At 32.6% G+C, this 144,179-nt stretch overlaps 5 protein-coding genes and 1 pseudogene across 8 annotated transcripts in view; 2 read left to right on the forward strand and 4 right to left on the reverse strand.

Moving 5' to 3' along the window:
• Positions 1 to 12,586: 12,586 nt before the first annotated feature.
• Positions 12,587 to 22,322, reverse strand: LOC148313326 (PSME3-interacting protein-like). 3 transcript variants are annotated; one of them, XM_088264083.1, is made up of 7 exons: positions 22,112 to 22,322; positions 20,543 to 20,641; positions 19,691 to 19,811; positions 17,940 to 18,060; positions 16,744 to 16,874; positions 15,497 to 15,639; positions 12,587 to 14,026 (listed from the first exon to the last, which is right to left on the reverse strand). In XM_088264083.1, exons 1-6 carry the CDS (start codon positions 22,206 to 22,208, stop codon positions 15,504 to 15,506), a joined length of 705 nt encoding a protein of 234 aa, XP_088120209.1. In that variant the 5' UTR covers positions 22,209 to 22,322; the 3' UTR covers positions 12,587 to 14,026; positions 15,497 to 15,503. The 3 variants fall into 3 exon arrangements, with proteins under 3 accessions (XP_088120209.1, XP_088120194.1, XP_088120202.1); XM_088264068.1 differs by having other exon boundaries at positions 15,513 to 15,639; positions 22,112 to 22,300; XM_088264076.1 differs by having other exon boundaries at positions 15,513 to 15,639; positions 20,543 to 20,664; positions 22,112 to 22,282.
• A 3,725-nt stretch (positions 22,323 to 26,047) lies between these two features.
• Positions 26,048 to 101,180, reverse strand: LOC148313327 (anillin-like). Of its 2 annotated transcripts, none has more exons than XM_088264099.1 (19): positions 101,019 to 101,180; positions 100,473 to 100,881; positions 98,239 to 98,355; positions 96,910 to 97,145; positions 93,979 to 94,419; positions 54,001 to 54,604; positions 52,274 to 52,485; positions 48,826 to 49,057; positions 47,759 to 47,909; positions 37,294 to 37,600; positions 36,501 to 36,704; positions 35,988 to 36,161; positions 34,675 to 34,765; positions 33,818 to 33,961; positions 31,962 to 32,107; positions 30,577 to 30,657; positions 29,769 to 29,939; positions 28,780 to 28,989; positions 26,048 to 28,369 (listed from the first exon to the last, which is right to left on the reverse strand). In XM_088264099.1, the coding sequence occupies exons 1-19, from the start codon at positions 101,043 to 101,045 to the stop codon at positions 28,103 to 28,105; spliced, it is 4,224 nt and encodes a 1,407-aa protein (XP_088120225.1). In that variant the 5' UTR covers positions 101,046 to 101,180; the 3' UTR covers positions 26,048 to 28,102. The 2 variants fall into 2 exon arrangements, with proteins under 2 accessions (XP_088120225.1, XP_088120216.1); XM_088264090.1 differs by having other exon boundaries at positions 54,001 to 54,682.
• LOC148313328 (carbonyl reductase [NADPH] 3 pseudogene) lies at positions 84,735 to 85,585 on the forward strand (annotated as a pseudogene).
• Positions 101,181 to 102,380: 1,200 nt separating the features above from the next.
• LOC148313329 (26S proteasome non-ATPase regulatory subunit 9-like) lies at positions 102,381 to 110,695 on the forward strand. The gene is made up of 5 exons (XM_088264113.1): positions 102,381 to 102,581; positions 103,013 to 103,112; positions 105,858 to 105,931; positions 108,990 to 109,178; positions 110,028 to 110,695. The coding sequence occupies exons 1-5, from the start codon at positions 102,471 to 102,473 to the stop codon at positions 110,259 to 110,261; spliced, it is 708 nt and encodes a 235-aa protein (XP_088120239.1). The 5' UTR covers positions 102,381 to 102,470; the 3' UTR covers positions 110,262 to 110,695.
• A 2,988-nt stretch (positions 110,696 to 113,683) lies between these two features.
• Positions 113,684 to 117,634, reverse strand: LOC148313330 (dual specificity protein phosphatase 23-like). The gene is made up of 2 exons (XM_088264124.1): positions 116,989 to 117,634; positions 113,684 to 115,025 (listed from the first exon to the last, which is right to left on the reverse strand). The coding sequence occupies exons 1-2, from the start codon at positions 117,283 to 117,285 to the stop codon at positions 114,750 to 114,752; spliced, it is 573 nt and encodes a 190-aa protein (XP_088120250.1). The 5' UTR covers positions 117,286 to 117,634; the 3' UTR covers positions 113,684 to 114,749.
• Positions 117,635 to 124,177: 6,543 nt separating this feature from the next.
• LOC148313331 (partitioning defective protein 6-like) overlaps positions 124,178 to 144,179 on the reverse strand; it is a 34,030-nt gene continuing 14,028 nt past the window's right edge. The window contains exons 3-7 of the mRNA XM_088264148.1: positions 133,129 to 133,256; positions 132,687 to 132,784; positions 131,820 to 131,988; positions 130,853 to 131,019; positions 124,178 to 129,754 (exon numbers count right to left, since the gene is read on the reverse strand). Of these exons, the coding sequence (XP_088120274.1) occupies positions 129,613 to 129,754; positions 130,853 to 131,019; positions 131,820 to 131,988; positions 132,687 to 132,784; positions 133,129 to 133,256 (704 nt within the window). The 3' untranslated portion in view covers positions 124,178 to 129,612. The remainder of the gene's footprint in view (positions 129,755 to 130,852; positions 131,020 to 131,819; positions 131,989 to 132,686; positions 132,785 to 133,128; positions 133,257 to 144,179) is intronic.

Here is a 144,179-nt window from a genome sequence, read left to right on the forward strand (position 1 = left end):
AGTTTGCGCCTGAATCGCCCCCAGCATACACACCACTATCAAAGCTCCATAAAAGGACTTCATGTTGAAATAATACTTTTCGCTAAATTAAACCGACTTGGTTGTAGTCAGAAATGTAACTGATGGATATGATTGGAAATTTTACCATATTTATACTACCGGCAAAATAATATTATTCAATAGATAAAATACAGAATGCAATATTGCTCAACAAGTACTATATGTACATACGTCAGCACGTACATAAACACAAGTGGAAATTTATTACGAAGGGCATACCATATTGACAAGGGATTAAATTAGGTTGTATACATGCATAATATTATAGATCATTGTTCTTTAAAAAATCGTTTGTTCGGCAAGGGCACATGTAATCTGTTTTTGATAATAGGTTTAACCAAGTGTTACCACTGAAAATATATTTTACATTTTTTTTAATATACAAATGTATTATACATTATATAAGATTTTGTTAGAGAAAATTGATATTTTTATTTAAATAATTTAAAATATTCTGAAAATATGTTTTACATTTTTTTTAATATACCCGTGTATTATACATTATATAAGATTTTGTGAGAGAAAATTTATATTTTTATTTAAATAATTTAAAATTTACTGAAAAAATATTTTGCATTTTTTTAATGTACCCGTGGATTATACATTATATAAGATTTTTTTAGAAAAAATTGATACTTTTATCTAAAAAATTTAAAATATACTGAACATATATTTTATATTTTTTTTATATACTCGTGTATTATACATTATATAAGATTTTGTTACAGAAAATTGATACTTTTATTTAAATAATTTAAAATGTACTGAAAAAATATTTTGCAATTTTTTTTAATTTACCCTTGGATTATACATTATATAAGATTTTTTAGAGAAAATCGATAATTTTATTTAAATAATTTAAAATATACTGAAAATATATTTTACAATTTTTTTAAATTATACATTATATAAAAAAATTTTAGAGAAAATTGATACTTTTATTTAAATATACTGAAAATACGTTTTAGGTTTTTTTAATATACCTGTGGATTACACATAATTTAAGATTTTGTGAGAGAAAATCGATACTTTTATTTAAATAATTTAAAATATACTGAAAATATATTTTACATTTTTTTTAATATACCCGTGGATTATACATATAAGATTTTTATTAAAAATTATATAATATAAGAATCAGGAAATAAAGCTTATTGATTTTTTGATTAAGTTTTACTTGGTAAATACCACTATTTCTTAAAATCATTATTAGAAGCATTCAGCATCATTTTCAAACACCGTATGCTCTAAAGACTTCCATATTTTTCATCATCTATGTTGAGATGTCAAAAATGGTGGTGTAATAGTTAGCGTGTTTAGCTACCGTGCTAGAGGTTCCAGGTTCGATTCGAGGGGGGGCTAAAAATAAATATTAGTGATTTTACACTATAATATTTATTTCATATTACACTGGACTGGTCCCTGAAGCGTAGGAGTAATCACCTTGCCGCATGTGAGTATCGATCAAGATTACTCTGCGTCCATACGATGCAGTGCCCTCTGCACCATTGGGTGCGGATAAGAGTTAGAAGAAGTCAATTTGTAGTAACATCAATTTTTTTATTTAAGATTTACTCGGTAAATACCACTATTTCTTAAAATCTATCGTGACATATGTTTCGATCTATTCCGCATCATTTTCAAACATCGTGTACGGTGATACGACGTTTGAAAATGATACGGAATGCATCGAAACACGTGTCACAATAGATTTTAATAAATAGTTGTATTAACAAAGTAAAACTTTAATTAAAACTGAGTATCCTTCTAAAATCTTAATATTACCATAACATTACTTCGATAAATCGATATAACATTTATAATACCGCCTGCGGTGTATTATCGTGTTTCCCTTTTTATTATTTCAACGTAAAGTACGTAGCAACCTCGTAAAGTGAACACGTAGAAAACCGTAAGCGAAGTTAGCGTAACAACCATATTGTAACTTAGATAAATTTGCTTTTATGAGCTTTCATAAAAGCAGCGGGTGTAAATGGCGTGGAAAAAATAAACATTTCCTTCCTAACTAACGACTCCATACATTGTTATTGACGCTACTTAAATGAAAATTACTAGGCTTAATTTTATTTTTTTGTATTAAATAAAATAAATATCAGTATTTGATTTACAACATTTTGAGTGTGTCCAAATACTTGACAAAGAAATCTCGGTTTCTACTCTTAGGATTTTTTTTATTTAAATGTAGTTTGGTTGTCAATCTTGGGTAGAATGGTGAATGTTATACTTTACCAGCATATGACATATCGCTCACTTCTTTCAACAACGTCATATATCAAAAACTTAATTTTTCAGGAGATCGTTTTTAAGGTTTAAAAATATAATAAAGTGTTTTAAAAATAAATATCAAGCCACTAATTGAACTTTTTACTGTGCAACAGATCTTTTTAGGCAACACCTGAATGTTTTTTCTCCATTGGACGCCTTACAAAAATATGTGAGCAGGTATTTACACTGACGTAGTACTGATGTAGTACTAAAATGAATATAACGTTTTTATAAAATACAATATAACGTTCAATTCATTTCGTGTAACTTCCGATTTGCTTTATTAAACTGTATTTGATTTGCAAGGCTTCTAATTTGGTTTAAAAACGTCCGATTTTAAGTGGAAAACCTGGAATATATCTGTTACGTAACATGGGAATTTATGAATTAATGTTTAAATCAAACAGATCTTTTGAGTCTACTAAGTTGTATTTTATTAAAAACACATAGAAACTAATATTGTGACAATTGTTGACTGTGTTTGATTTAAAAATTAATTCATAAATTAAAATGGAGTTTACACAAATTTTAGTTTCTACAAATTATACGCCAAATTTCGTCCGCCTCCGTAGTGTAATGGTCAGCAAGCTCGGCTACCGTTCTGGAGGTCCCGGGTTCGATTCCCAAGGGGGGTAAAATAAATAGAAGTGATTTTTTCACTGTCATATTTATTCAATATTATCCTGGACTGGTACCTGAAGCGGAGGGCTGATCACCTTTCCTTCATGTATAAACGATCAAGATAACACTGCGTTTATATGACGCAGTGCCCTATGCACCATTGGGGTGCGGATAAGGGTTTTATTATTATTATTTAATAAACGCCAAATCAAAAAATAACATTGGAATTTTTCCTATTAATTCGTAAAAAAATCGATAACCTCATCTAACCGGTTAGATCGACGAAAATAATATTGAAGGACAGGATTTGTTTGCATTTGAAGTAAACAAACTATTTTTTATTTGTGTGCTTCACCGGGAAGCCCTAATTGGGAACAACTGATCAAACAAGTGTTAGTTTACAATGGGTAGTTACATTTTACGTACCTAATTACGAGTCGGAACTAAATTCCATCACCCGCACGTACTCCAAGAAGAACAAACTAATTTATCAAATGATAAACATATCGCTCACTCCTTTCAAGAACGTCATAAAACAAAAATCGTCAATTTTCAGTTGTGCATATTTTTGGAATGCCCAGAAAATGTACTATATCCCAGTGAAAGAGGCATATTTTTAACTTAATATTTACCCGCTACAGGGCAAAAAGTGTTGGTTTTGTATTTTGCAGAAAAGGTATTGTTTAATTCTTCATTTAAATATACATAATATTTTTCAAATGGAGAAAAAACCTTCAGGTTTTACCTAAAAAGATCTGTTGCACAGTAAAAAGTTCAATAAGTGGCTTGATATTTATTTTTAATATATTTTATTATATTCTTAAACTTTAAAAACGTTCTCATGAAAAATCAAGTTTTTTGAGTTATGACGTTCTTGAAAGGAGTGAGAGATATATGATGGAAATCTAATCGTCTCAGGACTATTATTTTTTGATATCTAATCAAAGATGAAGAAGAATATGGAAGTCTGGGCATGTACGGGGCTGACGACTGATCACTTAAACCAGCCTATGACGATAAATGCACCGTAAATGTACAGACTTCCATATTCTTCTTCATCTATGATGAGATGTCAAAAAATAAAATGAAAATAACTTTAATTGGAGATAATCCAGATTTTGTGAACAAGTATTTGGACACACTCAAAATGTTGTATCTCAGGACTATTTACGTATATAGTAATACCGGTGGCAATTCATATCCAAGTGAAATATGTCTGAAATATTATATGTATATATATATATGTCCGCCTCCGTAGTGTAATGGTCAGCACGCTCGGCTGCCGTTCTGGAGGTCCCGGGTTCGATTCCCAAGGGGGGTAAAATAAATATAAGTGATTTTTTCACTGTCATATTTATTCAATATTACCCTGGACTGGTACCTGAAGCGGAGGACTGATCACCTTTCCTTCATGTGTAAACGATCAAGATAACACTGCGTTTATATGACGCAGTGCCCTATGCACCATTGGGGTGCGGATAAGGGTTTTATTATTATTATTATATATATATATATATATATATATATATATATATATATATATATATATATATATATATATAACTATATATATATATATATATATATATATATATATATATATATATATATATGTATATATATATATATATATATATATATATATATATATATATGTATATATATATATATATATATATATATATATATATATATATATATATATATATATATATATATATATATATATATATATATATATATATATATATATATAACACTGCGTTTATATGACGCAGTGCCCTATGCACCATTGGGGTGCGGATAAGGGTTTTATTATTATTATTATATATATATATATATATATATATATATATATATATATATATATATAACTATATATATATATATATATATATATATATATATATATATATATATATATATATATATATATATATATATATATATATATATATATATATATATATATATATAATTAACTAACTAACCATCACGTCGCTTTTCCGCAGAGGTAGGCAATAGAGAAGTTGGTAGAGAACGGTACACGAATCGCCTTTGCAAACAATCTTTGGCCCTTCCACTTCCATGCATATCTTCATATGTACCCGCCGATTACTCCGACTTGGCATTTTCAAAACATAAGTTTTTTTAAATAGTAAAATACACATCATTTGACTGTTACTGATAATATTGTTAAATTACATGATTAATTTTGTAAAATCGTTAAAGTAAATCCGTAAGTTTTTTTGTATTATTCATGTATATTTAAATGTTCAGATGTATGTACTCGTATGTATTTTAATCCGCATTCGTAATGCACTGATTACTTTAACTATATCGCTCACTCCTTTCAACAACGTCATATATCAAAAATTGACAATTTTCAGTTGTGCATGTTTTCGGAATGCCTAGAAAATGTACTATACCCAAGCAAAAGCGGCATATTTTTAATTTAATATTTACCCGCTACAGGGCAGAAAGTATTGTTTTAGCATTTTGAGGAAAAGGTATTGTTAAATTATTTTTTGAATATCCTATATATTTTTCAAATGGAGATAAAACATTCAGGTTTCACCTAAAAAGATGTGTTGCACAGTAAAAAGTTGAATAAGTTGCTTGATATTTATTTTTAATACATTTTATTATATTTTTAAACTTTTAAAACGATCTCCTGAAAAATCAAGTTTATTAATATATAATCTTGTTGAAAGGAGTGAGCGGAGTGAGTTACGCCATTAGATTTTTTGCAGCTGGAGTTAGCGAATTTTGAAATGGGTAAAACCATTTAGACAGAAGTAGCATTTTATATCAAATTGTAAATATCAAATTGTAAATTACACGTGTATAAAACTTCATCTTTTTGTTTATGTACGTACCATATATCTGCACTTAAATGTGTGATGCCTCAAACATTTCACTAGCATTGAAATTCGCGTAGATGCAATAATTTTGAACCCACGCTTTCGCCCAAAGATAAGAACAGCGTGATCGATCGTCATCCATCAAGAGCAATGTCATAACCCGAAATAAAACAATGAAACTTGGATTTACGATTGGTCCCAGGCGTCAAGGGATCGTTCGCGGAAAAGTTATTTAACGAGCGGAATAATTTCTGGAGGAAGGCATTCCTGGAAGTCTAGAAATAGCCGAACAGAACAATTCATTAATGAGTGTGCACTGGTCGCAAAATGTGATTCGGAGGGCGTTTTATTACTTCCATTCTTCAAAATATCGTAAAAATACAAATTTAAAAAATGCTATCTTGCAAATGATACTTTTTAAACTTCAATAGAAATGTTTGAACACCTACAGATATCGCTCACTCCTTTCAAGACCGTCATAAATCAAATAGCTTGATTTTTCAAGAGAACGTTTTTAAACTTTAAAAATATAATACATACAATGTATAAAAAATAAATATCAAGCTACTTATTGAACTTTTTACTGTGCAACAGATCTTTTTAGGTAAAACCTGAAGGTTTTTTCTCCTTTTGAACAGTATTTAGTTTTTTTTTAATATTAAACCATATCTTTTCTTCAAAATGCAAAAACAACACTTTCTGCCCTGTAGCCGGTAAATATTAAGTTAAAAATATGCCTCTTTTGCTGGGATATAGTACATTTTCTGGGCATTTCGAAAACATGCACAACTGAAAATAGACGATTTTTGATTTATGACGTTCTCGAAAGGAGTGAGCGATATGTAAACAATAGAAGCCATTTATAACGCGTCTTTTATAATACACATTTGTATATTTTAAGGCCCAATATACGTTAAATTGCAACTTAATTTTCTCTAAAAACAGGTAACATGAATTTTAATATTGTTTTTTTCAATTTCAGCATGGACGAAAATGGATATGGAAGTGTGGGCATTTACAGGGCTTACGACCATCATAGGCTGGTTTAAGTGATCACTTTACACACGTGTAACATTCACCAAATTCCATAATAATCCAGGATTCGGACCTCACATACAAATGAAAGAGTTTCTACTCAATAAAAAAAACTTCTTTATCTCACCAATAGATGTCTCTAGTGAAATTCTAGTGATTCAAAACACTTTGTTTCGAAATTTATCCATATACTTTTTTAGAAGTTTCAACAATTTGAGTAATGTAGTTGTCAATCATGGGTAGAATTGGTCAATGTTATACGTGTGTAAAGTGATTACTTGTACCAGCCCGTGACTGTCGTAAGCCCAGTAAATCCCCAGACTTCCATATTCATCTTCATCTATGTTGAGATGTCAAAAAATAATATTTAAAAATTAGTTGTTTTCGAAATAAATATACGGTTTTGAAAATAAAGTAGTTATTGAAAGGTAAGGACTCAAAAAATATATAAAAATATATTTTAAATATATTTTCTACAAAAAGTCTTATTCCAATGTATAATCTAAAAAAATGAGCGACTGCAATACACTAGCCTAGTCCTCAGCGCGGCCGAGCGCGTTGTGATTAGAACGCTTGAGATGTAGGCCTTAAGGCGCCCAGCGTTCGTTCGTTTATTCATAATCTTAAATCTTCTAAAGTTATTCACCAATTGCTTTGAAATTTTGACACAAAGTTGTATTCGAATACATGTATGTATTTATATAATCTAAAAAAAATGAAATGTAAAATTTGTTTGTTCAAAATCTTAATTGTCAGCAGTTATTTACCAATTGCTTTTAAAAAAAATAAAAAGTTTTTTTTTAGATGGGAATCGCATTTACTATTTTTACTTTGCTTATTATGTACAACGTTTGTAGATTATTTAGTGGATTTTTGTTCCTTCTAACTAATTTGATATGTTTTAATTTGAATCTGTGTTGGGAACAGGAGGGATAATCTAGTGTGGGCCAATCAGGAACTTGTCAGCATTTGCTCATTGCTGGGAGGAAACCACGTTGCACTCCTCAGGAGAAGGCGGACTTTTGACTGTCATCAGCAGACCTCCCGTTCCACTTTCTAGTGGAACGGGAGGGTACGGTATTTTGTGTCCTAGCTTGTGACATAATGTTGCATTCGCATGTTTTTATTTACCTGTCAGGGAAAAACATGCTTTGTTTGCATCTGTTGAATGTAGCAGCAGCATACTCAATACTAAACATTGCTCATGGGCAACAGCTTGCTTCTTGACACCTACTGGCACTTAGCATATATACATTATTTTCTATTTTATTGTTGTTTCATAGATTTTTGATCATATTCATTGCTTCACAAGCATTACGAAATGAAACATATTAAAAATGTATACTTTCTATTTCATTTATTTTCCATTTAACTAGACTGAGCCACAGTATGCAACAGTAGTCGTTAACATTTATGTGGAAATAAAACAATATTAGTGTATATTTCAGTAATTTATTAAGTATTATATAAAAATCACATTTTCCCCGAATCAAATATACAAATCAGTTTGAGCCTTCAAATCCTTAGCATTCAGAGTTGTGTACATATTAAAAGTCTAAAACATTTTACATAGTATAACTTTAGACACTTAAATTTTGCTAACACAGCTTTTATATGCAGTAACAAATGAAGAAGAATTAAATATGACAAGCCAGATTAAATGTTTTAAAGGATAACACTCTCCTTATCATTCATCGTTCACTTTGTGTAATACCACTTAAAATTAAATGGTATTACACAAAGTGAACGATACATGATAAGGAGTGTTATATTACCATACCACAAAGTTAAAAATGCTTTTAATATAAAAAAATTATTGAAGGTTTTAAAAGTTTTATCTAGTTCGGAAAGATCTTACAAAAAGCTACTGTAACATTTAAATATTGAAAATAAATTAACATTTTCTAACGAATTTAAATATGAAATACAAAAAAAAACTATATCATTGTTAAATATCATAATTTTGTCAAACGATTTGAGTTACTCAAATAATATGCTTTTAAATTGCAAAATTAACATATTCATTAATACTTTTTCAGTAAATATTAAAGAAATTATGTTTCGGCGCACTCCAATGGTTTCAATACTAATAAAAAATATGCCATCTCATACAACATACTCCTCAATCATAAAATAGGTACATTTGAAAACTGATTATTGTACAGTCTTATTTAGGAACAGAAATATCACTCACTCCTTTCAACAACGTCATATATTAAAAATTGTAAATTTTCAGTTGTGCATGTTTTTGGAATGCCCAGAAAATGTACTTTATCCCAGCAAAAGTAGTATATTTTTAACTTAATATTTACCTGCTCCAGGGCAGAAAGTGTTGTTCTTGCATTTTGAAGAAAATATATTTTTTAATTATTTTTTAAATATACTAAATATTTTTCAAATGGAGAAAAAACCTTCAGGTTTTACCTATTAACATCTGTTGCACAGTAAAAAGTTCAATAAGTGGCTGGATATTTATTTTTAATACATTTTATTCTTTTCTTAAACTTTAAAAAATTCTCCTGACAAATCAAGTTTTTTCATATATGACTTTGTTGAAAGGAGTTAGCGATATGTCAGTATGTATTCCATAGGTATTATTTTTTATAACATGCTTCTCCCTAGTTAAGTCTCATAATATCATTGAGTTTAGAGGTTTAGTTCTCAGATAATTCAGCAGAAAATGGCTTAGTTTTAGAATCGTAGAAATGGGAAACTAAAAATCTCTTACGAAACATCTACATTTAACATTAACACATTGTTTGCAGAAAATGCTAGAGAGCAGGAATTGCTTATAAGCATTCTATTTGCTTACTTTTGATAGAGCGCGAGACACCAAAAAACATTGTACAGATCGGAATCGGGTTTGCGGTTACTTATGATTAGTATGCAACCCTAATTAGTATGCTAATTAGGGTCGGGATTGATGAAAAACCGCTTGACAACAATGTATTAACAGAGTATGTTATAAAAGAATCTAATTACCAAGAACAATATTATTTAAGGGTGGAACTTTGTTTACAATCTGAAAAATTTTAACCTGATTATTTTAGAGTAAGTTAAATAACAAAAAGACCTATGTACTTAAAAAAACATATAAAGTTAATTTAAAATCTACTTTGGATCTGTGTTTTATAAGAGCATTGATTAAAATGCAAAATTTGGCATGAAAATTGTCAAAATCGCTGCATTTGTGGCTGGTTGTATATTTGCAACTTTGACTGCACAGCTGTAAGAAGCCGTAAGAAGCCGTAAGAAGCGACCCTTATAAGATTTTGAATGGAATTATTTTGCATTTACCAGACATTAAGTAAAAATACTATAAATAAATTTAACACAGATTTCTTAGCAATAAGCCCGCCAATGTACTTTTTTTGTAGATGAAGTTAAAATAAATAAAAGATATGTTTGATACTTGCCAAAGCATTTCTTAATAAATAAAGAATATGAAAAAAAGTAGTTATTTTTAGTGTCGTAAACAAGGTCCACCTTAAACAGCAAATAAAAGTAAGTGAATAAAAAAAAGAGCATCAATTTAGAGTTGTCCAAAAACGTGTGTTTTTCTGCCTAGATGGCAACATTCCTACTAAACATTATTGTTGCAGATATTTTTTATTGCACCTCTATCCTCACGAAAAAAAAATTTTGCACCTCATCATAGAACTCGTTTTATTAATGTTTTTTTTACCAAACCTTAATTACTTCTGTTAACGCTGCTCTTCATCAAACTTTTGCATATCCTATTCTAAACACCATCTTCAACACATTCATTTTCTTAAATTTATATTTTTGTAGCACTTTTTTACTATTTAAACAATGCTTTTAACATATCACTTTTAAAAAATACTAAAAAGTCTTTTTCTTGTAAAATTTTACATCGGTTAGAAAAACAAACTAAACTTTTCAGCTGCTTTTCAGTGATGGCCAAAACTCTTAACAAAATAAAATAAAAATTGTATGCATTTTTTTTTAAATATTTTTATGTGCTGATAATGAAAACAATTAGGCGTCGTCCTAATACAACGCGATTACACAATCATCGTGCCTTCTCGCAAATTTTACTTGTACGAAGCCTCTTTTACATACTATTAATAGAGAGCGGGAACACTTATAAGCATTCTATTTGCTTACTTTTAGTAAAGCGGGAGACTCTAAAAAACATTGTACAGATCGGAATTGGGTTTGAGGTTACTTGCGATTAGTATACGATCCTAATTAGTAGACTAATTAGGGTCGGGGTTGACGAAAACACCGCCTGACAACAATGTGTTATAATTCATTGCATTAATCACTAATTTGTTGATTTATATATTCATTTTTAAATCAAACAGATTTTTTAAGTCTACTAAGTTGTATTTTATTAAAAAACACATAAAAATTAACATTGTGACAATTGTTTCGCCTAGTTATGGCATTTAAATTTTTTTGAAAATGCCATAACTAGGCGAAATTAACTTAATATTTAAGTGTTTTTTAATAAAATACAACTTGGTAGACTCAAAAAATATGTGCTTGATTTAAAAATTAATACAAAAATTAAAATGGAGTTCTACAAATTAAACGCCAAATCAATAAATAATTTGTTGATTTCTTTTATCAGAACTTCAAATAATCCGACTCTTATTTAGTTTCATTCAAGACTGGCAGACTGTAAACACTATAAAAATATACAATATGAACTTATTCTGAATTTCTTCCATCAAAATTACTTATTATAAATAAAGTAAAACCATTTTATACACTACACAAAAGCACTAAAAAACACAGTTGATTTTCATTTCAACTTGAAATTCTTACATTAATCAAAACAACGCAACTATTTAACCCATTGCAACACAAAGCCGGCGAATTACCAGTTTGCCTTTGAAGTGATTCTTTTTGCATTAAAACTGAATGACAATAACTTTATTCATAATAATGACATAAATAAGTACATTTAGGTAACTGGTTTCATAATAAAATGTAATAATCACAATTTGTTTCACATTATTTGTTACAAAATATTACAATATTTTAACATCTGTCAATACCTCCGAAATGGCCGAACGCACTCGTAAACAAACTAGTCGCGCTTGTAATATTTCATCAAATGGATGAAATAATAGAAATAAATTCCACCAAATCCAGTCAAACAAAACCCATGGAGATTATGGAAAACGTGTTCCTTGAAGGAAAAGAAGAGCGAATCTGGATGGGAATGTGAGAAATATATGGTGGCTCTCCATATGCCAGAATGCTTTAAAGCGAGGGTGGCCAACCTGCGGCCCGCGGAGCAAATCACACATTTTTTCCTTTAGTGTACACAAAACCACCAAAAGAACATTACATCTACATAATAATAATAATAATAAATTGTACAAACAAAAAAAATATGTATTTAAGTTTTACCATTTTTATTTAGTGTGAAATATAGTCCTTATGTTACTGTAATAAAAAAAAGTGTCATAATTAAATATGTAGTGTGTTGTATGAACATTGATTATATCATCCTTATTAGTGGTGCAATGGGTTAATCTTCAGTTTAACATTTTATTTTTCATAAAATCAAATTCCAGATTAAAAAGTGGGCTAAAACAAGGACAATTAGATTGCCCGCGGACCTAATCAAGTTACGACTAATTATTACTTTTAACAAACCCAGTCACAGCATTTTTAATGAGTTTATACAGATATTTATACGTAAGAAAATACATTCACGCACGCATGTTGGCGTCATCTCACAAACAGCTAGAAAACGCGCGGCATTCAAACATAGCAACATATCGCACTAGCCAAAGAACATTTTAATGAAATTTTAATTTCTGCTTATTATCAAACTTGAATTGCTACGCTGTGAAAACTTTTAAAAATCCTATTTAGACTACATAACTCCAATTTCCAGCACAACAGATCTTTCTTCACACTGTATTTAGTAGCATTTTTTCGCACTGTATTTAGTATAAATGTGTCCAGACCATTTTCCAAAACTCAACATTCGCATTTATTAAGTACATCTTTCCCTCACTGATCAAAGATTTTGAAATCATTCATTGGTTAAATACATTTTAATTCACAATAATGTTGAAATAATAATAAATAAAAACCATGAAAAGAAAAGTGATAGTGAAGACAACTTAGTGCGATACTATTTATGCAGAAAAGTGTGAACAGTCACGCTTTATTCTGCAATTAAAAAAAACATGCTAACAGGCATATATATTTGAAAAAGTTTAGACATATCTTACCTTCTACATATTATGCACAAATAAAAAATTCTATATTTTTATATATTTTATGAATTTTATTATCATTGTTTATTTTGTCTGACATTAGATTATTCACTCTATGGATGATATATGAATATTATAGGTGTCCCAACTTGAGATAAAATAAAGAAATGTTGATTGAAAACTGGTCAAATAGAAGTATGTATCTAAAAATTGAAATGTTATTTCAGGCTCTCTCCTGAAAAATAAATATATATATGATTTATTTCGATATGAATCCCACCTATTTAATTACGGTAAGCTATATACTCCATAAATTTATCAACTGAAGGTGCCAACATCAGCCAAAATGCCAAATCTATCATATAACATACTAAAGGAATCCAACAACAGTAAATACATATATAGACATGATTTTAAAAAAATTTAAAAAATCTCTATTTCTTGCCAAACACCATACAAATGCAAGTATGTATTTAAAAATTAATGCAATATGGATGTTAAATAATGGGCAGAATGTTGAACGTTACACAAGTGTATAGAGTAATCACTTAACCCAGCCAAATGCCAGGCTTCTATCTTCTTTCATACAAAAACAATAGACGCTTCATCTCAAATTGAGACAAGTATAATAATATTTTTTCATACAATACGATACATTTTTTTTATTAAGAAATATCATTATCAAGTGTTTGATTTCGGGGAGCGAATGTTGAGTATTAAAAAAATCTCCTCTATCACAATATTGAAATGCTCATTACAATGCTACCCTTCACAGTCTCGGGGAATTTCTCTGGCTAATACGAGGGGGTAGGTGGTGATGCCGGCGCGCTCGCAAAGGGAAAGGGTGAAAGGAGAAGTATGGAGTAGAGTTTCTGCCTAACTCTTGGCTTCTGCCTTCTGTTTACACTCTTGCTTCCTCCCCAAAAGGTCAAAGAGGGGATGGGGATGATGATCCTGAAATATAGAACTTATTTAGTTAGGTAGAATTAGATCACTCTCCTTATCATTCATCGTTCACTTTGTGTAATATCACAGTGTTATAATACCATAAAAATAAAACAGTAAAAATAATTTTGCAAAACCTTCTTTGGTCACTAACCTGTCCGGGAGTAAGTTTCTGTGGATAAAACTGTATTTAGGGAGTGAGTTTTTAATAAAAAAATTATACTTTTTATAATTTTTTATCAAAGTCAATACTATTAGCAACATATTTTAAATATGTAATAAATATAAATAATAAAAATAATTACACTAGTAAACATGAATTTAATTTAAATTACGAATGTTTTCATTTTTTATGGATTTTCTTTGACAGTGTCATTAGGATAATGTCTCACAAACGTAGAACTGAAAAAAATCAGGATTGAAGTTTTAGTGTTTAAATACAACCACAGACGGCAGTAAAAATGCCATTTTATAAATAAATGTCACAGGGCTTTAGTTTTAAGTGCGGCTGTTCATGTACGCCCATACTACTTTGAGGAAAGTTTTGTTTGGATGACCATGTACGACCACACTCCGGGACAGATTAATTCAATCAGCAAAAACATACTTAATTTTCAGAAATGTTTACTCTGAATGTTCTGTTCCTTCTCCCTCAAGTTAATTAACTTATTAAGTGCCAGGAGGTATTAGTAAGGCTGTTCCCGGTGGGCCGTAACATTTTAAGAAAAGTAAAACCTACGAAAATTATATTTTTTTGTATATATTTAAAATATATTATGGAGTCTTACAAGAATGTACATTTTATGGTGATAAATATATATATGTCTGTGTTCGGTATTATAAATTATTAAAATGAAATGCTTGACATATCGCTCACTCCTTTCAAGAACGTCATAAATCAAAAATCGTCAATTCAGTTGTGCATGTTTTCGGAATGCCCAGAAAATGTACTATATCCCAGCAAAAGCGGCATATTTTAAACTCAATATTTACCTGCTACGGGGCAGAAAGTGTTGTTTTTGCATTTTGAAGAAAAGGTATTGTTTAATTATTTTTTTAAATATACTTAGTATTTTTCAAATGGAGAAAGAACCTTCAGGTTTTACCTAAAAAGATCTGTTGCACAGTAAAAAGTTCAATAAGTGGCTTGAAATTTATTTTGAATACATTGTATTACATTTTTAAACTTTAAAAACGTTCTCCTGAAAAATCAAGCTTTTTGATTTATGACGTTCTTAAAAGGAGTGAGCGATAGGCTAGAAACAAGGACAAAGATGAGCGCATTTGCACGCTAATTATCTATAGCCGGCCTGGCGAGCACGGCATAGGAGAACGTTTTAAGCGCTAAAGGCGGAGAACCGGTTAATAATGAGTTAAATTAAATATAAAAAATCAAAATTGGGTGCAATTTGTGAGGATTGTGAGTTGTAAGCGAGAAAATGCGTTAGATAAAATGTATGATATAATTTGAGGACTAACAAACGGTTCACTTTACATCATCACTGTCGCTGGAGGCGTCTGAATCACTCGAGTCCCCGTAGGGCCCTATCCCGGGCAGTATTCCTATGCAGCGCATTCCCGATGCAGCCCCCTTTGACTTGTCTTGCGGCGATGTACTCACTCTACAAACACAAGCGATAATACACATTATAATCAAATCATTCATTAAAGTTAGGTTAGGTTAGGTTCACAAACACAAGCGATAATACACATTATCATCAAAGTTATGTTAGGTTACGTTCGCCTCCATAGTGTAATGGTGACCACGCTCGGCTACCACACTGGAGGTCCCGAGTTCAATTCCCACAGGGTAGGTCAAACAAATATAAGTGATTTTTCACTGTAACATTTATTCAATGTTACCCTGGACTGGTACCTGAAGCGGAGGGCTGATCACCTTTCCTTCATGTATTGACGATCAAGAAAACACTGCGTTTATACATTCAGTCGATTGATGCTTAGCCGGATCCACGCGGCTCGCATAACCGTATGTGTTTTCACAAAACATGCCCCATACGCGGCTGACACAACCGTATGTGTTTTCATTTTTCTCCAAGTTTCGAACCTCAGTTCAACTTGGAGGGATTTTTTCATGGTGTGGAACTTTAGATAAAATAATACGTCATTCCTTGGCCTTATGACATCTGTTGAAATATCTGACTAATAATTTGTAACATCACAAGGATAAATAAAAGAACAGATCCCTGATTTTTCTTGAGGTCGGTAATTAGTCCGCGCCATTATCATGCCCTATATCTGTCTCACTCTCGACGCTACGCATCGCCAGTGGGTAAGAGTGACACACGATGCGTGCTTTGATTTATTTATGTTACGATCTTATTTGTTTATATTACAATATATTTCAAGAATAATGTGACACAAGTATATTATAGAGTACCAAAAAGGCAATGAATCACATTGAAAGTTTTTGTTTAGGAAAATAAATCGTTTCTTAACTAAATACATGATAAAAGTAATCATTTAAAAAACAGCAAAATACCACCGCGCACGGGCGTCTCTCAGGAACAAAGTTAACGCCGTTAAAAGGTTAAGGACGAAAAGGGTATTTTTACCTTTTGCGCCGGCCTCATTTCAAGGTAAACAAAAGGAATAATCCAATGTTTTTATATGAATATTATAATACATATATACCAATTTCTTTGTTGAAGTCTTAACTATGTGTATATAATTATCTTATGTCTGAAATGTGTAAGATAATTACGCACTTGTGATCACTGTGTCCATTTTCTTTGACATTATCAGTACTTCTATTGGACGGAGCTCTGCTAGTCTTCGCGGCAGGCTCTTCACTCTTGGAGGAATCTGAGTCACTGGCTTTCCGCTTCTTCACAATTACCTGTAATAAATATTGAGATTCAGATGGAGCGATTTACCCGCCAGTGATAAAATCATATAATATATTTTTTAAATTATAAAATAGAAGAATAAAAACAAATAATGCTTCAAATATTATTTTTTTACTATGTTTTCAGGGCTAGGAGAGTTGTTTTTTTTTTTATTTCTTAAGTTCTCATATTACATTAAGTATACTAACTAATATTAACACTTGATTTAACGTCACATGTATTAAAACATTCTTACAAAAAACATAACATTTCGTTTTAAATTCATTCAAACTCTTTTCATTCTTCATACATTCAGGCATCTCATCACACATTTTAAACCTTTATACATATGTAGAATGGAGTAAGAGGAAGCAGTTGAGTGAAGTAATAGGATGGTATATGGTATGTGAAAAACAAATATTTGTCACTCATCACTCATAACCCTTTTCCGCACCCAATGGTGCATAGGCCACTGCATCGAATTGACGCAGTGTTATCTTGATCATTACTTACATGAAGGCAAGGTGATCACTCTTGCGCTTCAGGAACCAGTCCAGGGTAATATTAAATAAATATACAGTATAAAATCACTAATATTTGTTTTTACCCCCCCTGGGAATCGAACCCGGGACCTCCAGCACGGTAGCTAAACACGCTGACCATTACGCCACTAAGGCGGACAAATATTTGTAATGTCGTTTTAAATGTTAAAGTTGCTGTATTGCTTGAAAAGATTTCTTACAAAAATGATTCTTTATAAATTACCCAATAACTAATCCAATATTAAATTTTAATGATTTGAGAAAAAAAATCCTTTTTTATGTAGGTTTTACTCGGTAAATACCATTATTTTTATTTTTATTTAATGTGACACGTGTTTCGATGCATTCTGCATCATTTTCAAACACCGTATGTAAAGAAAAGTCTAAATATTAGAGTAAAACCTTAATTTAAAATGGATAGATAATACCACAAAGTAACTGCTGAATCAATTAATGAAATTATTTCAATGTCATAAAATACAAAATCACAAAGTTAGTGATTCAATAATTGAATACAGAAGTGGCAATACTCACCCCTTGTAATTTATTTTTGGTATTATTTACTATGGTAGGTTTCTTAGCCGATTGTGGAACTCCACTTATCTGATGTAGTCTTTCTCTCTCTGCGGAATCTTGTACAGTACTCACTCGTTCCCTGGTCAAATTATAATTAAGAAATAAATTTAATTTTCAAAAACATAGTTTTTAAGAACACATCTCATCAAAATGGCAACACTGTATATTCGCACATAAAAAAAGGGAAGGTACAAAATTGTAATTTAAATTTTCCACCATCTCACTTTTCCCAACCCACAGATCTTTGACCACCCTTTGGCGGACACCCTCAGTGCGTATTGAAACTAATAACGCATGTCACTCACTCCTTTAAAAAACGTCAAATCAAAAAACTTGATTTTTCAGGAAAACGTTTTTAAAGTTTAAAAAAATAATACAATGTATTAAAAATAAATATCAAGCCACTTACTGAACTATTTACTGTGCAACACATCGTTTTAGGTAAAACCTGAAGGTTTTTTCTCCATTTGAAAAATATTCAGTTTATTTAAAAAATAATTAAACAATACCTTTTCTTCAAAATGAAAAAACAACACTTTCTGCCCTATAGCGGGTTAATATTAAGTTAAAAATATGCCTCTTTTGCTGGGATATAGTACATTTTCTGGGCATTCCGAAAACATGAACAACTTAAAATTTACGATTTTTGATTTATGACGTTCTTGAAAGGAGTGAGCGATGTGATCAATATTTTGTGTTGGTGTATGTGTGTGAATAGTGTTATGGTAGTAGTGTGTGGTATTGTTTGCATGCTGGTGTAGTGATTGTCCTGCAAAGAGATGAGTATGTCTTAAAACCAGTAGACTAACGTCTCAGTAAGCATATATACATACCAAGGTAACTAATATTTTGTCACAATTATTCAGATTTTTTTTAAATGAGTGTTTATGAATTGTTTTCGACATTATTGCAAACAAAAAATGTAAAAAACACTCACAAAGAAGTTTAGTGATTTAATATCGATATTGCAAGTAACATAAATAAGTTTTAACACGTTAACTGCCAATTACGAGATAAATCATAGATTGCGTTCTTTGCTAGGAAGCCGACTAGGAGTTATCTCATACTGTGTTTACTTGCCATATTCCTGCAGCTAAGATAAAATTCCTAGTATATCAGTGCTATAATGGATACACGGGAAGAATTCTGGGAAGAGAACAAAAAATCAATGCTGGCTTACATGAACACAAAATTTATTAATAAATGAACAGAAAATATAATTATAAAAAATTTATTCAAAATCAGTTAGAGAATATTTTGATTGAAAATGATTAAATAAAATTGGCTTTTTAAACAATAATTCTGAAAATTGATGTGGCAGTCAACGTGTTAATAGAAATACCCAACATAGTGAGGACTTATAAATATAAATGATTTTGTTTTGAATATGGAAAGCATTAACTTTGTGGATCATATTGATATATTATCTTTTTAAATAAAAAGACTTTTTTTTTGATCCACTCACATTTTTATTAACCAACTAGTTTCGGCAACAACCTGTTGCCCTCTTCAGGTTTTAATTTATGACTAAACATATATATGAAAACCAAAAAAAACTTTTTTATATTTGTTTTGTCATAAATTAAACCCTGAAGAGGGCAACAGGTTGTTGCCGAAACTAGTTGGTTAATAAAAATGTGAGTGAATCAAAAACAAAGTCTTTTTATTTCTCAATTTTTTTTTTTTTTTAAATGTAGGGATAAATTTACCTGAACTCTCGCATCTCCCGTTGCTCTTCTAGGGATATCTGTCTGGCCACAGAAGCTTTGTTTTGCTCTACTAATTCCAGAAAGCCAACTTCATCATCGTCCAAACCACGTATCATATTTTCTGTAAATAACAACAACATATTATAAATGGAAGAGAAAAAAATGCAAGTTTGATTCTTTTCTCGTCCCTAAATCATGCTACATTTGACAATAATACAAACAAAAATAAAAAAAACAACAATAATAAAAATAAAGGAACTTGAAACTCAATTTAATAACCACCTTGTTTTTCGTCATTTTCGTCATACAGGTTTGTATTATTTACAATGTATTGTTTGTGGTATTAAACAAGTAAAATTTAAATAAAAAATAAGTATTTTCCATTGGTCTAGGTGTTTGTAATGTATTTTTTTACATCTACCTTCCCTTTCCTAAGTAACCTGCCTGCAGACATGCCTCTAAAATAGAGTCTTTACGGGTTATTCCTTTAAAAAAAAACTAAGTTTAAAATTTCATGTTAATTTTGTGACGAAAAATAAGATTTTTCGAAAAATTTATTTTTCATCCAAGTAATGTCTTTCTACTACATCTACGTAATGTCTATCCAGTATTTCCGCATTTTTACTGTAGTGGTAAGCGTGTTTGGCTACCGTGCTGGAGATCCCGGGTTCGATTCTCAGCAAAATAAATATTTGTGATTTTTCACTTATTTATTTATTATTACCCTGAACCTGAAGAGCAGCAGTAATGATTTTGCCTCAATGTAAGTAACAATCAAGATAACACTGTGTCAATGTGATGCAGTGCCCTCTGCGTCATTGGTTCGAATAAGGGCTACAAGTAAGAACTTACTTAGTTTGTGGGCCTCTTCATAATCAGATTCTTTTTTATTCCTTTGCTCCTCCAAACGTTGATAGAGGGGCCTCGGATCATATGTTTCCTCTGGAGCTTCTATTAACAAAAACACAAAAAGACTACCCTACATTTTTTATAAAAGTTATAATCAAAATACAGGGTTATTCATTTCGTAGTTTCAAGATGAAAACGCTAGCATTTGACGCCTGTCGAACTCAACTGTCATTTCAAGTGTCATAATATTAGTTAAATGTTTGCCATTTACGATAATGCATGGGTTAAATTGTGAAGATTTTTGAAAAGAGTGGAAGCGTTACTGATGTCGTAAGTTTGTCGTAATTTCGTTACTGATATTTGGTGTGCTCTATGGTCGAAAGGTGTCATTGGCCTGTATTTTTTCGAAAATGCCAATGGGCATTCGGAGCGATATGGTCGAATGATAACCGATTTTTTTTGGCGGTGATTAAAGATCATGACTTGGACGGTATGTGGTTCCAACAAAATGGGGCAACAAGCCACAAAACACGACTAATTCTGGCTTTATTGGGTGAAAAGTTTCCTAGTCGCGTAATTTCACATTTTGGCGACATCAATTGGCCACCAAGATCATGCGATTTGACTCTATTTGAATTTTTTTCTGTGAGGCTATGCAAAAAGACCATGTTAATACGAATAATTTCCGAGCTCTAGACACATTTAAAACCAACATTACTCAAGTTATGGCCGAAAAACCCCACGAAATGTGCAAAAAAGTGGTTAAAAACGACCTCAAAAGAATCGCATGCATCAAATCTTCCCGAGATGCCATTTGAATGATATTTTTTTCACACTAAATGGCAAAGTCCAAACTTTATAATGAAATAAAAAATTTATAAAAAATATATTGCTGTGTGTGTTTTATTTGGCTTTTCTTTCGAAACCGAAAAATGAATGACCCTGTATTGAAATGAATTTTTTAACCTTCATGAAATGCATGTAAATTTCTTTCCCTAATTATTTTAGATGCCTAATAAAATAATTTATAATTTTTATACTAGTTTGTATTCGAAATAGTTTTTTTTTTTAACCAGTTTGTATTTCGAAAGGAAAAATTTGGAATATTTTTGAATAAATTATTGTATTTTTTGTGTGAATTTGTCTCAAATGCGAGAATTCTAAAATAGGTACCTAGGTCAACGAAAAACAAAACAAAAACATTGTAAAAAAAAATGCTACTATATTGATCAAATAGCAGGAATAAATATTTTAATATTAAGCTACAATGCTGCGTAAAAATTAACATCTGGAAAGAAAATCTCGAAGCCATGAATGAAATTTATGTATTGATATTACTAAAGAAAGTAATACACACAGGAGTATGTACTTATAGAAAATGAAAAAAGGAATCGTGCCAAATTTTAGAGCCGATGTCAAAATTAGGCATTTTTTATAAAAGTAATACATCTAACTAATCCAAAGTATATTCAAAGAGCTACCTTCGATTATTCACGTAAGTACAATATTTTAAATAATTTGTCCAACAAAAATATTTTTAAAAACACCGTAGAGAAACGTCAAATCGGTTACCTTCTGGCTGGTCGGCCGTTCTGACCTTCTCCCATTCTTCCTGCCTGCGTTTCTTAGCCTCGGCGATCTCCGCCTCAGAAATAAAACCAGAACTCATTCTACTTATTTCTTTAATATATCCAGTAATACTTCAGATGGAACGTTCAAATATGACTTAAATATTATATATCACAAACGTGACAGCGGGGAGACGAGAAGATATCCCATAGATATTTTTCAAATATATTTTTACAACTTCTATGGTTCGCGGTTGTTGAAGAAGAAATTAAACAGCTGGAAATTTATAGTACCTACCTACTTCTTTATTGCCAGTATAAATCTGCCCGCGAACATGTATATTATAAAGTTGAAGCCTGAGTAGGGACATGATAAACAGTGTTGCATAAGCCGTAGCGAGATTCCAGAGTCACTGGGACGATAACTAATTAAAAAATAATAATAATAATAAAAATAAAAATAAATAAAAAATAAATAAATATATATATATATATATATATATATATATATATATATATATTTATATATATATATATAAATATAAATATATATATATATATATATATATATATATATATATATATATATATATATATATATATATATATATATATATATATATATATATATATATATATATATATATATATATATATATATATATATATATATATATATATATATATATATATATATATATATATATATATATATATATATATATATATATATATATATATATATATATATATATATATATATATATATATATATATATATATATATATATATATATATATATATATATATATATATATATATATATATATATATATATATATATATATATATATATATATATATATATATATATATATATATATATATATATATATATATATATATATATATATATATATATATATATATATATATATGTATATATATATATATATATATATATATATATATATATATATGTATATATATATATATATATATATATATATATATATATATATATATATATATATATATATATATATATATATATATGTGTGTGTATTTATATTCTGCAGGCATTTTGTTCTTTCATTCGTATGCATGGATCCCATACGAAAACTACGTACGAAGAACATGGTCGTTTTATTTTCGAGCGGAAAATATCCCAAATTGAGATTTTTTATATGGGTTTCATACATTCGAAATTCCAAAAAAGGAAAACTCGTGTATGTTGCATGCCTAAGGCTGAGTTCTCCTCATTTATTCTCGGTATTCCATTAATTATTTTAACTTTGCTACGTATAAAATTATTCCTAATGACTGTCCAAAGTTGTCCGTTCTGTTTCCCACTGTACAATATATATGATGACGGATCTATTAAAGACAGCCGCAATTTTTTTTAGGTCATAATTATGACGAAAAAAATATGGCTCTGTTCAAAAATCTTAATTTCTTTTCAAATTAATTTATCTTTATATTTTTTTTTTATTATATATTCGAGCTAATTCCAATATTTTATAACACACACGCATGTACGCATGCACTGTATATTTACTGCCTAGAGCACACCTCTCATGTCCATATAAATACTATCCCCAGTGCTTATGACACGCCAAACGTGTTTACTACTAACTTATTTCTTTCTGATTTGAAATTGGGTAAAGTGGGACAACCAGAACCAAAAATAAAAGATTGAAATATATTTGCATTAAATAAATGAGAGGGAAAACAGAACGAGGACGACCGAAAAAGACTTGGCACGATCAGATCATGATTGATGAACCTAAAATCTGGCAGTGTCAAGTCTGCGTAATCAGAGGGCATGTATGACTAGATGTATGGATGTGACGGAGGCGAGGAGTGTATGTCAGGATAGAAGAGTGTGGCGTTCCATCCTTTCTGCCTACCCCTGCCGGGAAACGGCGTGATGGTAGTAGTAGTAGTAGTAGTAATGCATTAAAATATAAGATACATCCATACGAAGGGTTAATAAATAAAATATCTGAATATGTTTTTTCATTTTATATTTATATTTGATTTCAAATTAATCATAACATTATGAAAATACCATGGTTCATAATTTGTACAAATTATTATGGAAAATAGTTTATGTTAATAACTATGTATTTTAAACCTTTATATGAGTTATAAATGCGTGTATGATTTGTTTATTTTTAAATTATATTCTGTAAAATGTACAAAGAAATAAAAATTATTTGGCCCCACCACCTTTTACTAATAATACCTTCTTTAACACTATGATTAGATAATATTTTTCATAAAAGTAATTACTTTTTTTCTTTTTAATTGATATATATTTCTTTATGGATAAATTTTGAACTATAAATTTTGATATTTTTTTATAATATGCTTTCCTTAACTATGTAACAACAAAAAACAGAAAATTTGCCTTCTAAAATAGAATAAGTACAAAGATGATAGAATAAGTACAGCTATGTTCAAAAATGTAATCAAAGCGCTTCAACCACCTCCCAATATCTTGATCTCCCTTAAGAAAACTTCAATCTTCTACAAGGAGTCCTTAGCAATTAAATTTATCAATAAAAGCAAAAGGAGATTTATTATATTTCAAGTTCATATTACAACTAATTATATTTTATCTTCAAAAGTCTTACATATTTAAAAACTGTTTTCTACTGTTTATGGTTAACTTTTGTTACATTTATATAGGTGCATTGAATTATACATTTGACTGATTAGTTCGAACAAAAAAAATGGTTCTTAAAATATTCCAATAAAATTACTATTTTTAGTATGTAATTAGAGAATAGTGTTAAACCAGTAGTTTTCAAACGTTTATCTGCAGAATATTTATTTCGGTTTAAGCGTTCCGGAAAATGTCTCTTATTTTCATGAGTCTATCGTAGCAAAGCAGTTTTTTTCTAATTAATTAATTAAAATGTAACTTTGTTTTAGAACCACTATAAATATTTTATTATAACTTAATTATAACGGTTTTGAAGCTAACCGCTTCTTTATCAAGACTGAGTATTAATCAGTCTTGATAAAAAGTGGTTAGCTTCGAAACCGGTAGACATTATAATTAAGTTATAATAAAAAAATTGTAATGATTTTAAAACAAAGTTACATTTTAATTATAAAATGAAAAATCATACAGTTAGTGCTTCAAATATAAATTATAAACAGTTTTTTTTTCGTTACTACAGTCATCATTCCAAATAAATATGAATGGATGGGATTCAATGCTTTTAATGTTTTATTTGAAAGAAAGATGTCTTTTATTATTATATAACGTTAATTCTATTTAACTTTTACAATTGAATTATTTTTGCTCAAATAAAAACTACTAAAATTTGTATTTATTGATGAAGCCGTGATGCCATATTTTATTACAATATAAATATCCTATTTAAAAAATACATACATGCCTTTGAAAAAAGATATTGCATTATATTGAAAGAAATTATATGAATTGATTTCGGAGAATGTATACATGTTTTAATAAAACATACATAGAAAATGACAAATAACTAAAATAAATTTATTTATTTTAAATCTTTTTCTTCTTCAGGGGACTTGTGCATCTTATTTTCTACCTTGCTTCTTCATTTCTATTCACATATAGTAAATATATAATTATTTTCCAAATAATTCATTTCTCATACTCCATGTCGCTCACTCCTTTCAACAACGTCATATATCAAAAATTGACAATTTTCAGTTGTGCATGTTTTCGGAATGCCCAGAAAATGTACTATATCCCAGCAAAAGCGGCATATTTTTACTTAATATTTACCCGCTACAGGGCAGAAAGTGTTGTTTTTGCAATTTGAAGAAAAGGTATTGTTCAATTATTTTTTTAAATATATAAAATATTTTTCAAATGGAGAAAAAACATTCAGGTTTTACCTAAAAAGATCTGCTGCACAGTAACAAGTTCAATAAGTGGCTTGATATTTATTTTTAATACATTTTATTTTATTTTTAAACTTTAAAAACGATCTCCTGAAAAATCAAGTTTTTTGATACTATTTGACGTTGTTAAAAGGAGTGAGCGATGTATGAAACAAATAACTGCTTACAAACATAATAATTTTGCATAAATTTGGATCATTCAGTTTTTGAAACTACTCATCCCTACTGAGGTCAAATTTATCAACTATAACAAATGCTACGGTGACATTTTTCACTTTGTAAAACACAAACTTTTAGCTATTGAAATTATACAGGTTTATATTTATTATAAGTAAAAATAGTGTGTTGTTTACATCGTCAAGTGATGATGTGTGTTTGTAAAAATAAATTAATATCTTTCATCAACAAAAAATATATTTATCTTTGAAAATGTAAATATTCACTAAGTATTATTTTTTCGCATAAGTAGAAACTGTTCTCGGCTGTTTGGCGCCGTGTATCATGAGAAAAATGTCACCGCAGCATTTATTGAACAGTGTGGGAGATGAACTTCACTCTGATATTACTTTTATACAATCTGTGATTAAATATCTTAGTCATACAGGAGAAAGTGACCAAGTGCATTTCTTACAAAAATGTGATCATTGACTATTTGATATCTTACTAGCTTATTATTACCCTGGAAAAAATCTCCAAGGATTTTAAACTTGCAAGTATAATATATTGACATGTTAAAAATGACTTAACTGCATTGATGTTTACTTTCTTGCCAAGCAAAAGTCACTTAAATGGCCCTCCTGAAAATTTTACGTTTCTTTAGTTGGTCATTTGCTCCTGTACGACTACAATATAATTATCGATAGCTGCACACAATGAATCCAGTATTTCAGTACATCAAAATTTGGTTCAGAAAAATCATAGTTCTAACAAAATTCATACCATGTCCACAGACATATTGAGAATACTAAATTCATCGTATGTTGCGCTCTCAAGAAATAATGCATGTATGTACATATTTTTACATATGTAAAAAAAAACTATATTTACTTTTATTGCTGTATACACTAATTAAAATTACAGTAGAACCTCAATTATCAACTTAACGAAGATAAAGTTGGTAGCAATAACATCAAATTTAGAAATTTCATAGCGACTCATGGCATCAGCGTTTGTCAGCACTTTGTCACACTTTATGATTACTTGCGATTTGATAAACTGAGTTATAAAGTATTACTATATTTTGGTTATAAATTACAACTACTAGTTTTGACAGAGTAGACCTTCTAAGAACTCCTGAAGGAATATTGCTTTTCTAAAACAAATAATGTAAATTTAAAACCAAAAAAAAGTAATTCTTTGACCTACCCGGATCCTAGAGGGGGATTTGAAATCCTCATAAAACAAGGCTTGATAACACTCGATAACTTGATATGTAATCATTTAAGCAATTTAATAGATATTTTTTGTAATCTGCTTAATAATACATAGGAATACATCGGTATTTTTCATTTTAAAATATCCAAATTATAAAATTGAAAAATTGTATGAATAAAACCGTCAAAAAGTAGAAGTCTCTCAGATCATCAAAAACAAATAATTTCTCATGTTTTTCATTTAAATTTTACTCAGTAAATACCACTATTTCTTAAAATCTTTTGTGACATCATTTTCAAACACCGTATTCAAAAGTGTTTGAAAATGATGTGGTATGCATCAAAATACGTATCTCAACTGATTTCAAGAAATAGTGATATTTAATGAGTAAAATTTAAATTAAAAATAGATAGATATAATAGAGGGAACAATCAAAGGAAGAAATACCAGAGGACGCCTACGCCGCAAATATCTTTGCGACTTGTACGATGATATGGGCTTTTCGACGTATGAGGAGCTGAAGAGAGTTTTATAAATAGACCGGAGTGGCGAAGGAGGCGTCATTTGTTGCTGCAGACCAATCCACAGGATTGATACAAAAGAAGAAGATATCACAAAGTGACTGCCAAATCAATTAATGAAACTTTTTGTTAAAATCTGCTTTTATTTACATATCTCTCTTCTACGATGATAATCGAGGTTCTACATTACATTATATTTTCAATCCTGCATATTCTTAATATCTCCTAGCGCTGTGTTGATGGCGTTCATCCACTGGTCTCGCTCGGGGCGCGTGTCGCTGGCCAGCAGGTGCATGGCGGTGCCGTCGGAGCGCAGGCAGAGGGCGGAGCGCCGGCGTGGCCCCTCGGCGGGGGCGCCCGAGGACGTGCGCAGCAGCAGCGTGTTGGGGCGCGCGCACACGTCGCGCGGGGCCGGGCCGATTTCTTCCGTAGTGGCGGTGCCCAGCTCGATAGTACCCATCGGCGGCTGTGGAAAATTTTTCATACATCAGATGTAAATTTTCATTCTCAGCTTTAAACATTTAAAGAGTCATTTAAACCACTTAATGGTTTTGAAAGAGCAGTGTTCGCAGATGATGCATGTGTCGTATGGACAAAAATTCAGATTAAGTCACTTTTTTTTTTAAAAGGAATAACCCGCAAAGTGTCTATTTTAGATGCTTGCCTGCAGGTAGGATAGTAAGGATAGGGAAGGTAAATGTGAAAAATTCATCAAAAATCAAAACACCCAGACCAATTGAAAATAAATCTTTCTTGGATTTGCAATTGGCAGGAATCAAACCCGCGACGCCAGTTTCGCAGTCGAGTATCTACCCAACTACGCCACGGCGCCTGTATGTATTGTACTAATTAAGTATAATTTATCAGTTGAATTACCTTGTTCCCCTCGTGATCAGGATACCTCCAGTAGCTGATGTCCTGTCCATGCAGAACGCACCAGCGTCGGTGCCAGGCCCCGAAGCCGCCCGCCTCCTCGAACATGGTGAGGAAGCCCTTCAGCGGGGCACGCTCGGGAGTCTCGACAGGCGCGCGGTCCGACAGCAGCGCCACGCGGACCGTGCCCTCCAGGGGGCCACCCTGACAGGCCTACCAACACAATACTCAATTAAAGATAATGAATGTTGCAGATACATATAAAAATGTTGTGTCTGTTTGTTTGTTCATTTGTCTGATTGTGTGTTTGTTTGTCTGTTTGTTTGTTTGTAATTGAAATGTTTAAAACTTTCAAAATATCTTCATTACATCCTCGCGGAGGTAACTATATTAAAACAATCACATGACAATATGTGAAAAGTATTTTAACCATTAAAAAAAACTCTGTATGAAACTGTAAACTTGTGAGAGTTTAAAATGTCATATTCAATAAACACTGTCCATTGTTTAAAAACAAAATTGGAATTTGGAATTGGATTCCTCATGGTACATGGATTGCATCCATGTACCATAAAGAACTACACTTGGATAGCTTGACTCTGGCCAATATCTGTACGCGACGGATTCTACAGTTCTTTGGACACGTTGCGCGTGGCAATGAGGATGGCCTGGAAAGACTGGTTGTGATCGATAGCCCGGACGGTAAGAGAAGGAGGAGAAGAGAAGGAGGGGAAGAGGAGAGGAAGAGAAAAGATGGACCAATCAAGTTAAGACAGCAGCAGACACGTCGGTGGTTGGAGCGCTACGTGCAACGCAGTCAAGGGATAACTGGATAAGAGTCATTGCTTCGACAAGGGTCACAACCCTCAGTAATGAGGACTTAAACGGAGAAGAATAATATTTTAAGACTCGGAAGGGTAAGATAAAAACAAAGAAAGCATATTGTTTTACTGTTGTACCAGATATTTATTTGTTTTTAATTTGTTATTTACCTTATTCAGTGAGAAGCTGGTTCGGCTGACTTGACTGTGCCCGAAGATGCAGTATCCGTGAGGCTGCAGTGCTGGAGCTCTGACTGCTGAGGGTCCTCCGGGTGACATGGTGAGTGGGGCCCTCAAGTCTGCCCCCTTGGCCCCCTTGCGAGGTGTCGTTAGCTTGCCGCTCTGGAGAAAAATTCAATTTTGTTTAAAAAAAAAATATTTTTTCCTTCTGAAACTTATTGGCACTCAAAATCGCATGAGACCAATGCAGTGAATGTAAATTACACAAAAATGTATGATCAATCCTTCACCTCAGGTATGTATTCTACAGTAATATAGAATTGATATTGGTGAGTAATAAAATTTAATTACTGTTACTGCTAATGGTACTGGAACACTTATGATGAAAATTACAGGGCGAGATGAGCAAAGCGATGCCAATGAATTGAGTGAAGCACGATGTTTCGCTTGTTAACAGTACTGTGTATAAACACAAAGAAAACACGTCACCAAACCGATCAAATAATACTCAGTACTGAAACTCAAAGGACAAAGAGCGAGCGCGACGTATATACGTTTGAATTTAAATCTTATCTGAGCACACAAAAATTTGCCCTCCACCCTTTATATACGATTTTAAAGGAGTTGCGTGTGGTGGGGAGAATATTGTAAACGAAATAAAAGTCGATGGACTGTGTCTCTTTGTTCTTCTCGCATACATTTATGAATACAATTTCAATACACAAATTCTTATAAAAAATATACAAATTTGCAAGGAACAATTACCATTTTTTAAAAAGTGTTAAAAATAAATTGATACCTTTTTGGTTCCAATGTGATACTTGACATCATGTGGTAGAATTTCTTTAGAGGCTTGAAGGGCATATACTTCTATTGTGACCTGGAAAAAGAACATAAATTTAGGAAGAAAGTTGTTTTTAATCTTGCCCTTATGGTGCTAAAAACTTCCGCGTGCAACGGTGATATGTATTTTGTACACCATATAAAAATGTGATTTAAAACTGGAAAACAATAGGTTTTTTTTATAAAACCTATTGTTTTTGCCTTTACAATGTAGGATTTGTCCAAAAGTGATATCAAAAGTGATTGTCTCGTACGGAAATGTTTGTTATATTTAAAGTAGTAATAGTGACAATGAATGTTTGTTTGTTGTAATAGTGACAATAATGTTTACCAATCATAAGATGCGTATTCATAGTGTAAACTCTTGAAGACGATCCAATTTCACACAGAATTTGATGAAAATTTAGTTTTTTTTTCTAAAATTATATTTATTTTTAAATATATCGCTCACTCCTTTCAACAATGTCATATATCAAAAAACTTGATTTTTCAGGAAAACGTTTTTAAAGTTTAAAAATATAACAAAATGTATTAAAAATAAATATCAAGCCACTTATTGAACTTTTTACTGTGCAACAGATCTTTTTAGATAAAACCTAAATATTTTTTCTCCATTTGAAAAATATTTAGTATATTTAAAAAAATAATTAAACAATACCTTTTCTTCAAATTGCAAAAACAACACTTTCTGCCCTGTAGCAGGTAAATATTAAGTTAAAAATATGCCGCTTTTGCTAGGAAATACATAGTACATTTTCTGTGCATTCCGAAAACATGCACAACTAAAAATTGACAATTTTTGATATATGACGTTGTTGAAAGGAGTGAGCGATATGTGAGAATGATTATTAAATAAATGTTATTTGAGTAGTTAGATATATTCTCCACAATATCAGAAAAAAATAATAAAATCGGTCAATATTTATGAAAAATATTGTTCATATTGATAGTACACACCTAATAAAAAATACCATTTTTGCACAAAAGTCGCCAGCAATTTTAGAATACATACATATAACAAAAAATCTCAGCACTAAAACAGTTAAATATACAATATATAAAACCCTTATCCGTACCCCAATGGTGCATAGGGCACTACTTCATATAAAGGCAGTGTTATCTTGATCGTTTACACATGAAGGAATGGTGATCAGCCCTCCGCTCCAGGTACCAGTCCAGGGTAATATTGAATAAATATTACAGTGAAAAAATCACTTGTATTTATTTGACCCCCCTGGGAATCGAACCCGGGACCTCCAGAACGGTAGCCAAGCATGCTGACCATTACATTACAAAGGCGGGAAAAGTATGTTTATATTTAGAATAAAAATATTTTTTTACCTTGAAGTCGGAGTTAAGTCCTTCGAGGCGAACCTTATCCGGGAAGGAGACGGAGAATTTTTCCGGAACGGTCTTCACCATGGAAGTGGCGATGACTCTCTCCTGGCACTTGATTAGGCATACCAGGTAGTGTCCAAGTGCTCCATCTAGACAAAAGTATCCACTTATCAATGTAATGAAGAAAAACATCCAATATTTAGAAAAATTATCTTAGCATACTTAAATGTATATTAGATATGCCTTTACACATGACATGTTTTTTGTGTATATTATGTTAAAATAGAAAACAAAAATAAAAAAACATATCGCTCACTCCTTTCAAGAACGTCATAAATCAAAAATCGACAATTTTCGGTTGTGCATGTTTTCGGAATGCCAAGAAAATGTACTATATCCCAGCAAAAGAGGCATATTTTAAACTTAATATTTACCCGCTACAGGGCAGAAAGTGTTGTTTCTGCATTTTGAAGAAAAGGTATTGTTTAATTATTATTTTTTTAAATATACTTAATATTTTTTAAATGGAGAAAATACCTTCAGGTTTTAAATAAAAAGATCTGTTGCACAGTAAAAAGTTCAATAAGTGGCTTGATATTTATTTTTAATACATTGTATTATATTTTTAAACTTTAAAAATACTCTCCTGAGAAATCCAGTTTTTTGATTTACGACGTTCTTAAAAGGAGTGAACGATATGTAAAAAGAACTCCTCCGACAAGACATTTAAGATGGGTCTCTGCAAAAAAAAAATAGGCATGCGATATGTATACAATTATTGAATCCCGTCGCCAGCGGTCCGCAGGTGTAAAAAAGCATTGTTAACTTTGTATGGTAATATAACACTCTCCTTATAATTCGTTGTTCACTTTGTGTAATACCACTTTAAAACACTGCTTAATGACTAGCGGTTTCCGAATAATCACTAAGTCAAATGTAGACTTAGTCTGTCTTAGATTACAACATTTTTAGTGTGTCCAAATACTTGTTCACAAATCTGGATTATCTCCAATATTTTTATTCACATTATTTATTGACACCATACTTCCATACAGACACCATATTCTTCATCATCTTATTTTTTGACATCTCAACATAGATGAAGAAGAATATGGAGGTTCTTCTTCAACTATGTTGGGATGTTAAAAAAAAAACTTAGATTTGTCCGCCTCCGTAGTGTAATGGTCAGCACGCTCGGCTACCGTTCTGGAGGTCCCGGGTTTGATTCCCAAGGGGGGTAAAATAAATAAAAGTGATTTTTTCACTGTCGTATTTATTCAATATTACCCTGGACTGGTACCTGAAGCGGAGGGCTGATCACCTTTCCTTCATGTGTAAACAATCAAAATAACACTGCGTTTATATGACGCAGTGCCCTATGCACCATTAAGGTGCGGATAAGGGTTTTATTATACATTTGACTTGATGATGGAATGATTATTCCGATGAATGATAAGGAGAGTGTTATAGTATCTAATGCTTCAAGAATCTTTGGTAGTTACAAAATGTCATTTTTGCAATATATTTACAATCCATTGATTACAAATTACACTTGGATGGCTTGACTCTGGCCAATGTCTGTACACGACTGATTCTTCAGTTCTTTGGACACGTTGCGCCTGGCAATGAGGATAGCCTGGAACGACTTGTTGTGATCGATAAGCCTGGAGGGGATCCCCCACACGATGGATCGATCAAGTTAAGGGAGCAGCAGGCACCTCGGTGGTTGGAGCGCTACGTGCAGTGCAGTCAAGGGATAACTGGAGAAGAGTCATTGCTGCCACAAGGGTCACAATCCTCAGTAATGAGGAATAAGACAGAGAAGAAGGGATTACAAACATTGTTGTGTTAATGCTTACCGGCATTGAGATGCCTGACATAGTCTCGTCTGAGGGGTAAATTCAGATCCTGCATGCTGAGCGTGACGGCTGCGGAGCTATTAGGCAGGATTCCTTCCACCTGAATCCTCTGGACTTCGTGCAGACAAGCCTGGCGTCGATGAGCTGTAAACAAAAATAAGTAACTAACTAACTAACCATCACGCCGCTTCACCGCAGGGGTAGGCAGAGAGAATATTCTTCGCCTCTTCCACGTCCATGCATCTCGTCATACATACCTGCCGGTTATTTCGATTCCTAACCTGATCGCTTTCAAGTATTTGACATACCTTGCCAAGTTTTTCTCCTTTTTCCAACTACATTCCCCTCATAAATTTATTTAACCATTCTTTCCTCACTCATTCGTTCCACATGTCAAAACCATCTTAACACACCTTTCTATTTATACCCTAATTTTATCGGTAATGCTTATCTCAGCTTTGCATTCCTTTTTTATTCCACCATTCCAACATCTATCATATATCATTTTGCCGCACATTCATCTGAGAGATCGCATTTTGACTGCATTCAGTCTACTTTCATCCTTCCTTTGCTAACTCCATGCTTCACTTCTATACATTAGGGTTGGAACCAGGACTCTATTGTGTACTGCCAGTTTAGCTTTCAAAAAAAGGTTTTTATTTGTAACTGATTTCAGTGTACCATTCACTCTGTTTCCAGCATTCACTCTCCTTTCTATATCTTTAAAAATAATATACCAGAATCGCAGGAAATGAAGGAACCTGATGAGTCGTTACGTAAGCAGCGATGAATTTCATTCCAAAACACATTACATAGATTAGATAACATTATCAAAATTTGCTCCATATCTTTCTTACTTGCAAGCAGCAGAAGACGTTCCCCTTCAGCCTGCTCAGTAGATCCGCTGAACTCAATAGTGGAGGCACATAGGTTCAAAGCCTGGCTGGCCTGTAACGTTAAACAAAATAATTAAATGTTAAACTTGGTGGTGTGTGGAGATTACGTTGTGAGTCATATTCAAGCTCACATACTCTGACTGCATCGAGAAGCGCATAAGTGCACGCGATACTCTTTAACCTGTCCGAGGGTGAGTTTCTGAGGACAAAACTGTACCTGGGGAGTGATTTTTTTTTGCTATTATTTTAATAGTTTATAATTTGATTTTTATAATTTGATATCATAGTCGATGTTATATGCAACATATTTTCTTAAATAAAAAAAATACACCAGTAAATATATTTTTTTAAGAAAATATTGTTTAACCCTTTAAACTTCCGCATGCACCGGTGATATGTATTTTGTACACCATATGAAAATATGGTTTAAAAACGGGAAAAATGTGAATATTCCTTAATTTTGCTTTTATTGACCATAGTTGTAGTTGAAATGTAACATTTTTGTCATGTTAGCTCTGGTATTACACTAAAAGTAGGGAAAAAAACAGCGACACAACCGCCGAGCAAGACAATCTGTGAAGCTGGCAGCTAGCGGAGTAAACACACACGTAACGATATGCGCGTATACCTACAAAGCACGCCACACGCGCACACACAGAAACGTTTGTTTATTGGTGATTTTATTCCCGATTTTTTCAAATTATTTATTTCCGTCGCTGCAAATGAATAACTTAATATTATAATACTTTCATATCATACACAATCATATTACGGAGGAATACAAAAATTCTGAGCCCGTATCTATTTTATTTTATATTGATATTCTCATTTGAAAAGTTGAATTGTAGTAAATACATATCACCGGGAGGGAAAGGTTAAATACAACCACAGATGACAGTACAAGTGCCTTTTAGATATAAAACGGGGCTTTAATTACAAGCGTGGCCGTACATGTATGGGTATACTCCCGGGCAGGTTGACATTATTTATTACCAAGTCTAAATCTTTGTTCACAATCTGAGTTGCGTCCACATAAGAGTTATATTTATATTTTTTATATTGATATATCAACAAAGATGAATAAGAACATTGAAGTCTTCATGAAGGTCTGCACTGTCTCAACTCAATCATAAAGTAGAATGGTGAATGGTACACATTTATCAAGTAATCATTTAAACCAGCCAATAACAGGTGATAAGCCTTGTATATACCTAGACTTCCATATTCTTCTTCTATGTAGATATATCAATTATTTAAAATGACGTATTTCTAACCTGAGAGATGATAGTATTTTGTTTTGCTACTTCTTCGAGGAGTTCCTTGACTCGCTGGCGAGCATCCACCTTCTCCGTACGCCTTTTCTGCTCCTCATCCACGGCGACCTTGGACGGTTGGTGTGCATCTTCATTCCGGACTATTCTGATGGGAGTCACCGCTTGCGGAGAACCCTTCAAATAGGAAAAAAAAAATACATTGGCAGATTCTAAATACTACCAAAAAATATACCAAAAACTTCCACACGCTCCATAAAAATCCTAAATGGAGTGTGTGGAAGTTTTTGGTGAGAGTATTTTAATGTTTTTAATGTTTTTGATTTAAAATAAACCCTGATGATGACAAGGTATTGTCGAAACCGGTAGATTAAATTGTATCAATAAAAAAAGTGGTGAAAACAAAGTTAATTAATTTTATAAAGTTTATAAAATGTGCCGCAAAGTATCTGCGGAAAACATTAAAGAAATAGTACAATTATGTTTAAAGGCCAAGACTGATGTCAATTAATATACCTGACTCTGTTGTTTTCGGTAGAAACTGACGGTATGCACCAAGGGTTTACTCCGTTCTATTTCTTCCTGATAGATGTCCTTCTGATATTTGCTCTTTGGAGGGGTCTTCAGCGGAGACTTGAACCTCTGACTGTCCTGGTTATTTCCCACTTCCGCAGACTTCTTGTAGTGGAAGCTGTTTGATGGAAGGGCGGAGCCTACATTCTACAAATTAAATATTAAACAATTTATCAATATCTTACAAAGTTATGTCGAATGCCATGTTAAATAAAAAATTCTCCATCTTCGACACATGTCCACGCATTGCAGTTTATCAGTGCTATTTTGATTGTTAATTTACCCACAAACGTAGGGTTGATAGTCTCAAAAGTGAACAATTAACATGGAAGCAGAACTCTTCAATACATAGTTTGGACCATTTTTAATTTTTTCATTAATTGATTCGGCAGTCACTTTGTGGTAAAATCTATACATTTTTAAAGAATGTCTTACTTAGTAACTACCACTATTTCTTAAAATCTTCTGTGACACGTGTTTCGATGCATTCCGCACCATTTTCAATGGTGTTTGCAAATGCATCATTTGCATCAAAAGCATCGTACGAATGTGACATTCGTTTGATAATGCCCTAACAAGGCGAAACAATTGTTACAATATATATTTTTTTAAATGTGTTTTTGTTAATAAAATACAACTTAGTAGACTCAAAAAATCTGTGTTTGATTTCAAATTAATACATAAATTAAAATGGAGTTCTACAAATTAAACGCCAAATCAATAAATAAACATCTACCTTGTTCTGTTTCGGCGGAGTGGGGCCTTCAGTATCGTCATCGGCATCGAGAACTTCATCCAAGAGATCATCCAGATCCTCATTGTTCTCTCCGTCACTGGAGGAGTCATAGGAATCGTCTTTGTTTCTCGTCACAACCGGGTCATGAGATCGCCTCTTCGCCCTGACTGCTTTCCTGGCCTTGGACAATGCCGACTCATTGGTCTTTTTGACTCCCACGGCTTTGAGGATATCCCGGGTGAAGGAGGTGTTACCCCAGTCATTCTCCACGTGTACGTTGGCGCAGGAATCTGAGCTTGTGTTTAAACTACAAAAAAATATAAATTAATATGAATAAAAATCAGTTTTTATGTACAATTTCAGTACAATTTCTGTTATATTTTATACAGATACACTGAGCTTTATAATATTATACCACTGACACAAAAACTAATAAAAAAATAGCTGATTAACATATCAGCTTACAAGTTCAGTGGAACCTCTTATAATGAGCACCTGTCATAATGAGTAATTCGCATATTCGTAAATATTAATAAAAATCAGTTGTTATGAACAATTTAAGTACAATTTCAATTATACTTTATACAGATACACTGAGCTTTGTAATATTAAAGCACTAACACAAAAACTAATTTAAAAAAACATTGAGTAACATATCAGCTTACAAGTACAGTGGAACCTCTTATAATGAGCACCTCTCATAATAAGCCATTCGCATAACAACCAAAAAAGTGAAAAAATTGCTCCTTTATTGGGGCGATGTTTCACATAATGAGTTACAGAGAAAGGGCAAGTCCCTTTTTCACGACATTCAGTTGCGAGCCGGGACCGTGTCAGTCAAAACAAAAAATGTTTCACTTAACAAGTAAGATTCTGTAAGAAATTATGCTCATTATGAGAGGTTCCACTCTAATCGTTTGACATGCATCTTCTTTATTTTTTTAAGTGGAAATTCTTTTACTATAATAAATCCCTTACCGCACCCCAATGGTGCATAGGGCACTGCTTCATATAAACGCAGTGTTATCTCGATCGATTACACATGAAGGAAAGGTGAACAGCCCTCCACTTCAGGTACCAGTCCAGTGTAATATTGAATAAATATTAGATTATTTATTGTTTCGGCATTAACTTTGTGGTAAGACATGTTACAATGATTAAAGAAAACACTTCGTTTTTTACCACTTAAGTTTTATTATAGACTACATGTTTCAGAAGTTAAACTTCCATCATTCAGGTCTGTATAATAACAATAGTTATTATAATAATAGTTATTATACAGACCTGAATGATGGAAGTTTAACTTCTGAAACATGTAGTCTATAATAAAACTCAAGTGGTAAAAAACGAAGTGTTTTCTTTAATCATTGTAATAAATATTAGAGTGAAAAAATCACTTATATTTATTAAATTCCCCTGGGAATCGAACCCGGGACCTCCAGAACGGTAGGCGAGCATGCTGACCATTACACTACGGAGGCGGACAAATACATAAAATATTTATAGCATTGACAATTCATTAATTTATTTTATAACATTTCATTCATCATAAAAATAAGCATTAATTGTTTCTTGGATATTTTTACATACTTTAAAATTACAATAAATTACGCTAGTAGCTTTTATTACATTTTTTAATACATTATCTACATTTTCAGTACTTTTAATAAATTTCCAAAATTTGTGATAAAATATTAATTAAAACCCTTATCCGCACCCAAATGGTGCATAGGGCACTGTGTCATATAAACGCAGTGTTATCTTGATCGTTTATACATGAAGGAAAGGTGATCAGCCCTCCGCTTCAGGTACCAGTCCATGGTAATTTTGAATAAATATTACAGTGAAAAAATCACTAATATTTATTTTACCCCCCTTGGGAATCGAACCCGGGACCTCCAGAACGGTAGCCGAGCGTGCTGACCATTACACTACGGAGGCGGACAAAATATAGGAAAAATAAATTTCTGAATACTAAAAGGAAACTTGCGTTTATCAAAAATACTGAAGTACATGTTTTATAAATGAAACTTAAATCTAGATAAGTCCTATACTAGATTATTATAATATTGTGATAATACGACTTAATTTGTTCCTTGTTTTCAGGTAAAAATAATACTATGTCCTGTGAGTTCAAAGGGATCCTATCAATAAAGCCCTTACAAGTATTGATAGAACCCTTTTGAACTAAACAGTAACTAAAAATATTAGATAAATTATAAAATTTAATTAATTGATTCGGCAATCACTTTGTGGTAAAATCTATCCATTTTTAATTAATGTTTTACTTAGTAAATACCACTATTTCTTAAAATCTACTGTGACACGTGTTTCGATGCATTCCGCATCATTTTCAAACACCGTATACATACGGTGTTTGAAAATGATGCGGAATGCATCGAAACACGTGTCACAGTAGATTTTAAGAAATAATGGTATTTACTAAGTAAAACATTAATTAAAAATTATTAAATTTTGGATTAAAAATGTACAAGCGAAAATATCAACCAATACATGGCAAAGATCATAAGGGAAAAAATCTTTAATTTATGGAAAAGGGTATTACGTTTTTATATTTTGATTTGCAAAAGGATATTTTGTTAAAATTAAAAACATTGTTGCATTATTGTCTGTCTACAAATTTTAAAAAAATCTGTATTTTTCGTTAAAAGTACATGAGTCTTATGGATATTCTTAAAATGATTTTGCAGGGTTCAATTTGTACTTATGATACTCTACCAGGAAGTGTTCAATATTTTTTTTTTTTTTTAAATTAATAGACTTTTTTTCAACCCATAAAAATCCCTACTTATAAAAATGGTTTTAATCTTAGTCCACCTCCATAGTGTAATGGTCAGCACGCTCGGCTACCGTACTGGAGGTCCCAGGTTCGATTCCCGGAGGGGGGTTCAAATAAATATGCTGTTTTTGTGATTTTTCACTCTTATATTTATTCAATATTACCCTGGACTGGTACCTGAAGCAGAGGGCTGATCACTTTTCATCCATTTTTTAATTTATTTATTTTTCAAAACATATTACATACATAAGTCATTTATGTATAATATTCCCAATGAGTAATTTATATTTCTCATTTTGGGATCAAGATAACGCTGCATTTATATGATGTAGTGCTTTATGCACCATTGAGTGCGGATAAGGGTTTTTAAAAAATCTTATATATCATAAATAAATACATTTTTTTAAAGTTTTTTATTTCAACATATTTTATTTCAACATATCAAGCGATTCTTGACAAATAATTGTTAACGCCAGTTAGTAGATTGTTTTTTGAGTAAATCTACCAAAACTAAGCATATCGTTATTACAAATGTTAGTCTTTATCTTTACGTATAGATAATTACTCATCAATAAAGACATCTAATAGTAAAAATATGAATTTATAAAATATATTTATTGTTAAGCGCTGTTGAGGTAATTATTCACATAAATTGGGCATTATTGTCATTACTTCTGAAATATTTTTTATTGTATTAAAGATTTTTAACTTGAGATGATGTTAATTCAAATTTTTAAATAACAAAATACATATGCATCATTTCTTCACCCTCAATATAAATCTAAGCATGAAAGTAGTTAATTATATCAAAACAGATTTTTTAAAATGAGAATACCAATTTTTTTTTTAAAACATTTATAATTTTTGAAGGCTGCTAAATGTTTTCTTGTGCTGCTGTCCGTGGGAATGCTGTTGATGACATTTTCATGTACTATGATGATGGCTTCTGCTTCAATACTTACTTTTTTATATATCATTTCTCATTGAATAAGAAATACCAAGAATAACCAATAAACCACCTTAAGAAAGGATACTTTTGATCTAGTTTTATTGATGATATTTGTGAAATCTGTCAATATTTGCTATATTGCAATCATAAATGTGTCTTAAAAAAAATAAAGGCAACTTTTTTTGTCAATTTTTTTCTAAAATGGATGAAAACATGTACGTTTCAACTACTACTACTACTACTACTACCATCACGCCGTTTCTCCGCAGGGGTAGGCAGAGAGGATGGAACGCCACACTCTTATGTCCTGACATACACTCCTCGCCTCCTTCACATCCATACATCTAGTCATACATGCCCTCCGAACGTTTCTAACATCAGCTAAATGATATTTTGGCATTTAATGGGTTTGTGATCTCTTTAGAAAGTAAAATCAAAGCGTATGACAAAAAAATTATAACAATAAAAAACACACATTTTTCTCAACCCTGCATTTGTAAAAAATTTAAAAAAAACCTATTATGGCTTACACTTGTATTTACTTTACGCCTAGGTGTCACTTCAAGCGTTTTTCATCTTGTAGTGTCAATATTGCCAGCTTGCTGAGAAATTGTAACTGCAGAAAAAAATATGTATGTATTGCACATTCTACAATAAGTAATTTACAGACAATTTGTCTTTATTTATATCAAAATATAAATTTCTAATAATCTCTTATCGTTACCCTTTGAACCATATTTTGATATCAGATTATTGTTCATAATATTGTTATGGCGCAGTATTATTTCAGACAACTTGACCAAGACTCTAAGTGCATGCGAGAGGGCAGGGCAGGGGTGTACGTGGAGGAATGTTTACACAGAGACCTAACCCCTTTTAAGATTGACACGAAGACTGAATATACTTGTTCTTTGACTGTCATACTGACCTGTTAAATAAACCAACTGATTCTTAATTGCCAGTAATTATTACCGTAATAATATTTTATAATATAAAAATTTATCAGAGATTTGAAAATTTAAGATATAGCTAGGCTAGTTGAGCTCTAACGTTTATTTTTATGTAAATATTACTCGTATTTACTTAAGTAACTAACAAACCATCACGCCGCTTCTCTGCAGGAGTAGGCAGAGAGAAAAGAACACCACACCAATCTGTCTTTGCACACAAACTTCGCCTCTTCCACATTCATCCGTCTTCTCCGAATACATCCCGATTATTCCGACTCCTGACTTGACCACTTTGAAGTATTTGAAATACTTAATCATGCTAAGTTTTCATCGGTCTTCCTCTGCTCTTTTTTCTAACTACATTCGCCTCATAAAATTGTTTTACTCTTCTTTCCTCATTCATTCCACATGCTCATCTCAACATACCTTTCTTAATTTTATCGATAATGCTTATCTCAGCCCTGCATTATTTCCTTATTTCACCATTCGAAAATCTATCATACATCATTCGCAGACGCACATTCGTCTGAGGGATCGCATTTCGACTGCATTCAGTCTACTTTCATTCAGTTGGCAAAAGAAAGATTTTTTTCTTCAATATCATATATTGCGAAGAAAAATAAAGTTATTTTTTATTTTCTTAAACTCTGGACCATGACCAACACAGTTGTTCAAAAACCTCTCAGTACAAAAATTAAACATTTTTAAATCCATTTTAATTTAAATTATAAGGACGGATGCGACATCTTATCCCTAGAGTTCTAATATTTTATAGAAAAAAAAATTTTTTGAATGGTAAGGTTTGCACACATTCTCTGAATGTGTTTTCGATTTTTCATTATAAGTTGTTGTTCCCTTCAAACTGTACTCATTTAAATTAGCAGTAGGAATGATGATGAACATATGGATTACGGTTGGTGAAAATAAAGTACTTGTAGCGTCTAACGACAGGAAAATTAAATTAATTAATCAAATGTAATCGGTACAGAGGAAGACTGAAGAAAACTTAACGTGATCAAGTATTTCAAATACTCAAAGCGGTCAGGTCGAGAGTCAGAATAATCGGCGGGTATGTATGAGGAGATGCATGAATGTGGAACGGCGTAGATTGTTTGCAAAAACAGAGTGATGTGGCGTACTAAAGGAGTGTTGAGATGGTTTGGACATGTGGAACTGATTGTGGAACTGATGACCGAGGAAAGAATGTAAAACAGATTTGAGTAAAATGTAGAGAAATATAAGCACAGGAAGACTGAAGAAAACTTGGCATGATCAAATATTTCAAATACTTCAAAGTGGTCGGGTCAGGATAGGAATAATAGGCAGGTATATATGAGGTCATATGCCTCATAGGCCGTATCGTGTTGGCCATATGCTCCACCTAGGGAGCGAACATAGAAAAAGAAGAAGATATATGAGGAGATACATGACTGTGGAAGAGGCGAAGATTGTTATACTTTATACATACTTTCTCTCTGACTACCCATGCAGGAAGCGGCGTGAAGAAAACTTTTAAATTTTTACCTATAATATTTTGACCTATATTTGTGCTATTATTATAATTTGTATTGATTTGATGTGACAACTTATGGCCACATGGTAAATAAATAAATGTTGTATATGTTTCAAAGTAACAATGGTTTATTGGTTCTCTTGGCATTGTGGCTGAAATAAATGGGGGAAATAAAACTGCGCGTATAAAATCCAAGGCATCTTTAATACATATTTATAAAGGAATATCACAGATACAAAAATACTTAAGTACAACACAATTTTTCAATGATTTTGTTCATTGCAACAAGTATTTTTCATAGAATAAATCAATGAAATAAACCAATAATCTAATACATGGTCGTAATCTAATAATGTTTTGCAAAGTGTCTCAACACGAGATTCATATTGAAGGGCTCCATGTGACTTTTTCTAGTTTTTGGTTGATTTCCTTAATCCATCCCAGAATTACTTTTTTTAAATTAAAAAATAAGTGTTGCAACAATTTACAATATGTAGCTCAGTTATTTTTATTTTTAATTAATTACTAAAATAATAATTTCTTGTGTATTGCTTGATAATTTAAGACTTTGGGCCGAAACCAAGAAACTTTATTATTTTTCTCTATTATTTTTCTTGTCTGTGATAACATTTGACTACAGAAAAAAATCTTTTAAAATTTTTTCGTAGATTGCAATGAAAAATAAACTGCTCTATGTAATATGTTTAGAGAGATATTTGGTTTTTACTATCTTGTATAAAAAAGGGTTTTGTGACATACACGAGGTTTTCGCCCCAAAGTCTTTTGATAAGTTTTATTATAATAATTTGTATTTAAAAGTTATTAAACAAAAACTATTATAAATTAATATGGAAAACAATTCACAGGATCATTTTTTTAAAAAGTTAACCTTTAATTAAGCGCATAGTACCCATAATGACAAATTTTAATGTCAAGTTAAATAAATGAATGTTGAATGATTTGAGAATTAAATCCAAATACAGTAGAATCTTGAGTTGCGATCGCCATACGTCATGAACAATCCAGACTGCCGACAAATAAAAAGAGAAAAAAAATTGGCAAACAGAATTTTGGGATCCAAAATTCTGTTCGCACACTGGGACTAAATTAAATTCTGTTACCCAAAATTGTGTTTGCATACTGGGACTCTGAAAGTACATTCCCAGGTCCGTTATAGAAACACTTGGTTTCCAGGACCATTTAATTATTTTTTTTATTATGAGATAAAGGGATCATGCATCTCTTATGTCACTGCGACCATATTAGGTATATTGTGATCTCCTTCTGTATCATAGCTCACTCTCAAGACCTACGTGAGTCATGTAGCTCACGACCTGTCTTGGTGGTAAGAGCATTTGCCTTCTCGGAGTCTAGTAGTGGTACTCCAAGGATGTGACTTCGTTTGCGAGCGAGTGCGTCACACTAATAAAGAATCCAGGGCCATACCGAAACTACTTACTATATTTAGGTTACCATAATTATGACAGCCATGAGAATGTATAATTTAGTACAATATATTCAAAATCCTTATCCGCACCCAATAATATATAAGGCACTGCATTGTATAGAAGCAGTGTTATCAATGATTGTTAAATAAGTCAAGGAAAGGAAGGATGATCAGACCTGAGCTACAGGTACCAGTCTAGGATAATAATAAATATTAGAGTGAAAAATCACTTAATTTATTTTGAACCGCTTGGGTATCGGACCTGGGACCTTCAGCGCTAACCACAAAACTATTGAGGCGAACAAGGTTTAAAAAGAAATAAAATTTGCACCTATCTTTCTTTATGACAATGTATTGTTTCAATTGTATGGCATCTCATTCCACATATGTACACATACCACATACGTGTAAATCTATACTGAATTTAAAATGAAGTCAAATTAGTTAGTGGATGTGAAAAATCATTCCTAACAGCATTTATTTTTTAACATGACAGTCACATTTATAATCTAGCGGACAAGTGTAGAGTCCCAATGCATCATAAGGTACTAAAGAAACTATTATATTTAAATATAATAACATATTTTTATGAATAATTATAAAAATAAATATCCAAGAAACAAAAAAAATCATGCAAAAGGATCAAATCAACTGAAAAATGTTACATGCATCTGATATTTCTGTAAAATTAAATTAAATGTGGTGCTGAAAAAAAGATAATAACAATTATATTTTGTTTTTTAATTAATTAGATGTGATTCAATAGCTCAGTGTATCTGTAAAAAGGTTAAAAAGCTAAAAAGGTAAAAAAAAAATAATAAACATGCATAGAATGGCATTGAAAGATATCGAGAATAATTTTTTAAATGTGAAATAAAACCAAAAAATGATACCTTTTAATCTAAGCGCTAATCCTACAATAAATAACGTATGAAGTAAGAAATAATTCGCACCTGGCAAGACTAAATATTATATTTTATATAAATCGTTTCTAAAAATAAGGAATGTATGATCCTAGAGTTAAACTACCCAGTAAAGGTTTTAGCATAATGGCAAAATGTAACTATCCTAACACGCTGACATTCCTCACACTAACGGCAGACATAAAACATTATATACTAAAACAAAAAAAAGGATCTATGTTTGTTCAAATTATAAAACAAAATGAAGAAATATATTACAGCCGTAGCGGAATTTCAAACTGGAAATCAAACATGCTATTATAAAAATCGTTATATCTTTATAATCGTTAACATTGTAATCTAATGTCTAAATATTCCTAACTGCGGTCAGTCGAAAACTTAATAAATCTTACGTTAATAAGATTCAAAAGAATATCTTTTTTTGCGATTCCAATTACAATAGAAACAGGACAAAATGGATATCTATTTTGTAAAATGTATATGTAACGTTCTTCACAATTCACAACACCGATAAATATTTCCAAAATGCTAATCTAACCAGTCTTGGAGTTATATTATTTGCATATACAAATTGACAACAATTCTTTGTTTTATTAGTCATGTAGTTATCGATATTTAACGCATAAAGTGCAGCGTAAGAGTATTTTTTGTGACACAAATATGTATCGAAATCTCCTCAAAAAGATTTGCCTGCTTTGAATATGTAATTAGACATCTATTTAAATGTACGCTGGACAAATGTGCCGAATCGGTCAGTCTTGGGAAATACATTTGCATAATAAAAGACATTTTCTTGCAAAACTACTTGGCAGTCGTGATTTTAACATGTATAGAGAATCGGTTAAAAAGGAAAACCTCGTTCGAAAGCAGATGAAATTAGAATCGGTTGTAACGTAAATGAAAATCAAAGTGTTTTCTTTTTTTTCACTTTTGTGTCATTTGCACTTTTCATATTTATAGTGCTTCAATGACTAATCTGAGATTTTGTAATTTTTTTCATTATATATTAAAATTACTATGTGCACCAAAACTACATACAGATTTAAAATATGAAAGATTTCACAACTATCATAGATTAATACTCTTTTACTTGGTTGATATTCCCCTTCATTAATACTTTAAGTAGCACATTGCGGCTCAGGGCTTTAGTCCGGGAATATACTTGCAGCTAGAAACACTGTTAATACTTTAAGCTGCTGCAGTTTCACGAAAAAAATGTCATTCCGTGCACAATGGAATTTTTCATCAATCAGTTTGCAGTCTTAACAGATGCAGTTAACTTGCGGTCAAATGTGCCCTAAATTAATTTGTTTTTGTATTGAAACTGCAGAATATCTAACTGGGGCAACTGGAAGCGATTTACGCCGACTGCTTCCAGCTGTTAGTGTATTCCCAGACTTAGTAATGACACTGTTTTACAAAAAAAGAATAAACCATTTAAAATTGTGGTCACTTTTAAACCCTAACAATGAATACCACAATGTGATACAAAATAAATTGACAAAAGAAAGTATTAGGAAAGTATTAGAAAGTATTAAGAAAACGATCCCAAAACCTACACCCAATAATTGGGTTCTTGACTGAATTTTTGTTTTGTAAGTAAGGTCCTTAAAAAAATTAATTAACCATTTAGAAAAAAAATCTGAATTTCTTTGTTATTCCATGTAAAATATCTCCATTGGTGTGAACTCATTAATACCCATTAAAAGCTCAAATACGCTAAAAAAATTAGTGCAACGACGTCAATTTGTTTCCGATATGGATACCGTTAACTAGAAACTCCACCAAAAACCACGTTTCATTGGAATCAGTCATATTTTTTTGTATATTTTGTTCAAATGCACAAGAAGAAGAAACAGCACTCTAGAGTAAAGTCTGCACACCTTGCCAGACACGACTGTTTGGACTCGTCTTCCGTCGTGGGGGCCTCGATGTCGGACAGGCCCGGGTACAGCCTGCCCTCCTTGGGGCCCGTGGCCCGGATGCGCTTCACCTCCTCTAGTACAGACAGGACCTGTGGGGAGTCGGTGGAACCTGAAAACGGTTCATTTCTTTATAAAAACAATCTATGTTTAAGATGGTGATAAATAAAAAGATTGATAGTGAAAGTTAATACATCCAAAATGAAAAACTAAACAAATAAAAATAATTAAAAAAAATATATTGTTATTATGTTCATGATAAATTATTTGGCTTGTTTGATAATACGGTGTCTTCCTGTAACTACTTTTTTGGTTAATTTTCCACTGAATGGTGAGTTAGTCAATTTCATATTTTGGCTTTTTCCTAAAATAACCCATTTTCTGTTAGCTTTTTCACAATATGACCCAGCTGTTCAACTAAGCGTATTTCAATTCTCAAAGTATTTTACGAAAATGTCGCTATATAAATTATACAAATTTATTATTATCATATTCATTTTTAATTTAAGTTTTACTTGGGAAATACCACTATTTACCAAGTAAAACTTAAATAAGGTATACGGTGTTTGAAAATGATGCAGAATGCATCGAAACACATCGCTCACTCCTTTCAAGAACGTCATAAATCAAAAATTGACAATTTTCAGTTGTGCATGTTTTTGAAATGCCCAGAAAATGTACTATATCCCAGAAAAATCGGCATATTTTTAACTCAATATTTACCCTCTACAGGGCAGAAAGTGTTGTTTTTGCATTTTGAAAAATGGTATTGTTTAATTATTTTTTTTAAATAAACACGTTTCTTTAAAAAAAATACACAATGGATTTTTAAAAATAGTGGTACATATTTACCAAGTAAAACTAAAATTGAAAATGGAAAGATATTAGCACAAGGGACTGCCGAATCAATTAATGAATTTATTATATTCACCCAGCCAAGAATTAAACACTTGACAAAACATTACAATAGCCAATTTATTTTTTTAAATACTTGAAAAAATTTAAAAGCATTTTATTGAAATACTAACTTCTCCTTTTGTTGGGTTGCTGGCCGACCACAGACGCGTCTGTCTCACTCTCGCCTCCGCCCTGCGCGGGGGGCGGGGGAGGGCCCTGCGAGGGGGGTTGCACCCTCCTGTTGGCCGCGTTGGCCATGCGCCCCCCCCGGTGGTCACCCGACCCCATCAGGGGACTGTCCTCGGAGGTGGGCTCATCTTGATCTATTTCCGTTTCGATACGGTCCATTTCGTTTTCGTCAACCTAAAAGTTGAACTCGACATTTAAAAACATGGGAAAGAAAAAATTATAGAAAAAGTAAACCATTTTTTTTCTTCCCACAAAGCTATCCTACCTGCAGACAAGCCTCTAAATGTAGACATTTAGAGGCTTGTCTGCAGGTAGGATAGTAAGGATAGGGAAAGTAAATATGAAAAATACATTACAAACACCCAGACAAATTGAAAATAAATATTTCTTGAATTAATTTTGCAATTGGCGGGAATCGAACCCGCGACGCCAATTTCGCAGTCGAGCATCTACTCAACTACGCCATGATGCCTGTCGTGGCGTAGTTGGGTAGATTGATTGCATTTTTCTTCTTCTTACCCTTATCCGCATACAATAGTGCATAGGGCACTGCATCATATAAAAGATAGCATTTTTAAAATATGCTATTTTAAACAGTTTACAGTAAAAGAAATATCTATAAAATTATATATTATATTGCTTCCCCTTAACACATCCCCCACATTTCCCCTTTACGAGAAACGCTTAAAAGCGTATATTACATACTGTTGGTAGAGAGCAGGAGACGTTTATAAGCATTCCATTCGCTTACTTTTGATAGTGTGTGAAATGCCAAAAAACATTGTATAAATTAGAATTTGGTTTGAGGTTACTTGTGATTAGTATACGATCGTAATTAGTACACTAATTAGGATCGGGGTTGATGAAAAAACCATCCTACAACGATGCGATAAGTCAATAAAATAACAATTTTGTTATTTATTGCAAAGACATTTACTTTATTGCAACATCTAATAACTTTTTGTGACAGTCATTTCTCTGTGTTGTAGTATTGCCAAACTGTGTTAAAAAAATCAGCATTACAAATTTTGTAAATATAATCCTTATTCTCTTTTTATATAATGCGAAACATCAATCAAAATAACAAAATAATAGTGGAATCATGAAATGTCATCACAACATAGATGAAGTAGAATATGTAAGTCTGGGCATTGACAGGGCTTATGACTGTCATATGCTGATTTAAGTGATCACTTCACACACGTGAAACATTCACCAATTCTAACCATGATAGACAACCACACTATTCATGTTCTTGGAACTTCTACATTACTGCTGCTGTACATTACTGCTGCTGGAACTGCTTAAACTCGAAATGCAGTCCTTGAATTCAATAGACTTCACGAGAGACATCTATGGTGGGATGAGGCAAGCTTTTTATTAATCAGAAAGTCTTTGCTGTAAAGCCCTGTAAATACCCAGATAAATTCTTCATGTTGAGATGTCAAAAAAATAATTTAAAAAAAAACTCCTAATTGGAGATAATCCAGATTTATGGACAAGTATTTGGACACACTCAAAAACGTTGTGAATGCAATGAGCTTACAATATATATAAACACTTACGGGAGAAGATTTTTTCAAGACACGTAACTCTAACATTATGCAAATATTTTATGAGCAAACCACACACACAGTCATCCCACCTCTGCATCAGTATTTTGTGTGGCATTTTCGTGTGCCACATAAAAAGTATAATGAGACAGCCAAGCATAAAATACATCTGTTTCAATAGGAAGTGTCAAATTTATCTAGCACACAATATTTTACACGAGTAAAATAATAATCGCCGAATCGCCTTTTTCATAAATAAATCCTTGGAAATATGGTAATATGGTGTTTGTGTGATAAGCTTACTGGCAGTTCTAACAGCAAATAATGATTAGTATTGGTACTAAAATTAATCCGTTTAATGCATTAATTGTGATGACTGAGAAAAAGCGTTCCCATACATTATAGATTTTTTTGGTGAATATTTTCAGGGACAGAGCTTTTTTTTAATCAATAAAAGTCCCGGAACACACTTTATGTCAGGCTTTTCATTAAAGCCATTCCATTGAGTTACATGGAAAAAAAACCCTATTCAGAGATATAACCTGCAAGCCTTTCATGCAAGTAGGAGAGAATGAATGGGCAAAAAAAATATATAAAAATTAACAACACCCACAGTAATTGAAAGCAACTGAAACGTGACCAGACTTTGTGGATTATCATAATTCATTATTTTAACACATTGTTTTTGGGTGGTTTTTTCATCAACCCCGACCCTAATTAGTATACTAATTAGGGTCGTATCCCAAGTAATCATACATTCATTCTATTCTAACCCTTATCTGCACCCAATGGTGCACAGGGCACTGCATCGTATTGACGCAATATTAGCTTTATCGTTAATTATATGAAAGCAAGGTGATCACTCCTGCGCTTCAAGGATCAGTCCAGATTAATATTAAATAAATATTGGAGTGTAAAATCACTAATATTTATTCTCACCCCCCTGGGAATTGAACCTGGGACCTCCAGCACGGTAGCTAAACACGCTGACCATTACACCACGGAGGCGGACAGTAATCATAAGTAACCACAAACCAAATTCCGATCTGTACAAAGTTTTTTGGCATCACGCGTTCCATCAAAAGTAAGCAAATAGAACGCTTGTAAGCATCTCACATTCTCTACGCACTATATGCGAAATACGCTCTTAAGCGTTTCCCGCAAACAATGTGTTAGCAATAAACACTGTTCTGGAGCTAATAAGCAATGTTTTTGGTGTGTTACGGATTTCTAGGAAGAATTTAGGTGTGTCGTAAGTGAGAAAAAGTTGCAAAGCACTAATATATCGCTCACTCCTTTCAAGAACGTCATAAATCAAAAATCGACAATTTTCAGTTGTGCATGTTTTCCAAATGCCCAGAAAATGTACTATATCCCAGCAAAAGCGGCATATTTTTAACTTAATATTTACCTTCATTGATTCGGCAGTCACTTTGTCGTAAAATCTATCCATTTTGAATTAATGTTTTACTTAGTAAATACCAATAGTGGTATTTACCAAGTAAAACATTAATTTAAAATTAATATTTACCTGCTACAAGGCAAAAAGTGTTGTTTTCGCATTTTGAAGAAAAGGTATTGTTTAATTATTTTTTTAAATATACTAAATATTTTTCAAATGGAGAAAAAACCTTGAGGTTTTACCTAAAAAGGTCTGTTGCACAGTAAAAAGTTCAATAAGTGGCTTGATATTTATTTTTAATACATTGTATTATATTTTTAAACTTTAAAAACATTCTCCTGAAAACACAAGTTTTTTGATCTGTGACGTTCTTGAAAGGAGTGAGCGATATAACATTGGATATATTAAGCAATCTTTCGCTTCAACTATCATTACCTGGGTCCTCAGGAACCTATTCTTCAGCATGAGCATCTCCTCCTCCCTCTGTTTCCTCGCCTTGTCGACAATCTCCTTCTCACTGAGGGTCTGCTGCAGCCCGGCGACCATCCTGGTGCCGAGAACTCGGGCGCTCGCCGAATGCGTCGCGGCTAGCTCCGAGGGTTTCGGCTCCGTCTTGGGCTTTGTGGTCGCCACCGCCGGCTTCTTGGCTAAAAGTGAAGATGGCGGATGATGCAAGGTGATGGTAATTAGATTGGTAATGTAAAAATAAATAGTAACCTATTGTATTTATTATTTCGGCATTCACTTTTTGGTCAGACACGATGAAATTGTAAAAGGAAAACACTTGTTTTTTACCACTTGAGTTTATTTTATTATAAGTAGTGGATTAATTTAATTTCCATCCGTATTTAAAAGCAGCTTCTGAGGAGCAACTAGTGGAGATTTGTGGACGCACGTAATTAGTGCAATCCACCTGTCCCCATAGACTGGTTTCGGAAGCTATGCTTCCATCTTCAGGTCTAAATATACACTGAATATTTATATTTTGTACATCAAAAGCATTGATAACTTTGTGGTATGGTAATAAAACACTCTCTACACACAAATTACACAAAGTAAACAATGGATGGTAAGGAGAGTGTTTTTTTAAATATTTATATTTAGACATGAAGATGGAAGCATATCTTCCGAAACTAGTCGTTATAATAAAATAAACTCAAGTGGTAAAAAAAAAAGTGTTTTTCTTTTACAGTAGTAACCTAACTGAAGTGCTTCGACTGTGAATAGAAAACAAATTTACCATTTTTCATCCTTGTATTTATATGCTAGTGATTTTGTCAATAACCAGTTAGCATAATGTTTACAAAATGCATTGATTAGATTTTACTGCAAGATGGGTAGGAAATTTACAGGGCTTACGACCTGTCATTGGCAGGTTGAAGTACTCTCTATACTACGCTATTTGAATTCTATTACTGAAAGATAATCTGACTCGATTTTCAGTCTCCTTAGTGTAATGGTTAGGTTGTTTAGCTACCATGCTGGAGGTTCCGGGTTCGATTCCCAGTGGGGGGCGGGTGATATTAAATATTAGTGATTTTACACCCTAATAATTAATTAATGTTACCCTTGCCTTCATGTAAGTAATCAAGATAACACTGCGTCAATAGGATGCAGTGCCCTATGCACCATTGGGTGCCGATAAGAAAGATAATCACTATAAGTTGAGATACTAATATTATGCCAAATGGTTTTTCAAATACAGCCCATCTACACCCAGTGATGCATAGGGTACTGCATTGTATTGATTTTGACCATTTATACACAAATGGTTTAGGTAAGTAGAAAATGTATATACTAAAATACGTCAAATGCGTACATAAAAATTTATTCAGTTTTTTTAATTCTAAAAATAACAGTTTGTTATTTTTTACTATGTTTCACCACAAAATCACGTGTTAATTTTTTCCTGCGTGGGAGGTAAAGGCAGAACTTTCGAGAATTGTGACATTATGATTATTATTGTATTATTTTTTATGAACAATTACAACAGAATTTTAAAAAATATTAATAGAAAATTTCAAGATTTTACCTTAATGTCAGGATTGAAAATTGGTGTCATTCGCGTTAAGATAAAATTTCAAAAGTCGTGCACATCGAGAGAAACCAGAAAGAAAACTAAGATATTTTAAATGATGCAAACATGAAGCAATGTTATTTACCTTTTTCATTAGCGTTATTCTGCAACGCTTTGATAGGTGGCGCCATTCCAAATGCCGCTTTCGGTATTATCGCTGACCCTTTATTCTTTTCAAATAGCGCTTTTCTTTCTCTCATCGACATTAATGCCGGGTCGGTATTTCTAGGACTCGCCGTCGTCGTTTCGAAAATCGCCGCTTTCGACATGACATTTCCCCCGGGTGAGCCATTCATATTTGAATTATCCGCCATTCTTCTGTCCCTCGAAATAGGCGAGCTGCGATTGGACGAGGAATTACTATTTACCGACCGTAGAGACCTGCTATCTGGCGTAGATAACGCGGATCCCTGCTTTACCGGCAAGGCCCCTTCGTTCGCGACTTCGTTGCGGTTCTCGCTTTCGCATCTGCCGTTTGTGATGTCTTCGATGCTGGACGCACAATTATCACTGAAGCTGTTTTCTTTTTCGTAATTGCCATTTTCCAGGTTTTGTTTCGGTGGAGGAGGCGCTTTGTGTTTCTTTATCGACGGTCTCTTCGTAATGTTGCCTCTCGGCGAGCGAGAGGGTGAGGTGACAACCGCCACCGCCGCCATGTTGGTGTCGGACGCTGGGGTAGGTTTGTCGCCCTGTTGGTGATTGGACGGTGAGAAATCGTAAACGAGCCGCGATTGGCTGACGGACACACGCTTGAAGCCCTTGGATTCCTATGCAGCGAACATTCCAGTGGTGTAAACGACAACATCGTTCAAATATCTTTTTATAATAACCCACCACGTTTCTACCGAAATTAATGAATGAAAAAAACTTTTTTACCGAACTATCGCGTATTCCAGTGAAGAATCCAAAAGCAAAAATACCTTAACCACGTGTGGAAATTACTAAAAGGGTATTCTAAAAAAAAAAAATTATGACTGGGTAGGATCGACCAAAGAAGCAATATTTTTTTATTTGCTAAGCATTAACAGAATTATACCAGAAATAACTACAAGATATAAATAAAACCATGTTATATCCTAGTTAGTAATTTGTTTCAAAATAAGAATTAAACTGAATTACAGGAAATTGACAGTACTAATTCAAAGATTTATCGAATATTTAATTTCGAACAAAGTTAAGCTATCATGAAGTATGTCAATGTCGAGTCTGCATAGTTGATTATAAGAGGTCATAGCACGATTGACGGGTGCATTATAGTAGCTGCTACCGCGTTGTATTTTGTAATGCGAAATAATTTAGTACGTCTCGGTGGGATATTAAAATATACATAACAGAAAGGTTTGGGCAATCTGGTTTGTCAGTTATTATGAATAAATATTAGATACGCCACTGCTCACCCTTTTGTATAGACGAAAGTCGGAGGTGAACGTTATTATTATAAAGGTATTTTATAAATTTGTCTAGTAAACAGTAAACCCCCCTACAACGTTGAGATAGGTAGTACCCCTTTATCAGAGGGAATGTTATAAGGTATTAATGTTGAAATTGTATTTTTCAATTAAATGACTGAAACGAGTCATTAAAAATTCAAATACAATTTAAAAACATAACCCCCCCCTATAACGTTCACTCCGATAACGCGGTACCAATCTCAACGTTATAGGAGGGTTTACATTAAATATTGTCCGAGTATATAAGGATTATATATAATGGGGAAGCCCAGTGTACTTACTAACAGCAATAAAGCATATAATAATTAAAAATAATATTAGTAATAAGGAAATATTAATACATAGGTGTAGAATGGTAAAATACGTATGTACATATATTATTATAAATTCTCTATATCATATAAGGGTATCTACGACCACATTGTGGATAATATATGAAGAAGAAAAAAAGCAAGAAAAAGATCTGATGAATATTAATTAAGCAGATTTATTTTTAAGAAGAAACGACATAAATTTGACGAATAAATTGTACGTGGAAATTTACTTTTTTTGGTTCAATATTGCACGTCGTAAAATACAAATAAAGAATACTTTCTTAAAGATATTTACACTTCAAAGTTAGCCGACGCTACTATAGAAAATCACGATGAGAAACAAAATAAAACCCACTCGACTTTCTCAGAATCCTTTCGAGAAAGGATTGTCTTTTTTTTTAATGTGAATTAAGAAAACAACCATGAATGCAATATAAAGTGCCTCCGTCCATGATAAGTATTGTATATTTTATTGTAAATTAATTTAATATATACGTTTTTTATATGTTCCCTACATTTAAAAGTAAGTTTTAAGTATAAAAAATTAAACCCTTATAGAAGATCACTTTTGAGTTTATTAATACAAACACAACTAGTTTTGAAAACTTCGGATGTTCTCGAAACTAGTCGTGTTGATATTAATAAACTCAAAAATGGTCGTATACAAGTGTTTTTATTTTCGTATTTAAATCGTCATGTTATTCCAAAAAGTTAATGCCAAATCAATAAATAATATAAAAATAACTTGACAAGATGACATCAAGGCAATTCGTAATACTTTTGACTCGTAATAATTTGAAAGAATTATCTAATAAATAAAATGAGATAAAAAATATTGAAGATTTTTAGAGTCATGTCTTGTGTTGCTATTGACCAAGAAATTTTACTATGAAAACTTTCATTCGCGCGTTTCTAGTCACTTTCATTCATTCATTCAAACCCTTATCCGCACCCCAATGGTGCATAGGGCATTGGATCATTTAAACACAGTGTTATCTTGATCGTTAACACACGAAGGAAAGGTGATCAGCCCTCCGCTTCAGGAACCAGTAGTGTAATGGTCAGCCTCCGTAGTATAATGGTCAGCACGCTCGGCTACCGTTCTGGAGGTCCCGGGTTCGATCCCCAAGGGGGTCAAATAAATATAAGTGATTAATTCACACTAATGTTTATTCAATATTACCCTTATAGTCACTACTGGGAAGTAACTCGCGAAAAGTGGGACTTTGCTACGAAATAGGCTAAAAGGATGGAACGCCACTCCCGCACGTTCTGACATACACTTCTAACTTCCTCTACATCCATCCATGAATCTATGCCCTCCACTTACATAAACTTTTGACACGACCAGATTTTAGGTTCTGATTGATTTTCTTGGATGTTTTTCGCAGATACTTTGTGGCACATTTTATAAACTTTATAAAATAAAACAACTTTGTTTTAACCACTTTTTTATAATTAGTACACTTTTTAACCTACCGGTTTCGACAACATTAAGGATTTTTTACGGAGTGTGTGGAAGTTTTTGGTAGGGGAATGTAATTGAGTATTTTAATGTTTTTAATGTTTTAGAATTTAATAAACCCTGATGATGACAAGGTTCTTGTCGAAACCGGTAGGTTAAAAAGTGTACTAATAATAACAGGGTGGTTAAAACAAAGTTGTTTAATTTTATAAAGTCTGATTGATTTGGTCGTGCCAAGACACTCTTGGCCGTCCCCTTTTATTCTTCTCAATAAAAAGACGAATAAAAACCTATAAAGCGCGTGACAAGAAAAAAACTTGCAATCCAACTACGATATTTAAAATAATTAATATATGAGAGGACATTTAGCGGTCAACAGAACACCGGGCATAGGTCAGAGACGGTGCAGTCTCCACTTCGACGAATGACCCGAAATACTCGTCGAAGGTATTTCCAGTCAATTCTTTGTTATGTCCCCGTCTCGCCCATTTACACACTTATCGCGTGAGAGTGAACAGGAAGCGACCAGCTTTGAGTTCGGCAACTTTTTTGCATATGGTACACGACGCCGGGTAACTGGAAACCATTAGGTACTTGGGTAAGTACCAGTCAAACAATGGCATCACGAATAGTGGCAAGTGCGAGTTATGTTTATGGTAACATCAAGCAAAAACCTTATCTTAATGCCCAAGATAAAAAAAGAGAAATATCAAATTGGAGAAACAAACCGAGCTTTGATTGGCGAGAGATCGAAGTGGCCATTGAATTTGGCGCAGCCTTATGAAATTTAAGGGGATATTCACAAACACAGAGCGAGTGTTTTTGCCTAGAATTTTCAATCATGAATTACATGAAATTATAGTAACCTTAAACATAAAGAGTAAATCCACTCACGAGTAGGCATAGGATATGAAACATAAAAAGTTGAAGTCTGAGTAAGGTCATGATAAGCGGTGTTGCGTAAGCCGTAGTCACTTGGACGTTAGGCAATTAAAAATTCACAAACACAGAATTCATTCCACCGGTGACCACCGGAGAGGTCACATGTCCGTTAAAAATAAATAATAAATTTTTAAAAATTCAAAAGGTCACATGTCCGTTCACGCCCGATTTTTTCAAAGAATGTTGTATATTGGACTTTTTTTGATTTTTTTTTAAATATGCATATGGAAAATATATTTTTTATAATTTTTTTAAACTCCTTACCTTTCAATAAATCTTTTGTTTTTCAAGACCATATAATTATTTCGAAGAAAAAACTGTTTTTTCAATGCAAAAACGGTGTTTTAAGAATAAAATCAATTACGTAAAATGTTACCTGGATTTGGAGAAAATTGAGTTGTGACTTAACGAATACTGGGCCTTAATGCCTGAGATAAAAAAGAGAGTGATCAAGTCAGAGAAATAAACCGAGCCTTGATTACCGAAAGAACAAAGGGGCAGCGATTTTGGCGTAGCCTTATGAAATTTAAGTATTTTTTATTGGACACTTAAAAGCGTCCACATACTGCTCGACGGTTGGTGCATTTCATTAAAAAATGTGTTAAAAACCCTTTCAAAACCAGCAGAAAGAGAGACCAAACAAACGCTATCCCGCTAGATCCTAAACTTTTTTGGTCAAGCACCTTCGCGGAACAAGTGATCAGACCAATAAAATGCTATCCCGCTAGATCCTTAACTTTTATGGTCAAGCCCCTTCGCGGAAAAAGTGATCACTTATCGGGGTTAGGTACCTAGAGCCTATTTAACGTAGATTTATTACCATACATAAAGTTGAAGTAACGAAAAGATTTTCAGGACACTTATATTTTATTTTAAAAAAAGTATATGATTGTGCGTGATAGTGAATTTTTATGTGGTTAGAAAATTATCAAACGCGCTTCGGATGATGTTTTTACTATTGATTCAGTGTGTACTATTTTTAAAAATCAATCAATAATACATGATTTTATTTATTTAAATGTATTACAATGCTAATAATTGGAGGCACTTGTAACACAGAAATTTTAATGAATTAATATATGATCGCTTACTACTTCTATGAAAATAACGGCATTTGCAACTGTCAGCGAAAAGGAAAACGGGTAGCCAATGAGTACCAATATGTAGCCGTTCGAGAATATCGCTGTTATTATGGTAAAACACAAAAATCGTGCATTTACCAAAATATCAAGCAAAAACTGTACCAAGCATCCTAATGGAAGGTTTAAAAAAGGCTTGATGAAATCGACACTTAGCAATTTGCCGCTAATCAAATTGTTATCAGCATTTTTTTAAACTATGGACTGTTTGGTAAATGAAAAAGCGAGCACAGATAAAATGGGCCACCGGCACAAACGCCTACTTTCTGCGTAGTATCTTCTTTCTGTCCCCAGTGGGACATTAAGTCCAGTTTGGGAATCACCGGGCTGGGCTAGACAATATACGCATTTAGCTTTTTGTGTGGCAACACGCGGGTAAATAGTACCTACCGGAAAATAAATACATATATTACATATCGCTCACTCCTTTCAAGAACGTCATAAATCAAAAATCGTCAATTTTCAGTTGTGCACGTTTTCGGAATGCCCAGAAAATGTACTATGCCCCAACAAAAGAGACAGATTTTTAACTTAATATTTACCCGCTACAGGGCAGAAAGTGTTGTTTTTGCATTTTTAAGAAAAAATATTGTTTAATAATTTTTTTAAATATACTAAATATTTTTCAAATGGTGAAAGAACCTTCAGGCTTTAACTAAAAAGATCTGTTGTACAGTAAAAAGTTCAATAAGTGGCTTGATATTTATTTTTAATACATTGTATTATATTTACAACATTTTGAGTGTGTCCAAATACTTGTTCACAAAATCTGGATTATCTCCAATTACAGGAGTTATTTTCATATTATTTTTTGACATCTCATCAAAGATGAAGAAGAATATGGAAGTCTGGGCATTTACGGGGCTTACGACCGTCATAGGCTGGTTTGAGTGATCACTTTACACACGTGTAACATTCACCAATTCTACCCATTATTGACAACCACACTACTCAAATTCTTGGAAGTAATTCCAAGAATTTGAGTAGTGTGGTTGTCAATAATGGGTAGAATTGGTGAATGTTACACGTGTGTAAAGTGATCACTCAAACCAGCCTATGACGGTCGTAAGCCCCGTAAATGCCCAGACTTCCATATTCTTCTTCATCTTTGATGAGATGTCAAAAAAAAATTGTATTATATTTTTAAACTATAAAAACGTTCTCCTGAAAAATCAAGTTTTTTGATTTATGACGTTCTTGAAAGGAGTGAGCGATATGTGCATACGTTAGTTGTCCATTGATGGCCCACTCCGACTTTAAAAGCATTCATTTGTGTAAACACGGCGCAAACATAGTATGTTACTAGTTACTTTCTCCAGTGGACTTGGTATACTTTGGACCAAATTCGGCGTAATTTGAACAATCGTCTCTGAATATGAATAACCATTTGCATATTAAGACGCAAAATATGGTGACATCTCCCCCTTTTGTCATTTGTTTTGTTGGTAAAGTGTTATGAAACAGACGAAAAACACGCGAATTTTAACAATGGTGGTAGGATGAGGGTGTTTTTTAAGGCTACTAGTGATAAAAATGAGTTAAACAGGTAAGAAAAACTTTTTCTACTGTAATTTCACGTGGAACCAAGAAAAAAATCATTTTTGTACCAATATATCCAAAAATACTAATTGATAATGATATCGGTGGATAAAATTACGCGACAAAACATGTCCAGGTGGAAAATTATGGCGTGTACAAAAGAGACCAAAAGAGCGCTACCGATAGCCCCTAGGGTAAAAATTGTAAAACAATATTCTTTTAGAGGAAAAAAAAATAGAATATTTAATATAAACCCGAATAAATATTACAGTGAAAAAATCACTTATATTTATTTGACCCCCTGGGAATCGAACCTCCAGAACGGTAGCCGAGCGTGTTGATTATTACACTACGGAGGCGGACAAAACTTAAGTTAATTATAAAATAAATCATTGAAGTTAATGAGCTACTATTAAAATATAAAAGTCGATCAAAAGTCCGAAAGTTGAATGCTCAAAAGCAAAAATTTTATGGTACCTAATACAATATTTAACTTATCAGCATTTTATATTAAAAGTTGCACTTGGTAAATACCACTATTTATTAAAATCTATTGTATTGTATTCCGCACTATTTTCAAACACCAAATGTTGCGGAATGCAAATAAATCAATATATCGTGAGTGGACAGTCAAAAAAACATTAACTCGAAAATATGCAATTTCGCCTTAATGATGCAGTATTATAAAGTTTTCAACGTTCTATAAACTGGTAAAATATACTAAGTCGTTTGAAATGTCATTCATATTTAGGTGGTTTTACAAGAAAATTCAACTTCAAGTTTAATAGCGGGTATTTTATTCAGGCTAACAGCTTTAAATAACAGGGATTATTCAAACAGGGATTTTAGAGTGAACGTTTTTTGCCAGTAACAAAAATATTACAATACATATATTTTTTTTAAATCCGGCGTGAAATGACGTATGCCTCTCAGCGCAGCCGTACGCTCAATTAATTCTATTATCGCGAGTAAGGCCTTAATATGAACCCTTTCTATGAATCGTGACTGGGTCGTACTTCACGTCTCCTTGCATTCAACTCGTCAAACCTTCACTATTTTGTTAAACTGATACTTGATTGATAAGATTCCAAGCCTAGTGGCTCAGAATCCCCGGCATACGAACCTTGAACGAATAGGTCAGTGTGTTAGCTGGTGACTGCACTATGTAAATGAAACGTTGCCACCAACCAGCCACAATAGAACAAGAGGAGATCGACAGAGTGATGGACGACAGCTGACAGCTTCAATGCGATACTTCTTAACCCCGTTTATTTAATAAGCCTCACACTCGAGTTAAAACTTAGGCATGTGCGATCGAATTAAAAAATGAATTAAATTTTTGGTTGGTTGGAAGATATTGCTTTTTAGCAATAAGCCCGCCAAAATACTTATTTGTTTTCTGTACATAAACTTTAAATAAAAAAATTTAAAAATTAATAACGATGTTGGAAATAGTAATTTTTTTTATTCAAACCCTTATCAGTACCCTATGGTGCATAGGGCACTGCATCATATAAACGCAGTGTTATCTTGATCATTAACACATGAAGGAAACGTGATCAGCCCTCCGCTACAGGTACCACTCCAGGGTTTCATTGAATAAATATTAGAGTGAAAAAATCACTAATATTTATTTGACCCCCCCCCCCTTGGGGATCGAACCCGGGACCTCCAGTATGGTAGCCGAGCGTGCTGACCATTACACTACGAAGGTGGACAAAATAGTAATTACCAATCACTAATGTGAAAAGGCAAATCGCCGCAAGTTAAGAAGAGTAATTTTGAGATAAACGAGTTTAAAATTAACTTAAAATGATGCTTGTTGCCAACACATGTATCAAATTAATACAATTTTGCGGCTATTTGGATAATGAATATCTCGGCAAAGGAAAGAGATGGAGCAAAATCTGTGATTGTATATGATAGAGGCCAGTTATAAGAATGCTTTGAGCCGTGTGAAGCCAAACAGCCGCAACTTGAGTTACGGCTAGTTGCCTTTACACATTAGAACACTCCTAATCATTCATCGTTCACTTTGTGTAATATCACTTGTAGACTAGAGTCTACAGTTGACCTGATGATGGAAGGGTTATTCCGAAACCGGTAGTCGTGAAGTAGATTTTTAAGTGGTATCACACAATGTGAACGATGAATGACAAGGAGATTATATTCTTTTTGACATCTCAACATAGATGAAGAAGAATATCTGGGCATTTACAGGGCTTACGACCGTTAAAGGCTGGTTAAAGTGATCACTTTACACACATGTAACATTAACCAATTCTACCCATGATTGACAACCACGCTACTCAAATAATTGAAACTTAAAGAAATATTGATTAAACTCTTAAAACAGTATGCGCGAGTTCACAATAGCCATATATGGTGGGATGAGGAAAGATTTTATTAAGCAGAGACTCTTTTCATTTGTATGTGAGGTCCGAATCCTGGATTATATTCACATACATGAGAAACGCTTGAAAACATGATTTTCAATATACATATATGAGAGCTTATAACTTGACCAGTCAATTTATTTGGCTATTTGACATAAAAAAATCTAAAGCTAGAAAGAAATACAATTCGAGAATAAGTAACGAATATCATTGTAATCGATTAGCCGAAAAAATAACCGTTATCCATTTGTCACACCTCTAAAACGTGTTATCTCAAATCACGGATCAAACAAACTGCCTGAAATTAATTAAGATGACTCTCAAACGGACAGTTGATCCTTGGTCCTAATTTTACATCAGCCAAACTGTAATAATATTCGTCCGCCTCCGTAGTGTAATGGTCAGCACGCTCGGCTACCGTTCTGGAGGTCGCGGGTTCGATTCCCAGGGAAGGGTCAAATAAATACAAAGTGATTTTTTCCCTCTAATATTTATTCATTATTACCCTGGACTGGTAACTGAAGCGGATTGATCACCTTTCCTTCATGTGTTAACGATCAAGATAACACAGCGTTTATATGACGCAGTGCCCTATGCACCATTGGGTTGCGGATAAGGGTTGGAAAGAATGAAACCGCAATAATAATAAAGAGATAGTTGATAGCATCCAAACGGTGTCGGGTCGATTGGCAGGCGCCTTGGCATAGTTAGGTAGACGCTCGACTGCATGACTGGCGTCACGGGTTCGATTCCCGCCAATTTCAAATCGAATTGAAAAAATATTTATTTTCAGTTGGTCAGGGTGTTTGTGATGTATCTTTTACATCTGCGTTCTCTATACATACTTTCCTACCTGCAGACAAGTCTCTGAAATAGAGGCTTCGCGGGTTTTTCCCGGGCAGACCACCAAAGAGATGGATTAACAGCTGGGAATCGACATTAACACCTAAAGCGCGATGGCCTCAAACAAAACGCGCCCAGCGGTGGTGGGTCTGATCTGACCCAGTACAGAAATCGCCTTTTAGGCGTTTTTCGTCGGGTTTTTATATTTTATATATTATTCAAAATAGCCTACATAGCAATAGGATAATGTGTCATAAGTTTTGTATGAGAATTTTCAAGTTTTTGATAGTTTTGAAATTAAATTATCCAAGCGCATTATTTTACATCCAAACGCGACCGCGCGCTGCGGCTCACTACCACAGACTAACTAATTTATATACTCACTACTACCGCGGAGCATGTCACAGGCGCATGTAGCGTGGTTGGCAATGAAGCAGTGGTTGTAAACATTTTTATTTTTACTGAATTCAAATAATTTGTGTTTTTAATTTTATAACTATATTTTAAGTCAACATCATAACAGATAGAATTATTAACAAAATGCAACTAAGTAATTATCTTCAAATATAAAACGTGGCAGTTAGCTCCAAAAACCACAAAATGATTCTAGGATTTTGAGTTAATATTTCAAGATAAATTTTTGTCCATAATGCAATTAAAATTCATTTTAAATTCAGTGAAAATATTTAAATTTTCATTGAAAAATATATACGGAATTGCCCAAAATGGTGTAAATATTCATTTAAAGTTCGCCATTTCTTACATAAACATTTTGCGGGTTTTAGAAATTATGAATACAATTTTGTACGAAACCAAATAAAACTAATTATTATAAAAATTTTATATACAAGTTCGTTAGACATAATAGGTATGATATTTAATTTTATTATTGACCAATAAATTATTACCAAAAAATAAGAGGACAATCGGTACTTTTCTTGTTGAAATCGATGTTTTTATCACTTACTGACATTTCTTATAAAACCACGTTTTCCGTTGCACTTTCAAATTCTGAATCTAAGGTTTTTGAATTCTAAATCACTGTCATCTGCACTATTCTCTCACTTTTCTTTCACTTTTAGAACTGTCCAAAAGTCGTTCAATCTCGTCATGAGATAATTATTTTTTTCCTGCCATTGTGGTAAAGTGTCGAAAAGATTTAAAAAAAATAAAACTAGAAATCGTTCAAATATAAAACAGTTTATTGTGAAGGTCTGTGTTTTGTAATATTAATATTTTTTAAATGTAGATTTACCTTATAGTCTATATATATGATATTTAATCCGTCATACAAGTAAACAAATAAATCAGTTAAAAACAAATATAAAAAAAAACAATAAACGGAAACAATCGCCAAAGATTGACAATGTATGCTTTTGTTTTTGGGATTTCAAAATCACGGCAGACGGCACACTAACACATTGATAGCGAACAACTGACCTTACTCAATATGATTTTTGATATTTTATTTGTTCTTTTTTTTTAAATAACTCATTTGAATCTGGTCCAATAATTTTCGTTTGTATCTCAATTTGTAGGTAATTTTTTGAAGAACGATTACACTCAAGGAAAACGACGTAAACAAATTACCTATTACGTAATCAATAATTTTCCGCGATGGTGGGTCTGACCAGACCCACCATCGCAGAGGAGGTGTTAATCGAGGTTAATCCTTCTTTAAAACAGGCCACTAGGCCTACACCATGTAGAAGAAGAAGAACAAGAAGATACGTGTACATATCGTAGTCGTACAGGAAAAAGTGACCAACTAACAAAACGTAAAATGTTCAGGAGGGCCATTTAAGTCACTTTTGCTTGGCAAGAAAATAAACATCAATGCAGTTAGTCATTTTTACCAAGTCAATATATTATACTTACAAGTTTAAAATCCTTAGGGATTTTTTCAGGGTAATATTAAGCTAGTAAGATATCAAATAGTCAATGATCACGTTTTTATAAAAAAAATGCACTTGGTCACTTTCTCCTCTATGACTACGATATGTTGCATCAGCTGTTCCGACATTTGATATTTTTACTAATTCCCAAGTTATTTCTTACGTCGACGACATTTGGTCTTATGAAAAAAAACATTTTATAATGCTTCTGAAAAACCTGTTGTGAATCCCAACACCGATGCGATGCACCTAGTATAAATATAAAATAACCAGATTTTCTATTACACATACATAAATTGATAGTCATTTCGATATTTCATACCTACTTTCGGCGATATTATAATATTACATATGGCGGATACTTTTGAGATATCGCTCACTCGTTTCAACAACGTCGTATATCAAAAATCGACAATTTTCAGTTGTGCATGTTTCCGGGATGCCCAGAAAATGTACTATATCCCAGCAAAAGCGGCATATTTTTAACTTAATATTTACCCGCTACAGGGCAGAAAGAGTTGTTTTTGCATTTTGAAGAAATGGTATTGTTTAATTGTTTTTTTTTAAATTTACTAAATATTTTTCAAATGGAAAAAAAACATAAAGGTTTTACCCAAAAAGACCCGTTGCACAGTAAAAACTTCAATAAGTGCCTTTATATTTATTTTAATACATTGTACTATATTTTTAAACTTTAAAAACGATCTCCTGAAAAGTAAATTTTTAATGATATATCGCTCACTCCTTTCAAGAACGTCATAAATCAAAAAACCTGATTTTTCAGGAGATCGTTTTTAAAGCTTAAAAATATAATACAATGTATTTAAAATAAATATTAAGCCACTTTTTGAACTTTTTACTACGCAGCAGATCTTTTTAGGTAAAACCTGAAGGTTTTTTCTCTATTTAAAATATTTAGTATATTTAAAAAAAATATTAAAAAATACCTTTTCTTCAAAATACAAAAACAACTCTTTCTGCCCTGTAGCGGGTAAATATTAAGTTAAAAATATGCCTCTTTTGCTGGGATATAGTACATTTTCTGGGCATTCCGAAAACATGCACAACTGAAAATTTACGATTTTTGATTTTTGACGTTCTAGAAAGGAGTGAGCGATACGACGTTGTTGAAAGGAGTGATCGATATGAGATGTGTATTTGAGAGTTATTTTCATATTATTAATAATATGAAAATAACTCCTGTAATTGGAGATAATCCAGATTTTTTGAACAAGTACTTGGACACACTCAAAATGTTGTAAATAAATTATCTGGTCAAATTATAAGCTTAAATGATAAAAATGAATATCATATTTTCTGGCGTTTCTCATGTATGTGATTATGATCCAGGATTCGGACCTCACATACTAATAAAAGAGCTTCTGCTTAATAAAAAGCTTCTTTCCATCTCACCAATAGATGTCTCTAGTGAAGTTCTAGTGATTCAAGAATAATGTCTCAAAATTGGTTCATATACGTAGAACTTCCAAGAATTTGAGTAGTGTGGTTGTCAGTAATGGGTAGAATAGGTGAATGTTACACGTGTGTAAAGTGATCACTTAAACCAGCCTATGACGGTCGTCAGCCCCATAAATGCCCAGACTTCCATATTATTCTTCTTGGATGAGATGTCAAAAAATATTATTGATAAAATTGAGAAAGGTGTGTTGAGATGGTTTGGGTACGTGAAACGAATAAGTGAAAAAACACAGTTATTATGCAATCGTAGTTGGAAAAGGGAGTCGAGGAAGACCGAGGAAAAAACTTTTTCAAATACTAGAAAGTATACAGGTCAGAAGTCGGAAAAATCGGCGGGTATGCATGAGAAGATCAAAGAATATTGAAGAGGCAAGTATTGTTTGTGTGGCGTTCTTTTATCCCTGCCTACCTCTACGGGGAAGTGACGTGATGGTGAATTAGTTAGATAGTTGGTTATATTTATTTCTTGAATGTTTTTCACAGATAATTTGTGGCACATTTTATAGACTATATAAAATTAAACAACTTTGTTTTAACCACTTTTTTATTAATAATATACTTTAACCTACCGGTTTCGACAAAAACATTCGGTTTTCGATGATGACAAGGTTCTTGTCGAAACCGGTAGGTTAAAATGTATTAATAATTTTAAATAAAGTGGTTAAAACAAAGTTGTTTAATTTTATAAAGGTTATATTTATCTCTCATTATCAAGGTTAGTTCGTGGTATCGCTCGGAAACACACCAAAACCGTGATGCGTATCAATTATTGAGATTCGAGATATTCGCCGAATTGTATGTATGTACATATCAAAGCAGCGCTCATGTCTAGTACTTCCTCTTGATTGAATAATAGACTGACCTTCGTTACGTTACAGTTTGGTCTCTCGAATTAAATTCAATTATTTTGATTATGATTTATGTTGCTGTTAAAATATCAGGTGTCGAAATACGTATAATTCAATCGGCGCTAGTAATAAAGACATACATTCCTAAGAATCAGAGGTAGATTTGTCAATAGTACTTCGAAGATACGTACAAGTACTTAAACGCGTCGCAATCATTACAAATTTTATTCTCGTATATTTTTTCTTGGTTCGGGAAAATTTGGCCACAACTGTCGTCAATAAAAGGCGATTCAGTTGGCTAGGCCATGTACTCCGCATGCCTCCTGAGAGCCATAATCAAGCTTGCCTCTTTTACAAGGCATCAGGTTCACGCCGCCCAGGACGACCACTCTGCTGACAATTCGTCAACAGCTCCCAGCTGACCCTAACAGTCTACAATGACGATAAGTTAAATGATGCCAGAAAAAATACATATTGTTTAAAAAAAAGTTATTGCTCTTCTTCTTCAAACCTTAACTGCACCCAATGGTGCATAGGGCACAGCATCATATTGACGCAGTGTTATCTTTGATTGTTACCTACATGAAGGCAAAGTGATTACTCCTGAGCTTCAGGGACCAGTCCTGGGTAATATTAAATAAATTTTAGAGTGTAAAATCACTTATATTTATTAAAATAAATAAAAGAAGTTATACCTATGTATATTTTTTGCCTCATTCGACAATTATAACGAGCAGGAGAAACGAAGATAAGCGATCAAATATCATGATTTATAACTCTGTGCTGGGGAAACAGGAGCGTTAAATATCATAATGTGAACTGCCAATTAAAAATATTCCTAATTGTTTACTCGTTAATTGCATGTTGTGCGTTGATGCTGTAAAAATACATATACTGTGAAAATTTTAAATTGAAAATCATCTAATCAAAGCAGGCTTTCCCAAACTTTACTGCAATGGAACATGTCAAATTCGGTAATTTTAGCTCGTTGCAAATTTATATTCGATACACGAGGTTATGCAAACGAGGTTAAAAGTGCATGTTTTAACCTCGGCTCGTAACGCATGTCTGTGTTGAAACCTCTAGTGCATGTTGGTCTTCAGATAGACCAAAAATCACATGTGTTAGACATTTTGTGTAGTATTCAGTGTGTAAATGGTGCTATGGTGGTGAAGGGTGGTATTGTTTGCATGCTGTGGTAGTGATTGTCCTGACGAAGAGACGGGTACGTCTCGAAACCGGTAGACATAAAAATCTCGGTGAGTGGTTATATCCCAATATTATTAACATTTTTGTAAAAAAATGACTAACCACAAGGTAAGTGCTTTAAATATGAATAATATTGAGAAAATTATATTCGATAATTATTATCAGTAATTTCTACATTATAAGGAGTGAGGGGCTCTTGGATACTCTGATACGATGTCTATCTTCAAAAAACCAATTTCCATATTCCCGTGTCGGCAAAATGTATGATTTTAGGGGTCCGCTAAATTTTTAAGATACCATGGAGACCTTGAGAGAACAAAAGATGTGTCGGAAGACCTCAAAAGAGATGGTCCGACGATATTGTCGCTGTGGGGGGTAGAAACTGGCTGCAAGCAGCAACCAACCGGAGGAAATGGAAAGAAGGGGAAGAGGCGTATATCCAGCAGTGGAGGTCAGAGGGCACATGAAGAAGAAGAAGATAGATGGAATTAGGCAGTTTGTGCACTACACGGAATTTGACAGCCCGGTTTTGAAAAATAAAAGTGACTACGACAGTTTAGCGTGATTGAATTTATGCTCAACGTGATCACGCACCGATTGAGCACACCGATCCAAAGAAAGAAAGACAGCAATCCAAGCCGTATTATATGCTAACTGAAGTGCCGGACGGTAAAATTCCGTGTAGCGCACAAACGCCCTTATTCCAAATTTTTGCGGAACACAGTTTGTGAATTGTAGCATCACATAAAACTATACGAGAAGCGGAAACGTGCTGTTATTTCTGTGTGGATCTTATTTACGACATATGTATGATGATAATAATAAAAAAAATGACAAAAAAACGGAAAGCACATGAGAAAGACGTGTAGGCACTTTATTCATGTTGCGAATTTTATACACCAAGTGATCTTATCAAGCTATTTTGTGTGTGAAAAACATGTTTTACATCCATTTTTGTTTTATTATTATCATTACATAACTGTTCATAGACGAAACCATTTCACATACAAAAAGTATAGAAGTATGTATTTTTAATAATCTACATATATCGTGAATATCATGACTTGAGTTTACCGGAGCTATCTATGGTTGGTATGAGAAAGCTTTTATTTAGAAGAGACACTTTTTTATTAAGATGTATGCATGATCATGACATTTTGTAAATTTCATGACACTTTATGTGTGAGTTCACTGGAGCCATATACGGTTAGTTTGAGAAAGCTTTTATTTATCAGAGACTATTTTTATTAAAATGCATGCAAGATTCTAAACGGATTATTTTACATATTGGGAGACGTCTGAAAACAATTTAAAATTTTTATGTAACTTATAATTTGACCGGTTATCTTATTCTCAGCATTTTCTGTGTATTCAAATACTTGTTACAGATCTGGGTTTCTCCACTCAGGACTTATTTTTACATTTTGACATCTCCACATCGATCTCATTTATTTTCGCGGATTATTTATACATACTGGAAAACGCCTGAAAACCTGTTCATCATTTTTTTATAATCAAATAATACGTGTGAAAAGTCATCACTTAACCAGCCCATGATAGGTCGTAAGCCCTGTAAATCCCCAACTTCAATATTCTTCTTCATCTTTGTAGAGATGTCAAAAATGTAAAAAAATAACTCCTAGTGGAGAAACCCAGATTTGTTAACAAGTATTTGGACACTTTGAATAAAATAACCGGTCAAATTATAAGTACCTAACATAAATATTCAAAATTGTTTTTAGGCGTCTCCCAGTATGTAAAATAATCCGTTTAGAATGTTGCATACATTATAATAAAAATAGTCTCAGATTTTCCTATAAGATTTAAAGAGTCAGTGTTATAGGAAATTTTAAATTTTCGGTAAAAATTTACTATCGGAAAATGATGTATTAAGTTATGAATATAATTTTTAGAATTTAGGAGATAGATATTCACATCCAGGATGCGGTTATGTTTTATACTGATAAGCTATGAAACATTAATCGAATTAGTCTAAATTGAAATGTATACAAATTTACATTAAAATAAATAAATAACGTTAAAATTTGTTCTAACAAAACAAACATTGTTATATAGAACGGTGACCAGTCTGATGATGTCGGTTACGACGAAACCCGGTTGCTGGAGAAATTAAATAATTGTTGAAAAAACTACATAGTTGTTATATCATTCAATAAAATGCAGTTGCATCAAGAAATTTCAGTACAAAACATAAATCTAATATCGTTATAATTTTCTCTGGAACAAAATCCTGTACATTGGTCTCTTTTTTCTTAAAACAAAAGTGTTTCGAGTCGAGACAAAAAAAACGTAATCTCATATTCTTCTTTAAACCTTCATCCGCTCCCGATGGCGCATAGGGCACTGCATCATATAAACGCAGTATCATATTGATCGTTAACACACGAAAGGAAGGTGGTCAGCCCTCCGCTCCCGGTACCAGCCCATGGTAATATTGAATTAATATTAAAGTGAAAAAATCATTTATAGTTTTTTATTTGACCCCCCCCCCCTCTGGGAATCGAACCCGGGACCTCCAGCACGGTAGCCGAGCGTGCTGACCATTACACTACGGAGGCGGACGATGACGTTACACAATAAAGTAAAATGTCGTGGGTAAAACAGCAAAATAATCTAAAGTGTAGTTTAAGTGTATTTTTTAATTTCATTAATCGATTCGGCAGTCACTTTGTGGTAAAATCTATGCATTTTTAATTAATGTTTTACATAGTAAATACCACTTACTTAGAAAATACCACTATTTACCATCGTAAATAGTGGTATTTACTAAGTAAGAAATTATTTAAAAATGTATGTTTTTTATATCATTTTAATTTTAACCCCGCCCCCCCCCCTGGGAGTCGAACCCGTGACTTCCAGCACGGTAGCCGAGCGTGCTGGCCATTACACTACATAGGCGGATCTGAATCTCTTATCAATATCTATCTTACATCAATAGCTTAAACAACTTCGTTACGCAGTAGCTAATCAAGCCACAATATTCTTTCCTGGATATCCATCGTTTCCTCTTACTAAGATTTCAGAAAAATCTAATTAAAAACGAACTGCCTCATAAAAAAATGAGTTAGTTGCAACTTAAACTCCACCATTTAGTCATTAGTGGATATTAAACTTCACAAGCTGAGGCCGACTTCTCGGAACTTGATTGCGCAAAGACGGGAAAAAACGAATTTCTTTTAAACGTTGCTTTTCCGAGAACGACACGCTTTTGAGCAGGAAAAATTGCAGGTACGGTGACACAACTGAAGCAAAGTGTTTGACTGAAGTAAAGAACAACTCAAAAACATCAAGAAATAAACAAATCAGACACCTGTCATAAGTAGCAAAGGTAAAATAAAGGAGACACAAACTCAAAAGGGGAGGAAAAGTATAAGTTCATATTACATACGGACTTGTATTTTCTTGTATCTTTTGAATTCGTGCCTCCCATATTTATTTTTCGCTAACTGAGCGGATTTAACAGGCTGTTTGGACTACTGCATTCATTAGAATTGCTGCCTTCACACGAACACGCATTACTGCGCGATTGGCGTTGAATGTCGTTTGGGAAAGAACATAACTTTATGAAAAGATGTGAAAAGTGTTAAGTTATATTTTCTAATTTGTTTCCTTTAAACATTCTTCGTACTTTATATTTTTTTATATGCATCTTTACTATGCCTGTTTATTGTTTGATATTTTCCAATTTGCCCTTGTGTTAGTTTTGTTTATTTTTTAAATATTTTTTTTTACATTCTTATTTGAGTTTCAGTCTTGTTAACCTTAAGGCCCAGTATTCGTTAAGTCGCAAACTATTTTTCCCTTAATCCAGGTAACATAAGACGTTATTGTTTTTTTTTTAAATACCATTTTGCATTGAAAAAATATTTTTTTCTTAGAAATTATATGGTTTTGAAAGAAAAAGAGTTATTGAAAGGTTAGGAGTTAAAAATATATAAAAATGTTTTTTCTACGTATATTTTCAAAAAAAAAGAAAATTCCTTATGCATATATTTTTTTTAATAGCGCGATGATACGATCGACCTCTTGCGTCGTCGTCCGCATATTGAAATTGAATTGTGAGAATTCCCCCTTAATCCCAAAATGAGCAACGGAAATTACTCATCGGGAATATTATATATGTGACTTATGTATGTATGAAATATGTTTTAAAATAAATAATAAAATAAATGATTTACGCGGGCCATATATTACTCAGTACCGATGCTCATTTGAAAGAACGTACGTCGTAATGCAGTACTTATGCAAAATATCTGCAAGTTCTAAGTACCGGTATTACACACTAGAGCGATTTCCAGGCAATGAGAAGTCCCAACCGGTAATTACTTATCATTATGGGATGGACATTAAATTAAATTAAATTAATAGTGTTCACTTGTTCGTTCATAATCGTTGCGCAATCATATGAAATTAGGAGCTGAGATTACCTGCATTTAGCTAAAACGTCCTCCAAACGACCATGGTCAAGGGTTTATGTATTTATTGTCAAATCAAATACAGATTGTATGAGTCTAGTAAGTTGCTTTTTATAGCAAAAAAAAAACAGATAAAAATTGTACACCTATTTACAGACCGTCAGTCCATTAAATCTTCACATTCGTTTGAAAATGTCATAACTAGGCGAAACAATCGTCACAATATTAATTTTCATGTGTTTTTTAACACTAAAATATAACTTTATTTTTTTTCGTTTAAACCCTTATCCGCACCCCAATGGTACATAGGGCACTGCATCATATAAACGCAGTGTTATCTTTATCGTAAACACATGAAGGAAAGGTGATCAGCCCTCCACTTCAGGTATCAGTCCAGGGTAATATTGAATGAATATTAGAGTGAAAAAAATCACTTATATTTATTTGACCCCCTGGGAATCGAAGCCGGGTCTTCCAGAACGGTAGCAGTGCGTGATGACCATTACACTACGGAGGCGGACGTATATAACTTAGTAGATTCATAAAATCTGTATTCGATTTAACAATTAATACATAAATTAAAATGGAGTTCTACAAATTAAACGCCAAATAAACAAATAATGGTAAAGGTTGATATATGTAATATCATATTTTTAATGTGTCATTCAAGCCTCCATAGTGTAATGGTTAGCATGTTAAGCTACCGTGCTGGATGTCCCAGGTTCGATTCCCGAGAGGGCAAAATTAAATTTTAGTGGTTTTTAATATTTTTTTAATATAACCCTGGATTGGTTCCTGAAGCGCACTAGTGATCACCTTGCCTGGTAAGTAACAATCATGATAATATTGCGTCAATACCATTGGGTGCAGATAAGGGTTATAATAAGTGATCACCTTACTTCCATGTTAGTAACGATCAAGATCGTCAATACAATGCAGTGCCCTATGCACCATTGGTTGCGGATGAGGGTTAGAATAATTTAATGCATAATTTTATGCTTGATTAGTAGTATTAATTTAATTTCATATTGTAGGTTGTTCGCGAATTTTATTCAATTCAATTCTTGGAAAAAAATTACACCAATGAGTGGTTAAGAAACAAAACCTGGCCAGAATACAGTTCTAGATACACATGCTCTTTATTAGCACAAAAGCATGCTTCTATGGAGCAATGGATCTCTGTCAGACGGGAGGAATATCTAATTTAACATACTCAACCTATAAAGGATTGTATTATACTCGTTTTGTGCTTAAAACAGCCGATATAATTGATATTTTCATTCATTATTTTCAACGTTCTTTTCGTAAGTTGGCAATGAATGACGTCACAGAAACGATGGAGTTATTTTAGTGTTGGCGTCTTTGCTGAATTATAGGCGGCTCTATCTGTTGATGTCTATGGTCCACCCTCCCACCCCAACCCTCATATTTGTATAACACAAATGGTAGTGTAGTGGTAAACAAACAATCCATACTACTAATATTACAGCTCTATAAACCATAGAGAATGAACCATATGACGTCATAAAACGTGTGATGACGGAAATTTGATGACGTATGCGAACGCACGTTTTTCGTCTTATTCAAATATCTAAAGTTTAAACTTTAATATCTCCCTTAGTTCCCTACAGATTTCAATAAGAATGCTACCGATAGTCTTGTGATTTTTCATATTAATTTATTAGCCAATAATCCAACATCGTGACACAAGCCTATTGTCGCTATGTGTCTTGATATTTGCAATTGCGACACGTGGATCTGATAATAGAGTGACCTGTCACCATAAGTTGTAGTTGGTGCGATATTAATAAATTAATTCCGATTGAAATGCGCGTCATGCGTCACATGTCATGCTAATTTGACGTTCGGAAGTGAATTGCATCGGGTTAGGAGTACATATATGAAAAGAGCATATTAATTAATTTCACTCGTATCCTATAAACGCAGCGTTGCCAATGCCAATTTTTAGAATCCCTTAAAAATCTAGGTCATTTTCCCCAAATTGGGGAAATACAATGTCCCGATTCCCCACTAATTCCCCTAATTATTATCCAACAATTATTATAAAACATAAGTTTTCGAAACTAGTCGTTTATATAAATAAAACTCATTAAAGTGGTATATTCAAGTAATTTTAATTTTTAAAAATATTATCAACATGTCATTCCACAAAGTTAATGCCGTATCAATAAATAATATAACAACATGTTACATAGAACCAGACATTCGACCCACTTAAAATGGCATAAAAGTTTACGCTTTACTCAACTTAAGACTAACATATCGCACCCCTAGATCAAAAGGGTATCAACTCAAAAAACTTTTTTTTTTCAGGAGAGACGAAAAACGTATAGTGATGTCGCCTTATGTAATAGAAGTTTCCTGTTTTCTTTTATGAATGGACAATGCATAATAAAGAATATTTACATTAAAACATTTTATACTAAGTAACTAACCTTCACGCTTTCCCCGAAGGGGTAGGCAGGGAGAATCGAACTCTTTTATTCACCAAAAGGAACATTAAGTACTATATAAGATATTTATTGATTTGGCGTTTAATTTGTAGAACTCCATTTTAATTTATGCAATAATTTTAAATCAAACAGATTTTTTGAGTCTACTAAGTTGTATTTTATTAACAAAAACACACTTAATAAAATAATATACTGTAACAATTGTTTCGCCTTATTAGGGCTTTATCAAACGAGACATTCGTTGGTTAATAAAATACAGCTTAGTAGACTTAAAAAAACTGTGTTTTATTTAAAATTAATACATAAATATTTAAGATATTGACAAATCGGATAAATTGATATATGCGTCTTCGTTTGTACAATCCGAATAAGTGAGTATCTAAAAAAATCATAGTTTTTGAGTTGATACAGTTTTGGTCTAGGTGTGCGATATGACTCGACAAAAGTTTCCAACATGTGCGAGCACTTGTAGACTATATAATATGTACATAACTACAAGATGTAAGTAAGAAACACAAGTACACTTTAATTCCTTTTTGGGAACGTCCACTCTGTACAAATCCGGTTTGGTTTGAAACGACCGTAAAGCGAGTATAAAAATACAATAAATGGAATTATGAACGCCATATCAATAAGCACTGGCAGGAAAAAAAACTCGGTAAAAACCACTTTTTATTAAGTATTAACCATATTATTTTTTGACATCTCATCAAAGATGAAGAAGAATATGAAAGTCTGGGCATTTACGGGGCTGACGACCGTCATAGGCTGATTTAAGTGATCACTTTACACACGAGTAACATTCACCAATTCTACCCATTATTGACAACCACACTACTGGCCTATGACGGTCGTCAGCCCCGTAAATGCCCAGACTTCCATATCCTTCTTCATCTTTGATAAGATGTCAAAAAATAATATGAAAATAACTCCTGTAATTGGAGATAATCCAGATTTTGTGAACAAGTATTTGGACACACTCAAAATGTTGTAAGTATTAACCAAGTAAATTTCATATTAAAAATTGATAGATATTACCACAAAGTGTCTGCCGAATCAATAAATGAAATCAGATAATTTTTAAACAGAAAAATAATCTGGTCAAAAAGAAGTATATTTTTTTGTACATACATAAATTTTTTCTTACATTTTTTTTTATTACATGTATTACAGCTCTTTAGGCATAGCCTGTGTTGAGCCGAAATACTTGCATTTTAATAAAAAATATTTTTTAATGACTAGATTTCATAATTACATACAATAGATACAATAACAATTTACACTAGAAAGGTTTTACAATAAAATAATTACGCATATTAAGTATGTATAATATTGAAATAAGTATATTTAAATTACCATAAGCATAATTTTCAGCATTTTTTCCTTCAAATATCAACACTGTTCAGTTACTGTCAACAACGATAAAAAAAAAGTTACCGATGACATTAATTTTCCACCAACATTTGGTTTCAATGGTCAAGTCAACACCGCATCAATCCTAATAATAAGAGTCAAAGAAAAATAACAAGTCTCCTCCCAGTTTTAATGGTTCGGTGGCTGTCATAAAACAAACCCTGAAGAGGGCAGCAGGTTGTTGCCGAAACTAGTAGGTTTTTAATAAAAATGTGAGTGGATAAAAAAAAAGTATTTTATTTCTCCAAAATATATTGTTATGATCCACAAAGTTAATGCTTTAAATATTTAAAATAGAATGGAAATGTTACACGTGTACACAGTGATCACTTGAACCAGGTTATGACAGGTCCAAAGTTATTTTTTCATCAGAAATTTATGTCAGAAATCAATATCAATATCATTTTTTGACATCTCATCAAAGATGAAGAATAATATGGAAGTCTGAGCATTTACGGGGCTGAAGACCGTCATAGACTAGTTTAAGTGATCACTTTACACACGTGTAACATTCACCAATTCTACCCATTATTGACAACCACAATACTCAAATTCTTGGAAGTTCTGTATACATGAACAATTTTTTTTATCATTATTCTTGAATCACTAGAACTTTACTAGAGACATCTAACATTCACCAATTCTACCCATTATTGACAAACACACTTCTCAAATTCTTGGAAGTTCTATATTTATCAACCAATTTTGGAACATTGGTCTTCAATCACTAGAACTTCACTGGAGACATCTATAAAAAATAATATGAAAAAACTCATATAACTGGAGATAATCCAGATTTGTGAACAACTATTTGGACGCACTCAAAATGTGTTGTAAATATCAATATCATTCAATATCAGATATCCCATTAAATCTGAAGTCGGAATCGTTGTCTTCAGTGGAAATAGTGGATGACGAGACTTCAGACTGGTAACCCGAGACTCGAAAGCGAGAAGTCGTGACCAAAGTTCGTTTTAAAAAAACCTACAAGACCGGATAAGGCGAGCCCTGATTGGCTAGATGGCACGATGAAAGAGAAGGTGATGTACATATTGTTCAACATTTTTATACTAGACGCAAACATCGGTACGCGAGTGAAAACTGGAACCGAAATTGCGAATGCACGATGACATGTCGTTTTGGAATTACGTATGACAATTATAATTCCCTTATTTCTCAAAATGATTATTTTTTAATCCATAGGTAACATAGGTATTTAACACAATTTAATATGCTTATAAGCATACATAATTTTTTAACGATAAATTACCAAAATATTTTAAGGATAAAATAGTTTTGAACAAAAATTTTTATGAACATATTACTAGATATAAGGATAAAATAAGGCTGCCATTGTTGAACCCGAGTCGCAAAATTGTTTAATGTATAAGGGTTTGAAAATGTATGATGAGATGCCTGAATGTATAAAAAAATAAAAGAGTCTGAAAGAATTCTAAAATAAACGTTTTGTTCACTATCAAGAGATATAAATATATTATGTAAATTAAGTGTAAATCATAGTTTATATTAGTTGTAATATAAGCTAACTTAAGAAATAAAAAAATAAAATAAAATAGGGCATATTTTTTTCGTGTTTCTATAAAATACTTGCACAGCAAGTAAAGAATACAAGGTTGAGATAATAATCATCGATAAAATTAAGAAAGGTGTATTGAGATGGTTTGGACATGTGGAACGTATGAGTAAGGAGAGAACGGTTAAAAAATTAAGAGGCAGTTGGAAAAAGAAGCAGAGGAAGACCGAGGAAAACTTGGCACAATCAGGTAGGTCAAATAATTTAAAGCGGCAAGTATGTATAAGGAGATGCATGAATGTGGAAGAGGCGAAGAATTTTTGCAAAGACAGGGTGGTATTGCGTGGTATTCTCTCTGCCTACCCCTGCGGAGAAGCGGCGTTGTGGGTACTTAGTTTAGACTAGATTGTCCCTTATTTTTCAACACGAGTATTTTTCAATCCATAGGGCCTAATTTTTTTCGTATTGCTAGAAAACACTTGCATAGCAAATTTCAGTTTTTTTTTATATTATTAAAAAAATTAAGATTTTCGTAATTAATCTTTAAAAAGCTTTTGATGTAGAATTCTAATTTCGCAACGCCCTCATATTGCTTACTATCTGATCCAGCCCTGTGAGCTGTAAATATTGTAATATGTAATTTATTAGTGACGGTTAGCAAAATTGTCAGCTTGTGTACTGTGTACAAAGGTACAAATTACATACGCAATTAATTATACTTACAGATATTTAAATTGAGCATTATAATCCCGTAAGAAAATTAATACCTGCCATCATAACAATTGAGAAATTATAAATACAGTAAAACATCGATATAACGGACAAATTTGAGGGGGGAGGTGTCCGTGAAGGCTGAAAGTCCGTTATATAAAAATGAGAAATTATAATATAAAAAAATATATATGAACATTGTTTTCAGATATAAAGAAATAAGACAAAACACAAACAAAATTATATTTATTGTCTTCGGACACTCGTCGTGATGTGACGTTTCCGTTTGATATCGACGCGCTTGCTTTCGGTTATCCTGCTTTGAACAAAACAATCAAGTTTTGTCCGCACTTTTGAAGTTTTGAGACATAATTTGTGATATTCATGGTCGCTAAAAATTGTTTACATGCGGTGACACTTGAATTTAAGCTGCATAATATTAACATGACATTTATCCGGATGTTTTGTCCGTTATATCCGAAGTTCATTAACTACAGGTCCATTATTTCGAGGTTTTACTGTACAAACATTGCTTTTATGCATAGAAGTGCCGTATAGGAATATTCGGACTTCTTCCATATCGACCATGACACTTCAAAAATCGGTTGTTTAATCGCTCATGAGGAAATTTATCCACGTTTAGCAAGTTGGAATAAAAATATTTTAAAAATTAATCCTCCATAAATGCAGTAGGTATTATACGTTTATAGGAACAATATTTTTTCACTACGAAATGGCGATGGGCAGGTTTTTTAATTAGGATTATTGATATCGATTTGTCGTCGGAAAAAAGTATTAGTTATTTTCACAGATCAAAGCATACTACGCAGCATATGATAAAAATAATAAACAGACATTCACTTTGTAATAGGTTGGTTTACTGAACTTATCATATATACAACGTCCTGAGTTTGAATAGTTTGTCGATTATGGAAAAAATAGTGAATTTTACACGTGTATAAAGTGATCACTCTTACATGTCACAAGCAGTGTAAATACTCAGACATTCATATTATTCCTCATCTATGTTGAGAAATCAATATAAATAGTTCCTAAGTAAAATATTACAAATATATTGAAAAATTTAACAAGACGATTTTATTCAAATATAGGTAAATCACATTAAAAAATAAACGATTCAAATAAACTTCTCTAATAACTTTTAAGAAACGTCTGAGACATTACTATAAATCATTAGAATCCTAACTGTCCATCAAACCTCCTGCCTTAGCTTCTCCCCCTACATCCTTCCCTAAACTCCCTTTTTCCTTTGCCTTCCTTATTTTCATCAAATTGTAATTTATGTTTTTTTTAATGTTCAAGTACTATCTACCCTCTGATTGCAAACAGCTATACAGTATATGGTATCAAACGGTTTGACCAATATCACTTGTCTGTTTTTGGTTGGTTGGAAGATATTGCTTTTTAACAATAAGCCCGCCAATATACTTATTTCTTTTCTGTACATGAAGTTTAAATAAATAAATAATGATAAGAAAACAGAATTGAATACTAAGGCACAACCCAGTGGTATGTAATACATTTTCAATTTATGTTTTACTTAGTAAATACCACTATATCTATACGGCTGTCCAAACTCAAAACACAGTAAGGGACATTTTTTTGTAGTACGTTTTTTTTGCATTTTTGGACTAAGTAGATTCTACATAGTCCAAAAATGCAAAAAAAACTACTACAAAAAATGTCCCTTACTGTGTTTTAAGTTTGGACAGCCGTATAGTGACACGTGTTCCGATGCATTTCGCATCATTTTCAAACACCGTACTGCTGACAGTTTCGAAGAGAATACCAAATTCAACATTCTTTTTAAAAAAAATGAGTTAATGCGATGGTAGATTGGTCCATCCATCGCTACCGTTATAATTACACCTAACTAACGGAGTTTTCTGTGTTCATTCACGCAAATTAAGCGTAAAACGACCAACCACAAAATACTTTAAATTAGCTTTCAGTGTCATACAAATAAAAACACTAAAAATAAAATATTTTTAAAAGTACATAACCCTAATTTGGTATTCACAAAAATAACTTCAAACATTTTGTCGTGATTATATTGACCGAAAATATTCATGACGGTATTCAGTTGTATAATTTGACCTGGTAATGAAAAGTCCATACAGAAAAAAATCAAAAATATTAAGGGCACTTAATTTTCTTTAAACCCAGATAATATTTAGCGTAATCTTTTTTTTTTCATAATCCACACACCGTTTTTGTATTGAAAAAATAAGTTTTTCTTCAAAATAAATCATATGGTTTTCAAAAGAAAAGATGTACTCAAAGGTAAGGACTTAAAAAAATTAAGAAAAAAAACAAATTTTTAATACATATTCTTTTAAAAAAATCAAAATCTAATGGTTTTAATTATTTTAAATGGGCGTGGAGAGACGTGTGACCCCTCTCGCAGCCGTTTGCGACCTGAATTCTTTGTTCTCGAGTAAAGCCTCAATCTTGTATAATATCATACGGCAGTCGAAACTTCATAATGCAATTTTAAACAAATACCGCTCCTCTTAGTAGCTGCGGTCACAGCTTTCGTGCTTTTTTTCCTTTCCATACAACCCATCTATGTTCAAACTTTATAAAATTATACGACACGTATCTCCAGACCAATTAACATCTACAAATCGTAACAGAGCGTCTGGTAGAAGTGCCACAGGAGGTTATCTCCGTTTACGGAGTAGCTAGACCGCTTTTTAAAATCATCATTATTCTATACAAGATGACCATAATGCTATTTACGTTGCAGAATTACATCGGTAGCAATTGGTATATATATTGAGAACATTGAAACAACTTTTTATGCATCCTCTGCCAGTTGAAATATGTAGATTATAATTTCCGTTCTTTTTTGGATCGCAAAAGGCACCAATCTAGAGTAGCGGCAGAATAAAAATAATATAATCAGATACTAATTAATTATATAATCAAAAAAATTAAATGCGCTCCCTCAGACGAGTATGTGGAAAATCGTTGCATGACAAATTAAAAACGAAGAAAATATATGTAGCGAATGTGAGCGGGAGAATAGAACGAGGACGGCTGAAAAAAGACTTCAATCAGATCAATCAGAATCTAAAATCTGGTGGTTTCAAAAGTCTCCGTGATCGGAGGACATGTATGACTAGATGTGAAGGAAGCTAGGAGTGTATGTCAGGACAGAAGAGTGTGGCGTTCCTCGAATTTACTTTGTGGTAAGACATGTTGAAATTATTTAAGAAAACACTTGTTTTTTTACCACTTAATCTTATTTTATGATGACTAGTTTCGGAAGCTAAGCTTCCATCTTTAGGTCTAAATGTAAACAGTTGAATGTTTACATTTAGACCTGAAGATGGAAGCTTAGCTTCCGAAACTAGTCGTCATAAAATAAACTCAAGTGGTAAAAAAAACAAGCGTTTTCTTTAATAATTTCAATACGAAACTTGTCAATATCGAAAAAGCGTTCATATAACAGGTCTGGCCAACTGCGGAGATGAACATAAGTGCCAGTAGATAGATGGCCCGAACCTATTGTCGGTCATGCAAAAGAGGTAGTTCATCGTGTCGTACGCAATCGTGATTGGTGTAACCAAAAAGCCTTGTACATTTTGGACTCGGTACGTGACCGCTTTAGGACTCCAGACAACAGACGACGTTGTTTCGACGAACGCGAAAAAATAAAGAAATTGGCCGCATTATTTGCATAAGAATAATAGTGTGCGTCGACTTTTTTTATAAACTTGAAAATGTTTATACTCCTAAATGATAATGAGTATTTTTATACTATACGTCCGAGTATTTAGAAACACTTATTGGAAAGATATTTGTGTTAGTGATTAGTTCTATTTTCTCATTTGTTTCCTTTAAACATGCTTCATACCTTATTTTTTTATGCATATTTAATATACCTGTTTTTTTTTTGTTTTATATTTTATGTAAATAAATATTACTTATACTTATTTTGAATCGAACCCGGGATATCCAGCGCGGTAGCTAAACGCGCTTGCCACTACACTGCGGAGGCGGAAAATAATATAGATATAGATAGTGGTCGGTAACCTTTTGAGAGCCTGGGTAAAAAATAAAAATTTCATTTGATAAGTGGGTAAACACTCTTGAAAATAATATTTGCATTAAACATATACATGTATGTATGAATAAAATTTTATTTTATAAAACAAACATGCATACAAAATATTTTTACTATAATTAAAAAAATTATTTTTAAAAAAGAAAAAAAATATAATATTTTCTTTGTGTGTAATTGAAAAAGTCGTTATGCGTAATTTAACTACCCGAGGGTAGAAGGTTGGCGACCACTGATATAGACATTAATTTTACTGATGCTACAGATCGGCTGTCCAAAAACACAGTAAGGGACATTTTTTTGTAGTACGTTTTTTTGCATTTTTGGACTAAGTAGAATATAATTACTGTGCAAAAGTGCAAAAAAAACGTACTACAAAAAAAATGTCCCTTGCTGTGTTTTGAGTTTGGACAGCCGAGATGATATAATACTATTTATTATATTTAGATAAGATATAATACAAAAAAATCATTTGGGTTCATGATGCTTAACTATATCTATCAGTATTATTTTCATTTACGAGTTTTGAAGTGAAACAAAACATAGATCGCTACTTTATTATCTAGTATCAATCAGAATTATCAAATATTCGAGATAATTAGATAAACGATTAAATTTGCGTAACAAACACCATTTTCAAAATGTCGGAAAAAGTAGCGGTTGTAACCGGGGGAAATAAAGGTATCGGATTCGCAATTGTGAAAGGCTTGTGCGAAAAGTTTGACGGGATTGTCTACTTGACAGCGCGGGATACAGAACGCGGAGAAACATCAGTCAAAGATTTAATAAAAGCCGGGTTAAATCCGCAGTTCCACCAACTGGACGTGACAGACCGCGAGAGTGTGAAGAGATTCAAGAGCTTCATCAAACAAAAGCACGGAGGAATAGATATTCTTGTCAACAATGCCGCCATACTACTCGACGAGAGTTCCACAGAACCGCCAGGGGCTAAAGCCGAGATGACGAACGAAGTCAACTACTTTTCCTTGCTGTCGACTTGCGACGTACTGTTTCCGATCCTTCGCCCAAAAGCCAGGGTCATCAACATGTCGAGCGCAGCAGGGCAATTGTCGTTCATACCCGGCGAGCTGTTGAGAGACAAATTCGCAGACCCCAATTTGAACATATCGACTCTTTCAGGTTTGGTCAAACAGTTTATACAGTCTGCAAGAAATGGCACAAACGAGATAGAGGGATGGGGCAAGAGCCCGTTTATCGAGTACAGCGTCTCCAAGATGGCCGTCTGCGCCCTGACGTTCATACAGGATAAGCAGTACGTTCCCAAAGGCATTTCGATCAACTGCGTTCATCCTGGATTTGTGATCACGGATATGACGTCGCAGAGAGGGTTTTTCACCACTGAGCGCGGAGCGATGTCGGCATTGTACTTGGCTTTGGAGGCTCCCGAGGATCTCAGGGGATCGTTCGTTTGGCACGATAACACCATAGTCGACTGGCGGGGAGAGATGCCAGCAATGTATTGAATTTTCGTGATATCTTTGAACATGATTTTATTTCATGAATTGATTCGGCAGGTACTTTGTGGTGAATGAAAACTGTCCATTTTACATTTGACGTATTATTTGGAAATACCGCTATGTGAAAATAAATCGAATGTAACATGTGTTTCGATGTGTTCAAGATCATTTTCAAAAAATTGTGAATATGTGAAAACGTACATTTATCGGGAGATACGTAACGATGTATTTCGTTGAAAAATAAGGAAGGTATAGGTGATGTTTCCCTCATGTTTTTTTTTCAAGTTTTCTTTACTGATTTGTAGATATCAGACGAAAGTATCTTTATAATATGAACACCCACCGACAGAGATGTGGCTTAAACCGCGACTGATATGCGAATGTAAAATATTCTTAGCCGCCAAGATGTGGCGACTGGTATGCCGATGGGTTAACAGATAGCGAGAATTTTGGGCTAGAATTTTCACTCATGAATTACGTGAAATTAAAGTAAGATATGAGTACGAAATCGCAGTCCTGGGCGGACACTGTGCAAGGGACCTTAACTTGATGAGATTGGCTGGTGGCTAACAATAAATTGTCAAAATTAAATCGACATACATATGTGTACATATTTACGTACCACATATCGTCGAAATAGATGACCCGCTTAGATAACCCGTTCAAGTAATTGCTAGAGTTGCATAGCCTGGAGTAACGATGAAATTATTACAGACATGGAAGAATATTTTTAAAACCAGTTTATTCCGTCTTGGTTTGGATAAACAGCGAAAGTGGACATCTGTGCTGCTTTTTTGTGCAAGATTTTTTTACTATTTTTTCAAAAATCATACCAAAGTGTAAATACAATACAAGATGATCGACAGCATTGTCGATTTTTACGTCACTATTTACGATAATCTGAGATAAATCGTAAGGTAATTTTCGTTAAACCCAAGTAATAACGAATTATTTTTTGACATCTCATCAAAGGTGAAGAAGAATATGGAAGTCTGGGCATTTACGGGGCTGACGACCGTCATAGGCTAGTTTAAGTGATCTCTTTACACACGTGTAACATTCACCAATTCTACTCATTACAGACAACCACAACTACTCAAATTCTAAGTTCTATACATATATGAACCAATATTGAAACATTGTTCTTGAATCACAAGAACTTCACTAGAGACATCTATCGGTGAGATGAAAAGAAGCTTTTTATTGAGCAGAAACTCTTTTATGCGTATGTGAGCTCCGAATCCTATAATTGGGGATGATACAGATGTGTGAAGAAGTATTTGGACACACTCAAAATGTTGTAAATATTTAACGTAATCGAAATTTTCACTTAAAACTCCGTTTTTGTATTGAAAAATAAGTTTTTCTTCAAAATAAATACTGTACATGGTTTTGAAGAAAAAAAGGGTTTTAAAATATTTTTTTAATCCTCCACTCGTTTACGAATGATTTTAGCTCTAACAAACAAAACAATAAATAAAGGATATATGGTAAGAGCAGATAAAAGCAAAAAAAAAAAACAAAAATAATAATTGACTGACACTAAGAAAAATATAAAATAAACTATTTGGTCTGCATTAATTAAATCATATTAAATGTTTTTTCAATAAGTATATCTATTCTAAAATTTCTAATTCCAATACATCTTCTCCTTCTTGCAAAATCTATTTTTATACCATACCCTTTTTTATCTCTTAATGTTTTTAATAGTTATTACAGCATACATGTGGAATTGTTTAATTGGCTTTATTTTTATTAATGTAACTATTTTTGTTAATGTAATGTAATGTTTATAATTGTTAATGTAACTATTGTTTATTATATAGGTTTTTTTAATGTAAAGCTGTACAATTTCCGAACAAATAAAATTAAAAATATGTATATTCTAAAAAAAAATGTGCGCAGAGACAAGTCTAGCTTACGTATTGAATGTTTGCGAGTACCACCTCAAACAAACTCGTAAAATATTTTCGGTGAAATATCTCATATTTTAATATATCCTTATTCAATTTGTACGTGGGATCAGTCTAAATTCCGTAGATCGTCACCAGATTATTATACCTTTAAAAATGTGGTCTACTTTGATATATGGCCGACAATGGGAGAGAAATTTTGGTGAGGAGACAGTTATCCCAAGCAAAATGCGTGGTCGCAATGGGTTAATGCCGTAGGCGGAGAAAAAATCTAAAATACAATATATTTTTTTTCCTTAAACCACTGTGTTATTTATGACTTGAATATTCTCATACAAGAGCTGCAATTTATTCTACATTTCTTCTTCATAATAAATGTACATTGGCGGGCTTATTGCTAAGCAATATTTTTCCGAACTAGCATATTATTTATTGATTCGGCATTAACTTTGTGGAATGACATGTTGATTATTTAAGAAAAAAATTAACAATTGAATGTACCACTTAACAAGTTTTATTTATATACTTATACGACTAGTTTCGAAAACTTACAGATGTTTTCATCTTCTGGTAAAAATTTAACCATTAAATGTTAATATTAATTACAGACATCTGTAAGTTTTCGAAACTAGTCGTATATATAAATAAAACTCATTAAGTGGTATATTCAAGTGTTTATTTTTTTAATAACCAACTTACCATAACGCCGCATCCCGCAGGGGTAGGCAGAGAGAAAAGAATCCCATACCACTCTGTCTTTGCAAATATTATTCGCCTTTTCTACATTCATTTAGAATATAGAGAAAAATTGTTTTTAAGAATTTATATAAAAAAAAAAACAAACTCTTAATCTTTCAATAACTGTTATCTTTTCAAAAGCATGTAATTATTTCGAAGAAAAACTTACTTTTTTAATGCAAAAACGGCTTTTTAAGAAAAAAAAACAATGACGTTAAAATGTTACTGAATTTAGAGAAAATTAAGTTGCGACTTAACGAATACTGGGCCTTAAATTAAAATTTGCTTATGCTCCTATAATTACTTTATCAAAGCGAGCGTGTTGTTTCTATGAGCGTAACGCGATTTAACATATCGCTCACTTCTTTCAAGAACGTCATAAATCAAAAATCGTCAATTTTCAGTTGTGCATGTTTTCGGAATGCCCAGAAAATGTACTATATCCCAGCAAAAGAATCATATTTTAACTTAATATTTACCCGCTTACAGGGCAGAAAATGTTGTTTTTGCATTTTGAAGAAAATGTATTGTTTAATTATTTTTATAAATAAATTAAATATTTTTCAAATGGAGAAAAAACCTTCAGGTTTTACCTAAAAAGATCTGTTGCACAGTAAAAAGTTCAATAAGTGGCTTGATATTTATTTTGAATACATTGTGTTATATTTTTAAACTTTAAAATCGTTCTTCTGAAAAATCAAGTATTTAGATTTATGACGTTCTTGAAAAGAGTGAGCGATATGTAATTCAGAATTGAATCGCTACATTGTTTTTTTTTAATATTGATAATATTTAATACCCGGTGGTCTTGAATATCCATCTCGGCTATACATTGTATCATGTACGCGACCAACTGCATATTATATGAGCCATTACAGCATAAAACGTAACAATAAAAAAAACTAATCAGTCATCAAAATATGTAATAAAATTTAATGAGAAAAAAATTGAAAATGCCATCGTCCTTAACCACGAAATAGAAAATGCGTCTGTATAGTGTAATGGTTACTGCATTCGGCTACCGAGCTGGAGATCCCGGGCTCGATTCACAGAGGGGTTTTTTTAGAATATGTATTGAAAAAAAATATATTTTAACTTTTCACATTTCAATAACTCTTATCGACTTAACGAATACTTAGCCTTAAGGCTGAAATCTCGAACGCTCAAATTCAGAACGCGATCTTTTCGCTTTTGTCTTTTAGCGCTCATTTTTTTGTATAATATATATTGGTATTCGACTTTTTGTTTTAAAATACAAATTGAAAAATTATTTTCATAATATTTTTAAACTCCTTACCTTCCAACAGCTCTTTTCTTTTCAAAACCATATATTTATTTCGAAGAAAAACTTATTTTTTTAATACAAAAACAGTATTTCAAGCAAAAAATCAATTAAGTAGGTACGTCAAATGTTACCTGGATATAAAGAAAATAAAGTTGCGATTTATCGTATTTTAGGCTTTAATAAATAAATCATAAAAATCATAAAAAAAACTACATTTATCTTTTAAAAAGTGTAAGAAAAACAACATCGTGAATTCTCAATCGAAAATACTGCATTCAGTAACATCAAAGAGAGATGGGACCACACAAAAAAGTATTTAAAAAAAAAAACAACCTATTGAATCATCCGACATCCTGTCTAGACAATATTATAATTAGTAATTTGATAAAACAAACATCGCGCCTGTCAATATGGCTGTCGGATGCTTTGATATGTAGATATTAAAATAAATACCAAAACATTGACTATCTTTCGACGCGTCTCAAATACAATATCAAATGTCATTTATAAAAATAAATTCTTCGCAGCAGTTCGTGATCCGGTAGAGATAGTAAAAAAAAAAAAATAGAATAACACATTTATGATCTTTCGATAATGCTTCAAATTTAACGCTAGAACACTAAAGTATCGTAAAAATTACGACAGCAAAATTACGATTCCTGGAAAAAAAATATATTCGCGTCCTAATGTAATTATTATTTTTGAAAACAATCGTAAAAATTACAATTCCTGGAAAAAAAATAATGTTTGCGTCCTAATGTTATTATTATTTTTGAAAACTAGCGTAAAAATTACGACGGCAAAATGACAATTCCTCGAAAAAACAATGTTCGCGTCCTAATGTAACCATATTTTTTTCATTATTACGTGAACTCTGAAGGCCCAGCATTCGTTAAGTCGCAACTTAATTTTCACTAAACTCAGGTAGCATTTAACGTAATAGAATTGTTGGCTTAAAACGCCGATTTTGTATTGAAAACATAAATTTTTCTTCGAAATAAATGAGTGACTTTGAAAAGATAATAGATATAAAATGGTAATGAGTTTAAAAAATTATAAAAAATATTTGTTCAGTAGACATATATTCAAAAAAGTCAAATTCCATTTTTTTAATCGTGCGTAGAGACACGACAGGCTTCTAGCGCAACTATACGCATACAGATCGCGAGTTACCCCTTAAGCCCTCATATTTTCCAACACAAAAATGGTATTATAAGCAAAAAATTAAATTACTTAAAATGTTACCAGGTTTTAAAGAAAATTGAGTTGCGATTTATCGTATATTGGGTCTTAACGTAGGAGACGGTTAAAATTATATTGTAGTCATTATCGTAAGGAAACGAATAACCTCAAGGTCCATAAGACGAGGAATGCCTTCGAAGAATAGAAACGCAATACGTAATACCGTTTTGTTATGTATTAATTAATTATTATCGTGATAACATTATTGTATGCTATAATGCATAATGATATGCGTGAAGCATTTTATAACGTATTTGTAAATACCACGTGCAATAACAACAGGTAATAGGTTTTTGCGTATTGTACATTTTAAAATCCGCCTCCGTAGTGTACTGGTCAGCACACTAGGCTCCCGTACTGGATGTCCCGGGTTCGATTCCCAGGGGGAGGGGGTCAAATATATATAAGTCATTTTTTTCACCGTAATATTTATTCAATATGAATCGAGTGTACTAATTCATATAACAAAGACGAAAAATACAATTTTATAGTGTTAGCACCGTTCGACAAAATCAGTGAAGTTTTCGAGAAAAAAAATCATGATTATCAGATCATGTGATCACCTTTAAGTAAATATGCAGTAGAAAATTAACTATGTGATTTTAATAACACGCAAAATATGACATTGAGAGATCAAATATAATATAGATATTAGATACGTATAATATTAATATCAAGTTGACATAAAAAAAATTAATAATAAAAATAAATCGTTTACACATACTCGTAATATTAATATGAACGGGGTAAAATTCGATTAATTCGATAATTCAACATAACTCTTATGTTCGCAGTAAATCCAAGGGCTTAAAGGTGTAATTCCTGTGAAATAATTGCAAGAAACAGAAAGACATACTTCATTGTCAAATGATGCACTGATATCCAAAATAATGAGGTCTTCCTCTTTTGTTTGTCGCATTTTGGACGCACTTTTAATACAGACTCGTAACGAATGTTTACAAAAATAATTAACAGTGGTTTTATAAATATTTATAAACACAAAAAAAAAATATTTAAGAATGATGCTTTCGAATAAATTTCTAATAAAATTTTACTTTTTTACATGTACTGAAAAAGGCGGGCTTTTTGACTTTCAAAAATACGATTATTTTTCACTTTTACACGTTTGAAAAAAGAACCATAGAAAAAGTGACGAAACCGAACGCAATTTCGAATTCAAATTCAAACTGGCGCTAAAAGTCGAGCGCTCGCAGCAACAGCTGGTAACCGAATGGGGAACGGTTTATGACTATGAAAAGGCAAATTATTCAAGCGAGTCTTCGACCGGGTACTTGACGAATGCAATTTTCACAGTCTCGTTGAAAAAAAGGTTTCACAATAGCGTGAACGTTTCGTAAAAAATGGCGTTTTCACTGCAAACAGAATTTTCAAACGTTTCTGATGTAATTTGTATGAAAAACTATGCATAGTCTACTTTCGCGCGGTTTAAATTTAGAATACAAAAAACCGCGCGGTAAATTATTATTCTTACTATCTTTTTATTTTACAGAATATAATAGAAAAAATAAATAATGTAACGAGAAAAATTGACAATACACGACAACGAAACAAAACCAAATTAAAATAGAAGGAAGTCGTTTATCTTTCAAGTTCTTTAAATATATTATAATGAATAAATAAAAAGCATAAAAGATTTATTCCATTGATTTTAATGAATCATGTATTACGTCCAAATTGTGTAGTTGTTTTTTTTTTTTTTCTTAAAATTTTCATTTTTAAAGACCATCTAGTGTGGTTAAAGCCACATCCATTGGTCTGTATCTCGAAGTATTAAAACTAAAAATAATTATCATAAAATTTGATAGCATAGAAAGGAGTGCTTAGATCTATTTCCGTGGATTGTCACAATGTGGTCATTAATTTTTTTATTTATATAAATAAAATGTGAGGTTAGATTAGGTTAGTACCTACATAGTAAATGAATAATGTAAATAAATATGTTTAAAACATAATTCTAGTATTGCATAGAATATAAATTAAAAACTGCATACATATATAGTTGGTTAGTTAAATCAGAAAGCAAAAGCAACTACTAAATTTTATTATAAAATTATACATTTATAAAATAAATAAGTATGAACTTTTATTAAATAAAAAAAAAGTTTAATAAAAATAAATAATAAACACTTGAATAAACATTTTTGAATTTTTATTCTCAATCCTAAAACATGAAAATGAATCACGAAAATCTTTTTGATATTTAAGACCATAATAAAAAATATTATTAATGCCCTTGAAATATCAAAAAGATAAAAGAAGAAAAAAATCCGTATTCACTAAAATGAACAATTGATTTAATAAATAAACACTTGAGAAAACAAATAAAAAAAAACAATAATAATTCCTGAAAGACATTACATTCAATAATCTGTGAAATAAAACAAATGAAAATAGCATGCAAGTGCCCGGAGAAGAAATACCAACTAAAACAAAAAAAAATTATGACCAATCTGCCTCCATAGAGTAGCCGTTAGCACGTTTGGCTACCCTGGGTTCGATTCCCAGGTGGATCAAACTATACATAAAAGATATGAAAATATTTCTAAAAAAGACTGATGCCTGTAGTGCGGCATTAATCACCTTGCCCTCATGTGATTAATAATCAAGACAACACCGTGTCCATTGGATGAAGTATCCTATGCACCATTAGGTGTAGAAAAGAGTCATGAAAAACAATAACTATAATCCATTAAAAAAATACAAACATCTGTATTTTAAAATTTTAAGGTTTAATATTTCTACGATTCTATTTTAGAAAAGTCCAAAATAGATAATTGTCAGTTATCCAAAGAAAAAAAAATATGATTCCCTTTTCTAAGATGGCAATTATAAACTACCAAAAATTGGCACCTTTAAATTACTGCAGTAACTGATTAGCAGTTAAAGCACTCTACCTATCTGTGGATGTCTTACGTTGTAATATAAAACACACATTCCACAACAAACTTATACAAGGAAAATACATCAGGTAAACAGCCTATAAGGTGTAACAACAACAACAATAAAATGATATCTTCAAATTTTCAAGACCTGGCTAGCTAATCAAGTAATTTCAGTTTCATAACTAAATTAAATACTCTTCTGGATCATCGTTCATATATAAATCTAAACGCAAAGCCTAGTCATCTGTCAGTTATGATTTTTTTGTTTTTAATTTGCATTATGTAGAGATATTTCTCATCTGGGCTGTATCAAAATGATCACTTACCAGGTCTGCCAATATAGTCTTGTCCCATTTGGAGGGAGTGTTGGCCGGCCTTGCTGCAATCTTCTTTGGACTGCTACCCACAACTTGCGCTTGAAAAGTCTTCTTAAAATCGGAAGTCTCATTTTTCTTGTACGTGTTACTGTTTATAACCGAAGTCCTCGGTGAGAGATTCTTCGGTGATCTGGTGGGGGTTTTAGAACCACCGCTGGAAAGCCTTGTGACTCTGGGACTCTCCCTTTTCTTGGACTCTACCTGGGAGACGGGAGACGCAGTTTTGGGACTCTGAGACCTCAACTGAAGTGTTGATTTCGGACTCTGATTTTTGACTATCGGAGCAGACTTGGGACTCTGGCTTTTGACTGAGGCTGTCGTTGAAGAAACCCTCGATGACACTGATGATGGAACGGAGGTTGTCTTCTTGTCTTTGGAATTTTTGGAGCTCTGTGGGTAAAAGGAAAATGATATTAATTAAAATATATTATTTACATAATAATAAATGAGTCACAAAAAAATCTTCTTCTTCTTGGTGTAGGCCTTGCGGCCTGTTTTTAAGAGGGATTAGCCTCCTGCGATGTCGATTCCCAGCTATCGATCCATCTCTTTGGTGGTCTGCCTGTGAGTCTTCTACCATGGGGTTGGCCGTACAGTGCAATGTGGGGGAATCTGGATGGTTCCATTCTCCTCACATGCACTAATCACAAAACAATACAAGAAAAAAAAAAACATTTCAAGTCTAAATGAATTCAATAGTTTGTTACAAAATTAAATACATAAATACCAAAATTAATTTCGACCCATAATACATTTAACTCCCTTTTTACGCACTTTTTTACAGAATTTGAAAATAACACTGAAATAAAATCATACATTCATCTAACAACGTCTAACAGTAATTTGGAATTTCCTACATTCCTCGAATGTACTTCAGTATGTATTCTTCTTCTTCATCTTCTTGCTCAATGCTGAGCGTCGTGGTCTTCTGGAATGTCAGGCACTTGGTGCACAAGTCCTCTCCATTCTTCCCGGTCCTGGGCCAACTTGATGGCAGCGTTTAACGAGGATCCGGTTAATTCCTTTATTTGGTCTGTCCATCTTGTTGGAGACCGTCCTCTTGCCCGCTTGCCTTCAACTGTACCTGTTACTACCAGTTTTTCAAGACTCTTCTCGTTCTTTCTGGCGATATGCCCAAAGTAGGACAGAATCCTTTTCCTGCAAGTCGTGGAGAGTCTTTCTGTCACTGACAGTTCGCGGAGAATGGAGACGTTTGTGCGTCTTGCAGTCCAAGGAATGCGCAGCATCCTCCTCCAGCACCACATTTCAAACACATCCAGCATATGTCTTTCCTTTTTCCTCAGTGTCCATGTTTCCACTCCATACAGCGCAATGGAGAATACAAGAGATTTCACTAGACGGGTTTTCGTTCTCCTCAGTATGGACCGATTTTTCCATATCTTCGCCAGACTAGACATTGCTGATTTTGCCATTCCAATTCTTCTCCGGATTTCTGCTTCACAGCCTCCGTCTTTAGAAATGAGTGCACCTAAATAGATAAAGTCGTCGACTTCTTCATAATCCCTTAAAGAATTGTTCCTTATCAGGGTGCCGAATCGGTCGATGACAAGAACCTTGGTTTTACTTTTGTTTATTTGAAGTCCTAAATGCTGGCTTTCTATTTCGACTCTATGGAGGAGTTCAGCCATTTCGTCCTCATTGTTGGCTATTAGCGTTGTGTCGTCTGCAAACCTTATATTGGAGATCTTTTTGCCCCCTACTGATACGCCACCTTCCCACCCGTCTAGTACTTTCCTCATTATATATTCTCCATATATATTGAAGAGATCAGGAGACAGTATACACCCTTGTCTCACGCCTTTTTGTACTTGAAATGACTCTGAGAGGAAATTATCAACTCTTACCGATGCCAAATTTTGTACGTATAAGTTGTGAATAAGAACTATCAACTGTCTCGGTACACCCATTGCTTCCAAAACCTTCCACAGGCAATTCCAATTCACGCAGTCAAAAGCCTTTGTATAATCAATAAAGCAAAGTACGACCGGAACCTTGAACTCCCGACTTTTCTCGATTATTTGTCTTATGTTCAAGATTTGCTCACGTGTACCCTTGCCTTTGACGAATCCAGCTTGCTCAATTGAAATTTGCCAGTCGAGGTAGTGTTTTAGCCTTGCTTTTAATATGTGTAGCAATATTTTGCTAGCATGAGAGATGAGTGAGACAGTTCGATAGTATCGTACAGTATGTATTATGCATAGAGAAATATATAGCTCACTCCTTTCAACAACACCATATATCAAAAATCGTCAATGTTTAGTGCATGTTTGCGGAATGCCCAGAAAATGTACTATATCCCAGCAAAAGCGACATATTCTTAACTTAATATTTACCCACTACAGGGCAGAAAGTGTTGTTTTTGCATTTTGGAGAAAAGGTATTGTTCAATTTTTTTTTTTAAATATACTAAATATTTTTCAAATGGAGAAAAAACATTAAGTTTTTACATAAAAAGATCTGTTGCACAGTAAAAAGTTCAATAAGTGGCTTGATATTTATTTTTAATACATTTTATTATATTTTTAAACTTTAAAAATGATCTCCTGAAAAAATCTAGTTTTTTTTATATATGATGTTGAAAGGAGTGAGCGATATGTGGAAAGTGATGTAAATAATTTTTGTTATCTTTGATTATTTTAAAGTATTTAAAAAAAAAATAGATATAATAAGCAACAATGAATTGTAATCATGGATTTTTTTAGAAGAGACCTATCCACCATCCTTTTTTTTATTATTTCAGTTTTTATTTTTAGTGTGGAACGTGTCTATTGCGTAAATAGGTTTTTTTTAAAAATAAATTTAAGATTAATAATAAAATTACTTATTTTTAACTAAACAAATTCAAGATTTACTGCTTACAAAATCAATATGCCTCATGTCGTCTTCAAAGTTGTTGATGTGATTGGCCAGCGCTGCAAATCTGCTGGTGGCGTGACGATTCCTCAAGTTTCTCCGAGGTTCCTCTGCCTCGCTGCTGCTGGTCTCCGAGGACGCCACGAAAGCCAGTGCGCCCTTGGACGGGGTCGGCTGAGAGACCTCTGAAGCAAACTTCAACTCGGTGCGACTGTTGATGGGAGACGAGAGTGTTCCATCGTCTGCAAGGAAGAAAAATTTATAGTACTTTGTGTATTAATTTTTAAATCAAAAACAGATTTTTTGTGTCTACTAAGTTGTATTTTATTAAAAAACCACATAAAAAAATGAATATTGTGTCAATTTTTTCGCCTAGTTATGGCATTTTCAAACGAATGTTTGACATACAATGTATGTATGTTGAATGTTTGACATACAATGTATGTCAAATTGTTTGACATACAATTTGACATACAATTTGACATACATTGACATACAGTACAATGTTTTTTGGCGTCTCTCATGCACCACCAAAAGTAAGCAAATAGAATACTTTTGGGCGTCTCCCTCTCTCTACCAACAGTATGTAAAAGACACTTTTAAGTGTTTCTAACTAACAATGTGATAAAATGCCAAAAATTGTTTGTGAACATTTCTCAGTGGAGAATTCTGCATTGAACATGAGAATATTCACATTCGGCAAAGGGTTTTAGGACAAGCTGTAACCATTTATGTTTTCTTGAGATAAGAAGTGCTGATATTAAGAAATTGGAGCCTGAAATAACAGTCAAAACTTGAGGCAACAGTTGTGATAAGGTAGGAATGCATAAATAATATTGCCTGGCAATTTGGGAATGTATTCACAGGTCTCATTTTTGTCTTTGATGGATCATGTAATGACCAGAACATACACTTACATCATGAAACCTCAAATTCAACAGTATTGTTTTTAACAAGATCTACATAATTATGATGCAAAGACCAATACAGTATTCCATGCGGCAATAGTGCAGTACAGATCATAGTCTTCTTCTTCTTCAAACCCTTATCCGCACCCCAATGGTGCATAGGGCACTGCATAATATAAATGCAGTGTTATCTTCATCATTAAAACATGAAAGAAAGTTTATTAGCCCTCCGCTTCGGGTACCAGTCCAGGGTAATATTGAATAAATATCAGAGTGAAAAAATCACTTATATTTATTTGAGATAAATGGGAATCAAACCCGGGACCTCCAGCACGGTATCTAAACACACTTACCATAACAACCACGGAGGCAGACAAAATGCATGCTATAATGAACTTAAATTAAATGCGGCAGAAAAAATAATTACCAGAATAAAGTTTTCCGAGCCTCTTTAGCTTACTCTTCCCCTCGTCACTGATGTCCGCCTTACGGTCAGACTCTGAAGACACTTGACTGTGTGCAGAGTAGTAACTGGCTACAGAACCTAGAATATGAAAATGTACAAACATTGAAAAATCGTAACAGTAAAATATCGCTCACTCCTTATAATTATAAAATTGATATAATTACTAGGTAAAGTTTCAAATACAAGCGTTAATGATTCAGTGAATCATGTTGTGATCACATGGTTAGCATCGCAGACTCTTGAGTTAAAAATTTTAGATTCCAGACCACTCTTTCGCAACTTGATATAGTACGAAAATGGAATATATATCGCTCACTCCTTTCGAGAATGTCATAAATCAAAAAACTTGATTTTTCAGGAGAACGTTTTTAAAGTTTAAAAATATAATAAAATGTATTAAAAATAAATATCAAGCCACTTATTGAACTTTTTACTGTGCAACAGATCTTTTTAGGTAAAACCTGAATGTTTTTTTTTCCATTTGAAAAATATTTAGTATTTAAAAAATAATTCAACAATATCTTTTCTTCAAAATGCAAAAACAACACTTTCTGCCCTGTAGCGGGTAAATATTAAGTTAAAAATATGCTTCTTTTGCTGAGATATAGTACATTTTCTGGGCATTCCGAAAACATGCACAATTGAAAATTGACAATTTTTTATTTATGACGTTCTTGAAAGGAGTGAGCGATATGACAATTTAAATATAAAAAAAAACAATATCTACTTGTATGAGAGCATTAAAAATGAAGATATAAGAAAGGAATGTAAGGCTGAACAAGGAATAATTGAAAAAATTAGGATGAGTTCTTTAAGGTGATATGGACATGTGGAGCGAATGGATAGCGAGAGAATGACTAAGAAAATATATGTGGCGAATGTGAGCGGGAAAACAGAACGAACATCAATTAGAACCTAAAATCTGGTTGTGTCAAAAGTCTACGTAATCGGAGGGCATGTATGACTAGATGTATGGATGTAAAGGAGGCGAGGAGTGTATGTCAGGACAGAAGAGTGTGGCGTTCATTCCTTTCTGCCTACCCCTGCGGTGAAACGATGTGATGGTTGTAGTAGTAGTAGTAGTACTTGACAAAATTCTAAATATGTTAGCCGCTAGGCAAAAGAGCTTGGGTAGATCTCAAGTGGCTTTATTTTTTGTGTTGATTAGCATATACAGCCAAAAGGGATCAGGGATGATGAGTGATTGGAAACAAGTTTAATAACGGACTTTTATAAAAATCGTTACTTGTGTATTTATTACTTGTGAATTATTATTAATTGCTTTTTTAATTTCTTATATTTCCAAGTAATCTAATTTAAGTCAGTCAACATCCCTGATCCCTTTCGACTGTAACTGCTAATCAACACAAAAATAAAGCCACTTGAGATCTACCCAAACTATTTTGCCTAGTGGCCAAAATATTTTTAAAATTTTTAAGTAGATAGTGTTTTAGTATTAATCAGTCTTGATAGACATTATAACCAAGTTATAATAAAATATTGATAGTGATTTTAAAACAAAGTTATATTTTAATTATATCTTGAAGAGATGCGCCAAATGGATCGGTCACGTGTTGAGACAGGAGGGTTTCCTGCACCTGATAATAGAGGGAACGATCGGGGGACAAACACCAGAGGATGTCCACACCACCAATATCTTTGTGACTTGTACGACGACATGGGCTGTTCAACATATGAGGATCTAAAGAGGGTTTTTTTTAATTACAGCTAAGAAGCTGTTGTCTTCAGCTGGACTGCATATGGACTGACATAACACGGATGTGTAAGAAAAAAAATTGTTATGTTAATAATTAGTCGTTAAGGTCCAGTATTCGTTAAGTCACAACTTAATTTTCTCTAAATCATTTCACATAATGGTAGCATTTAACATAATTGTTTTTTTTTCTTAAAACACCGTTTTTGCATTTAAAAACAGGTTTTTCTTCGAAATAATATGGTTTGAAATAGAAAAGCGTTATTGAGAGGTAAGATATTAAAAAATATATATAAAAATATTTTATCTTTATATATTCTAAAAAACAAACAAAAAATCCGATATACATTATTTTTTAAAAATCGTGCGTGAACAGACATGTGACCTCTCCGGTAGAATGAATTCTGTGTTTGCGAATATTGCCTTAAAGCCAAATAAAATAAAAACAAGTGAAATGTCAAAACATTGCTTCTAAACGTACCCCCACTACTGCCTCCATTTTTGGTAGATTTGTCACTCATTTTGGCATTTTCTTTTTCCTTCAGATACTGAGACAGCGTCACTTGTCTCTCCTCGACCTGTACATCGACTTGCACGTTGTTTTGGTGGACGATATTAATTTCCACAGCAACGCCAGAGTCCGAGTCTTCCTTTAATGTTGTCGTTGTCTTCGTTGGCGTATTTATCGTCAGCTTTCTCCCCAAAACTGACGACTTCACCGGCGACTCCGCTTCGCCGACATTCTTCTTTGCCGGCGACAGAACACGAGATACCGAGTCCGAATGGTTGCTTTCTGACAGCGGCTTTCTATCCCGCTGGGCGGGTTTTTCCGAGGGCGGCAGCTTGGACTCCAACTTCTCTTTTCGTAATCTCGCCCGTTCTAGCATGCGCTGAAAAATAAAAACATATTAATATAACAAAGAAAACTTATAAAATAACACCAAGCCAAATGTCAAAACCGTTGGAATGTAAATGTCAACATGACGAATGGAATTTTTAAATTTCGAAAACAAAGATTTCTCTCTACCTGAGTGAATGGATCTATGTTATCCATCGCGAATATAAATATACGTGCGTAACGACTAATAATAAATCACCAAACTTCACAACTACAAAAGATAAGACGTCAAAAAAATATTTTTAAAACCGCGACGCGCGAACAAAACACACGACCGAAACAAACTGAAATTATTTGAAATTCTCGTTTACTCGTTTGAAGTTTGAATGAAACGTTTACGGTGTTGCCAGTAACATAATGTTTCTCGAAGTACCTATTTCGTCATGAATGTAGTGAGATTTCATTTTCAAAAATATAAATTAATCACATGAAATTATAGTAACTTTGATCATAATGAGTAAACACACACTTAAGAAAAGGCTAAAAAAGTTATAACGTTGGAAGCAAAGCGTTAACATCATAAGCGGTGTTGCATAAATTATATTTTGATTTCAGAGTCACTTGGACGTGGGTACAAAAATAATATTTTGAAAACAAAAGTAATCTTTTGTTTCCAAAATTTTTATTTGCGTGATTTACGTTCGTCTTTTTTAATGAAACAAATATTTTGAACTCTTTTTTTATGAGACACTGTTAAATTGTTTGTTGTTATATAAAAGTATGATATTTTATTATTGCCGTTTGACGTTGAAAAAAAATCAGTTTCAAATTTGTCACTAAATCATTATCTTAGTTTTTTTTTAAATGGTTGATCAATAAATGGCAGAATATAATAATTTAAAACAAAAATGCCTAAAAATGTGTCTTAGATTTTGGAGTTAATAAAATACAAAACAAAACACAACACAATATAATACAAACGATCGAAACTCGCCACGCGTTTGAAACAACCACTCCGTTCGACGATGATCGAAGTATGGATATTTAGAAATGAACTCGGATACCAGCATTGAAAGTATTTTTTATCGGTTGCTATAACAATTACTTTGAAACCCGTCGATTCAGTTACACCATTGAAATATAATGATTGTAATTTGAATACTGAGATGGTATGTTTAATATGCGAGGGACGATATTTGCAAAGTATATCTCGCTAGAGTTGTCGGCCATGGTACACGTTCCGAATTGGGAATATTCAATATTATTAATTGCCTTTTTTATTAACGAACATGTAGACTTTTATTGTTTAATGAAGTTGAATCGAAATATTTACTACGGACCACGATTGATAGCTGTGATGAGGTGAAACAGCTCTTTCGTGCTTCTAGAACCATGAAAATAGGTGGTGTTATTTCTGTACTCTTGAGTTTTAGCTTTTGTATGTATCTAGATATGTAGGTAGGTAGTGCTGTCATTTTTGTGTAAATATAATAAATGGCAGCACTAGAAAAATATTTTTTGACTAGCAATCTAGAAAATGACTGTCAAAAAGTCGTGAAGAAGTGTTGTTTTGAATCGCTATTTTTCATAATTCTTCCAAGAACTTGAATTATTATCGTTTATTCACAGAATTTACTAGTTATGGTGGTAGCAAACATGGACGGCAATATGAGAGATCAAGTTTTGAAGCTAATGGATGAGAAAAAGAAGATTGAAACAGAAATATCTGAACTAGGATTTGTATTGGAAAGGGTATATTTATTCTTTTTTGTTTATTTACTGCATTATGATATAGTTTGATGAAATAAAGTTTCCTACATACGTTAACCGTATGAAGGTGTATACTTATAGGTTTCATGCACTGGCGTCTGAAACTAAATTTGCCAATAAAACTTCAAATAAACTTACTGCAACACGTTAATTTATAAGTGTATGTAGGCATGTACATTTGCAACTTTTTATGCTGTGCATTTTGAAAATGCAAATCACCCTTTGTAGCACAGATTGCCAAAGAAAAACTCCTGAAATTGCCGTTAGAAGGCGAAAACAATTGAGTGATCAAAATTCATGAACTAAAAAATCTGCCAGTGATATATTTTTTTTAAATTTGCATGAAATTCATTGCCTTTCATATATGTACCAACATTTCGATTTATTTTTCATAATTTTATAAATTGTTTTAGAATCAAGTCGGTATGGAGGATACATTAGTTGATGGAGACGGCTTTCCACGGAACGATATAGATGTTTATCAAGTTCGTCACGCCAGGCACAGGATAATATGTAAGTTTTCATTGTATACGTTGTTCAAATTTTAATTATAAGGCAAGAATAGGAATATATTTATTTAAAACTAGCTGAGATAAGCATTATTGATAAAATTAAGAAAGGTGTGTTGAGTTGTTTTGGACATGTGGAACGTATGAGTGAAGAAAGAACGGTTAAACAAATTTATGAGGCGAATGAAGTTGGAAAAAGGAGCAGAGGAAGACCGAGGAAAACTTGGCACAATCAGGTATGTCAAATACTTGAAAGCGCCGGGTCAGGAGTCGTAATAATCGTCGGGTATGTATGAGGAGATGCATGAATGTAGAAGAGGCGAATATTTTTTGCAAAGACAGAGTGGTGTGGCGTTTGATTCTCTCTGCCTACCCCTGCGGAGAAGCGGCGTGATGGTTAGTTAGTTAGTTAGTTAAAACTAACTGTACCCAGTGACGTGTTGCTGTGGCTTACTGGATTATTGGAAAAATGAATAAAATACAAATGGCACACTTTTTATATGCTTTATTTATCTCATAATGCTTGTGAGGTAAAAAACATGTTAAAAATCTGTAAAACAAAATGCAATCAAAAACATTGAAAATTTTACGTGCCAGCAGCTGTCAAGAAGTACTCTGTTCACTATGAACAATGTTTAGTATTGTGCGTGCCTCTGTTACAATCAACAGATGGCGCTGTCTGCGGGGGTCAAACAAAAGTTTTTTCCTGTCTGAATACTATATGTGTTAAAATTTCAAAGTAATCGATGTGAATATAGGTGAATGTGAGATTCTGAACAAACTAACATTTACATTTTTATATTAACATCTCAACATAGATGAAGAACTCAAAATCAAAACACTTAATTTACTTGACTCAAGTAGGACAATAGTGTTTTGTTTTTATTTAATTTAATTTAATAGATTTATATTATCCACTGACACTTTGTGATGGAATTGCATTTTTAATATATTATTAGATTAAAACCAATATTTTTAGCTTTTCCACTTTATTTTTATTTGACCAGCGACCGGGTTTCGTCGTTACCGACATCATCAGACTGGTGGGAGGCTATACAACATAACAAGCAAAAATATTGGTTTTAATTTATGTATTAATTTTAAATCAAACACAGATTTTTTGAGTCTACTAAGTTGTATTTTGTATTTTATTAACAAAAAACACATAAAAAATTATACTGTGACAATTGTTTCGCCTTGTTAGGGCATTATCAAACGAATGCATTTATTTCCATTTTTCCTTTGTTTTCAAACTCCGTCCCTTGACTAACCCCTTCCCCTTACTTTCCCCTCTTCTTATTTATAGAACAATTTTATATTTTATATTTTAGTTATTATACAGACCTGAATGATGGAAGTTTAACTTCTGAAACATGTAGTCTATAATAAAACTCAAGTGGTAAAAAACGAAGTGTTTTCTTTAATCATAGGCTGGCTTAGCTACTTAATAGTCGAATTTTGGCGAGAAAATTTGCTGGTGCGAGAAATCGTCACCAAGTTGAAACAAGACTGCCCTAACACCACTCGGGTTGGTCAATAAAAACAAATACAGCCTTGGCCAAATGTATTAGGCACCCCCTACAGAATTGGTTTATGTCTTTAGATACTGCGACTCTTGGAATTCTTGCAATATTTTCGGATTGTATCGTATTTTGATGGATTATACCTACTACTTATTGCATGCCAGGTACCCTTACCCTTTTACTCCTTTCCTCACACACACACACTCCCACTCTTTCTTATTTTATTTTTTATCTAGTGATGTTTTTGATCATTATTATTTTAATATAAATGTGGAATTGTGTAGTTGCCTTTATTTTTTTTTTATGAATGTAACTATTTTTTATTATATGCTTTTACGAAATGTAAAGCTGTACAATTCCCAAATAAAATAAATAAAATAAAAACATTGCTCTCCAGTTATTTCAATCAGTGAAGAAGTGCAATTTTTTTGTACTTTTCGTTTAAGCTTTCATTATTTTATATTAAAATTCCAAAAAAACGTGATTTGAGTGAAACTGAGCTGTCTCAAATAATTTTATTGAATTCAAAAGGGTTGACCCGGGTAAAAATAGCTAAAAAAATTCAATGCTCCCAGTGTGCGTGCGGTGGAGCAGCATTTGGGCTCATCATTACAACGCAAACTCCTTACCCGAGTCACACCCGGGCTAAACTGTAAACTAACTGGTTAAGTGTTCATATAATTGACACACTCTTTCATATGTGAGTTCGCGACAGCATATATCGCTCACTCATTTCAAGAACGTCATAAATAAAAAATCGTCAATTTTCAGTTGTGCATATTTTCGGAATGCCCAGAAAATATACTTTATCCCAGCACAAGAGGCATATTTTTAACTTCATATTTACCTGCTACAGGGCAGAAAGTGTTGTCTTTGCATTTTGAAGAAAAAGTATTGTTTAATTATTTTTTTTAAAATATGCTATATATTTTTAAAATGGAGAAAAAACCTTCAGCTTTTACCTAAAAAGATCTGTTGCACAGTAAAAAGTTCAATAAGTGGCTTGATATTTATTTTTAATATATTGTGTTATATTTTTTAACTTTAAAAATGTTCTCCTGAAAAATCAAGTTTTTCGATTTCTAACGTTCTTGAAAGGATTGAGCAATATGGTCGAGTTGAGTAATCTTTTTATTTAGCAGAGACCCTTCTTATCTAACAAGGATTTGGACACACTCAAAATGTTGTGATTTTTAATTTTTTATTAATATAGATTAACATTTCAGGTCTCCAGAATGACCACAAAGCACTCATGAAGCAGATAGAGAAGGGACTTCATACCTTACATGCCAATGGACAGGTTATATATTTTATAGAAATTTACATTTATATTTAAGTTTTTTCTTTTTCAATTATTACAGTTTTGTTGCTCCTTCTTTATAAAAGGTTACCATTCTGGAGGTCCCGGATTCGATTCTCAGAGGGGGGTCTAATAAATATATTAAAAATGATTTTTTCACTCTAATATTTATTCAATATTACCCTGGACTTGTACCTGAAGAGGAGGGCTGACCACCTTTCCTTCGTGTGTTCACGATCAAGATAACACTGTGTTTATATGATGCAGTGCCCTATGCACCATTGGGGTGCGGATAAGGGTTTGAATGAATTTGTTTGTAATTTTGTATATTCTTTTGTGATTTATATATAAGTAAAAGAAAAAATATATATTTCATAGTCTTTTCATATGTTTTAAGTATGAATAAAATATATGAACTTACGTTCACCGGGCGTGACGTACTGACACATCCTAGTGAAAGAGTTTGCGCCCGTTGTATGTTGCGTAATTAAAAAGTGAACTCTCCGGTTAACAGGTTAATGATTTATGTATTAATTGTCATGATTTATGTAGTAATCAAACACAGATTTTTTGAGTCTACTAAGTTGTATTTTATTGTTAAAAAACACATAAAAATTTATATTGTGACAATCGTTTCGCCTAGTTATGGCATTTTCAATTAGATTCTTCCTTTTCTAGAAAATAAATATAATTGTACGTACCTACACACCCCATTAACTATTGTTGTCTCCCATAAATTATTATGGCACATGTTAAAACTATTACTTAAGTACCTAGAATTGTATAGCTATTTAAGTCAGTCTATTTAATATTCACATTCATTTAAAAATGCCACAACTAGGCGAAACAATTGTCACAATAGTAATTTTTATGTGTTTTTTTAACAATAAAATACAAGTTAGTAGACTCAAAAAATCAGTGTTTGATTTAACAATTTATTACATAAATTAAAATGGAGTTCTACAAATTAAACGCCAAATCAATAAATAAATAGGTTAGTGATTCTCGGGAATTCATGAATTTCTCATGGTTATTTCAACTGACAATTTCAGTGACTCACTGGTCAAAATAAATACCTTGTGATACAGGGTCACACATATCATTTGTCAACTGATATTTGTGAAGGTAGTAAAATGTCATTTGAAGCTTCATATAAACACTGGTATCAAATTTGAGTGCAAAGCCATTATTTTAATTTTAAAGGTGTCTCAACTTGATATGAAACATGTGTCATTCTTCCCTTTTTATAAAAGAAGATGGATGTCTGAAAATTCCAAGGTTTACGACCTGGCATTTGGCTGGCTTAAGCGACCACTTTATACGCTTGTGTAACATTCATCATTCTTCCCAGTATTAAATATCCATTTTGCATTAATTCTTGAGACCTGTATCTATGCAACGGTCTTTGATCCTTCTGCATAATGGTAAGGTTTTTCAATACATTTATAAATTATGGCAGCGTAAAATAATGATACAATAAAGGTATAATGTATGCATACGTGGGTAAAAAACACTTTAATAAACTTCCGGAAAACTTAAAATCTATAAAAAATTTTCAAACCTTTAATACTAAATTTTAAAATCATATAGACTCACCCCAACCTAAACTCCGTACCGAGGAATATTTTTTTTATTAATTTAATTTACTTTGTTATAATTTGCGTTGTTTATAAAAAAGAATGTAAAACGAACTCCCTCTCTGAACACAAGTATCTACTTTATTAGAGAGGTAGAAATGTTATATTTTCAATATTTACCAACTATTTTGTATATTTAAATATGTATTTCGAAAAGAAAAAAGAAATCGATAAATAAATAAAAATGGCCGATTGTTACTTCATCGGTTGAGCGATTGTTGAAGTATTAAGCTTATTCCTTTTTGACCAACCACTTTGATGATACTGATCTTCTGGATGATCTGATCTTACTCACCTCTATATCAAAGCTCATTGAATATGTGTTGTTTCATTAATTAATTCGGCAGTCACTTTGTGGTAATATCTTTTCCATTTTTAATTTTAATTTCACTTGAATACCACTATTTCTTAAAATCCATAGTGACACATATTTCAATGCATTCCACATCATTTTCAAACACCATATGGTGTTTGAAAATGATATAAAATCCATCAAAATACATGTCACTATAGGTGTAAAGCAATACGTATTGGTATTTGTCAAGGGAAATTTAAATTGAATATATGTAGTTGTTACTGACATTATATGGTAAATCTCAGGTAAAGAAAAAAAATTGTATCAATCAATTATGTAGTTTCTATTTGCTGTGAGTTAAATCAACTAAAGCCTTCTTATCATTAAGGTCTGCAGTTACATTTTTTTTATTACCTAACGTCCAAGTGACTCTAAAATCTAGCTACGGTTCATGCAACACCGCTTATTATGACCCTACTTAGGCTTTTTAAGTTTTATAGCCTATGCCTACTCGTGAGTGGATTTACTCTTTATGTTTAAAGTAACTATAATTTCATGTAATTCATGAGTGAAAATTCTAGGCAAAAACACTCGCTATCTCGCTAGAGGCATGAGTTTATACATTTCATTGATTCTAAGTTAGCAGTGCAGTTACTTAGCTTCGGCTTTTATTGAAAGCTGTCCCACCGCATGCCCAGATCTGATACAGAAGCATCTAGGCTTCCTGACAGATCTGCTTTTGCCAAGCAATTTTTTTTTGTAACTAAGTTGCGAAATTTATTGAAAATGTGAAACAATATAAAATTGTATCCGGATTTTACTGTGAATTTACATTTAAAAGCTTTCAATATACCTGTCACTGCCAATCTAAATAAATACAAGATTGTAAGTCCATCACCAAATTTTCTATAAGTACCCCAGTAAAGGCAGTAAAAGGGATTAGTGTTTAGTTCAATTAGTCAGCTAGATCCGATTCCAACTCGACATTGGCCGGTACACAGACGCACACAACCCCGACCAGTACAGCAGACAGACACGGAACAGTGCAAAGACAATTTTAGTTTACTTGGGATGTGAGTTTACTCATGTATTCCCAATCAGTATTTAATCTTATTTTCTATTGCAGGTTGCCATGGACACATCCTCAAGTGATGACAGCCAGCCGGGAGGCAGCGAGAGACGGTTGCCAGCGGCCACCAATGGCCATGGGACTGAAGAGTCGGTTATTTCCTCTATCGCCACTCTCCAGTTCACGGCCCCGAGAGTCATTGCCAAGATAAACTTTGTCAGCCCCGGCTCACCGGCTGAAGATGCAGTAAGTACTTATTCACCATTCTACTCATGATTGACAACTAAACTGCTCAAATTTTTGGAACTCCTTCATATATCATTAATCTCGTGACACTGTACATGTGAGTTAATGTAAGAAATAACTGCTTTGTGGAGAAAATATGATTTGCGAGCAAGTACCATATTTGGGAACACTCAAAATGTAGTGAATGATCCTAATATCCCCGTATCAAATTACATTTTTTTTTAACAAACTTCACACATCGCTCACTCCTTTCAAGAACGTCATAAATCAAAAAACTTGATTTTTCAGGAAAACGTTTTTAAAGTTTAAAAATATAATACAATGTATTAAAAATAAATATGAAGTCAGTTATTGAACTTTTTACTGTGCAACAGATCTTTCTAGGTAAAACTGAAGGTTTTTTCTCAATTTGAAAAATATTTAGTATATTTAAAGAAATAATTAAACAATACCTTTTCTTCAAAATGCAAAAACAACACTATTAAGTTTAAAATATGCCGCTTTTGCTGGGAGATTTTCTGGGCATTCCGGAAACATGCATTACTGAAAATTGTCAATTTTTGATTTATGACGTTCTTGAAAGGGGTGAGCGACATGAGAAATGCCAGAAAATATCATTTGTATTTTTATTATTTGAGCTTATAATTTGACAAGATAATTTATTTACAGCATTTTGAGTGTGTCCAAATACTTGTTCACAAAATCTGGTTATATACAATTACAGGAGTTATTTTCATATTATTTTTTGTCAAAAAAGCATTTGGACACACTCAAAATGTTGTAAAAATAAAATAATTAACAATCTTCACCGCTACCAATGTGTTAACATTTTTGTCTAATTGATTTCAGGGCATCAAGGTGGAGGATGAGATATTGGAGTTTGGTTCCGTGAACGCCTCCAACTTCAGTGCGCTGACTCAGATCTCCGAAATTGTTCAGCACTCCATCGATAAGAGAATCAATGTGAAGGTGTTACGAGGACCGGACCAGCAGATCCTTCAGATCCCTCTTATTCCTCACACCTGGTCGGGCAGGGGGTATCTCGGATGTAATATAATACCTGTCAGTCCACCTACTGTATAAATATAAACATCACTTAATTTATACTATTTTTTAAAAGTACACAACAAAATCTCTTCTTTTTAAGTTTCTGGGTCAATTTTGCTGTCTGAATATTGGTTTTATGTACTTTATCTGCATATCATAGTCATACAGGAGAAAGTGACCAAGTGCACTGTTTTACAAAAACGTGATCATTGACTATTTGATATCTTATTAGCTTAATATTGCCCTGAAAAAATCCTGAAGGATTTTAAACTTACAAGCATAATATATTGACTAGTTAAAAATTACTAACTGCATTAGTGTTTATTTTCTTGCCAAGCAATAGTGACTTAAATGGCCCTTCTGAACATTCTACGTTTTGGTAGTTGGTCACTTTCTCCTGTACGACTACGATATGATCTATCTATGAGTATCTATTCATTCTTTATGTAAAATATAAAAAGTTACATAACATGGTGTGAATTAGATACATATTCAGTCTAAATACGTATGTGCAACTTCCCCTTCTTCTTCCAACCCTTATCCGCACCCAATGGTGCATAGGGCACTGCATCGTATTGACGCAATGTTATCTGGATCGTTAATTATATGAAGGCAAGGTGATCACTCCTGCGCTTCAGGGACCACCCCAGAGTAATATTAAGTAAATATTAGAGTGTAAAATCACTAATATTTATTCTCACCCCCCCCTGGGAATCGAACTTGGGACCTCCAGCACGGTAGCTAAACACGCTGACCATTACACCATGGAGGCGGACAAATGTGCAACTTTACTGTAAAAAATATATGCAGTGAAACCTCTATCTTTCGTTTCTCGAATAATGGCTTTCCCGGATGTGTCATTTATTTTTTCTACCCCGAATTCATTTCATACAAAAATAGATTGCATTGATTGTTTCTCTATCACCATTTTACCGCATTCATCGTTTTTAATTACGCTGCATATTTGAAATATTTTGTCTGTATTTTTTATATTCTTCTCAATTTTGTTACATTTGATAAGAATATTCGTAAGAGTCGGGTAGAAAATACCGAATGCTTGTGTGACGCAGAGTTGACTGATACAACAGAAAATGTTGATTTTGATGAAGAGGAGCTGCTGCCTGTACCTTCATATTCAGTAGCATGCACACTCTTTGAAAGATTGAAAACTTTTTACTACGCACATTAAATAACTCATGCCGAAGAAAATATATTAGCAAAGCCGAAAATATACTTACGGAAAAAAAGATTTACGGAAATAAAACAGTAAATAAACAAATGTCGATTGCAGATTAATAACAATTCAATATACTTTGATCTATTTTTTGGTTCTGTTCAGCTTAGTATTTTTTTACAACATTTTGAGTGTGTCCAAATACTTGTTCACAAAATCTGGATTATCTCCAATTACAGGAGTTATTTTCATATTATTTTTTGATATCTCATCAAAGATGAAGAAGAATATGGAAGTTTGGGCATACGACCATAGGGGGCTTACGACCGTCATAGGAATTGGAGATAATCCAGATTTTGTGAACAAGTATTTGGACACACTCAAAATGTTGTAAATAAATTATCTGGTCAAATTATAAGCTTAATAATAAAAATGAAAATGGTATTTTCTGGCGTTTCTCATGTGTGTGATTAATAATCCAGGATTCGGATCTCACATACTAATATTAGAGTTTCTGCTTAATAAAAAGCTTCTTTACATCTCACCAATAGATGTCTCTAGTGAAGTTCTAGTGATTCATGAACAAGATTTCTAAATTGGTTCATATATATAGAACTTCCAAGAATTTGAGTAGTGTGGTTGTCAATAATGGGTAGAATTGGTGAATGTTACACGTGTGTAAAGTGATCACTTTAACCAGCCTATGACGGTCGTAAGCCCCGTAAATGCCCAGACTTCCATATTCTTCTTCATCTTTGATGAGATATCAAAAAATAATAGTATTTTTTTTCTAAATAAATAAATTTATTCAAATCTAAAACTATTATTCTTTTTTTTAATCTTAACCTTCCAATAGTATATTCCTAATGCATATTCGGATGATAGTATCTTTACTTGATCGGATCTCCTTGTGTATTGACCTTTTAATCCCGCATTCATTGTTTTCCCGCATTCATAGTTTATTTCAATAGATCCTTTTAAAAACTACAGACAGAGGTTTCACTGTATAATGAAAAGCATCCTTTGTAATGAAAAAGGTACAATTACCTTTTTTTTATTTCAATAAATTCATTGTTCTAGCATTTTAAGGAAATAGGGTCATTCCGCTCATTTACCGCTAAACAGAAAACACTATTATGTATTAAGTTTGAAACAGTTATTTTAGTCTAAAAAAAGTACACATGTTTAAAAATTTATATATGTTTATTATGTCTGGGACAATATGTGATGACTAATTTTTTATTAAAAATTGTATTTATTATATATTTTGTTTTTAAAATCTCTGACTATTATACACTATCGAAACTATTATACTGCAGTCCTCTGACCCTTAAAATCATCTGATAATGCAAATGGCACCACATTGCCACTGTGTTAACTACATAGATCATTAATTTTTACTTGGTTAATACATACCACTATTTCCTAAAATCTATTGTGACACATCGCTCACTCGTTTCAAGAACGTCATGAATCAAAAATTGTCAATTTTCAGTTGTGCATGTATTCGGAATGCCCAGAATATGTTCTATATCCCAGCAAAAGCAGCATATTTTTAACTTAATATTTACCCGCTACAGGGCAGAAAGTGTTGTTTTTGCACTTTGAAGAAAAGGTATTTTTTTAAATATACTTAATATTTTTCAAATGGAGAAATAACATTCAGATTTTACCTCAACAGATCTGTTGCACAGTAAAAAGTTCAATAAGTGGCTTGATATTTATTTTAAATACATTGTATTATATTTTTAGACTTTAAAAACAATCTCCTGAAAAATCAAGTTTTTTTATATATGACGTTGTTGAAAGGAGTGAGCAATATGAAGTTTTAGCATTTTGAAAATTGCCATTTTGTCAACATCTTGTGATTGTGTGCAATATATTGAACGCAGTGAATGTTAAATCATGTCATAAATGCTAAAAGATTTTTTTTAAATGTGTCGTTACGAAGATTGGACATAAATATTTATGATTGTTAATTTTAAATCTAAATATCTTTAAAAGGTTTTTCAAAAATAAATGTGCCAAGGTATTTGTTCTCATTATTTACCAAGTAAAATAAAATAAATAAATAAAATAAAGATTTTTTTATGACATGTTTATTTATTTCGTAAATATCAATTTCATTCATGTTCTTCAGATTATTTTAACATAATAATACTTATCAATTGTATGAGAAATCATAGTCAAAGGAAATTGATTAGGTATAATGTACATATTATACATGTATATATCCAGTTACCAAGGTGCACTAATGTTTAATACTTTATTATATATGTATTTACAATTGTAATAAATTATAAACTATTCAAAGTATATGTATTAATTTTAAATCAAACACAGATTTTTTGAGTCTACTAAGTTGTATTTTATTAAAAAAAACACATAAAAATGAATATTGTGACAATCGTTTCGCCTAGTTATGGCATTTTTAAACAAATGTGAAGATTAAATGGACTGATGGTCCTTATGTAGCTATACAATTCTAGTAATTAGGGAGCCAGGTACTTAAGTAATAGTTTTAACATGTGCAGTAATAATTTATGGGAGACAATAATAGTTAATGGGGATGTACCTACGTATACTAATAAGAAAGGAAGAATCTATTGATATGGCAATTTGTGAGAGAGTTAATGTTTTAAAGGTAAATACAATTGTTGGTAATATTATTGGTGATATTCAAAGTATGATATAAACAATGGTCAATAATAGTAATAATAATAATTATGTTTATTCCAGGTCTAATGTTTGGCCAGACATTTCAAGTTACTAAACTTTGTGGCAAGATATGGCATGCTTCAAGAGGTTTATATCATGCATTCATGATAGGAATAAAAATATTTTGCTCATTCACTTTCTCTTAATAAAAATGCTGGTTTCGATAAATACTTCTTAGGATAAGTAATTTTTATAATACGTATTACACATAGGGCTTACATTCGTTTGTAGAGAACACATTTATTACACAGGTTTTATCGACATTTTTACATCGTGGATAGACATTGTTTAACCTTTATTTAATCGACTCATGGCATTTGTTAGTTAGGGCACCTTTTACAATAACCCTCATAACAAAAGAAAAGTGCGAGATGTAGCTTAAATGGTGTCCATATTTCGTATATTAAAAACATTCTTAACTTTGTGGTATGGTAATATAACACGCTCTTTATCATTCATCTTTCAATTTGTGTAATATCACTTAAAAGTGGTATTACACAAAGTGAGCGATGAATAATAAGGAGTGTTATTAATGGTGTCCTTTTAATATTGTATGACTAAATAAAGGTTAATCAATTTATATTTATTACCTTTTCATCATATAAAAAAAAGCAAATAATACTGGATTCCGACTAAGAAGCGACCGGAACTTCTCCATTGGTCCCCATTTCTGCGTTATCGCCATTGTTGAATCTTTCATCAACCTCGTCCACCTTGGTAGTGCCGCGAAGGCAGTCGTGGTAGTTGATAACGGCGCGCTCCTGCTCCTCGGTCTCGCAGGAGCCGGGTCGCTGCAGGCGGATGTTGATCATGGCCCTCTCGGGAGCCAGGTCCTGGAAGGCCATGAGGTAGCAGGCGAGCATGACGCCCGTGCGGCCGCGGCCCTGTCTGCAGTGCACGCCCACTGCCTGGAATACAGCAAATATCACCTTCTGAGCATCATTTTTTTAATGAAAGATTCTAAAAAATATAAAGTTATCAGCAGGTTTTAACATATCGTTGTCGGGCAGTTTTTTCATCAACCCCGATTCTAATTATACTCAGACAGTCTGCCGCTTGACCCTTATATACTATACTAATCTCAATTATACTAATCACAAGTAACCACAAACCCAATTCCGATCTGTACAATGTTTTTGGCATCTCTCGCACTCTACCAAAAGTAAGCAAGTAGAACGCTTACAAATGTCTCCCGCTCTCTACTAACAGTACTCTAAAAAATTTCCCAGAAACAATATATTAAGAGATCCAAGGAGAGATAAATAGATCACAATGTCCAGGACCAATCTTGAATTTATTTTGCAATTGACAGAAATCGTATTATATCCATGATTGTAGTCAACACCTACCTGTCTGTGTAACCCAAGCACTTGACCTCTCAAACATAACTTAAACTATTATACATATTCCCCCTTTTCCAGTACCCTTTTAGTGATGTAAGCAGTTGATACTAAACGAGACCCCATGGAAATAATAAATTATGCATTTCTGATAGTTGGAAAGATGTTGAAAAACCATCAAGGACTGTATCAGGTAACTGTATTTTTAAATGTATTATTTAAAGGTAAGTATACAATTTAACAACTGAATCGTTCCGTAAATTGGAATGGACTATACCCAATTTCTCTTCTCTCTTTGGAGCTTGTGATTTCTTTCAACTATGCTAGACATATCAATCCAAGTCTATTGCAATAGGACCATAATAAATAGGTTTCCCAAATGTGTACTATTTGGAGGCTGTTATAAACAAGTGTGAAATATAAATGAAAATAAATAAACATTTAACTTCTGAAAATACCTTGATCATACCCAACTCAACAAATAAACAGTGTTCTTATAAATGAATAGTGCGCCAAACAAATGTTTATGAAAGTTAAATGAACAGTATGTTCATTTTCACATAACATCGGTATGTTTAGACCAGTAAAATTTGCTATGATTCATGCTGTAAATTTTGTAAAAGAGGATTTACTATATTTATAATTTTTCAATATAAATTTTATTATTTCTGAATACAACATTCCTTTTTGAAGTGTTTTGATTATAAAGGTATTACAATTAGCTTTCTACAATTTCACAATTGGTAAATAAAAGTCTTTTGGAGTAAGTGGTTTGTACGTAAACTTATTTTTTGTTACCACAACTGGCAATCTACTTCTATAATAATGTCTAATTTGCAGAATCATTACTTTGTACAAAATGTATGTTAGATTTTTTGTGCCGTATTTTACGCACAATAAATTAATACCTAGGTATATTAAATTATTATTCTAAGCTTTATCTGTACCCAATGGCCATAGAGTACTTCAGCGAATTGACAAAGTGTTATCTTGTCATTACTTATATGAAGCTAAGGTGAACAATCCTGCACTTCAGGTTCCAGTCCAGGAGTATTAAATAAATAATTTTTATTTATGTTAGTAAAATTTTTAGTGAAAAGTCAATTTATTTTGACTCCCCTGGGAATTAAACTCAGAAACTACAGCACAGTATCTAAATGTGCTAACCATTACACTACGGAGCCGAAGACAAAAAGAAGAGTATTAAATTAGTGATATTTACATTTATTTTAAAAAACGGTGATTTTTGTTTCTCACTTGAGTTTATTCTTACAAATTTGCAATATTTATCAAAATATACTTTTATATTCAACCAAGTTTTATACATTTTTTTTTTTTTAAATATTTTATTTTATTTTTATAACGAGTCTCAATTACACTGATATTTTTCAAAGTTAAAGAAGTGAATTGAGACGGCAAGGAAATTTAAATGAAATACTTGAACTAAGTTTATTTGAATCTTCGAGTTAATTATGTAAAATAATTAACTAATTTTTACATTATGTGCTGCATATATATATATTTTTTTTACCTCTCCTTTCATTCGACACCGTTTGCAGATGTCTAGAAAGTCTCTGATATTCTTCATAGACGGCGCCTCGAACTCGTCCACAGCTATCTCTGTCCATTTGAGTTCATTGCATTCCATTATTGGTGGCTGTTTTTCAGGAGACAAAGTAACGAGATGTTTGATTCCTTCGTTCACCAAAAACCGTAGATTTTCTTTATTCCTCGGGTAAGCCATAGCGGCTAATTCCGATGGGATCACCCAGGAGAAATTCCACGGCGGGTACGCATCAACTTCTTCAGTTTCCACAATCTCAGACATTTTGAAATATATTTACAAATTAATTAATTAATTTTAAATGTATTTATTTATACTTTATTTTTTTAACAGTTGACACACTTTTATAAAGTTTTTTTTACACATATGAGTTATGAAAGTTGTTGGATTGTCTAAAACTTAATTTATATGTAGAATTTTTTCCTTCAAACACAATGAACCCACGATACTTTAAAGAGAACACTGACTCCTGAAAATTGGCACAAAACTTAGTTAAGAAATATCTGATTCGCTGCCTATCTAAGTTTTATTGATTGCACTATGTAACACGTGATATATGTTCTATCGATCCAACTGTTGATCTTTATTGGATGTGTGTTTATTTTGAAATGAGGATTGACATTTCAGTGGACTGCCAGTAGTTATTAATAGTCTTACGCAGTGGTCCACAACCAGTTAACTTATTGGTTATTTCATTTTAAAAAGCCATCAATAAGCATTAATATTTTTCTGTAAAATTAATCTTTATTTTTTTATATACAAATTAATATTTAAAAAAATTATGAGTAAGTACTAAAAATAAATTTTATAATCAAATCAAATATCGTCCCATCGTCTCCATCTAGATGTTATTCTTTGGATTTGTTTCGCCCCTTTCGTGACATTAATTAATTTAAATTATAAATCACAGAAAAGCTTTTATGATTCCTCGAATTATATTTTATGTGACAGCTTTGGGATATTTTACTTATTTAACAAAACAAAACAGCCGTATTAAGAAACATCACTAATAATTTATTGTTATGACATAATATAAAATGTTGCAGTCCCCTGAACTTTTGGAACATTCACGAACTATCCAAAATACATATTTGACATAAAGCAAAACCATTAATAACAGTTTATGTTACAAAGATGTGTATTTATATGATACGTTTCCCATTTGTGCTGCCAAAAACATTCTAGAATGGAAAATTTTGCTAGCCAAATTATATAAATGAATTAACATATCTTTCAAGTGTGACTTTAACTGTTTTCTATAAGAAAATTCGAAGATATGAAAATGGTTTCTTGAGAATACTGATAGTGATCCAGGGATAATAAAAATTTTAAGCTTTTTTTTATTTCTTTTTCTTTCAAGGGTAAAAAGATAGTTACAACATTCAAGTTAATTTAACCCTTACTGGTCCAATGTCAAATCTCATTTGACATCGATTTTTTCCTCTTAGGTCCCAGGTCGGATGTTATTCGACATTTTTTTCATCATTAGTATTATTTCTTTCAATTCCAAGATTACATTTTTGTGTCACTCGTACCTAGATTATTTTTTTTAATTTTGGGGAACAGGAAAGGGTTAAAGGAATGTATTTTAATATTTGGCTTTTTACACATTCTTTTTTAAACCTTGAATTTAGTCTCGACCAATTCAGTCCAGTCGCATACACTCCATAGAATTATCCCGCATCTTCCAACTATCTCTCTCTGAGAATCAGCTGAAGTGCTTGGTCTTGTCACCAATGTTGAGCAAGTAATTTTCAGTACAGTAGGACCCAGCTTAGCACTGTTTCAGTATTCGCAGTAGTATTGACATTTTCCAAAATCAGACTATTTCGTTTAATGATGTGCATGCAATCTTTTAGCAAATTTGATATCATTTATACTTGTTAAGATATTTATTAGTATTTACGTATTAAGATTACTTCGTTTCCCAGCTTTATTTGGCGCTGGAACTTATTGGAATGTATTCCCCGCCGTAAGTAAAAATGTATCGCTAAGATATTAAAAAAATTATTTTATTTTGTTCAAAACAAAAAAAAAAATTTTTTTGAATGTCAAGTGATGTAAGAATTTTGTTTTTGGGTTTTTTATATAATTTTTTTTTTCTTTTGGCATTTAGTGATGTGTTTACATAGCTAAACCATCAATTCCAGATATGTTTTTACGTAAAAACATCTATCTCCACAATTAAATTATATAAAATAGTACTTTCAACCGTAACCATATTTTATTTATTGTTTCGGCATTTACTTTGTGGTAAGACATGATGATATTATTAAAGAAAACGCTTCTTTTTTACCACTTAAGTTTATTTTATGACGACTAGTTTCAGAAGCCAAGCTTCCATCTTCAAGTCTAAATGTAAACTGTTTACATTTAGACCTGAAGATGGAAGCTTGGCTTCCGAAACTAGTCATCATAAAATAAACTCAAGTGGTAAAAAACTAGTTTTTTCTTTAATAATGTAACCATATTTGTTACTTTTTTTATACACTACTCAATAGTTTAGTTTTGCAGTAAATTCACAATTATATATATATATATATATATATATATATATATATATATATATATATATATATATATATATTTATATATATATATATATATATATATATATATATATATATATATATAGATATATATATATGTGTTTTTTTTTATTTTTATACCCTTATCCGCACCCAATGGTGCATAGGGCACTGCGTCATATAAACGCAGTGTTATCTTGATCGTTTACACATGAAGGAAAGGTGATCAGCCTTCCGCTTCAGGAACCAGTCCAGGGTAATATTGAATAAATATTACAGTGAAAAAATCACTTATAATTATTTTACCTCCCTTGGGAATCGAACCCGGGACCTCCAGAACGGTAGCCGAGCGTGCTGACCATTACACTGCGGAGGCGGACAGATATATGTATATATACATATATATATATATATATATATATATATATATATATATATATATATATATATACATAAATTTCTCCTTCTTCTAACCCTAATGGTGCATAGGGTTATCTTGATCGTTACTTACATGAAGGCAAGGCACTCCTGTGCTTCAGGGAACAGTCCGGGGTAATATTAGATAAATATTAGAGTGTAAAATCACTAATATTGATTTATAAATTTAAACAGATTTAAATGAATAATAAAACACCACATATTTTTTTTTAATTTTGTTTATTCTTATATCTTCAATGTTAAAATATTCTCTCTTTATCATTAAGTTGTATAATCATTATTTAAGTATGTAACATCTTATTTACTACAGATATTTAAAAAAAAAATACGAACTCCAAAAATACAATAATAACTAATAATATGATTTTAAAACATTTTCATCACCTTCGTAATACTATACTCTGCATACTTTATAAGCTATTTCTTCCCAAACAGCATAAAAAAGATTATTGCTTTAAGAATCGAACATAATTGATAGTATATACAAGTTTTAATAATGTGTACGATAAAATATTCAATACACATTTTACGAAATTCATACTCGAGAGTTAAAGGTTACTTTTTTTAAATACTTTCATAAATAAGTATAAAATTAAACTATTTAAAAAAAAACTCATAGATTAAACCCTGCTAAGCGCATCTCACAGAGAATTTATTCAAACCAAAAAGACTTTTAGAAATACTTTAAGCTTTACACCGATACTTCAAATAACAGAGAAATTATCACAAAAAATAAACAATTGCTTAAGAGATAGTTGCCTTACATAGTTGTCTGTTAATTAAGTACAAAAATAATGAAAATAAAACAAATTATATAATATGTACATTCAAGTAACTAAATATTTCAAAGCATAAACATTGCCATATGTTTTGCATTCAAATAATGAAACCATTTTTTAAGAATGGCAACAAAACCAATTCGATCATAAAATTTGCTGTTTTACCGTTTTACTTTACTAGGTTTGAATTAAAATATGACGAAAATTAGTCTTAGCCCTAAAAATGTGGACATGTGGGCATTTTTATGGATTTTAAATAAAAATGACATCGAGTATTAAGTACTTTACTGGACAAAAATATTTTCCTTTTTTAAATGCAAGACAGATGGCAACACAAGTGAAACATTTCCAAGTTTTCAATTGTATTCTATTTTTAAAAACAATGATAAATAAAAAACATTGCATCAATGAATTTTGTTGAAAATAATTCACATAGCGAAAGACTTTATTACAATTATTCAAAATTTCTCAAAATTTACATGAACTGCAAAAAAAAACCCATTTGGAATTTACACAGCAATGAAATAATCTCAAGATACATTGCCTAATAAATCCATCATGCTTATACATTTCCAGCTATTTATTAAATTTTATTTGTATAATGTTCAACAAATCTCGAATATTGAGGGTTAAAAAAATAATCAAATTATCTCTACGACAAATTCCGGCTTAGTAGTGTAGTGAGATATTTAATATACTACTTGCTTACTAATATAATTGACGTAAAAATAATGCTACATTCACCAATACAGTGCCCTATGCACTATTGTATTCGGATAAGAGAAAATGTGAAAACATGGAATTCTTTTAAAACCAGTATATACTGCTTGCATTGTATTATTTTTGGAATGTGGTAATTTTTTTCAGAAATTTATTATTTTGGGTGAAAAAAATAAAAATAAAATTTTGAGATTTCATTACTAAAAAATTTAAATAATACAAGTCATCTTTAGACCCTAAATAGGTTTGTATCGTGCACATTACAATCTCAATTTAGACAAGAAGTACATATTAACTGGAATGTTGATTTGAAAATACCTATAATTATAATATATAAAATGTGATAAAATAATGGAATGACATTCTTAACATACTATTGTTGACTTAAATATATAAACTAAGGATTAAATACTTCATACGCGTACTGTACCCAATTATATATACAGAAATCAGTCAGAAAATTGATCCATTTGATATAAGGTCTTGCAGTGCCTGAGTGTTAAAAATGAAAAAAAAAACATAAAAAAGTAATTATTTTCTTATTTTGCTGTTCAAATAGAGAATAAAGCGAATTTGCTGGAACTAAGGATTGAGCAAATGACTACGGATTTGCATCTCACAGTTTATATTAGATTTTGGAAAAATATAATATAATTTTTTTTCACTCTTAAGCACTGCAAAAAATTGTAAATTATAAACAAATAAACAGGAAATAGTAGGTACATGATATAATCCTTTTATTCTGATTTTTCTTTAATTCAGAAGTTAAGTACAATGCAAAAATAAATATAAGTAAATCCACTAATGTTTAAAAAGAAAAAAAAAAGAAATAAACATAGTTGCATTATAAAACCACAGTAGTTCTAATAACATCAGCTGCAAAGCGAAAATACTTTTTGATGCCGGTTTATTATTACACCGTTGAAATAAAATAAAAGAAAATATACACAAAGAGTCAAATTCATGGAATGTTAAAATGATGTAAACACATTATCCAGCGTTAACATCAATAATTAATGACCCCGAGCCAGAAATATACGGCGTAAAAAAACGCATCTGGCAGTAATTCAAAAACTGGAATGATTCCCACCCAAACATTTGGCCAATTTTTTATTATTTTATACATTAGCGCTTCAATTACTCACTTATTTCTTAATTTTTGTTAGAAAAATAAGCTCATTTTTTCAAGTCAAGTTCATTTCTGACATAACACGACACTCACAACACTAACTACGGTACGGTAGGTACAGTCAAACGTCAACATTGAATTCATTAATAGAGACACACATAAATAAAAACGACAATGTCTGTAAAGAATTGGACGAAACTATATCAGCGTGAAACCATTGCACATTTTTTTGTACCAGTAATTAATTAATATGCAAAGCCACTAGCTCTATTACTCATATAAATGATAAGTTTAAAGTCCTAGTGGTGAATTTGCAACAAAAAAAATAACAATTTCACATCCATTTCATATCATACAAGTTGAAAAGAACGACTCGATTCTTATACCTTTTGAATGTACATTATCTTAGACATTGTCGAATATGTCTATACCTTTCATATATTGGACTTGCAACCGATGCAATTATTATATTTGTTTGAATCCGGTTCCACACATTCAAACATAACTGTCGGAAAACGGTATTATAGCATCTCCGTATGTGTAAAACTTATGCGTCTCTTAAAATAGAATCTAATTTATGATCCCACAAACACCCGTTGATTCGCAAACTCTCAAAATACACATTACCTAACGATACAAAATCTTCTTTTTTATATTGTCAATGACTCAACGGAAACACTACAATTATTTTTCCAAAAAAAATCTAATTTGGTGTTTAATTATTATCTAAATACATTATTTATTTTATTAAATTACACAAATAGAGGCGGCAAAATTAAGTTGAAACACCGTTCTAGACTGCAATTATGAATGCTATTTAGATATTTTATAAGTAAAGAAAAACAAGGCCGGGAAAGACCAGTAAAAGATTAATCTGGAATGACAAGTGAAATTTACCAAGCAAAATTTAAATTAAAAATAGATAGACATTACCTCAAAGTAACTGCCGAATCAATTAAAGAGATAAATCTGAAATTAGGGAAATTTTGCAACAAAATGTAATTGCATTTAATTAGAAGATTAATAAAATTGCCTTCCAAGGCCGACATATTTGTTATAAGGACATCAGATTTTATTTTACGCAAATAAATTACGACTGGGGTTATATTTTCTTTATCCTCTATCATTATGTTGAACGTATTTACAATAAATGATTTAAGTAAAACTTTCAACTCTCAATAAAACCATAATTTAATGGACATAGTCCTTAAGCGCCCTTGAGGTATTTTTTTACGAAAATGGCGCTATATAAGTTATCCAATTTTATTATTATTATTATTATAGTGCGACGCCTGATTTGTTGCCATAGATAAAATGAAACACCAGAGATAAACATTGTCTTTTGTTTACCGTTCTGGAGGTCCCGGGTTCGATTCCCAAGGAGGGTTTAATAAATTAAGTGATTTTTTCACTCTAATATTTATTCAATATTACACTGGACTGGTACCTGAAGTGGGGGGCTGATCACCTCTCCTTCATGTGTAAACGATCGAGATAACACTGCGTTTATATGAAGCAGTGCCCTATGCACCATTGGGGTGCGGTAAGGGATTTATTTATTATTATGCAGGCACTTTTTATGTAAAATTTCTGGCAATACATATCGACAACTAGCTTTGATATCCATATAGTGTTCATAATTACAGCCTCGGTAACGGTGTTGCCAACAATGCGCGATCTGGAAATAGGTTTTCTACTCCATGGAATGGGAAATGCAATAGTTAACATGTGAACTAGAAACATTAACAATATCAATAACGATGGACGGAACCTAAGTACATGTGATATCTAAAAAGAAGGCATCAAATTGCTTTAGATTTCCTTAATACGAATACATATTCATGATACAAATACTTCAGAAAAGATATCTTCCCCATTTTAATACAATTTTTTTTTTAAGATTTGTGTTTCTTATGCATGCCTGCTTAAAGTGACTGGTATTATCTGATGATCTGAGCTTGACGAAAAATTGATAAAAGTATCACAAGATTTCATGGAATTTACTAACGTTAACCTTTTAATTTCTTAGTTATTCAATTTAAGTTTTATGCTGTCGTACAGGATCTTTCTTAGTCCTTTAATTCATTTCAAATATCAAAAACTAAACCAAATTTGATACAAATATAATTAGCATAATTTACCCCATATATTTTGGTAACCGAGTGTTTTACTGATCGAATAATCTACTCTTTAAATATTGCTTATAAGTGTGGACTAACACGGATATTGTTATACACGGTTGCATTAAAATTATGCGCAAGACAAATGCACGCAAAAAAATACACACAAAACAAATATGGACACATAAAACATGATCATAAATCAGTTTTTATCAGTGCAAAATCTGTTTTTAATTTTTAAATTTATTTTTACATTTTTGGCAATGTATCAATGTTATTAAATCAAATTATGTGCTTATAACTTGGTGGAACTGCATACATTTTTCAGCTTTTATTTGAACAATCTCCAAGTGTCATAATTACCAATATCATCTCCAGTCTGATGAATGATGAAACCCGGTCACTGGTCAAATAAAATAAAAGTAGAAAAAGCTGTAAAGTTGACGCTTTATTATATTTACTAAATCAGAATTTCATTTACGTGATGAGTGGTCATGTGCATACTTAGATTGTGTGCATTTTACTGTATGTGCGCTCACGTCTTGTGCCGTGATCACATATTTAATTGACTTTTATTTTGATATACTAAAATCTTGTGATATGTCCAAACAACATAGAGATTATTGCTTAATTTAGAAATCTATATTTGCAGCGCTAACATTCCCATATATAAATACATAACTTTTTCCCATACCACTAAATAAAATTATTATAATAATACCTTACAATAATTTTGTTTAGCAGTTGAAAATAATAATATATATTAGTTACAAGTACAATTACATCTACATTATTGCTTTTTTGTTCTCTAATATGTAGCGAATTTATCAAAATTTCAATGTCACAAATTGACTGAAAGACGGCCTAAGTCACAATTTATTTAGAATGTTTTCTTTTAATATAAACAAACAAGCCAGTAAACCAGCTGAAGCCACTTTTGAAATATCTTTGAACATTTTTTTAACTGCTTCTTATGACTCATTCGCACACAATTATGTATAAGGCACTGCATTAAATGGATGTAGTATTAAATTGATCATAAATCTCATGAAGGCAAGTGCAGTGCTGCGCTTCAGGTACTCTAATCAGTACAGTAATCAAATAAATATAAGAGTATAAAATCTCTTTTATTTATATTAATCCCCCTGAGGATAGAACCCGGGACATCTAGCACTGGTGTAAACGCCTCAACCACTGTACCACAGAGGTAATTTAAGAAATATATAACTAGTAAAAATGTTTTTAAGAAAATTGATTTAAAACACAAGGTTTTAAATGTTTTTAAATAAAAAAATATATTAATTTAATTGAATTTTTTAGTGTTTTATCAGAAATAAACAAAAACAATTGTTTATTAAAAACTTTTTTTTTCCAGAAGAAATCAAATTATTTTTTACATATTTATTTAAGAAAAGTGTATTAAATTGTTTCCTTAAGAGATTTGTACACACAAGCTGTGCGAGTACAAGTATGCAACTCCAAGTACTCTAGCGATTTCAGCTAGTCTCCTTTTCCCATCTCTATATTCCCTAGTATTATCTTTATTATATGGCAGTAATATCCATTACTAAGTTCCTTTACCCGTATACTTTAAAACATATTTCAGTCTCAGATCCAAAAAAATCTGAAACATGGGACTAACTAGCATTCGATGCGGGGCCGTATACACAATTTGGGTGCGTTTAAGAGTCAAAGAAGAATTTAGAATGACTATTTTAGTTGCTATTCTGATTTACAATTACACATTTTAAAACAACCAAAATGCACATTTGGTGTATATTACTTCTATAAAAATATTGATATTGAAAAACTTTTAAGCTGTAGAATCGAATGATAATATTTATTTAAAAAAAAATCTTTTATAATACTTAATAAAACAATGAAAAAGTTGCTTTATTTAAAAGGCTATAGTTAAGTTATTAACCAGTTTACAGTAGACAAGTGTCATTATAGAGGCCATTGTTCATCCTAAAGGTGGAGACTGACCGGAGCATTTCGTCGTAACGTCGCATCCGCAAGTATGGATGGAGCGCTCAGCTCGCTGTACTGACTGCCTGAATGCTCGCGTCGTAACGTGTTACGTTACGACGAAATGCTCCGGTCAGTCTTCACCCTAATACACATCAAATAAAGCCATGTATTTGTGTATGTAATTTTCTAACAAAAACACATTAAATCATCGCATATACATTTGATATTTACTAAAGAACATTCAATACAATTAGAATCACATGTCTAGTAGAATTACTAACAAATGAGGTATGTCTGCGATTCAGTTGATATTGACACTGAAAAACAATAAGGGATCAATTTTGACAATTTGAACGGTCGTTTTGTCAAATTCTAAAAAAAAGGTAGAGGTAAGACAAATGAGATGGTATGGGCACATGGGTGCGAAGAGAGTCCGATCATATTGTGAACCAGGCAACCGCCATGGATCTTCCTCGAAAGACATCTTAAGGAAGACCAAAGAGTTCATGGATGCTGCAAAAGAAAATATGATTCGAAGCAATAGCCTAGGTAACGTTGCCCATGACAGAAGGGTTTACAACTGTCTACAAAGATGATAAGTTGGGATGGAGCCAGGAAGAAGATTAGTCAAATTTTGAAGTATGTAGTTAGTTTTGAAGTAGTAAAAAAATCCAAATTTGTGAAGTAATAACATGTTTTTTCAATCTTCATTTAGTTGTCATGACCCTCAGGAATGAAAATAATAACATGTTTTTTCAATCTTCATTTAGTTGTCATGACCCTCAGGAATGAGAAAAATGACGCAGAGATTTCCCTAACTGCGTAGTTGAATTAAAAAAGTCTTAAAGTAACATCGACGAACTAAATAAAAATTTAAAATCAGTATCAAAATTACATATATTTATTTATAGATTTAGCGTTTAGTTTGTAGAACTCCGTTTTAATTTATATATTAAAGTTTAAAATCAAACACTAAATTTTGAGTCTACTAAATTGTATTTTATTGTTAAAAACACAAAAAAAATTAATTGTGACAAAGGTTTCGCCTTGTTATGACATTTTCAAACTAATGACATTCGTTTGGAAATGCCACAACAAGGCGAAACAATTGTCACAATTATAATTTTTGTGTTTTCAATAATAAAATACAATTTAGTAGTCTCAAAAAATCAGTGTTTGATTTTATCATTTAATATATTAATCAAAATCGAAAACAAAAATTGAATAGCTTTTTATTTTCCAGTATCAATATGACCCGAGAATCACCGCAGACACGACCGAGTGAGAGTTACAAATCGACAAACATTATTCGTAACGTTGGCACAAGGCATAAAGGCAGCATAATGAGTACTTCCCGCACGAACGAGAGCGGAATACCGAAACATCCGATATCGCGTTCCCTTCAGTTCACTGTTCCTCACTTCACACTAGAGCTAGGACCTAAACCTCGCGGAAGACAGCGTGAGACATTGATCAACTCTTGTATATATGTAATACAATAATTATTTATTAGATCGTCCATCGGCTCAATAATAAGGAATTACAGATCAGACAGGGTGAATTAGGTTCTATCAAAATTCCATTAAAAAAATGTTTTAAATTGACACTTTGTGTACAGCCGTTTTTATAAATTTTTCTATTGATGCTAATCATAAATTATCCATTGATTTGGCATAACTTTGTGGAATAACATCATGATTCAAAATATAAAAGTAAAACAATTGTATAAAACCACTCTTTTAGTTTATTAACGTAAACAAGCCTAGTTTTGAGAACTAAAGATGTTCTCATCAACAGGTGAAAATACAAACAGTTTCCATTTTCACTTGTTGATGAGAATATTTACAGTTCTTGAAAACTGGTCATGTTTACATTAATAAACTCAAAAAGTTGTCTTATACAAGTGTTTTATTTTTATATGTAAATTGATTGTAAATATTTTAAAAACCAGTAAACATTTTTTCTGGTTTTATTATATGGCAACAAAATGTGTAGTATTATTGGAATAAATTAATCAAATAGAAAACAAAGCGCAAACCAAATACAAGTTTTGCGTCTTAACAAACCCTTGCTTTTAAAAGTATGTTAATGTTGATAAATAATAAATAAAAATCAATTTAAGCACTTCATCTATGGACGAAAATAGGTTTGTTGTAATTTTTACGGGAGCTTAGTAAACCAGGTTAGTTATCAAATGTTTGATGTAAAAGATTCACCATCTCTGAACTCGATAAAAACTGACTGCAATATTTTAACAGAAACAACTCTGAAAGTGATGCGGAATGTATTGAAACAAGTTTCACAATAGATTTTAAGAAATAGTGGTATTTACCAAGTAAAACTAAGGTTAAAAACGGATAGACATTACCACAAAGTGACTGCCAAATCAATTAACAAGTTTCTTGTTGATGAGTCGTTTCTGTACATAGCTAGCAAGACTCACTTTAACAACATCGTTTGATACCAATTTCGCAAAATTTAATTCTTCAAAAATAATGCAGGTTAACCTGTTAACCGGGCTGGATGCATAAATACGTCAAACGTAAACAATGTCGGGTACGGGTAGGACATATGAATACGTCCTTGAAATATATGTTGCGCCCTGGAACGGGCGGGACGTATATTTTTCCAACAACAAAGGTATTAGTCATCCATACATGTCTCGACATGAATTTAAGCCACGGAGTGAATCAGTATTCGCGCCCGTTACAAGTTGCGTAATTGGACAGCAGAACGCCTGGTTAACAGGTTAATATAATAATGCAGGTCAATACAATAATCCATCACATTGAGCCACTGGTCTCGGAATGTCAACTCGCAGAAGAGACATGTCCCCGGATAGTTGAATTTGACATGTCGTTTACCGTAACATCTGTTGTCACGTTGCCGGCGGTCAAGACACGTCACTAGAGGTGCAGCACCTGGCCGTCGTCGGCGGCCGAGTGGAGGCTGCGGCGCGAGGAGTGCTGCTGGAAGAGGGAGCCCTCTGGTGCTCCCGACTCCTCCAGCGTCACGCCCGTCAGATCCACTATCTCGTCCTGGTCGAATCTGTGAATTTTCACAATTCATTTATTAGATTGATCAGTAGAAGGAGAGGTAGGTTCTATAATTCAACTCGACACACTTAGCTAGCTAGGTTAGCTTATTCAACTACATTCAACTTTACCCAAGCTACATTCAACTTTGAAAATTCAGCTACATTCAACTTTACCCAACTTCAAACTATTTTTACACATTGCACTTTAATCTATTTATATTTTTGGTCTATTTATTATATTTATCTATTGTATTCTTTCCAGTACCCTTTATTAACCGCCCTACACATACGATTGCATGCGCGGTTTTTCTTCACCATTCCGCGCTCGGACAACTCGTTCAACTCGTATGACCTATGCGCTCGAGAAAAGATATTATATCTGTTCCGAAAATATTTAATGTGTACCGGATACACTGACAAATTTTTGTCAGGTTTCATACCTGACAATATTTTGTGACTTTTTTGTTGTGATTTTTTTGCTTGGTTATAAAAAGTATGGCTGAAAATAACCCGGAGGTAGGGCGGTTAAAACCTAAAATAAAATGTAAACCCACACACAGGCCAAACCTTTGTAGGATCTTTTTTTTTAAATATAATATTTTCATACTTGTAATAATATTATATAGTAAAATGCAAAAAAATTAAATGGACACTTATAAGTGTTCTATTTGCTTACTTCTGGTAGAGCGCGAGAGACGCTAAAAAACATTGTATAGATCGGAATTGGGTTTGTGGTTACTTGTGTTAGTATACGACCCTACATAGCATACTAATTAGGGTTGGGGTTGATGAAAAAAGTTATTTACACTACATAGTTAAGTGTCCGACTCCATAGTGTAGTGCTTAGCGTGCTAGGCTGCCGTACTGGAGGTTCTGGGTTTGATTCCCAAAAGGGTTAAAATAAATGCAAGGGATTTTTCAATCTGAGAAAGGCTGATCACCTTACCTTCATGTGTTAATCATCAAGATAACACTGCTTCTATACAATACAGTGGGTGTGGATAAGAATTAGAAGAAGAAGAACAAATCAATAGTGAGAAGTCGGAATATGATTTGTGTCAAGTTGATGATTGAGTGTCAAGTTCCTTATGGAATCTCGGGCTACCCACCTGTCGTCGGGGTCCTCGCCGCTGTGATGGGAGTTGCTGGAGGCCTGCGAGAGGGAGGCGCGGCGGGGGGCGGGCGGGGGGGCGCCCCCGGCCAGCATGGCGCGCTGGTTGGCCGGCTTCACCGTGATGATCAGGTTGGAGCTGTTGGCCACCATCATGTCCGTCACCTGCGCACAAACACACACCCACATTACAGACATTACAGATACACAATTCGGATCTAGCTGACTAATTGAACTAAATACTAATCCCTATCACTGCCTACACCGGGTTACTTCTAGAAAATTTGGTGATGGACTTACAATCTTGTATTTATTTAGATTGGCAGTGACAGGTATGTTGAAAGCTCTTAAATGTAAATTCACAGTAAAATCGGGATATAATTTTATATTGTTTCACATTTTCAATAAATTTTGCAACTTAGTTAAAAAAAAATTGCTTAGCAAGAGCAGATCTGTCAGGAAGCCTAGATGCTTCTGTATCAGATCTGGGCATGTATTACAGATACACATCGCCTACTACGTTGTTCCGTAAAGTGCGTGCTGAAAAAGTCTTGTTTTGTTAAAATAACACGATTGCTCCAATTTTTGATTGCCTGTGCTTAGTTAAGTAGGCTCACATTTCGAACTAAACATAACATGTTAAATATGTTACTATAATATGGTAAATATGCACCTCTAAAATTTCTTAATTTGGTAGGTGTACCTTGAATAGAAAAAGTTTGCGGAACACTGCCCTACACGACCAACGAGCATACTTGTTAGTCAAACATACTCTTGGTACATGCTCTGATCGGATAAAGACAACTAGTCAGCATGTTGTCTTACCAGAATACAAAACTGGTACACTGTCTTTAGTGATGAAATGTAAAAGAAAAAGACTTGCTTTTTACCACTTGAGTTAATTTGAATAGAAAAAGTTTGCAGAACATTGTTCTATCATAAGCGCATGACAGGTGGAGAGTTACCTGGTCCAGGGTCTTGCCGGCCACCTCGATCCCGTTGACCTCGAGCACCTCGTCCCCCACGGCCAGCAGCCCCGTGCCCTCGGCCAGCCCGCCGGGCACCAGCCGCGACACAAACACGCCCGGCTGCCGCTCCACGCCCGCCGCCGACACGCGCACGCTCGTACCGTCTCTGCAACGCACAAACACACCGTGACTTCAAGCGCTTAACCTTTTAACTGCCGGCAGGTACATGTATGGCGGTACTCAGCATACCGCGAATTTTACGACAAAAATAAAACCTTCTAAACACATCATTATTGAAAGTGTAATAACGTTTATTTATAAAATTTACCAAATAAATGAAGAGGGCGCCAGTCGTGCAGTCATTTATCCATAATCATTAAATTAATTGTTCATGGTGCAGGGTTGTCACAAAATTTGTCATAGAAAATATGAAAACTTAATTATATGTCAAAAGTAATTGTTTGTTAGTTTAATATTAAAAGTATACACACACACACACTATGATTTTAAAAAATTAAAAATTAAAAATCATCAGAATCGACACTAAAATCACTGTCATCAGATTCGGCAGTTACGGCAACTCGGGGATTATTGGACAACCCTGAGCGCCATTAGTTGTTCCGACGACAAAGCTCTCTTTAATTTACGCTTACAGTGGTAAAAACAAATTCTGTTTCGATTCTAAGTATGCAAAGATATTCTCAATAGATGTCCGTTCACAGAAAATTGTGCGTCTTAAGACGCTTTTGGCAGTTAACCGGCAGTTAACCGGTTAACAGTCCAATTTTGGCGAGATAATTCGTCACCAACAAGTGGAAACAAGACTGCTCGAACACCACTCGGGTAAGTCAACAAAAATCTTACCTAATATAAAATCCTAAGGGTTTATCAGATCCATGTTTAAGTAGTCTTACTCTCCGGCATGTTTCAGGTACAATGTCTACATCAATGATAGCGGAAACCTGAAAATACATTAAAAAAATTAATAACAAATTTTGAGATATCTCTATTTCAAGAAAGTAAGAATTTATTTTAAGAATGGTAAAACAAATTTATGAGGTAAATGTAGTTGGGAATAGGAGCTGAGGAAGATCGAGAAATATTTGGTCAAGAGTCCAAATAATTGGAGGGTATGTATGAGCAGATGCATGAATTTGGAAGAATGTATGCAAAGACAGAATGGTGTGGCATCCTATTCTCTCTGCCTGCCCCTGTAGTGAAGCAGGGTGGTGGTGGTCAGGATATATTAGATTAGGGTTTTGTTTTGTATATAAAATGAAGATGAAGTAGTAAAATAAGGCAGTACCTGTCTAAAATCGTGTGGATTTGATATAGCTAAGGATTTTGTTTTTCCAGGAGTACCGCCGAGTATTGAAGAGATGATATTCCTCGGTCGCATAGTTCCGTATCCATTGAGTTCCTCCAAACTGTCTCCTGAAAAAATAAAACAAAATTAACACATTGTTTGCGAGAAACGTTTAACCTTTCCAGGACTCTGGATTTTAGTGAACGTTGGTGCGAATTTTCCTCAAAGGAGTATCGATGTTAATGAATGTCGAAGTCTGTCTGTCAGTTGATATGATGTAACTTGTATAGAAATGACGTCTGTTTTTTTATTATTATTATTATTATTATTATTATTATATTTTTTTGTATTGAAATTTTATTTTTACAAAATACATATTTCAATAATACAAATAGTTAATATACAAAACGTTTCAAATATAACTTTTCTACCTCTCTAATAAAGAAGATACTTGTGTTTAGAGAGGGAGTTCGTTATACAATTTTTTTTAAGTAAATTAAAACAAAGTATATTAGAAATAAATAAAATAAATTATAAAAAAATAAAAAAATATTTCTTGGTATGGAGTCTAGGTAGGGGTGAGTCTTATACGTTTTTTAAATTTAGTTTTAAAGGTTTGATAATTTTTTATAGATTTTAAGTTTTCCGGAAGTTTATTAAAGTTTTTTTTACCTACGTATCTTTTACATCTATGTTTTAAAATTATTATTATTATTTTTACATAATTTCTATCATCAAAATACGTTTTCATTATACAATTTCATTCATGTAAAAAGAATCCAACCCTCAGAGAAAGTCGGACATCGATTATTGCGCTCCGAGAAAGGTTAAAAGCGTCTTTTACATACTGTTGGTAGAGAGCGGGAGACGCTATTAAGCCTTCTATTCGTTTACTTTTGGTAGAGCGCGAGGGACATCAAAAAACATTGTACAGATCAGAATTGGGATTGCGGTCATTTTGTGATTATTATACTGAGGGTCGGGTTGCAGACTGTCTGAGAATAATTAGGGTCAGGGTTGATAAAAAAACCGCCAAACAACAATATGTTAATAATACATTTGAAAATCATAAAAAAATATCTGAAAACTGAATCTGAAATATCTGAAAACTGATCAGGGTTCAGGTGATGTTTTAGTGTTTTTAAACAATAAAAAAAGCTTTTTCAATCCAACAAAGATGGCTGTTGTGAACACATTTAAACTGCGTCATGAGATTAATGATATTACTATTATATCACATACTAATAAAAGAGTTTCTGATCATTAAAAAGCTTCTTTTCATCTCACCAATAGATGTCTCTAGTGAAATTCTAGTGATTCAAGAATAATGTTTCAAAATTGGTTCGTATATATATAAAACATCCAAGAATTTGAGTAGTGTCGTTGTCAATAATGGGTAGAATTGGTGAATGTTATACATGTGTAAAGTGATCACTTAAACCAGCCTATGACAGTCGTCGCCCCCGTAAATGCCCAGACTTCTATATTCTTCTTCATCTTTGATGAGATGTCAAAAAATAATATTACTAGGAGTCGCATAAATTTTGGAAATGCATTTTTTTAGATGGGAGTTGCATTTATAATTTACCTTGCTTATTATTTACAAGGTTTATAGATCAATCAGTAAAAAAAATCTTCTAGGTAAGAACATATTTTATTTTAATCTAGTGTGGGCCAATCAGGAGCTTTTCTGCTCATTTCTGGGAGGAAACCACGTGAAACTCCTCAGGAGAAGCCGGACTGTTGGCTGTCATGAACAGGCCTTCCATTCCACTAGAAGAGGATTCAGCATTTTGTGTCTTAGCTTGGTTCATGGTACCAATGTCCTTCACTATTTTTATCATATATGATACCATGAGTAGTGTGGTTGTCAATCATGGGTAGAATGGTAAATGTTTCACATATGTAAAGTGATAACTTAACCAGTCTATGACAGGTCGTAAGCCCTGTAAATACCCAGACTTCTATATTCTCCTTCATCTATGTTGAGGTGTTAATTTTTTTAATGTCATTTTCATATTATTTTTTGTCATCTCATCAAAGAAGAAGAATATGGAAGTCTGGGGATTTACGGGGCTGACGACCGTCATAGGCTGGTTTAAGTGATCACTTTACATACGTGTAACATTCACTATTTATTACAAGTCTGAGAAAACTTCAATTATCATAGTAAAAGGCGCTCCGGAAAAAATAATATGAATAATACTCCTCTAATTGGAGATAATCCAGATTTGTGAACAAGTATTTGGACACACTCAAAATGCTGTCATTTTCATTTATAAAATATTAAATTAATTTCAATAAAAAATATATATTTTATGAACAGGGCTTACAATATTTCAGTTATACGAAAATCATATACCAGAAGGAACATTTGTTATTTTTAATAATGTTTGCGGGCAAGAAAAATAAGAATTTGTTCAGCCTATAAGCCAAGCATTCGTGAAATAAACCCAGATTTTAATCATAATAAAACATTGCTTGTCACAGCCATATGTGCTCCTTACCCACATAAAATATTACATTATTTTTAAGGTTTTGCAGAAAAAAACTTCGTCTTCTGAATTATGGACTACTGAAATAATTTATGCAAATAAGAATTTAAATGTTTGTTTGTTCAAAATTCCGAAATCTCCCAAAGTTATTCGCCGATTGCTTTGTAATTTAAAAACAATATTGCAATCCAATAGCGCATGTTTTTATCTTCTAAAAATAATATATAATTATTCTGAAATATGACAATTGAAATACACACTCAATAAAATGTCAAAACTTGAAGCAATAGGATAATTCTATTTTCTTTCTTTTCCATTTGAACAGACAGAGCCATAGCAACGTGTGGCCGGGTACAGATAGTTATAAATATTAAAAGCTAATTGAGATAAAAATAATAATTATAACCTTTAGGATTTTTTTGGAAAAAAAAAATTAACCTGCTAAGTCTGTTTAAAAAATTATATGAAAGAAAATTGTTGATGACATACAATCAAATACGATATGGCCGAATGATGCGATCTATTTCAGATGTACCCACTTCTATCATCCATTTATAATGTAGGATACGAATTTAAGTAACACTGAACCCTCGTCCGCCTCCGTTATGTAATTGTCAGCACGCTCGGCTACCGTACTGGGGGTCCCGGGTTCGATTCCCAGGGGGGGGGGTTCAAATAAATATACGTGATTTTTTCACTCTTATATTTATTCAATATTACCTTGTACTGGTACCGGAAGCGGAGGGCTGATCACCTTTCCTTAATGTGTTGACGATCAAGATAACACTGCGTTTATATGATGCAGTGCCCTATGCACCATTGGGGTGCGGATAAGGGTTAGAATGAAATGAAATGAACCCTCGTATTCATTTCTGTGAACGTACTCTCCCATATTTCCGCTATCGCCGAACGGCCAACTAACTGCAGATCAGTTCCCATTACGAACAAATAATTGTACAGTTTCCAGTCTCCATTGTTCAGAGCTGGAAATGTCGCCCAGACAAAACAAAATACCCGAAGCAAAACAACAAATCATTTTCCACGCATTTGTTCCTCACACAAAGGGCACACTCGATACAATTCCCATATTACTATTATCGCTGTTTGTTCGCGAGCGGTAAAAATCCGAGCGCGGTCATTGGTGTTCGGTTTACCCCGATTTACGTACTCCCGAGAAACGATCGCAGTGCGAGCGTTTTACGAGCGTCGAGGTCTGTGACGGGTGGAGTAGCGTGTACGGAGCGGAAACGAAAAGGATAAACTGAAAAATAGTCCTGAATTTTACTGCCGACAGGATTGAAAGTCAGCAGGGCGTGATTGAATTTAATAGCCCCAAGCTTTCATGTATGGTCGGTCGTATAAAGAGTTTCTACATATCGCTCACTCCTTTCAACAACGTCATATATAAAAAATCTTCCATTTTCAGTTGTGCGTGTTTTCGAAATGCACAGAAAATGTACTATATCCCAGCAAAAGCGGCATTTTTGTAACTTAATATTTACCCGCTACAGGGCAGAAAGTGTTGTTTTGGAATTTTGAAGAAAAGGTATTGTTTATTTTATTTTTTTTAATGTTCAAAATATTTTTCGAATGGATAAAATACCTTCAGGTTTTACCTAAAAAAGTCTGTTGTACAGTAAAAAGTTCAATAAGTGGCTTGATATTTATTTTTAATACATTTTATTATATTCTTAAACTTTAAAAACGATCTCCTGAAAAATCTATTTTTTGATATATGACGTTGTTGAAAGGAGTGAGCGATATGTATTTTACAATTTTTTTTTAAATTTCGTTTAAATACAAATTACAAGTATCACTCAATTTTGGGTACTTTGCCAATAAAAAAAATACAAATTAATTTTGCTCATCAATTTGTTTTACTATTCTTTCCTCAGTCATTCGATTCACACGCCCACACAGTTTCAACACACTTTTCTTAATTTTATCGATATCGCATATCTTAAATTTGTTAAACTTTTCATAATTCACTCAATATGCTAAGTTTTCTCGATCCTCCTATTCTTCTGTCCACAATGTGCCATTCGTTTTAAAATGCTATAACTAGACGAAACAATTGTCACAAAATTGATTTTTATGTATTTTTTAAAACAATAAAATACAATTTAGAAGACTCAAAAAATCAGTGTTTGATTTAACATTTAATACATCAATTCCATATTCTTCTTCGTCTATGTTGGGATGTCAAAAACAATGTAAAAGTTAACTGAATCGTATGTTCGGGGTTTATCTACCGACTGCTTCACAAATTCCTATATTATGGTTACACTCTGTGAAATGCCGACTAATTAACTTTTACGCTAAAGAGGTATTAGTTAAAACAGGGTTCGCACATTCGAGCCAGCTCTTAGATAATTAGACCTTAATTTTCGTATTAGAGAGAAGGCATACATGTCATTATAGCTAGGTAAGTCAGCCAATTCCCACGGCTGGATTGCATTAAATTAAACTAAATATAAGCCTATTGACTGTGATTTTTGAACCGTGAACAGAGATGAGCACACATCCCACACATATTAATTACGGAGAATCGCCGATAAATGGTTGATTTTCATCTCCTGTCCCCGTGAAACTCTCTTCTTCGTCTTATTTCTCAGTACGGAGGGTTGTGACCCTTGTGGCAGCAATGACTCTTCTCCAGTTATCCCTTGACTGCGCTGCACGTAGCGCTCCAACCACCGAGGTGCCCGCTGCTGCCTTGACTTGATCGGTCCATCGTGTGGGGATCTTCCTCTCTCTCTCTTCCCTTCCAGGCTACCGATCACAGCCAGTCGTTCCAGGCTATCTATCCTCATTGCCAAACGCAACGTGTCCAAAGAACTGAAGAATCCGTCGGGTACAGACATTGGCCAGAGTCGAGCCGTCCAAGTGTAATTCCTGACAAATGGACTCGTTGGTGCGTCTATGGAATTCGGAGCATGCGCCTCCAACACTACATTTCATATGGTGTTGGAGGCTTATTAGGTTTATTTTAAACATGTTTAAAATTAATCAAAATACTTTTTTTTAATATGAACGATATAAATAAACAATACAAAATTCTATTTATTGTATTCGGACACTCGTCGTGAAGTGATGTTGCTATTTGATATCGACGCGCTTGCTTTCGGTAATCCTGCTTTGAAAAAGGAATCAAGTTTTGTCCGCACTTTTGATGTTTTGAGACATAATTTGTGATTATCATGGTCGGTAAAAAATGTTTACATGCGGCGACACTTGAATTTAAGCCTGTATAATATTAACAGGACATTTTTAGTTTTTTTTTCATTTGCTTTTTGTCTAATACAAGTCAAAGAATCGTGTTTTGTTCGTTAAATAAAGTTCCATTATATCGAGGTTTTGCTGTACAATCTTTCCACCTTTTTTCCTAATTTATTGAAAATTTACAAATTCCTCAGTAATACTTAAATTAAAAATGGATAGATACTACCACAAAGTGACTACCGAATCAATTGATGAAAACATTTTTAACGTTTTAGATCTCCAGTAAACGAAAAATCCAGAAAATGTTTCTCGACGGACCTAAGAATATTTGCTTTCAACATCCTCGAATATCCTATTTCCCCATCTCGTTACATGTTCCAGTCAGAAACTAGCGTCCTTATCAGCCATTATGCACGCTTGTTCGATCGTTACGCTGTCCATTGAAGCACTTTATTTGCTGAAAACTACGCTTGCCTTAGCAACTCCATACTACGGGCATTCCGAACAGAGTGACCCTTGGGTATTTGCAGAGACCATATCCGCTCGACGGCTCGACGTAATCTCTAGACCGTGAATTCTGAGCTCCTAGAAAATCCTTCGAGAATTGCCCACCGGCCCGGGACTTATAATAAATATGATAGAGGTAAAGCTACTGTAGAAATTCTCGTATTATTTTTCTCCTCGGTCCGAATAGGATTATCAATAACGATGGGGTGAATAGAATGAACATTATCACGTAATTCGATTAATATTCGAACGCTAAAAGTTAACGGAATAAACAAATTCGGATGATTTATTCAGAAATCGGTCCTAAAGTTAGTATTAGTTGAATACTGAAATTAACGTTGAGAAGTAAAAATTTTAAAAATAAGAAAAAGGTAAAATAGCATTGTACTTGAATCACTAGAATTTTCACTAGAAACATGAATTGGTGAGATGAAAAAGTTTTTTTATTTAGCAGAAACTCTTTTGCTTGTATGTGAGGTCCGAATCCTGGATTATAATCACACACATGAGAAACGCCAGAAAATATCATTTTTATTATTATTATTTTAGCTTATATTTTGACCAGATAATTTATTTATAACATTTTGATTGTGTCCAAATACTTGTTCACATATCCGGATTATATCCAATTATAGGAGTATTTTTCATATTATTATTATGCTAATATGAAAAATACTCCTATAATTGGAGATAATCCAGATATGTGAAGTATTTGGACACACTCAAAATGTTGTGAATAATATCATGACTGTAAAAAAATCCATTTCAATTAATACAATAAAATAACAACTGTGGTTATCTACCGACCACACCCTCTTCAAGTTAGATTTCAACCACTGGCTATTGACAATGTTAAAAGCTCTTTAAATAGTCCCAAATCGGATTAATCTTTCTAGTAACGAAGATTAAAAAAATGTTACGAAACTGTACGGCTGTCCAAATTCAAAACACAGTAAGGGACATTTTTTTGTAGTAGGTTTTTTTTGCATTTATGGACTAAGTAGACTCTACTTAGTCCAAAAATGCAAAAAAAAACCTACTACAAAAAAAATGTCCCTTACTGTGTTTTAAATTTGGACAGCCGTGTAAGCCTCCCGTGTGAGTTCGGCTGTCCAAACTCAAAAGGTGACATTTTTTTGTAGTACGTTATTTTAGCATTTTTGGACTAGTTTTGAAGTAGATTCTACTTGGTCCAAAAATCCAAAAAAAAAGACTATAAAAAAATGTCCCTGACTGTGTTTTAAGTTTGGACAGCCGAGTTGTAGTGGGGTTTATTACACGACAGTAACTCTTAGCTTCCACAGGAATGTGTCTTTATTAGTATGCCAACCCCGTGATAAATGATAAGCAACCCATACAAAGTAGGGGGTTTCAAGATTAAAATCTAGGCAGGTACACCACCGCTAGATCTTTGAAACGGACGATCTTTTCAAATTTCTACTTTATAATTTGTGACTCGAGCAAAATGAACTCCAAATCGAATGGATATTGCTAAGAGAATCGCTAATTGTTTTTAAGGTTAATTGCTAATTATATTTACCTAACTGTCGTTTAGGATAATTTACCGGTAAAGGCTAGGAGTGACTTATATTTATCTTATTATTATATTTATTCTACTAAGGACTGAGGGTGGTAACTACCGGATAACTCTTGCATACTTGGAATATATCGCTCACTCCTTTCAAGAACGTCAAAAATAAAAATAAAACATGATTTTTCAGGAGAACGTTAAATATTTTATTTTATTTTATATTTTATTTTAATGTATTTTTCTTCTTCTTCTTTCTGTGCCACTTCTAACGAAGATCGGCGATCATCATGGCTATCTTCACTTTAGATGCTGCAGCTCGGAACAGAGATTTGGTGCAATGTATTTTTAATGTTTACGATTTAAATTTTTTATAGTTTGTAATGTATATATTAATTGAAATTGAAATTGAAAATTGGAAGAAAAAACTATATTTCCCTTTTATTCAACCGTCATCCTCGACCGTTCCCTTAAGCACCGTTGGGTATAAATAAATCCACAGCCGTTATGAGATAATGTGCCTCACTCGGCTCTAGCGTCCCGTGAGTAATCCGATACTGGGCGCTGGGCACAGCCGTAACACCGGCTACCTACATAATATTATAATATACGGGCTCGGATTAGGCCGCGCTACACGCTTCAACTAACGCAAGACTGCGTACTTTGTAGGGCTACTGGAATGTCGAAACTAGACGAAGGGTTTACTCTCAAATATACAATTCAGTATCTAGAGGAAGACCAAAAAATTCATGGATGCTGCAAAGAGAGAATATGGTTCGAAGACATGGCCTAGGTGACGTTGTCCACGATAGAAGGACCTACAACCTGAGGACGAGGAGAGCTGACCCCAGCAGTCTACAAAGACGATAAGTTGGGATGGAGTCAGCAAGAACATACGATATTTATTTTTAATACAATGTATTTAAAATAAACATCAAGCCACTTATTGAACTTTTGACCGTGCAACAGATCTTTTTAGGTAAATCCTGAATGTTTTTTTTTGCAGTTTAAAAATATTTTCTTCAAAATGCAAAAACAACACTTTCTGCCCTGTAGCAAGTAAATATTAAGTTTAAAATATGCCGCTATGCTGGGATATAGTACATTTTCTGGGCATTCCAAAAACACACACAACTGAAAATTGTCGATTTTTGATATATGACGTTGTTGAAAGGAGCGAGCGAAATGTACAAAACACAAGTTGGTAAAAATAACTACATTTTTTTTATCCTTTTTGTATAACTATAGAATAATTTATTTATTTATTTGCATCGTACCATTATTAATGATTGTGCCATCCTTCTATTTAAGTAAATTGATATGATCATATTGTAAAAAAAATCTCCTTACCTTTCAATAACTCTTTTGCTTTCAAAACCATATATTTTATTCGAAGCAAAACTTATTTTTTCAATAAAAAAACAGCACCGTTTTTGTATTGATTTTTTTTTACCTGGCTTTAAAAAAATAAGTTGCAATTTACCGTATACTGGGCCTTAAATGATTTTTCTCGATTAAAGTTCAATATACATAAACATATGCGCAATACATAGCATAGAATGATGATAATACTTAGGCATTTTCTTTGTCCTTTGCTACGGTCTACAATCAATAAGCACAATGGGTAATGAAGTAATGGAGTAATGACTATGCACCGGCAGGTCTCCATATACAGAACCATCAGACTGCGTGACTCGAACGCCAGACGAAGCGCTCACTTAAGGCTGATATTTCGATCGTTCAAATTCAAAACGCGACCGGCTGCACTAGTGGCTTTTTTTAAAGAATATATCGTGGGTATGCTGGCAGAAAACGTTAACTCTAACATCCCATTTGAATAATCCCTGTTATTTAAAGCTTTTGGCTTGAATAAAATACCCGCTATTAAAACCTTAAGTTGAATTTACTTTTAAAACCACACACAAACACATTTGCCAGTTTATAGAACGTTGAAAACTGTATAATATGCATCATCAAATCAAAATTGCATATTTTCGAGTTAACGTTTTTTGCCAATATTAATTGGAATTCGGCTTTTTCTAAGAATATATAGTTACATTTTTTTTAACTCCTGGCATTTTAATAACTCGTTTTCAAAACTGTATAATTATTTTGAAGACAAAAACTTATTTTTTCAATACAAAAACGATGTTTTAAGCGAAAAATAATTACGTCAAATGTTACCTGGGGTTAAAGAAAATTAATAATAATAAAGCCCTTATCCGCACCACAATGGTGCATAGGGAACTGTGTCATATTAACGCAGTGTTATCTTGATCGTTTACACATGAAGGAAAGGTGATCAGCCCTCCGCTTCAGGTACCAGTCCATGGTAATATTGAATAAATATTACAGTGAAAAAATCACTAATATTTATTTTACCCCCCTTGGGAATCGCACCCAGGACCTCCAGAACGGTAGCCGAGCGTGCTGACCATTACACTACGGAGGCGGACGAAAGAAAATTAAGTAGCGTTTTATCGTATTTTGGGCCTTAAGCAGGGTCAGGGCAATATTAAACTAAATATTATCGACATTTAAAAGTGACAAATGCGCGAGCGAAATTTAGAGAACGACATGCTAGAATTATTTTTATTCAAAAGTAGCGGATAAAATACGTTAATTATATTCATTAATTTATCCGCAGTGTAAAATGTCACGAATCCAATGAAATACACGAAATATACGAGAAAAACAATATCAACGCTATCATATTTGTCATTTGGAAATATTTTCATATTTTCAAATGAGACCCTTGAATCGATGTAGAGTAACCATAGTGTAACTGGCCACTGCTAGTAACTGAACTTTAGTCAGTTTTAAAATGAGTTTTTTTTTATTCAATCGGACACTGTTTTTTTTACCCGACAGCCAAACACCAGATCAAAAGCCATGGAAATCTCAGACCTCAAACTTCCGAAGGAAATTTTTTATTTGTATACCTTTTAGATACTTTTGTAAATTTTTATTTTCTACCTAACCTTTATGTATTTACGCGTGTGTTTATGTATGTTTTTCATACTTATGTATATATGTACACATGTGTATCCGCGTCATATATAGCGCCCTCTTAATTCTTGTAACCAGAATTTGTTTATTTCTTTAATGTTTTCCGCAGATACTTGTGGCACATTTTTTAAACTTTATAAAATTAAATAACTTAGTTTTAACCACTTTTTTATTAATATGATTTAACCTACCGGTTTCGACAAGAACCTTGTCATCATCAGGGTTTATTTTAATTCAAAAACATTAAAAAATTTAAAATACTCCCACCAAAAACTTCCACACACTCACTT

This window comes from Brachycentrus maculatus, unplaced genomic scaffold (genome assembly GCF_059751285.1).
Source record: "Brachycentrus maculatus isolate JH-2025_06_01 unplaced genomic scaffold, ASM5975128v1 h1tg000015l, whole genome shotgun sequence".
In the NCBI taxonomy this organism is placed as follows: domain Eukaryota; kingdom Metazoa; phylum Arthropoda; class Insecta; order Trichoptera; family Brachycentridae; genus Brachycentrus; species Brachycentrus maculatus.

Bases quoted from the DNA above. Each gene is read 5' to 3' on its own strand.
- LOC148313326 (XM_088264068.1), bottom strand. From the start codon at position 22,208: ATGAGTTCTGGTTTTATTTCTGAGGCGGAGATCGCCGAGGCTAAGAAA. The intron at 20,642-22,111 runs GTAACCGATTTG...TTTTGTTAATAG, and splicing joins AACGGCCGACCAGCCAGAAG to AAGCTCCAGAGGAAACATAT. The intron at 18,061-19,690 runs GTAAATTTATCC...TAATTTGACCAG, and splicing joins CGGGAGATGCGAGAGTTCAG to GGAACGAGTGAGTACTGTAC.
- LOC148313327 (XM_088264090.1), bottom strand. From the start codon at position 101,045: ATGGATAACATAGATCCATTCACTCAG. The intron at 32,108-33,817 runs GTAAGCATTAAC...ACTTTTGTCTAG, and splicing joins TGTCAGGCATCTCAATGCCG to ATGGAGCACTTGGACACTAC. The intron at 29,940-30,576 runs GTATCAATTTAT...ATTTTTCTCCAG, and splicing joins ATCACATTGGAACCAAAAAG to AGCGGCAAGCTAACGACACC.
- LOC148313329 (XM_088264113.1), top strand. From the start codon at position 102,471: ATGGTGGTAGCAAACATGGACGGCAATATGAGAGATCAAGTTTTGAAG. The intron at 103,113-105,857 runs GTAAGTTTTCAT...TTAACATTTCAG, and splicing joins CGCCAGGCACAGGATAATAT to GTCTCCAGAATGACCACAAA. The intron at 105,932-108,989 runs GTTATATATTTT...TTTCTATTGCAG, and splicing joins CCTTACATGCCAATGGACAG to GTTGCCATGGACACATCCTC.
- LOC148313330 (XM_088264124.1), bottom strand. From the start codon at position 117,285: ATGTCTGAGATTGTGGAAACTGAAGAAGTTGATGCGTACCCGCCGTGG. The intron at 115,026-116,988 runs GTAAAAAAAATA...GCTGTATTCCAG, and splicing joins GGTGTCGAATGAAAGGAGAG to GCAGTGGGCGTGCACTGCAG.